The sequence below is a fragment of the Acanthopagrus latus genome, chromosome 12 (genome assembly GCF_904848185.1).
Source record: "Acanthopagrus latus isolate v.2019 chromosome 12, fAcaLat1.1, whole genome shotgun sequence".
NCBI lineage: Eukaryota > Metazoa > Chordata > Actinopteri > Spariformes > Sparidae > Acanthopagrus > Acanthopagrus latus.
This window is the reverse complement of record NC_051050.1, coordinates 13740945-13882436: the sequence shown is the minus strand read 5'-3', so window position 1 is coordinate 13882436 and position 141492 is coordinate 13740945. Positions and strand designations below refer to the sequence as shown.

General features: G+C 41.8%; 8 protein-coding genes and 1 long non-coding RNA gene across 25 annotated transcripts in view; 3 read left to right on the top strand and 6 right to left on the bottom strand.

The window, feature by feature from the left end:
• Positions 1-5368, bottom strand: part of tmem120b (transmembrane protein 120B) — a 9145-nt gene extending 3777 nt beyond the window's left edge. Inside the window, exons 1-9 of the mRNA XM_037116377.1 lie at positions 5230-5368; positions 3342-3460; positions 2866-2982; positions 2706-2765; positions 2518-2613; positions 2332-2421; positions 2052-2117; positions 1866-1927; positions 114-206 (exon numbers count right to left, since the gene is read on the bottom strand). Of these exons, the coding sequence (XP_036972272.1) occupies positions 114-206; positions 1866-1927; positions 2052-2117; positions 2332-2421; positions 2518-2613; positions 2706-2765; positions 2866-2982; positions 3342-3460; positions 5230-5292 (766 nt within the window). The 5' untranslated portion in view covers positions 5293-5368. The remainder of the gene's footprint in view (positions 1-113; positions 207-1865; positions 1928-2051; positions 2118-2331; positions 2422-2517; positions 2614-2705; positions 2766-2865; positions 2983-3341; positions 3461-5229) is intronic.
• morn3 (MORN repeat containing 3) lies at positions 5332-7838 on the top strand. Of its 4 annotated transcripts, none has more exons than XM_037116382.1 (6): positions 5332-5469; positions 6222-6391; positions 6511-6668; positions 6760-6919; positions 7012-7196; positions 7331-7836. In XM_037116382.1, exons 2-6 carry the CDS (start codon positions 6247-6249, stop codon positions 7394-7396), a joined length of 714 nt encoding a protein of 237 aa, XP_036972277.1. In that variant the 5' UTR covers positions 5332-5469; positions 6222-6246; the 3' UTR covers positions 7397-7836. The 4 variants fall into 4 exon arrangements, with proteins under 4 accessions (XP_036972277.1, XP_036972276.1, XP_036972275.1 ...); XM_037116381.1 differs by lacking the exon at positions 5332-5469 and adding an exon at positions 5591-5744 and having other exon boundaries at positions 7331-7838; XM_037116380.1 differs by lacking the exon at positions 5332-5469 and adding an exon at positions 5593-5749 and having other exon boundaries at positions 7331-7838.
• Positions 7839-8576: 738 nt separating this feature from the next.
• On the bottom strand, positions 8577-10977 carry orai1b (ORAI calcium release-activated calcium modulator 1b). Of its 2 annotated transcripts, none has more exons than XM_037116384.1 (3): positions 10836-10977; positions 9737-9909; positions 8577-9630 (listed from the first exon to the last, which is right to left on the bottom strand). In XM_037116384.1, exons 2-3 carry the CDS (start codon positions 9848-9850, stop codon positions 9073-9075), a joined length of 672 nt encoding a protein of 223 aa, XP_036972279.1. In that variant the 5' UTR covers positions 9851-9909; positions 10836-10977; the 3' UTR covers positions 8577-9072. The 2 variants fall into 2 exon arrangements, with proteins under 2 accessions (XP_036972279.1, XP_036972278.1); XM_037116383.1 differs by lacking the exon at positions 10836-10977 and adding an exon at positions 10018-10164.
• On the top strand, positions 10369-36317 carry LOC119029524 (lysine-specific demethylase 2B). Of its 5 annotated transcripts, none has more exons than XM_037116369.1 (21): positions 10369-10717; positions 11270-11414; positions 11532-11610; positions 11772-11818; positions 12931-13109; positions 13203-13309; positions 15419-15512; positions 15901-16054; positions 16224-16339; positions 17142-17268; positions 17934-18340; positions 18445-18531; positions 24006-24236; positions 25800-25943; positions 26855-26941; positions 27080-27415; positions 28115-29196; positions 29295-29458; positions 30915-31076; positions 31970-32188; positions 33021-36317. In XM_037116369.1, exons 1-21 carry the CDS (start codon positions 10673-10675, stop codon positions 33200-33202), a joined length of 4194 nt encoding a protein of 1397 aa, XP_036972264.1. In that variant the 5' UTR covers positions 10369-10672; the 3' UTR covers positions 33203-36317. The 5 variants fall into 5 exon arrangements, with proteins under 5 accessions (XP_036972264.1, XP_036972265.1, XP_036972268.1 ...); XM_037116370.1 differs by having other exon boundaries at positions 10673-10717; positions 27089-27415; XM_037116373.1 differs by having other exon boundaries at positions 10673-10717; positions 31970-32211; positions 33021-33197.
• A 431-nt stretch (positions 36318-36748) lies between these two features.
• rnf34b (ring finger protein 34b) lies at positions 36749-59135 on the bottom strand. Of its 3 annotated transcripts, XM_037116374.1 has the most exons (8): positions 58973-59135; positions 49707-49925; positions 46234-46749; positions 43271-43333; positions 42972-43173; positions 42860-42883; positions 41645-41686; positions 36749-39870 (listed from the first exon to the last, which is right to left on the bottom strand). In XM_037116374.1, exons 1-8 carry the CDS (start codon positions 58976-58978, stop codon positions 39686-39688), a joined length of 1257 nt encoding a protein of 418 aa, XP_036972269.1. In that variant the 5' UTR covers positions 58979-59135; the 3' UTR covers positions 36749-39685. The 3 variants fall into 3 exon arrangements, with proteins under 3 accessions (XP_036972269.1, XP_036972270.1, XP_036972271.1); XM_037116375.1 differs by lacking the exon at positions 41645-41686 and having other exon boundaries at positions 58973-59132; XM_037116376.1 differs by lacking the exons at positions 41645-41686; positions 42860-42883 and having other exon boundaries at positions 58973-59132.
• A 12479-nt stretch (positions 59136-71614) lies between these two features.
• On the bottom strand, positions 71615-111839 carry lrrc75bb (leucine rich repeat containing 75Bb). 7 transcript variants are annotated; one of them, XM_037116623.1, is made up of 8 exons: positions 111625-111839; positions 108918-108999; positions 108598-108762; positions 107511-108505; positions 103682-107369; positions 96781-96909; positions 92517-92629; positions 71615-73574 (listed from the first exon to the last, which is right to left on the bottom strand). In XM_037116623.1, exons 5-8 carry the CDS (start codon positions 103961-103963, stop codon positions 72971-72973), a joined length of 1128 nt encoding a protein of 375 aa, XP_036972518.1. In that variant the 5' UTR covers positions 103964-107369; positions 107511-108505; positions 108598-108762; positions 108918-108999; positions 111625-111839; the 3' UTR covers positions 71615-72970. The 7 variants fall into 7 exon arrangements, 5 of the variants coding, with proteins under 5 accessions (XP_036972518.1, XP_036972517.1, XP_036972520.1 ...); XM_037116622.1 differs by having other exon boundaries at positions 103682-108505; XM_037116625.1 differs by lacking the exon at positions 107511-108505.
• ggt1b (gamma-glutamyltransferase 1b) lies at positions 109243-122316 on the top strand. Its single transcript, XM_037116620.1, has 13 exons — positions 109243-109386; positions 113398-113598; positions 113790-113920; positions 114040-114129; positions 114362-114554; positions 115139-115299; positions 115710-115859; positions 117488-117624; positions 118568-118755; positions 118855-118982; positions 119699-119811; positions 119916-120029; positions 121163-122316. Exons 2-13 carry the CDS (start codon positions 113432-113434, stop codon positions 121307-121309), a joined length of 1719 nt encoding a protein of 572 aa, XP_036972515.1. The 5' UTR covers positions 109243-109386; positions 113398-113431; the 3' UTR covers positions 121310-122316.
• Positions 122317-126926: 4610 nt separating this feature from the next.
• On the bottom strand, positions 126927-133896 carry ggt5b (gamma-glutamyltransferase 5b). Its single transcript, XM_037116621.1, has 12 exons — positions 133724-133896; positions 131186-131313; positions 131010-131105; positions 130029-130224; positions 129405-129565; positions 129130-129276; positions 128844-128974; positions 127874-128061; positions 127685-127776; positions 127482-127591; positions 127287-127397; positions 126927-127073 (listed from the first exon to the last, which is right to left on the bottom strand). Exons 1-12 carry the CDS (start codon positions 133894-133896, stop codon positions 126927-126929), a joined length of 1680 nt encoding a protein of 559 aa, XP_036972516.1.
• Positions 133897-137088: 3192 nt separating this feature from the next.
• Positions 137089-141223, bottom strand: LOC119030155. The gene is made up of 3 exons (XR_005078187.1): positions 141166-141223; positions 139587-139678; positions 137089-139500 (listed from the first exon to the last, which is right to left on the bottom strand). It is a non-coding gene; the product is annotated as an uncharacterized LOC119030155 (long non-coding RNA).
• Between the last annotated feature and the right edge of the window lie 269 nt (positions 141224-141492).

Sequence of the window (141492 nt, the reverse complement as noted above, 5' to 3'; positions counted from 1 at the left end):
AACAGCTGCCTTCATCTCTCACCTTTACCCTATATTTCCAGACATGGCATTGCAGATGGCTCAGGAGTTCAAACGATTGAAATGACTAGCACCCGAAATAGCTTACAACGTACCCACTGTGAGGTCCAGCTGATTTCTCTCTCCCAGAGCTCGCAGCCTGTATAAGCAGCCGCTCTGGTAGTAATACTGGAGGAACTGGACAAAGCCTGGAGGACAAAAATTACACGTTACAGCACAGTCAACACGGAACAGATCAATTCAGTTCAGATGATGTCTCAGTATTGGAATGGAAAATGACTTTTTCTAGAGTAGCATCAGCTCATTCCCATTTCCCAAAACATTTAATGGAATAAAAAAAGTCAATAGTAGCCTGCAATTTGAAGCTCTGCACGATGAAATTAGGTCATTCTGTCCTCAAAACAAAACGAACAGAAAACGGGCCACCTCAACTCAGTCTGACGTGAGGCTTTGAAATGGGACCTTCTGTCTTAAAACATTTGACTCGTTACCACAACCACAGATCCACGATCACAGTGGTTGTCACACCATGCATGTACATGTGATATACGAGGCAATGACTTTAACCACCAGTGTGTAAAATGACTTCACTTCTCTTTTCTGGTGAAAAATACATGTTCTTCACAGAAGAGCAGCTTTGTTAACTTTAAGCAGGCAAGCAGTATTTACATCCGACATCTGTGATTGACAAAAGTCAAGAACAAATCATGCCAGAATTCAACTTGAAATAACTGGTCTCCTGATTCATGTCCTTAATAAGATCTTCATTCAACAACATCCTTGTGTCCAAACACGTCTATTCACATCAGGTCAGTTTAGATTAACTATTAATATGAGGAAAGTTGAGTCACCTTCACTGGTGTCGACTCTGGCCTAAGTCTATTATCATACTATGATGGAACAGAGCGACAGCATGTGAAACAGTTGTATTCATATTATCAATGCTGTTCATTCATCTTCACTTCTGTTACTGACTGAGTCTTAGCACCTGACCACTTAGATATTGTAATTAACTTTGGGTCATGTCACCTGTTACTTATTCTCCATCTGCCCATTTTCATACTATTTTCATAAAAACAAAAACAGAACAGGTAGAAACCATAACTGAATCTGTTCTAGCTGATAGACGGAAAATTCCTCAACAACTATTTTGATAATTGATGAACTGTTTGAACCATTTTTCAAGCAAGATCACCCAACTATCTGTGGTTACAGCTTTTCAAATGTGAAATTTGCTGATTACAAATGTAAACTTAGTATCTTGTTTTTGGACTGTTAATCTGACAAAAGACACCTGGTGAGTTCACCTTGGACTTTGGGTGATTTGAGAGGCCTATAGTTCACTGTTATCCAAATCACTTGCTAGACAAAGTACCTATTGATCAATTGTACCTCAGCAATTAAATTAAATCAAGAAAATAACTAGCACAATAATCAAGATGATTAGCTGTAACCCTATATTCTGCTATTCATGTGGCAAAATAGCATATACTGTGTGCATTGGGATACAAAGATAAAAATGTATTAACAATCCTCTATCTTCCTTTGCTTGTGTCTGACACCAATGATGTCACGTAAGGGGTTAGAGTGACAGCACACGGCAGAGCACCTCACATGATCCACAATGTGGCTACAAGTGATCAAACTCAAACAACCTGTGTAGTGTCATGTTTGCTACGAGGTACTTGACACAAAATATTCTAACTAGAGAATCAGACCAAGAGGATAAAACGTTACTGCTGCTTTCTGTGGATGAACCACCTAAAACTAGGAGCTCACAGTGTACTGCACATATGACAGTAATACATTTTGTTCTAGAAAGTCTAGAAAGTAGATTAAAGTCTTACTTTGATATATGGAGAAAGCAAGAAACTGGCTTCTAAACATCTGATACATGGGCCCCTCTGGCCTGTGAGGAGACACAAGAGTTAGACAAAACCGTTAGCTGTCACTAACCTGCAGGGTTTGTTCAAAAGTAAATACAATTGCTGAAACAGCAGCATGTCATGTTGAAACCAAAGACAAAAACTCACCAGGTGAGCATCACACCTGACAGAAAGGTGGATACATAATGATGAGACACCCACCAGCCTTTAATCCTGGAGAGAAGAGCACAGGAATAGATGACATCAGTCAACCCAGTCTTACAGCAAGCACAAATAAAAATCCTAGCACAAAGAAATCACATAAATGTTAAACAAACAAACAAGTAAGTAAGTAAGTAAGTAAGTAAGTAAGTAAGTAAGTAAGTAAGTAAGTAAGTAAGTAAGTAAGTAAGTAAGTAAGTAAGTAAGTAAGTAAGTAAGTGCACACCTGGAGCCATTGCTCATTAGGATGCTTTCCCTTATGGTCAAAGTGCAGTAGTACCACACCAGCAAAAAGTTGAAGATTTCATCAGTGACCCTAAACAGAAATGGAGAAAATAAAATAGTGAGCAGCCCTTTCAGACTCTGCTTAATCAACAGCAATACCGACTGAGTGGGGAATAAGTTGCCTCACCGACAGTTGAGAAAGAAGAGGCAGGTTATTGCTCCAAACATCAGGATTATTGTCATATAAAGCTTGAACTTCTCATACTCGTCTTTGTAGGCAAACCTATGGGGATGAAGGGACGACAAAAACATGCATGCATTTTCAGTCTAAACCTGCATTTTCACACTGTTCTCAGGGCTGAATTCTTCACATACTTTGCCTGGTTGCTGAGAAGCGTTACGTTCACGTTACCCAGGACCAAATTCAGGTACAGCCTGAAAACACAACAAAAAACAATGGAGAAAGCAAACTTAATGTGAGTAGTGTTGAGCGATTTGTCAACTTAGGGGGGAAAAAAAAAAAAAAGGTATTTACCCATTTCTCTTTGGCAAATACGCTTCCATATCAAAGAAGACATTTTCTTTATCTTTGATTTGTGTCTTGATGTCAGTTATTAGTTCCAGTTCTTTCTCGTCACATGACTTTGCACACCTGTAAAGAAAAGACAAAAAGATCATGAGTGGAAAAGTGAAGAGGAGGAGGAGGAAGGCTCTCAATGAGCTAAGACAGCATATTTTTTGGCATGTGTCAGAATGACACAGTTAATAATAACTTGTCATATCCAGAAATTTATCACATTTGAATAACTGTATACTGTTTCCTCTCTATGATGACTTGGCTGCAAAACCGTTTCCTTGAGTGCTGACAACATAAACGTTCACACACACTTTCTGCAGCCTGTTCAGTAAAAGTGATACTGCAATATATATTCACAAGTGCATCAAATTGGACAATGAGCCAGACATGCAAGAGAAACATGAGGTGTTTGGTCCTGATCAGAGAATACTTACTTGGTCAAGCTGTATCGTAGGTCCTTTAAGCATTTCCTCTGTTTACTGATGGAGCTGCTGCATGTTGCCTGTAGGCTGGTGAGCTCCTCAAGTTTTTGCCTGTATATTTTGTGTGTTTCCTAGAGATCAAAACAAACACATGGTAAGTATGGAAACATTTCAAGGAATAGAAACATCTGATGAAGCTCGGTAATGAGACATGCAAATTCAATTCATGTGAAATTCACTGAAAACACTTTAACAAACATTTGAAAGCGTAACACTGTCAAAAAAGAAATTATCACACTGGAAAGCTCTTGGCAAACACAGTCTCTATTCAGGAAGAGATGGAAATGCTTCACTCTGTTAAAACTTGTTTGACCTTTCAGCCAGAGCATAAACAGCCCATGACACTCTATTATATGGTGAAATTTATATTCCAGTTTATGTGCAACCAGCAGCGCTGTCTGCATTTTTTCCCCCCTATCAGAAGGACATGGTGTGTTGGGGCACAGTCAGCAGAGATAATCCCATGGTCTGAGGTTAGGGACTCCTCCTGTCCCCCTTAAATATGATCAGCAAAGCCATGACATCATTGCTTACATTTTAAAAATTTGAATATAGAATATCCAAGACTCAAAAAAAGTCATTCTTGTTAAAAGTTTCATCATAAGGCCTGGACAAATGTTTTGTGTAAACTACTGTACATTTGTCGTTTTAATCGTAGGCTTGCTGGAAAAAGTGCTGTTTAAAACGTATCCAAAGTAAACCATCGTGGACACTGCAAACTCAATTCTACCCTGATCGTGAATCTAAAAAGTTAATATAAATACTGGACCCCACGGGAAATGTTTGATGGAGTCAATGAACTCAGTGATCTGCTGTCTGTCAGCTGTGTTCTTGTGCAATCCACGCTCCAAGATCAGCTACACACGAACAAGTGACAATAGGTCGTGACCTTTCAGAGGGGAAGAACAAACATACAGCCGATCACACTGGTATCTCGGAGTTTTCAGTGCACCAACATCACCTGACAGGTTTTTCAATCAATAATGTTAACATGAAGGTTTTTAGAAGGTTCACTTCAGGTCAATCAACAGTTAGGAAGGAAGCAAATACACATAAACTGGAGATTGTTTCATTAGCTATTCACCTTAACAGCGAAGCTTCTTTTTTAGATCCCTGAAACAATTGACAGTCACCTTCATCTTCTTTCCCTACGGATCAGCTCCAGATTTTACATATTGATGGCACCACGGGTCCACATCTCAGCTGTCTGAGTGTCACGAGGAGTGGGGGCTCGTCGTGCCACATGATGCTTTATCACACCTCAACGTGAGCCCACTATCGACTGCTCTTATTGTTGTTTGAAGTTAGCCGGTTAGCAAGCAGACGTGGGGCTAGCGTGGTGTCGGTGATGTGTGATGATGCATTCAATGACCAACGTCGCGAAAACGTTTACTCGGGCGAAGCGACACAAACAACAAACACGTGGAGTCACCTCTACGACATTTACGTAACTTTGGTAGGCAATACGTCCACATTAAATCAACAGCACTATAGTACGCTGACTGTGCGGTTAGCTAAGTTACTGTAGCTGCTCAATAGCCTAGCAGCAAGCAACCTGCTGCTAATGTTAGCACCTGGGACACAAGGATGTTACAGTTAAGTCGTAAAATGCTAAAGGTAAGGTTTAACGTACCCCATCCCTCTGATACCCCCCAACAGCGCAGTTATTGGCTCAAAAGCTGCGTTTACGACTGGGCTGAGAATGAATGGCGAATAGGAAGGAGCCATCCAAACTAACGTAGCTGCTGGAGTATCGGCTGTCAGTGCCATCCACGGCGAGCTACAGCCGACAATATAGTTAGCACAGATAATATGTTCGTTTCGGTTTTTTTTCTGTCACCTGTAATTGTTGATATTCCTCGTCAATTTCCTCCCACTCCGTCTGAAACTTCGGCTTGGACATGGTGGTACAGCGGATGATGTAGCGAAGAGGACGGCTTCACAAGGTTTCCACCCCGAGTCCCTCTCCTCACACTGACTGTCCACTCAGACGCCTTTTTAACTGGGCTGCATGGAGCATGCGCACATCTTAAAACGCCCGCTGTGGATCAGCCGTGGTTGACAGATAAAAAGACATCAGGTGAATAAAAAGAGAAACCGAACGAATAAACTAACACGGCCCCGAAATCAGCACCTGTGCCTCCCACACACGTAAAGAAACATTAAAATGGAATTTTAAATTTATTTTACACTGCACTAATTATAGTGCACAACACGGTTGCTAGGAAACGGCATATACTCGGCTTTTTTTCTCGGTTGCGGACAAGCTAGTAAAGTTTATACTTCTAACCAGCTGTGTGTTCTCGAGTTATTCGGCAGCTAAACGGCCCGAGTTTACAAGCGGATTGAATTTAAGTTAAGTAAGGTACAAATACTTTGCTTTGAATGAGTGTTTGACATCCTAACGTTACTTTGATGGGCTGCATAGCAACGTAGACTAGGTTAGCTAGCATTAACTACTTGAACAACTAGTGTTCAATGGGCTTGAGCTACTAAGGCTAATTTGAGCAAATGTAGCTTACTTTGTCCTAAATGTGCGTTACTGTTTACCTCGTTTTCTTGTAGGACTTTATTTTTTTTTAATCTGCACTGTCTTTATAATGTCAATAAAACAAATGCTGTAATGATATCTACACACGAAGAATACGTTGGGCTATGTTTTTGTCGATCATGTGTGCACACATCCCTTTAACCCCGTTGGCTAACTGCATTTTCAATTGATCTGCTGCACTGAAATAAGGTCAATGTAGAGTTGTTCCTCCTTCAACGATGGTATTGTCAGTGTATGGAGAATGTTGGCAGCTTCATGGGTATATGTTGTTTACGCTACAGGGTTTTCATCAAGCTATCCCCGGCCATGCCATATATTAAAACATCTCATAAAACTCAGCCTTTGTCAACATTGCTGGATATAAAGTCACAGAAAAATGGACTGCGGTGCACAGTTTTCTCAGTCAGTGGAAATGAATACATTGGAGAGTGGCAGGACAACAAGAAGCATGGTGAGTTACTTGCAAGTGTGAACAATCTGTGATCATGTGGTTATGAGGTATAATGTACTAACACTACACAACACTATCACTAACATGTTGGTCATTTTTTTTTTTTTTTTTTTTTACAGGGAATGGAACTCAGGTTTGGAAGAAGTCCGGTGCCATTTATAATGGCGAGTGGAAATTTGGAAAATGTGATGGACATGGTACCTACAGTGTGCTACTCCCAGAAACAAAGGAATATGCAAAGAAGTACTGTGGTGGATGGAAAAATGGAAAGAAGCATGTAGGTATCTGATCCTCTGTCGCACATGAATAAACACACACAACACATGTATGCACACTGATACATTTTGCACAATCTTCTATCTCTTTAGGGCCATGGGACCTACCTCTACAATAGCTCAGCAGTTTATGAAGGGGAGTGGAGTGAGGACCATCGGGGTGGCTGGGGAAGGATGTACTATGAGAGTGGAGATATCTACGAGGGAGAGTGGCTGAAGGATAAGAATCACGGACAGGGCATCATTCGATATGGTAAGAGAGCTTTGCTTTATATACATTTTTAAATCTAGAGTAGATTATAGCTGAGTGTGGCGAGATGAGTGAATTTTAAATTTGTGTCCAAGCAAATGGAAACTGGTATGAAGGCACCTGGCGAGATGGCAAAAAGAATGGAAATGGGAAGTTCTACTATTCTGACAGAGGCCAGCTTTATGAAGGCTTTTGGGTGGATGGAGTAGCAAAATGTGGGACCCTCTCTGATTTTGGGAGAGATGAAGCACCAGCACCGACAAAGTATCCAATTCCACAGGTACAACATTTTGATTATGGATATTTTTACAGCCACACATCTTGGTTATGTGACACAATAAGCACATCCCAGGGCAAAGCTCATTGCCAATACATTACTGTGGATTATAATATAAACATATCTTTCTTTTCAAGTTACACCTGGTGGATATGCAGTTGGTTTTAAAAGAAGCCCAGTCGGCCTGCCTTCATCGGTGCTGAAGACCAATCAGCTCACCAGCAAGTTTACCCTCCACAGACAAAGCATGAAAAGAGACAATAAATGGCATGATGGCAGCTTGTTGAGTTTTGGCAGAATATTTACACCCATATCTGAGTTGTTCTTGTCTGTGAAGCAAATCACAAACATCTGTTGATATTGCTAATGAGTCAAAAATAACAGTGATATGATTTAACACGTTAATCCAGTTTAGGACCAAATACTAACAGTTAAACACTGTCATGATAACAAAATGCTTGCTGCTAACTTATATTATCACAATCTTTAGAGCTAAGGAATATATTGATATTATACTGTTATGATATGAGACCATATATGATCTTATCTTTTGGATATCATTATATAGTGATGTAGGGACAGTGTTGTGTTTTCCTGGTTTTAATGACTGCATCGTTATTAAAGTGATGTCATTTTCTGAATTTATCAGTCTGTTCCACTTGCTTTTACCTAAACCTAGTAATTTCTCCTCATTGCTGATTTTTTTAAATCAAAAATTGCATTGTGTTAATATTTTCTTAAAGTATTAATAGTCATGCTTACAATATTGTTGCAATCTCGTGATCGAGGTATTTGCTAAAAAATATTGTGGTATTTGATTTTGTTGCTGAATGCTTGAATTTATGAAGTGCTTTTGAGACTGTTACAAAATATTGAGATATATATTGTGTATCTTTATGGAGACTGATAATATTGCAGTACTATTTCAAGGCCATATCACCCAGCCCCACACATGATGAACCATTCAGTGCTGGTCATGTGTAACATTCAATTGTGTCCCATTGCAGAGCTCTGGACTCAGGCCCAACTTCAGCATTGAGACCCTTCTCGATAAATACAACACTATAATCATCTATAAACAAAAAACAACAACAAATATTACCATGTACTGTATTTTCTATATGCTGGGCACTCCACAATGGTCAAAATGTGATAATGAAATCTGTGTAATAAATTGATTTTTAAAAAACTCAAATTGACTAAAGAATAAATGAAAACCCATCATCACACAGAACTAGCCCAGTTGTTTATACAGCAAAAGGATGATGATTGATGAAAGCAAAAAGCTGTGTATTTAAATGTGAGGCCTGCATCCAAGTTGAATTTCAAATTCTGAAACTCTGAATGTCAAAAATGTGTTGATTTCAACTTCATAGCCAGCGATACAGATGTCATCACATAGTCTTTAATAATACTGTGCTGTACTGGCAGCTGTTGAATCAGTCTACACAAACAGCAGACAAATGGTGAACATTACAACAAATGGTGTGCACTGTGATCACGGAGGGTTAAATACTTGTGGTTTACAAAACACTACAAGATAATTACATTAACAGTGTTCACTGAAAAACTAAACAGCAGGCAACAGACAGGATTCAGAGTTATTGTTCAGATGTCTCTGCCACAATTTCAGAGACACAGTAAGTCAAGCAACAATCACAGTTAAGACTTTCCAAAAATGTTTAAGTTACGTGCACTATGGCAGCAGATTTGTGAGCTCACAGTTGATCAAAACATGAATAAAATATACAAACTCTTTTCACAAAAGTAAATTTCACAACAAAGAGGTGACACATCATTCCCGTAAAAAATTTAGAAGCCATTAATGGGGCTTCTGGATTGGAGAAATCCCAATCAGTCAGAGTTCGACCATAGATATCTATGGGAAATGTGAACTTGGAGGCTGCAGGATTGAAGATTCCCCTCTATTGTCCAGCTCGTTCTGTAGCCTGGTGAGATTAGACAGCTCCTCCAGCTCCTGAAACTGTCTATCAGTCTTGTGGCTGACCAAGGAGCGGTAGAAATGCACAGCAAAGACTATGAAGACTAAACCAAAGGGGACCATGATAGAGGTGGAGGTGATGGCAGCTGCCACACCTGACGAAACTGTGTTATTGCTGGACTTGTTGGGCTTAACAGGCAAGAATTTGACCCAGCAGAGTAGAACCACTTCGGCTAGGAACAGCAACGTACCAATCACTGTAGAGAAAGCCCACGCCAGCTCGATGTGTCGATGCATTCGCTCGTGTGGAGACTCCTTCACAGAGTTGAGGTTGTGGACATTGCTGACAGCCTCAATATTGGGCAGAATGCAGGTGCTGACCATCAGAGCGAACAGGTGGACAGCCACAAGCACAGTGGTGCAGGCACTGAAGGCAATGAGTAGGGCAGGTGGGTAAGGGTAGCTGTTGTCAAGCTGCACTTCCACCATCGCCACCTGGATGAACAGGATCAGGAAGAGAACAGGGGAAGAACTTCATACACGTGACACTGCTGCGTGATGTGAGCGGTTAATCTACAGGACCAATTGAAGACAACGTTACCATAGCAAATCCAGATAGTAGGGCTGATGTCCGGCTGGAAGCCTTCAGTTTAGCTCGGCTCAGGTACAGCTTCCTCCAGGACAGAGCCTGCAGCGAGTGCTCGTTCAGACTCATGTCGCGCCTGTTAATCAAAGGACTGGACGAGCGGCGCGGACGTAGTTACCAAGTTACTCCTGCGGAACACGATGGAAACAAGCCTTCAACATGCCAACAGTGTAACGTTACACTTACAAAACATTTCGCCTCGCCAGCTGACGGAACTGCGGAAGCTATTCTCTCACCACTAGTCTCCGGCGTGTTGTGCTGCCGCCTGCACCTTACATTACCCATAAGGCTGCGCGCTCTGAAGGGAACATCCGCTTGCTGTTGGTTACGTTTTGCCTAGTTGTGTTTACTAATCAGCCCCGAGTCAGCACGATTATACTACCACGTTTAACGTGCAGACGCTGTCAAAATATACGATTTTTGTCAACTCTTCACAGTCGAACGCCCTCTCACACCAGCCCACGTGACGTACGTCATGTCCATCGTACAGAAACAGACTTATTAAAGAAGAATGAATGAAAATGGATAAAAAGCAGCTTTTTTTTGATAAGGACATGCTATTTCATTGCCTTTTTTGTTGACACTACAGCTGAGTGAACTGTTAGATATTAATGGTTTAAACGTATTATTTTTCTTTTGCCATCGATTTCAAACAACAGCGGCTGAGCTGGAGGGATTAATGTGCTTTCTTTGTGCAATCAGTTGAAAAGCAGTGAAGTAACATGCCGTGACGTTGTCCAACAATGTTTTGGTTCCTGGCGGTGACGTAATACACAAAAACATGGTTCCCTTGTTTTGAACCCGAAAAGCGTGCTAAGTGCTTCTTTAACTTCACTACGCATGAAGATGCTTTTCGGAAATTGAATGACGGGAGAGGATTTTTAAGAGACGATGGCTCAGGCCGTGGAGACGTGTGCTGAATCCGGACGCAGGCTGGTGTGTAGCTACCATCTGCCGTGTTAACGTTAGCTTATGAAGCGAGATTGGCAGCGAGCTAATTAGTTAGCTAAGCTAACGCTTGCAACTGTAAACGTTGGCGTGTTTGTCAACTCACTTGAGCTGTGCAAGTTGGACGCCATGAGGAAAAAACGACATATCTTGCACCGTAGATGTTTTAACTTATCTTATATTTGTAGTTTATCGACTGCGGTGGTTAAAACAAAATAAACCAACAATTCCTGGAGAAAAATGACATTTGGTCGTTATGGAGTAACGTACAAGCATTCACAGGACAAGTATCAGTTAAAGCCCGTTATACTTGACGTCACATTCAACAGAAATATGTTCCTGTAGTAACGTGCTGTGAAAAGCCAACCTGAGTATGACCTCACTACAGTTGCAAAGTTAGGAATGGAATAAATGTTTAATGGTTGTGCATCAGTCACCTTAATGGACCCAGAAGGGTCGTTGTGACGGAAAGAGTTTGTATGTTTGCAGATTTGTCATGTGAAATGAGCTCGTTTTCTTTTTCTTTTTTTTTAATGGCAGCGCTCCATCTGCCGGAGGATGTACGACGAGAACGAGGATTTGTCTGATGTGGAAGAAATCGCAAACATTAGGGGGTTCAGCGTGGAGGAGAAGCTCGTCAGTGACAGCTACAACGCAAAGTTCGTCAGCTCGCTGGAGGGTAAAGGTAAAGTGACACATTGCACATCATATTTCCTTCTTCATTAAGTCTTGTTACTGTTAGGTTTTCATATACGTCTAATGTCTTTAGAATAATAAAAGTGTTCTGTCCTCTGTGTTGCAGACTTCTCTTATGAATATGTGCAAAGGGAGGCTCTTAGGGTGCCCCTCATTTTTAAAGAGAAAGATGGACTGGGGATCAGGTTAGAGGACACATCTGGTTACAGAGTTATTAGTGCTCACAGTGTTTATTGAACCCATGTATTATTTGTTGTATCTATTAAATATTTTTTTGTAACTTTTTGGCAACACATGTAACAGATTACACAAGTGATATCAATCACTCTTGTTTTGATTTACACAGAATGCCTGATCCAGAATTTACAGTTAGTGAAATTAAAGGCTTGGTTGGTAAGTTGAACGCTTCACACACACACACACACACACACACACATACAAAAATATGGCTTTATTTATGTAGCAGTTAGAGGGGGTTATATGAAAACCAAAAGCATATGTGCATCAAGAGGGAAGGAAAGCATCCAAGATGATAATTCAGAGAATAAGAGCCAGGAGTCAGTAAGTTTTCAGCCTCTGGGAAAGTCTAAATGATTTGCCATGGTCATGCCAGATAACAAATCTCTGAGAAAGTCGTGAGAAGGCTGGATTCATCACACTTGTTGGAGCAGCCCTCCTAAAAATAAAAAGTGTCTGAATTGTGCGCAAAGTATTACACAGGCTCATCCATGACCATATTTAGTTCCTCAGCCAGTTTTCCGGGGAATTTAAAAAAAAAAAAAATGTGACAAAGACACGTGTTCAAAGTACCTCAACTATGCTGGAGTGCATTTGCAAAAGCAAAAAGGCCCTTTTTTAAGAACTTATAAAGAATCACTTTTATGCATTGTGGAATACAGTTTATAAAATAAAAAAGCTGCTGTTTTATATAAAATACTGCACCTAGTAGACTGATTGTAAACTATGATGAATATAATCTACAAAGAGGCAATAAATATTGTTAACAGTTTGTTCAAATTACATAAATAATTGTTTTCTAATTGTTATGATTAAATTACTGTTTGTCTGCCTGTCATATAATATGTTTATATGTGTGTATGATGATTACAGTATGAGTTTGTCCTTGTCTGTTTTCTTACATTGTGGGGTTTTCTGTGTACTCCTGTAAAAACGCAACATGCTTCTAGCTACTGTCTTAACAGTTGTATCTGTTTATGTTACGTAAAAATAGGATGAAACAATTTTCCAATTGCAATTTTATAATTAATGAAAATACAACTGTGTGTCAAGTGAAGCAGGAGAGGAATGAAGTCAAAACACGAAAGGGGTTTAATTGCTCCATCTAGTGGGGAAGATGGTGAATTACAGGGATCCGTTATGAGCTACTACTACTACTACTATAAATCTCAGCATGTTAGACAGTTAGACATATTATATTAAATGTTAATGGCACTTGAAGTTCTCATAGGTATAATTTTAACTTGTCTCCTGGCTGTGGCTTGCAGGCAGTCGTCGGTCTGTGGACGTTATGGATGTAAGCACTCAGAAAGGGACTGAAATGAGCATGGCTCAGTTTGTCCGTTATTACGAGACACCAGAGGAAGAGCGGGACAAACTCTTCAATGTCATCAGCTTGGAGTTCAGCCACACCAAGCTGGAGAATCTCATCAAGCGGCCCACAGTGGTAAATATCCCGTAACACTCTCTGGAGTTATGATTATTGAAGGTCACAAATCAAGACTGTGATTGATGGCTAAAAGTGCAGGTTTGGTCACAGGTGGACCAAGTCGACTGGGTGGACAACATGTGGCCTCCTGATCTGAAACAAAGCCAAACAGAAGCCACCAATGTCATCTCAGAGATGAAGTACCCTAAAGTGCAAAGGTATGACTTTAGAGCTTTGTGTTTCTGTAATTCATGAAAGAATATCTCTCAAGTTTTTTGTCAGTCCCCTTGGAGAAAATTGCTACTTCCATGACAGTAAATACAATTTCTCCTCTCATCTGAAAGTCTCATGTATCGCTCCATCATTTCAGAGCGCTGCATGCCGTCGGTGTAATCCATCTCCTGTGAGTGCTCCTGATTGTTGCTAGGCAGCAGAGTTTCTCCATGGTTGAGGATGGTTTTGTAACAGCTGTAGTCTGACTGCAGAGAGCCCTATTAGCCAATCAGCTGTCAGCATTTGCTCATAGTATAACAGTCAAAACCAATTACGGCTTTCCTTTTACCCTCAGTTGCGTACTAACACAGCTTTCTACCCTCTTGTTTTTCTGTTGAGTTCTGTTTATTAATTCAATTGTATTTGATTGAAAATCCTCAAATTTAGATAAGTGCTGGTGTAAGGGATTGTGTTTTACATACATGGAATAAATAAAGATGTATTTGATTTTTTTAATTTTTAAAAATCCAATATGGATACAAACATCTTTCATTCGACAGCCACTGCTGGTGGTTAGTCAATTCGTTTTTTTGCTGTTACAGTGATGCTTGGTGTCAGAGCAGATATGATGCAGAACTGGTGCTTTAGTAGTAGTACTGGTAATATTGGTATTAGTGTTTATAATACATTGTGCTTTTTTGCAAGTGGCTGTATTCACCAGTTCTTACCTGCATACTGTGAAAAACATCTGTACCGTAAGCAGTTTGAACTGCAAAGGCTTTCATTGTAATAGAAATTTTTAGTTATAATGTAGCTGAAATTATTTGTTCATTTTCGATTTCGATTGAAAGAAAGAAAAATTGTCAAATATTATTTAGTTCTAGCTTCTCAGCTGGGAGCATTTTGCTGCTGTTCGTTGCCTTCTGTGATTGAAATCTTGAATCTTCAGTTCTGGACTAAAGGAAGCAATGTGCAGACGTCATTTTGGGCTCTGACAAGGGCGGATTTTTGCATATGGGCCCCAGGAGGAATAGTCAATGCTTAACTTGGTGCCAGGGGGGATCCTAATAAAAAGAAAAGAAAGAAAGAGACATGTCCTTACCAATATTTTGGGAGACAGAATATCCCTACTAATATTTGAGTGAATTTATGTGCATTATCTTTGGACTACAGTCAAGATAAGATAATTCCAATGTATCCTCGCAGAGGGTACTCTGATTTTACAGAGAATCTTCAGAAACTCAAAAAAAAGTTTGGCACTCTGCTCGTGCGACAGTCTTCTGTGAATGCTCTAATTAATAATCGTATTCTTTGATTTTGAAACAGTAGTCACAGTGCTTGTGTCTTTCAGTGCACAAGTGCTTAATTGTGTCTGGAAACATGTTCAGGAGAGTTCAGGAGAGGATAAACTATATAGTCTTAGTAGTGATGTTATTCAAAATGCATTAAAATGGAAAACTAATTCCAATGAGCAGTCAAAAATTCTCAAACATTCTGGGCAGCTGTTCTATGTGTGAAACTGTGATGAGCTGGAGGCTGGAGACCAAGTTAGCAGTGGTGTAGAAGGAGCTCTCTGTCTGTTGTATCTGGCATGATATCACCACACCATTCAGCATCTTATCTGACTCATCTCTGAGATTGCTGGTAGATGTTTGTACTGTTGGCTAACTAGCTCTCCATTTGTTTCAAGTAACTGTCATATCATTTCTCTAGGAGGAGGCGCAACATAATGCTGTTTACTGATTTCCTTGGTAATGTGTTGTTTTCCTCATTGGTTAGATATTGTCAGACAAAGAGAGCTGCTCCCATCGAGCGAAATTACTGAATCATTTATGTCTCGGAGTGCTAATCACTCCTCAATTAATTTCCAGAGGAGAGATGTCCTATTGTGAACAATTTTCTATGCTGTAGTGCTCTTGTGAGTGATTTCTAGTGGAGGATTCTGTTGGTAGCTGTTGTTTTCAGCACAATCAAAACATAGATTGCTGCTGTCTTTTAATTTGGTTGAGCTGTGTTTTTCCTTTTTTACATCTAAATATTTATGTCAGTTATGTCTTCACTACTCGACTTGTCTGCACTGTGACTCTTTTGAATGATGTTGTTTTCTGCTGTAGGTATTGTCTCATGAGTGTGAAGGGCTGCTACACAGACTTCCACATCGATTTTGGGGGAACTTCCGTTTGGTATCACGTATTCAAGGGACGGAAAGTAAGTTAATCCTAGTCTCTTATAACATTTTTTAAGAGGTCTACCTCTTGTCCTGCGGTGGTGTCTCTATTGAACTGTTGGCAACGCTGCTACACTGCCTCCACGACGACTGGAGGTAGTGCTTTGTGCGTGCCAAGCTTTCAGAAAACATGCAGGAATATGGACAAATACAACGCAGAGTTAGGACAGAGAGCTGCGTTCATATCCGTGTGCATACCAAACACTGAGCATTAATGACCCTTTACCTGAAATGCTATTTATCTATCTTGCGTTTTTCGATTTTAGCATTAGGGTTTAAAAAGACCAATAGTGTCAGAGTTGATATTTGACCTTCCCTTCCCTCGACTGTACAGTATAACCTCTAAATATGAAATCTGCCTCTCCTCAGGTGTTTTGGCTCGTGCCTCCAACCCCTCACAACCTTGCCCTTTATGAGGACTGGGTCCTTTCGGGCAAGCAGAGTGATATCTTCCTGGGAGACCGAGCTGATGGATGCCAGAGAGTGGAGCTTAAGCAAGGATACACCTTCTTCATCCCATCTGGTGTGTTGGCATGGTTGTTTTAAAGTAGCCAGCAGGAAAAGATTAGCTGCGACTTCAATAAACCACAATGCCGAGCTCAGCCTGAATATCATACAATCCATTTAGCTCTGTGAGTTTGCACGAATCCTCTTCGTGTTCTCTTACTTCATTATGTGTGTTTGTAATTAAGGTTGGATCCATGCTGTCTACACTCCTGAGGACACACTGGTGTTTGGAGGCAACATTCTGCACAGCTTCAACATTCCTATGCAGCTCACCATCCATGAGATAGAGAATAGGACTAAGGTAGGAATGCATTCTGCACTGTGTAGCCAGACAGACAAGGAAACAAACTGTTCCAGGGATGAATGAATCTCTTGGAGAACTAGGGGGAGGTGAGTTCTGGAAAATGTGAGATGTGGTGTGAGGGCAGAGATGAAGTAAAAGAGTCAAAAAGAAAACAGTTGGTATTAAATTATGCAGTCATGTTATATAATACAAGTGGGAATAGATGGAAATGTCAAAGTGAGGTTGTAAGTAGTTGAAGCTTGAGAAGGAAACTTCATTCTGATGATCAATTACATTGTCTGTCTCAGGAAGAAAAATATTATTTTAAGATATCAGTGTGATGTTCACCAAACTCCATATTACAAAACACTGTTTTTACTTTTTGCAGAAAACATGACCCAAGCACGAAATATGACCTGCTTCTGTCTGCTTGGATTTCATGGATCATGTTTGCTGTTTTATTCGTGGAGTACACGAGGCTTCCTTATGGCATTTTTTCAAAAGAATAATAATCACATTTTTTTTCCTGCAGAAGCGTGCATGTTTGTTTGTTTGCAAGAGAGACACGGCTTTCCTGCAAGAGTAATAATCTTAGCCTTGCCATCTCTCTGTGCTGCTGCTGTCAGTAATACAGATACAAACACAAAGCTCTGGTTACATGTGCATACATTGGCAAAACATCGTTTTTTGGCTAAAGAAGTCTAGCAGCACTAATTCCCCTCTCAGATGCTTTCGATTACATGAGCAACACTAACTAGATAACCAAAGTGCAGGTCAAAATTAGTTGTTGCACTGATGCTAGTTTCGTCCCTGTTTTCAGGTTCATTCCAAGTTCCGTTTCCCCTTCTACTATGAGATATGCTGGTATGTCCTGGAGAGGTACCTGCACTGCCTGACCAAAAGGTCCTACCTGTCTCAGGAGGTCCATAAAGAGCCTGTTATAATGGGTGAGTGTAATAAAGTAATGTTTTTTTAATTTCTCTTGTGTGTCCCTGGATACTGTTAAAAATCTTGTACTGCAGCGAGTTATTAAATCTTTTATTAAATGTATTAATGATGAACTTTTCTGCACTAATTTGTCCTGATATATTCTACCAGGCTCTGTAGCAACACTGCAAGACACAGTCAGACATACTTATTTCTAAGATGCGGATTGTCTAATTTAGAGATGGGGCGAAAAAAAGATTTAATTTCGGATGGATAGAAAAACAGATGGAGTGATGACGTTATTGTTGGTCTTCTTCTTCTTCTACTTCTACCCTTACATCTTCTTCTCCCTCTTCTTCTTTGTCTTCTTCTTCTTCTTCTTCATCACCTTTGAACAAACCCACAAATGTAGTCATGTCTCCCAGTTGCTCCTCAGGTAAATTTCTAAAACATGTTTTTGCCCACTTCTATTGGACATACTCAGAAATTTGGCATTATGGATTGCCTGCTGTGTTCACAATCAAATGTGTCATGCATGCTGTTTTAGTGCCATGCTTGATCAGTGAATGAGTCATTCTTTGCTCTTGCCATATATTTCTGCAGGTCATGGTGCTCTTCCGATACAAAGAAAGTACAATGTGGACTGACATGTTACAGCTTTCTTTTTCTCACTTTGTCCCCTCAGACAATGAGGCAAAAACAAACACAGAGAGCCCCTCCTCTGACTCAAGGAGCCAGGACATAAACGAGGACTCATGTGAGACTCAGGTCAGAGATGACCAGGGTGAAAAACCCGAGAGAGTCACCCAGGATGGCCCCTGTTCACCTGACAACCGGAGGGGCCAACACCTCAAAGCTGTTTTATCTGTCGACTCTGAGGACAGCTGTAACCCCGGCTCCACCTCTCTGGATTTCCCCCAGACACCCTCCGACTCTCCGGCCTCAGAGTCTCAGAGTAAATGGACGCATTTGACCGAATTTGAACTGAGCGGACTCAGGACGCTGGTGGAGAAGCTGGAGTCGCTTCCTGAAAATAAGAAATGCATTCCAGAGGGAATCGAGAACCCACAGGCCCTGCTGGATGACATGAAGGTAAGGGACAAAAAGACAACACATGCACACAGTATGGTACACAATTCAGTAGACATGACAGAGCACTCCTTCACTTTAAATGTTTCCTCTCTGCGGCTGTCTAGGCTGTATTGAAAGAACACGCTGACGATGACCCAAAATTAGCGCTCAGTGGAGTTCCTGTTGTGTACTGGCCTAAGAAAACTGTAAAGGTAAGAATATCAAAACTGCAGTGTGAGACTTACTTTTTGCTTTTGCCCCAAACATTGTTCTTCATCTATATTTCAGGCTTTCAAATTAAGATTTCTGAAGCCTTGTTGATGCAATTTATTCTTCATTGATCTGTGTTTTATTACAGTTTAAACATCCATGCTTGAGGTTATTCCCCCATTTCACTTTCAAGGGAGGCACTATTTCTCTTCATGCTGTTTACTTTTCTCTCAGTCACCTGTCATCAATTTCAATCCCATTTACTCTCTCTTCCCTCTGTCGCTCCAACACTCACTGCACTCCCTTCCCAGAGCACTAGATGTACTTATTTGCATAACTTTGACTTGGCAGGCTGCTGTAATACCTAATTAAGTATGTAATGAGTTTTTTTTAGCATAACTTGTTCTTGCATCTCTCCATACACCCACTTATATAAAGTACGTTTTTGCTGTAATCCACACAGTTATTTTCTCACACTGTAGACGATTTTAAACACTTGTTTACTATGAACACAAACTATACTATGACTCATTTTTCAGACCAGATTTCACACCTCTCATGTTTGTTGTTGCACTTCAGGCTCATTTTGGGCTCAAATTGGTTGTAGATTTCACACTGACAGCTATCAATATGTACAGAAATGTATAGGCAGTGTGTTCACGCTTTACGCTTTTTCTCCTTTAGAAATTAAAAAAGTTGTTATGAGTCCTATTTGCCTGTCAGTGCAGACGGGGTGGGAATCTCTAGGCACCTTAAGATATTATTTGTTTCAAGGCAAGTTAATTTTTATAGCAGCATTCAGACACAGGACAATTCAAAGTGCTTTACAGGAATGCATCAAAAACAGGACGTTCAGAAAATGTTAAATGCATTTAAAAGACACAAAAACAAAAAAGCAAATCAAAAAGTTACAGATCTTTCGTACATTACAAGTAGATCATCGACATATTTAGGGCCAAGGCCATTTCATGTTTTATAGACTAGTAATACCATTTTAAATTCTATCCTTTGACACACAGGAAGACAGTACAGTGGTTTAAAGACCACTGAAATTTGCTCCAACTTCCAGGTGTTTGTGATTCTGATTCAGGCGACTATGATGCGATGAAAAAATGATTAATTGAGGCATTTTTCAAAATTCAGTCTTGCAGAATTATTAAAGAGGATTGCAATGTTGAAAAATGTGTTTTCATATTTCCAATTTTTGACCCAAGCTTCAAACGGATGTGGGAGGATGTGATGAGCTGTATATGAATATATGGGGGTGATTTCTGTTGGTGTCATGGACCCCCTGGATTCCCCCACCCGTCCCTCCAAAAGGCCAGCTGCTGGCTGTGGGGCCTCTTTGTGTTTGCCTTTGTAATGAGATGCCATCTGGCTCCATTGGCTGTGTCGGGCCTGCTTGTCTCTCCCTGTGATACACATCATGAATATGACAACACCTTTTCAGCATTCTCTCTTCCCATTGGACAGAGGCAGACTCCCCCCCCAGTACATATTCTTATACACAGCAGCCTCCCATTGGCCCCGTGCTTCCCAAAGCCCTCCTCTTCTTTGGGGAGTTGCTCCATATTTATGAGGCAGGCTCGTCTGTGTTTCCTACATCTGCTTGTGGTATTGTGGAGCTGTGGAGCAGGAGGGGAGGGCTGTAGGCCAGGCAGCGGTATCAGGAGTAGATGGAGGAGGAGACTGCAGCCATGTCAGTTTGCTGTGAGCTGGACGGCGTGTGAAAAAAAAAAAAGAAACAGCCATGGCCATGTCGCTGAGCGCTGATGATGAGGACTACGACTCAGACTCTGAGCAGGTTAGCACACCGAACCCCTGCAGGCAGGCAGGCAGGCCACCAGAGGAATGCTTGTGTCAGACAGAGCAGTGTGCAGCATCACAGGGCAGCGAGGGAACAGAGCTACCTGGAGAGAAATGCATTGATTCAGTCTTAGCATCTGTGCTTGGTGTTTGTTTTTTGCCAATTTTTTTTTTTGTTAAAAAGAGGTTTGCTGTGTGTTTGTGTGCATGCATGTGTGTTTTCTTCAGGTAAAACCAGCAATAGCAGAAGGCTGTGTTTATATAGCTCAGAGCCTTGAGGCTGCTATTGGCTGTTTCAAAGCAGAGAGGCAGAGGAATGGGAATTCATGTAGATGCAGAGGATGAATCTTTCATGGGCTGATTGTAAAAGCATCAGATACGCGTGTCAGAATGTGTGTGACAGGAAATACTGATCATTTTACAGAGAGTCATCATGAAGGATATTGTTCAGTGTAAATGGCTGAGAGGTCTTAGATGAGACCTGCTTACGCTGCAAGAAATCTGTTTTTGTTCATTTGAATATTTCTTCTACTTAACTCCGAGCCACACCCCCCTTTGCATTAACTCTGTGGCTGCTTTTTGATTAGAAAAAACACCGACTACAGACAACTGACTCCGTTCTGCAGTTAACAAGATCAGAAAAAACATTCAGTCCTGTTTCGTCCTGTCATTTAAACATATGATATGCTTAAAACTCTTTAAATGGCACTCAAACATACTGGAGTCGCATTAACTTGCATTTTAAGCAGCAAATGTATTTATCATGTCACAGATAGGACACATCAATCAATCCAGGAGTCTACTTTTTCAACCTCGACAGCTTTTTCAAGTCACTCGTGAAGATATTAATGATTATTGCAATGATCGAAATTTACCGCAATCAACTTATCCAGATTGTTTAAATCTCACACTGTCCCATCCCTAATAAAAACCAAGCAGTTCATTCTGAACAACTTTAATGTAACTGCCAGAACACCTGCTTGTATCATAACCATCTCTAAAGAATGCTCTGCAGACTTTTTTATTTTTTTACTTTGTTGCTGTGAGTCACTCCCCAGCTTTTGAGTAACTATACACTCCAGAGGTTTTATTATATGACATTGTGATTATTTTGACAGACACTACAGTTGCGTTATGAGTCACGATCAGTGGGAATAATCATTTTTACATCTTGGCTTTCAGTTATAAAATCACAAAATTCACGATGGTGTGACATTTCTGGGGGTCTGTACTAAACAAACATGTTTTTCTCACTTTTGGAAAACAAGATGTGTAGGTCAGGACATGTGTGCAGCACTACAGTGCTTCATTATAATGCTGTTCACACATTTCACCTTTATCCAAAAAGAAGTGCAGCTTCTGTCATTTGAATATTGAACTGCTTATATTGCAATTTTGATAATATGTTGATTGACTGTGCAGCCACACTTAAGTCATATGGAAAATCATGGGTTAAATGCTCAAACTGTGTAGTGGAGCAGACTCAGGTCTTAAGATTGACAACATATGTCACTTAAGCTTAATAGGAACGTAATCCCTGCAGAAACTTGTGAATCCAATGCTTCACATATATTATATATGAATATATGTCTATATAGGGAGAAAAGGTGAAGAGAAATATGAAAATGGGTTTATGTCAGCATATATCAATTGCAACCAGCTGTCTGATTTTAATAAAGCAATGTGTCCTGATGTTTCTGCAGTCTGCGCTCAGTATGCACTCTTCGGCGTGTGTTTAAGGTGATGTTAAGTACATCCACAGTAATTGATTTCCACTGTTCTCTACAGTAGCACGAGAGGCTGCTGAACACCAGAGTCTCTTAATGTTTCCCAGCTGTGACGAGCCAAAACAGAAAAAACTAAAATCAGTATTTTGTGTATGTAATAGCTACTACCTCTGGTCAAGGAAAAAAAAAACATCTGAGGCAAAGAGGCAGCTATTTCTTTGGTGGTGGTGTTGTCAGCATCTCCTGTCATTTAGTTTGGGGCATCAGGGGGTTATCTGATTTAGAGATCGCTCACTTAGCAGACAGAGGGGTTTAGAGAGGATTTAGGGGGCAATATGGACAGCTTTCTGAAGTAACTTTTCATTTGCTGTCTCCACTTTAAGTTTAAGTTACAGGTGTAATCAGACATTATTAAAGACAGTACAAATTACACTACAGTGTCTGGCTCTCTGTTTTCAAATGTGATCTGATATTGGCTTATTGATCACAACTCTGACCTATCAAAAGCTGCTTTACAGATCCTAGACTGTGTCTTTCTCAAGGATATTTAGTCTCATTTCAGTAGTCTTGTATAGCAGATCTCCCATCTGTAATCCCTACGAACACCCCCGGAACAGTCCAGCCCTGCCCCCCACCTCAATACCTCACTCTAATCCTGTCTGATAACCACATAGCTGTCAGTCTGTTTCATGGCATTTGTTTGAATAAATTATTGTAACATGGCTAAGATCTAGCCTGCTTTCTGTTCCAGAGTCTCATTACAGTTCTTATTGGTTACAAGTCTGTGTGTCATAGACTGTTCTGTTAGGGAATGGGACGTGGCTGTTGCTATGCTGACGCTAGGAAAAATCTGCACTGCTGCCGATGTAACTAAAGAAATCCGATCTTCATTTCCAAGAGCTGCAGTCTTTTGCTCTCCTTGTTCTTTCATCTCACACGTTGCCACACATTTTTGTCTCATGTGGCTCACTTGGCAGTGTTTTGACATGTGGTTTTCATGCTGAGAATACATTGTTGTGGTTGTGAGCCTGAGAAGGAGCAGAAGATGTAACAGTAATGATGGAGATCAAAGGCATCTCCATTACTCAGTTCTATTAAATAGAGCACATTTAATGTGTAGTGTTATAAATCAGCCTGCACGCCCCCGAACACAGAGTAATGTGTCCTAGTGATCCATGTGTGAAATGAAGCCATAAGTGCAGTTTCTCTTTGAAGTAGAAACATGCAAAGCAAGTGTAGTGCTAAATTTGGAAGATGCCTTCAGGGACATTCTTGATGTGTTTGTATTCTCCTGGATGCTGTGCCTTAACAGCCAGGAAAAATGTGTCTTTGTGTGCAGCACCTTGTGTTTGTGAATGTGTGTATGTATATACAGGTGCAGGTGCTGTTTCTGATAAGCATGGGTCTGTGTTTGGAACTATTGACCCAGAGTTGCAAAGAGCCAAGAAAAGATCAGGCAGCGCCGCCTACAGCCACCATACCACTGACCCCCGTTGAGTTTATGTTTTGAAAATGTTTTTGTTACATAACATGATTGTATGTGTTTGTTGTCAAGCCGTAGCACCAATATTAAACACAGTGCAGTGTAAAGCAGAACATTAGATCAACGTGATATTCAGAGTGTAATACAAAGCGTACACAAGGTACAAGGTAATTTATTTATACCATACAAGACAGGGTTACATATCAAAATGGACGTTAATCAACTCCTTAATGCTACAGAAATTATAGACCAGACATATGCAGTTATTTATATACAAACAAACGTAAACCCTATATTTTAGGAGCATATGTTGGATGTAGCTTAACATCCCTGAATTTTTAAAAAATATATAAATGTATCCTTCAACAACAAATTAATTATTATGAGCTTCATGTCTGTTAGTGAAATATTTGATTTTTCATTTTAATTACATGACACTGTATCCTCTCCATCCCGCCAGCCTCGGCCTCCCAACCGGCCGAAACCTAAGATGGCAGCTTCTCCTGCATCAGCAGTCAAGCTGTCAGCCAGTCGGGGAACATCTGGTGCCAGGAGGAGAAGGACTCGCTGTCGGAAGTGTGAGGCATGCCTGCGGACGGAGTGCGGAGAGTGCCATTTCTGTAAAGACATGAAGAAGTTTGGCGGGCCGGGCCGTATGAAGCAGTCCTGCATCATGAGGCAGTGCATCGCTGTGAGTTCAGAGTTCATAGTGATTCACTTGTGATATTCCCAGGAAGTGAAATGAAGAGGTTGTCATTTTGGTAAAGACGCTTCTTTGCTTTTTTAGATTTAAAGATTAAAAACCCCCTTTTCATGTCAGCTAGGAAGGCGATTAGCTTAGCTTAGCATAAAGAATGAAAATGGTAGCAAACTGCTAGTGTGGCTAGCACTTCTTAAACTCACATGTCATATCTTGAAATGAAGTGTTTTCCTGGTGTCTAGTAATCAAACAAAGAATTAAGGAAGTCACTGCACCCGGCCAAGAAATGGTTCCAGCATGTAACTCCTAGTAAAACTTGTTAATTTTCCAGATTGTTTGTGAACAGATTGAACAAATCAGGTATGACACATTGCTTAGTGAGCTTTAGAGATTCTGGACGGCCTCTGCTTCCAGTATTTGTGCTAAGCTAAACTAGCCGCTTACTGGTACTAGCTAAATAGTGAGTGCACATTTGGTTTTAAGTATATTTCTCAAAATTCCAAACTATCCCTTTTAAAGATTTCTTGATGTTTATGGCTTTCTTTCAATTTCAGATGCTTTAGTGTTGGGGTGTTTATGTTGATGGCTGTGAGGTTGTTATACACATTTACACATATTTTTTAACATAAGTTAAAAAAACATAGCTGTAGCAGTGGTCACAAGGGGCCATAGAGTGAGAAGGAAAGACAAAGATGTGTTCGTATATTTCAGCACCACGGACAGAGACATGTGGAAAGTGAATTGAATGTTTCTGCTATATACAGGATATACGATGATGAGTAGAATCAGTTTGATTGGCTAGTTTAAAGAGGAGAGTGCAAGAGACTTGGCGTCTTTCCCAATGTCCCACACTTGGGGTCTTAAGCTCTTTAGTAACTGTCCCACTTTTAAGTTGTGCCAATATCCTTAACCCACTCTAGATGTTCATTTGAGCTGCTTCAGAGCAGCACTGAGTACAGAGCATACAGAGCCACCACTTATCACAGTCAGCTGTGCCACATTTGAACTTTTAGGACATACTGGATTCAGTGAATATAATACAAGGTAAATCGGATGAAATGCTCAATTTGAAATATGGTGTTAGATTATGACATACCAAGCATCCTGAGTTTAAATAGCAGCGATGACTAAAGACATTAAAGAACACTATAACGACTGAATATTTGTAATTCTACTGTATTAACTGACTCTCACACTGGTGTTAAAAATGGGGGTAGTATTGAGTGAAGGCTCCTCTAGAGTGCACATCAGTATTACATCACTCAGCTTAGAGTTTTTTGTTTTCCGGTCTCTTAGTTGAGTCATTTGAGTAGGCGATTACAAGCCATGGCAGTGAAATGAAACTGTGTTTTGCTTCACATTTTGAGCAACAGTAGTATCAATATACTGTTAAAGCTACAGGTAGCATGAATATAAAACACTGCAGAAAGCTAACTTGCTTGAGTGCAGCATTTAAATTGAAGCCTTGTTAATGACCGAGAGGAATTGTTCCAAAAGAGGACATACATTTGAAACATAAGCCAGATCTTGCCGTCTCTGTTTTTTCCCCTCCAGCCCGTCCTGCCCCACACGGCAGTGTGTCTCATCTGTGGAGAGGCAGGGAAAGAGGACACAGTGGAGGACGAAGAGGAGAAGTTTAACCTCATGCTCATGGAGTGCTCCATCTGCAATGAGATTGTCCATCCAAACTGTCTTAAGGTAAATGACTCGGTATCAATATGTATTAAAAATTGTCATCATCAGCTATGTTCTTAGAATGATTGCGCTGTCGTATCTGGACCAGATGTACCCCCCTGATTCTGGCGCGCTGGGATGCTTGTATAAAACATAAATAAGAGAAGAGATTCTAGTGGTTTACTGCACATATCCTGAGTCCACTACATTAACTCTGACACTAAAGCACTTGTAGCAGCAGAGAAGGCCTTAACTAAGAAGCATTTTAAATGTAGGTAGGTAGCAGCTATCACTTTAATATGGATACAGCAGCTCTGTGCACAAAATAATGATTTAATTTTAACAGTGGAGCTCCTGTCTGTTGCTATTTAACAACTGCCCCCACAAAATCCCACCCATACTGAGGTGACTAAATGGCCAAAATATAATAATGTCAGTTTGTATTGAATTTATTAAATACTACTACTCAAATACAATTATTCATCCCAGTATTTTAGATTTTACTTTGATGTATTTGATGAGCAAGTATTTGTAATTTCTAACAAGATACTTTTAAATGTATTTATACAAATGCCTGATTGTTGATTTATAATTTTTTTCATATCATATCAATTCTTGATGAACATTAATCGAACAGAACAAATCAAAGAAAAGTTGAGTTGCAGCCATCGGTACAGATGTCTTTTTCCACTACAACCTCCCATATGGCTCTTGTAAATCCCATCTATGCTGTGTTTAGATCTCCTTTTCAGACAAATGTGTTGACCTCAGTAAATCCGGCAGAATATATGCAGTAGTCAACCTCTGTTGCATCCAGTTATTGGCGTGACCCTCCTTTGATTGCATATCAAATGTGTTTCGGGTAGAATGTGTCTCATCAGAGCCTGAAAACACTAGTGTTAATAACTCTGTGCCTCTGTGCTCTCTTTGTTCAGGTGAAAGATTCAAATGGAGTAGTCAACGATGAGTTGCCAAACTGCTGGGAGTGCCCGAAGTGCAACCATGCCGGGAAAACGGGGAAAGTAAGTACCTGTGTGGACTTTAATTCTCTGTGTGTCTAAATCGTGACATAATCAAACAATCATTATCATAATCAACTGTGTCTCAGGATCTCAGAGCCAGAGAAATAAAGTTGTGCTCTTCTTTTTTCTAACCTTTTGGCCTCAAAGCAAAAAAGGGGGCCAGGGTTTAAATATGCTTCAAACCTCCCCGGCTCTCTGCTGAAAGAGCCGCGGTTAAACCGGGAGTCAAAAGAGGAGCCCGAACCTCCGATGGTGGCTACAGCAACTGTTACTGCTTTGACTCCCACGTCTGCTGTGAAGAGGAAGGCAGAGCGGGACGAATGTCCCAAGAGGAAAGAGGAAGAGCCTCCAAAGAAACGCCCCCCGCTGTTGATTCTGGATGGTACGCCTAGGCCGAGGCTAGAGGACAACCCTCTAAGAAAAAAGAGGAAGCTTTTTGACACAAATGATGAACCTGCCATTGTAAAAAAGAAGGTAAGCTCCAAATATAATTAAAGATAAAGTTCACTATGATAAAAGTAAGCCTATAATGATGACTTCCAGTTAAGGCAACTAAAAATCACAAACACAGTGGGTTAAGTTCATTTGAGGTATCTGAAATCACATTATTGGCTGCCTCTTCCCCATTACACCAGTGTTTCACTTGGCTGCATTAAGGAGAAGAAATTGTTGATAATTAAATATTAATTTTAACAAAATAATCTTACCCTGAGGTCCATTGAGTGGCTGTTCTGAGGCTTTTGATCATATCACAATCTTCTCATGAATTTAATCCTAAATGTTTAAGTTCTCTTGAGCATTTTCCATTCCATGACAGCTGGAGCAAACGCCATCGCTGATGCTTTTTAAAAAAGAAATTCGGCCAGGCTTTATTACAGTGTCACGCTGTGTTTCATTTGCAAAGGAATGAAAAGTTTACTGTGAATATTACAGTGGGGGAAGATACTGTAGAGCTGTGACCAGGATGGGTGAAATATATAAAAATGTCCAAATGCGCTGCAGAAGAGTTTCTCAACTTTTGAGGTCGAGAATTAAATTGAATTGCAATAGGTCGGCTTTCACTAAATCTATTCGCAGCTTCCTTAAATGTCACGAGAAAAGAATATACAGTTGATTAAAATATGCATAAAGTCAATACAATCTGACAAGATAATTACATTCCTTCTTTCTTAGAAGAAGCTTTTAAAACCAGAGGATCCCTTGGCTCCAAAGCTGTTGCGGCAAATCAAGACAGAGAACGATCAGGGAGATGAAGAAGACGACCAGGAAGAACATGATGATGGATTCCCCTCAGACAGGATTCATGTAAAGGAGAAGAATGAGTATGATGAAGAGGACCAGGAAGAAGACGAGGAGGTAGAGGAGGAGGAAGAGGAGGTGGTGAAAAAAGAGAGGGAGAGCAGTGCAGAGGACAAGCCCAAGCTCCTGTTAAGTCCATTGCTAAGAACATCTGCAGCTAGAGAAACTGAACAAACCTCCTCTAACTCTCCCCGAGCCGGACCGAGCAGCGAGTCAGGAGAAGCTCAGGAGAAGTGCGCTGTCCAGCCAAAGCCTCGCCATCAGCGCCGACGCCTCCCCAACAAAGAGCTGAGCAAAGAGTTCAACCAGGACATTCCAAAGACAGAAGACGGTCTGTCCAACCAGAACCACAGCTCAGTGAAGACAGAGGACATCCCAGCCAATCACAACCGACGACCACTGAAGACTGAGGACTCTGTGACCAATCAGAACCGTAAACCACTAAAAACAGAGGACTCGACCACTAACCAGAGCCGCAGGGCACTTAAAACGGAGGAGGGTTTGGCCAACCAAAACAGGCGACCGCTGAAAACGGAGGACAGCCTGGCCAACCAAAACCACAGGCCTGTAAAAACTGAACCCGAGAACGAAGTGGACGACCAAAAGCCGAGGTGGCCTCTCAATAACGGCGGCAGCGACCTTGGTGATTGGCTGCGACACAGAGGACGGGAGGTGAACGAGACGCAGCGTGGCTACTCCCCACTCAGCTGGAACAGAAGCGCGCAGATCACACCCATATGCCCTCGTCCACTCCCCTGCCGGTCGCCGCCAAAATGCATCCAAATGGAGCGCCACGTGATCCGGCCCCCTCCCATCAGCCCCCCGCCCGACAGATTGCCGCTGAACAGTGATGAAGCGCACGTGATGCGAAGAGAGATGTGGATGATGGTGTTCGGTCACCTCGCTCACAGAGATCTTTGTGTCTGCATGCGCGTGTGCAGGACGTGGAACAGATGGTGAGTACGAGACGTACGGTAGAGCTCAGGAAGGCGTCTTCACGCACTCTTCATCATACAGCGTCCGTCTGTAAACACCCTACCTTTTGTCTCATCAGGTGCTGCGACAAAAGGCTTTGGAAGCACATCAATCTGAACCGCTGCAAGTCCATCACACCACTCATGCTGAGCGGTATCATCCGGAGACAGCCGGCAGCTCTGGACCTCAGCTGGACCAACATCTCCAAGAAACAGCTCAGCTGGCTCATCAACAGGCTGCCAGGTAAACGCATTCGACGGGCTCAGCACTGCTCAGGGTTTGTGTTTGTAGGAAAATGCCAACAAATGAGATAAAGGTTCATTTTTTTGGCGGGAAATGAGAGGACTCTTAGTCATGATGTTGTATTTTTGGCATGTGATAAATATCACATGAAGGTTGGTGTACGAGCCAACCCTCCCAATTTTCCCTGTAGACTCACTTTTATCATAGCTCTCTACCAGTGATCTACAATTCTCCTATATTTCTCCTGATTTGTGACAGTTTTTCACACTTTTTCACCTATAAGTTATCACAGCTCGTTTCCATACACTGTGAAGTGCGAAGTCGGCTGTATTGTTGCGCCTTGATCTGCTCGGTGAATGAGAGAGGGACATAGAATTGGAGAGGAAGAAAGAATATTTACAGACATTTTAGATGCCCTGGAGAAGAATTCACATTGTTTATGCAAAGTTTTAAAGGAAAAACTGCCATATTTAAGGGGGAAGGATCCCCAGAACCCCACTTTGGTTTTGAAATTCTCTCTTTTTTTGAGGTCTTAAAGTTGGCATGTCTGTGTGTAGGTTTTTGGGATTTAATGATACCAGCATCTCAAACTTTGTTACAATACTGGGATAAAAAGAGATGGTCAATACTGCTTTTTTTTTATAGCTTTGGCACTTAATACAGTTGAATGTGGATATTGTATTGTTTTAAACACAAGTATCAATAATTTGACAACCTTAGTAGCTTCTGAGATTATTTGGAAATCCATTCAATCTCACTACTTAATTCTAATAATAACGTTGATAGAAAGGAAAAACTCCCAGATGAAAAATGAACCATGTGAACTGAGAGTTTTATTAAAGGGAAATGACAGTTTCCTACTTGGCAGATTAATTTTAAATGTTCAGCTCTGTTGTTAGTTGTTATGAAAAGACCTTATTTGACAAGTTAAATGAGGAGATATGGCAACACTTTGATACCGTTTGCACATGCAGTGATTAAACCAAATGAAACATACATTTAACCATCGCAGCTTTGAGTAAATGTCTTTATGTTTGCCTCAATGAAGACTCCAAAAGTTCATGACCTGAAGGTAGTTACTTTTTCATGTGCAGTTTTTTAATAAGTTTGTTCCCATATGGCTCCTCTGTCTGGATAATTGCATCCCCTGAGGCTCCTGAATTCAGATGGTTCATTTCAGCTGCTTTTCTTTGTTACTTATATGTGTCTTTGCCGGATCATTCAGCTAATTAGATAAGAATACTCATTGCTTCTGTGTTGGTTTATTTTGTGACCTCGGAGTGAAGAAAAGTGGGGCACGTTTCCTTACCAGACTGAATGAGAGTCTGCAGCATATTTAGCTTGCAGTGTTGCTGCCTGTGGCCTCGTAGAAAAAAAAAGAGATTTACAGAAGATCTTTGTTGTTGTAGCTTCATTTAAAACACAAGGTTGTTCGTGTCCTCGCCGTCCCCTGCAGGTCTGCGTGTGCTGCTGCTGTCAGGATGCTCCTGGGTGGCCGTCTCTGCTCTTTGCACCTCCAGCTGTCCTCTTCTCCGAACTTTGGATGTTCAGTGGGTTGAGGGACTGAAAGACGCCCAGATGAGGGACCTGCTGTCGCCCCCTACAGATAACAGGCCAGGTACCAGCCTGCCTTTTACACACACACACACACACACACACACACAAACACATTATCCAAACAGCTTGAGGTTTTGGTGGCTGAATGAGAGAACGTGTAATTAATGAGAGAAGTGCTTTACTTTGTAGTTCTCCACCTTGGTTGTTGTCAAATCCAAAAGTGTTTAATTATCATCAGAATTAAAGATAGTTATATTCTGTATTTTTTCTTATTTATTGTCAAAAAGAGCAAAAGCCATTAATACATCAGTCCGTCTCTTAATACTGGTTTTCAGTTCCAAACCCAGTCGTTACTGCTAAATGTGAATGAGTCTCAACGATACGCTTCAGTTTTAAAGTAGGCTAAGTAAGTTCTCTAAAAGGCTTGGCACTGTAGGTTTTTTTTTTTCTTTTTTTTAGCAAAAGTTAATCAAACTTGAGAAAATAGCACATTTGTTTGGGACTATTTTCAGCCACGGATCAACACACAATTGGTTCTCCAGTGATTATTTTCAGCTGCAGGATGGTGTGTGTGTGGGATTTACTCAAAATAAACTACTGTGCTCGTGTTCATCATAATGAACGAGTGCGGAAGTGTGCCTCATTAATGTCTTTTTAATAGTATCTGAACGACAATGGAGCTCTGTAGTAAAGAGGAATAAACTGTATCAGACTATAGATACACAGATAGTACTTGTTAGAAGGATCATTTAAAGTAGACCTGTTGTGCTTTTTGTTTTTTTTCCCTTTCCTTTAGTAACGGGAGCTGCTCTCTCCCACAGCAAAACAAACTAACAAGAAAAAACTATGAAATCATTATCTACTTATTATTAGTAAAATAAGTAAATCCTGACAAGTACAAGGCTCCTATATAAGATATATCCTCTAAGTCTTTCTCCATCCCTCTCTTTGCAGGTCAGTTAGACAACAGGAGTAAGCTGCGTAATGTGGAGGACCTGCGCCTGGCAGGCTTGGACATCACCGACACGTCTCTACGCCTCATCATCCGTTACATGCCCATGCTATCCAAACTGGACCTCAGCTACTGCAACCACGTCACCGACCAGTCCGTCAACATCCTGACTGCTGCCGGGACGACCACCAGAGACTCGCTCACTGACATCAACCTGTCAGGTAGGAGCCTGTCTTTGCTGGCTGTAAGTCTCACTTGCTCCCCCTAATGGCTAAGTTTTGAATTGATCAAATGTGTTGAGTCCATGAATGTAAAATCAAACATGTGTTTAGTTTGAGGACCATACCGGTGTTTCTGCATTTTTAACCTTTTTGTTTTTACTTTACACTCCAGCAGGAGGACATGCTTAGTTTTACAATGATTTCCTCTGTTCCAGACAGAAAAAGGTTTAATTTTTAGAGCATTAAGTTGTGTCATTGTCAAAAGCTGCTCACGGGAAATCTGCTCCTTAAATCGAAGTTTGTTTGGAAGATTGTGTTAAAAAAAAAAAACACGTCTTAAAACATTTGAATTTTTATGTGAGAAAAGACGGCAGTTTCTTTGGCACACCTTTGTAACACTAATGCAACAATCTTGCACAAACATGACGCTCTAAATGTTCAGTTATTGTGTTAGTTTGTGAGGCCGTCGCTTGTTCCGTCAGATGCATGAAATTACGTAAAAGCATAAAAAAAAAAAAAATTTAAATCAATTTTAATAGAATTGTATCAGTTCATGGCATTTATCGCAAAGTGCCCATATGTATCTTCTAGTTGTCTATGAATCAATGGTCCATTATGGACAAAACAGCTAAAAAGGCAAATGCACTTTCTGTTGGAGTCTCCACATTTATCCTGAAAGTACTGATCACCATAAGTAGGCTTTTTAAATTCCATTAAATTCCTAGGATAACCTAGAGGGCGGCTCAATCCACGCATGTCGTAGCTCATGCCAGTGCAGGTCCCCGTTACGCATCACTTGTTCTTTTTCTCCTAACCCCGTTTCTCCCTGCAGTCTGTAATAGGGTCACGGACCAGTCGCTGACCTATTTCAAGCGCTGTGGCAGCATATGTCACATCGACCTGCGATACTGCAAACAGGTGACCAAGGAAGGATGCGACCAGTTCATTGCAGAGATGTCCGTCAGCGTGCAGTTTGAACTCATAGAGGAGAAACTGCTGCAGAAGATCAGTTAGGCAGAGGAGCACGGGAGAGAATGTGTGACACTCACAAGTGGTGAAACTACTGTCCACACGGAGGCAGCAGACGACTGTGTGCTCGTGGGGAGCGGTCGCCGATGAGGACGGCGTCTGTTCCCGTGCGGCCGGTGTGAAAAAGGGAAAGCCGTGCTGCTGAGCCAGAATGTATAAAAAGAGATGGAAATCTTGCAAAAATATTTCTGTTGTTGTTTGCACCTGTTTATATAAGTTATTTATTTCTTTATATTGATTGTTTGTGTATTGTATCTTGATTCCCTTTTTGGTGTTTATAGATTATTTTTTGTTCCAATGCAAAGTGCATTATAGAGTAATACTATTTTTGTATCAGAAAGTGTTTCATACATTTATGTGCAGTATTGATTGCACCATTGTACAGTATCATACCATTGAAATTGATAATCAATCGGCATTACTGTTAAGCTCTTTATTGTTGAGAGGCAAAGGTCTATTTGTTGCCAAACTGTAGGGCGGTAGCTTGTGTTTGTGTGGGTGTTATTTTTATATTTTATTATGTGTGTCAGTGCCCTTTTTCTGATTGGAGGTACTGTACATTTTGTTTTCCAGATGTAGAGGTTTAAAGTTTAAAAAGTTATTTGCACTGATACAGTAAATATGAATACATGAATGTGTTCACACATACACTAAACAGTGTACAGTGTATAAAGCATATTTTTCCAACACTAAAATGTTCTGCTAATTCTGCTAACAGCTTCTAGTGAAGTGGGTCACATTAAGACCTGCATACAAGCGTGTCTATCACTCTTTAGTATTTATCGGTTCTTTGTGGAAGGAGGCGTTTTAGCTCTGCATGCAGCAAAGACATATGTTTACACCACAGTAACTGTAGTAACTGTTGAACAATATAACCATCTGTCATTAGCCGAACTAGACTTAGTGGTGAATCGTACGAAATAAATAAATAAGAAATAAAGGACCAACAAAGTCCGCGATTAGGACATTAACAGTAGTAATTTGCATAAAGACTGTTCTCTCCCCCGTATGACAGTAGTGAGACGTGTAACTCAGGTGTCATCAGTCAAAAGGCTGAATGATAAATGGTATAAGGACTGTTTCTCTTATTTTCACCAATGATCCTGTTAATTCTGTACATTTAAAATTTCTCCTGACCCCAGATATTCGAGTCTAGTAATGTATCCTGTTTTATTTATAAATCCAGTGTGTCGGTTTTAGTGGCATCTAGCGGCGACGTTGCAGATTGCAATCAAAAGAACACCCCTCGTCTCACCTAGCTATAAGGACCTCTCTTCAAACCAGTATTTGATTTGTCTATCCGAGCTACTGTAAAAATGTGACAGTGCAACATGGCGGATCCTGTTGAACAGGACCCCACTTCCTCTGTAGATTTATTCTAACATAACAACTACCTAACAAACTACTAACAAAAACCCAACAATTTTTAATTTTCTTGTGATAAATCAAAACATTGTAATGAAAAATATATTCAGTTTTTGCCAATAGATTCCCCTAAATCCTACACACTGGACCTTTAAGTATATATTTGTCCAGTCCACATCCATGTCACTCTCCAGACATGAGCTTCTGACCACAAAGTTGAGACCAAATACAAGATAAACACTGTATTGTATGAGAAAGAATCATAGGCCCTATATGTACATGGCATTTAGACTGTACTATAGAAGAAGCGGCACAAACAACATATTTCTTAAAAGATTTGTGCAAGTGAAAATGGATGTTGTTTGTTCTTTTTTTCTTTGTCAGAGATTCCACAGAAAGACATTTATTTAACACTGGTTGCTTTCTTTAAAGTGAGTTCTTTACATTTTTTTTTATTTTTGATACCTTTTGAGTTTAATTGTCTTAAGATAACATATATTGTAACCTACTGTATCAGTCAGTCTAGTGCATTTATTAATTATCATAATATTAAAGGTTCTATATATGACATTCACTGCCACTAGATGTCGAACTAAAGCACCAGCATCTCAGACCAAATCAAGTGGGCGCGTCGACCACGCCTCTGCTGTTAAAGGCTGTTGCCCTCCTCAGAGTGACCAGGCTCAGCTGAAAAAAAGTAATTTTTACGTCGCAGATCATCCAACTCGACAGGCAACAAAACAAGTCTGCTTTTGTCAAAATAAAACCTTTACTTCATTGAGTTAACTGTGGAAATATTCAGGATCTGCATGCCGTTTTTCCCTCGCTGTACAATAGTAACATATTCAGCTTGGTAAATAGCCATTTTTTCAATTTGCAGTGACTTCAGTTCATATAATGGTTTCAGTAGGGTCACTTATTTCTTCTCTTATGTCTCTTTATGAACATGGTAACAACCGGCTACCAAAACAAAGAACAGAGAAACTCTGATTAAAACCCACACAGAGGGAGGGTGACCGTTCTCTGCTCAGGACGCCATTAAAGGGGCACCGTGTACTTTTGGAGAAGAAATTCAAAATCTGAATTGTATTGTTTACAATGAGGTAATAAAACAAACTGAATTATTTATCTCTTCCACAAGTGAATAAACAAGCTGTTCTTAGAGGACAAGGTCCCCAGAACACTGTTGCAAGCTAGAAAGGTGGCAGGGTCCGCCACGTATAAAAAGAGTAAAGCAGTATGAAACTGCGTTTGTCCTTTAAGGTCAGTTTGTTTATTCAGTCATAAAAAAAGAAGCAAGTTGGTTTATGAAGTTTGTTTTGTCATTTAACTTTTTTTTCGCTTCTGATCAAAATGTCTTCCTTCAGACTGCACAGTGCACCTTTAATGTTTGAAATCTCATATACAGAACCTTTAAAAGGGACATTTTTTGCTATTGGAACTTGTCTAGAAACATTTCTGACTCAACAGTTTGATAGGTTTCTGTTTTTTCTTGAAAACTTTTTAGAAATGATGTTCTTAAGGGGTTTTTTGTGTAACTTTTGAATAGCACTTGATATGGTTCAATGGATGGGTTTACATTTTCATTTTCTTTGTTATTTTTTTAATTATATAACCATGACTCCATGAATATTTTAGTACATTGCTGTAAATGTTCGATCTGTACATAATGTACATGTAAAGCCTCTAGGAAAAGTTAAGTCAGCCTTTGAGATATTAAATTCATTTTAAGTACTGAGCTGTGTGCATTTGGTCCATTGGATTTTTTAAGGGATTTTACATACAGATGAATCATGATTATTTGTTCTTACTGGTATATTGCTTATTTTAGATTTGTATACAGTTTATGTGAAAATTCAACATATGTCAACCAACAAATTGGCTATAAGTGACCAAAATCAAGCTTAATGTATGACTGATTACAAAATGACGAGCAGGGTTTATGTAGTACTGCATTTTATTGAGTCTAATAAATCATTTTTCTCTTGTTTACCAAAATAAAAAGGTTCAACATTCCAAAATATAAAGATCCAGGATTATGAGTGCTCATGATGACTTCCTAACTCTGATAATACTGTAGCTGCCCGTGAATGACATCTTAGAGAAACAGCAGCATCAACAGATGTACAGAGTTACAGTGTTTTGGTGTCAAGTGTCTGGTTTTTGTTTTTTTTTTTGGATCTGAAGCAGACGGCAACAAAAAGTGCTAGAAAGCGAGACCGTGACTGACGCAACTTTAATGGTGAGAGAGTGGCATGAACTCGTCTGACCAAAACCAGCAGAAATACATTCTGAAATAAACGGTATATACTTTTTTTTTTTATTTTTAAACCTCCGCTATAAGTAGAATTTTAAATCATGTCTCCCAAGTAAATGGAAAAATATACATTTAATGACTTATCAGTAAACAACAATATAAGCTATCTATGCGATTTCACTTAACAGCAATTCAGCTTCTTTTCGTATCTTTTTTTTTTTAAACATACCACAGGCATACTGTACACACAGATATTTTTAGTGACATCTGAGTTAAACTGGATCTCATGACAAGAAAAACAAAAAGTGTTTCATTTGCATAACAGGTTAAAGTAAACCAGGCCTCCTCTAGCGCCCGCTGTGTGATGGATATTTGGAAGGACGCCTCGACGACATGACGTTAAAAAGGTGTGTTCATGTTACACTCAGGAAAGAGGAAGTAGCACCTGCTAAGATTCGACAAGTCAACGGACAAACACAATCAAAGAAAGACACTTGGTAGACTTGGAAACTAAATGGTATTGCTTGGTGGAAGTCATTTTAAGAAAAGGACAGTTCACCCCCAAAATCAAAAAGACATACGTTTCTTATCATCTCTCGTGCTATTTATCCATCCCAGGTCCAACTAGATAGAATGGAACTAGACAGCAGTCTGCTTGTGGTGCTCGGAGTGCCATAACAATACATTTAGGAAAACTCAACAGCAACGACTCCAGACTTCCAGAAATTACAACCCGGTTACTCAAGATAATCCACAGGCCTTCGTTCCATGTAATGGCAAGGAGGTCATCGTTGTTTCCATCTCTGTCATGAACATGAGCCTCTTGTGGGTAGATGCAGCTTCCTTCTGTGCAATGAGACTGTTGGCAGATGTAGTTTTGGTAAAAGAAAATAGTTCCTATATTAAATTGCTAACTATTTTTCCTTTATATCAAAACACATCCCCCAACTGAAAAGAGTACAGCAACTCATGATGACGGTTAATATTTAAACTACCCTACATCCTACTACCACATCTAATAAGGGACATGAGGCTAGCTAACTAAGCTAGCTAATGTTACATCTTAGCCAAGGACAACAGCATTAATGTTTACATCCTGTGCCATACAAGTCTGCATCAACTAAGGGATGAGAGGCTAGCTAAATACCCTGCTGGAAAAACCAGCACAGACCAGCACCAAAACACAACATATGCTGGTCTTGGTGGTGACCAGTCACTTGCAAGCCCATGTGTTGTGTTTCGGTGCTGGTCTATGCTGTTTTTTCCAGCAGGGTAAGCTAGCAAATGCTACAGCTTAGCCAAGGGGAACAGCTTTAATGTTTACATCCTCCACTGTCAAAAGCACAAGCCCACATCTGCTCATGGACAATAGGCTCAAACAGCGTGGGATGTAAACATTCATAGCATCCTCCTCGCTAGCTTAGCTGATTTAGTCAGCTAGCCTCTTGTCCACTAGCGGATGTACGCTTCTGTCAGAGCAGCGACTGTGAATTATATTGAGTAACCAGGACATGATGAGAAGGCAGACATCTCTACCGCAGATATCTCCAAAACTCAGCAACCCACACTGAAATGATCTACATGGATCAATAAAACTACAGGTGAGTGGATTTAAGAGTACGTAATTTTGACTCGAGGGGTGAACTGTTCCTTTAAATTAAAGAGGAATGAGACTTTAAGACAGATAAATATAGCCTAGTACAAGAAAAACTTAACTCTTAACTCAAGTTCCACTTATTGGCTGTCTCTGGAGCTTGGTGGTCTTCCTCAGTCAAAGGATGAGGTCAATCCACATGATCACCCCATCATATAACCACTCAGCCATTCAATATCTGAGTAGCTGCTGAAGAAGCCTGTGAAATGTGGTCCAAAATCTGGGAAAAATGTAGTAAGTGGACCTTGAGTTCAGTTCTTTTTGGTCAATCTGCTGTTTTCCCAACTTTCTCTATAGTTGTAACAGGAATGTAGTGCAGCGTGTGGCGTGACCACGCAGCGGTTTATTATCTGTTCAGCAGAAATCACTTCATTTTCCATGAGAAAATCACATCCTTCACGCAGCAGGTGTTCAAATGTTTACTCGTACACACTTCATTATTCTGAGACTGAAAACAAAAAAAAAAGAAGTAAACTATCACACCAAGCTTGCTGGTTATGAGATGCATATACTGTGAAATCTTAACCAAATACCGATCAAAGGCATGACGTTTGGCACCTTACACCCTCCTGTGCGCGAGACGAGATGACCGGTGCACGTGGTGTTTGGATTAACGAAATAGACGTCTTCTAAAAACACATGTAAGTCTCTTTTTTTTTCTGATATTGCACGTCCTAGAGAACACTGAAGGAGATAACACGGTGTCATGTGACATGACTTGTGTAAACCATATTGACTCTAACCCTGGGATCTTATATTTTTTCATCCGACCGCTTCACGACGAACCCGCTCCACTTCAAGTATCCGCGGGACCGCCGTCTCTCCTCTCCTGTGAGTCAAATCTAAACAGAGAACAGAGAGTAGAAAGTGATGGCAGGGGCTTTCTGCTGTGTGTTTAATAGACCAGAGAGAGAAAGAGTGAGTGTCCCGGTGCAGCTGATGACGGTCCGCCACGGAGGAGGAGTGGGGCCGGAGCATGAGTTAGTAAAGGAGGAGGGGAGGGGAGACAAACCATGGTAGGCAAGAGGCAACAGTCTGGTTCCAAAGACCGGGAGGTTGCTCGCGCCCCGCTGCAGCATTAGGCCCTGTGAGACGTCATGCACAGCAGTTCATCCTCTGCGACAAACCCAGGGCTCCGGGGGTGGGGGGGGCCTCGTGCACGCCCGAGGGCCGCTCCAGCGCTCAGAGTTTCTTAAGACTTGAAGACGTGCACGGCCCGCACTACGTACTGCCTGCAGATGGGGCACTCGCTCATCCTCTTGCCACATTTGGTGCAGGTTACCATGTGACCACATTCCAGCAGCACGCAGTCGATGATGGCGTCCATGCAGATGCGACACAAGTTTTCATCGGCCGCCAGCTGAGCTTTGACACCATCTGCGGAGGGAGATATGAGAAGCCGTTTTTCAGTTACAGTGCTTCTCTTGCAGGCTCATTAAACTGCACGGAGCTCTGTGATGTTGCGCAGTTTGACTCATGCTACTGAAGGCTGAGAGTGACCAACATAACCACGGTGTTCAAGTATAACAGCCTCTTATTTAATACCCTGTAAGACCTTTTCAATATATATATTTTTAACCAAATATAACACAGATTTGGTTATGGTTATTTAAAAAACTAGAGAATCTGATCCCTACAAACACCTAAATTCAAGCCCAAGATAAAGGCATGAAGGCAGATATTTGCAGATATGTTTTACATTTTTGTTTTTGTAACAGTTTGGATTCAGAAACACATATTAACCATTACATTGGCATGCATCATGATGGCACATTAGCTCTTTATCAGACATTATGAAGCACTCATTAATGCCTTATTCTGCATGACCATATGCAGCTACAACTAGGCCAATAACCTCCAATAAGTTATGGTACATGAATTACAATCTTAATGTGTTACTCAATATTATTTGCTCCATAAATACATTGTGTTATGTAACTGTAATTGTTAATAGTTTACAATTAACTCTAAATGAAGATTTTCTTTCTCAGAATATGTTACACATTGTATGTAAACTGAAGTGTTAAACAAAAACTACTGTTCAGACTTCCGCCACACTTGGATGGAGGACGGGTCACAGCCCAGAACAGACCCCTTTCACTTTTGGTGTGTGTCCAATAAAGAGACAATCCAGGAAATTGATCTCACCTTCCTTCAACATTGGAATTTAATTTGACATTTTTGTTAATTTCTCAGCGAATAAAGCATTGATCTTAATGACAAATATCTGTATCTTGTGATTTTAAATGAAAGTTATTGGTGGTTTAAACTGATAAAATGTTGACATTACTTGATATTGTATTAAGCTTAATTAAATTAAAGGGGACTGTCAGGCCTTGGTGGAGGTATGCGCTCTGCTAACTGCCATTCTAGATGCTGAGGTATTCAAACCTGTCGGGTTAAGTTTAGAATGAGTTCGGTTACAACAAATAATTGTGAGATGAAAGATATTTGTCTTCTAATGAGGTAGAAAAAAAAGAAAAATCAGTTGCAGCTATGTTCACTTTTCACAATAGCTGACCTGTCACTTTAAATGTAAGTCGTTTCTTCAAAATAAACCGATCACAAAAGTAAATGATGGTTGTGCACTGCTTTACAGGGCTTAAACGTCTGACTGCTGACTGATAGCTCCCTGGTTTAAATCTGGCTCCTGCTGCTCTTGTACTACGAGGGGGAAAAGCCCGATCCGACTGCCGTCCCTCCTCGCCTGACTATCAGACGGGCTAATATGATCCTCAAGCCTTTTATGTCAACAAGAGAGCCTCTACGATGCTTGCCAATACTGATGCCAACAATTACACCTGATGGAGACATGCAGCCACTGAAGTAATATAATGGCTCATCAAGGAGTAAAAGCTCTCAGGGAGTGCATTAATGACGGGATGAGAGGCTGCCCTTCAGAATAAAACGAGATGATGCACGCTGGAAAAAGAAACGGGAGCGACAGAATGCACAGACACTGGATCAGGCGGGAGATAATGACTCGAGTGACCATAATGTGGTAATCTGTGGGATGATATAAAGGATGGAGTGGATAGAAAATGCTGCAGCATGCCTTTACTGTTTACCGCTACCAGACGATCGGGGCGATGCACATTAAGGAGCAGATGGAGGGAGTGCTGTGAAGTGGCTTTTTACACAAACATCTTACCTCCAACTCCACTGTTGCAGAGAGGTGGAGGATATGCAACCACTTGTGTAGGTAAGAGTGGGCGGTAATAAAGACAATCTATTAGTTTAGCAGACAGTGAATTGACCCTTCAATGTAAAAATAATGTTGAAGCAGCAAATTCAAACTATTTTCAGCATTTTAAAAATCACACAACAGGACAGAGTCTTACATGTATTTGTGTGTAGACTAAAGATATTAAAGGAACTGTTCACTCAAAAATGAATATTCACTCGTTCCTCAGCTCTGTGCTGATTGACAGTCAGCTGCAGAGTTTCGTAGTCCGCAAAACGGCAACAGTCACAACAAAACAGCATTGTGGCATTCTCCTAAACAACTGAAGGACATGGAGACTTGTTTCAATATGTAAAAACACAACCTAAAAAAAATAAAATAAAATGGCTCCATGCAGCCTAGAAACCCTGAGACCCCAGAGTGATTTGAAAAGACTTCATCTACACTCTTTTGCAAGCCGATTTCTTCACTGTAGCTGCTGAGCTAAAGGAGTTACTGCACTGAAGTTGGGTGCATGAGCTTGAACACACATCAAGGGTGTAAATAACATCTTTCAAAACAATGTGGGATCTTGGGTCTTTCACAGGCGTACAAATTACCAGTTTATTTCAGTTTTAAAACAAGTCTCCATCTACTTCAGTTCAGTTGTTAAGGAGAACGCTGTCCTGCTGTGAAGCTCCAGAAATGTTTTATGGACTACAAAACTTCACTTGACTTTTCCCATCAACATGGAGGGGAGCAGTTAATGATCAAATTTACATTTTAGGGTGAACTGTTCTTTTAAAAGGTGCAATTTGTAAGATTTGTTGTTCAACAAACTACAGTTATCAACAGAATATGAAGAAATAACAGTTTGGACATCATGATGAATCTATTTTGTTGCAGAGCTATCTGCTGAAGTTAGCATGCTAACCAGCTAGCCAAGGCCCGTCCTGCTCCAAAGCTCCCGAGCTAGTGATGTATACACCAACACTCCCCTGCTGCTCTGAGCTCCCATTCAGCAATGGTACCTGCAGGGCTAACCGAGCTAACTAGCTAATGGCAGGTACAGTTAGCTCTAGAAATATGCTTCCCCTTATTTGTTCTGAGTATGAATTTGATGTACGGCCAATTCTTACATATTGCACCTTTAATGTAACATTCTAAACCTGTGAAATATGAAAATCAAACAACAGTAATTACCTGCAGTTATGCTCACATTTTCCACTAAAAAAAGAAAAGGACAAAATGATGTGTAAGCATGAGATCACATATCAAAAACAAATGAAAAATGGAATCAATCAAAAACTCGTACTGGATTTCCTGTTCTGCTCGTTCTCTCTGTAGAGTCGGTGCACTCGCTCCAGCAGCTCCCACTTTTCGCAGCAGCCGGAGTAATTGACAAAGTTCCTGGCGAGAATCTCTTTCAGCTGACGGACGGAGAGGTTTTCTATCGCCTCTTCGTTGTCCAGATCAGACAGCGAGGCCCTGATCCTCCTCTGTGTCGCCGGACTGACCTGCAATCGATAGCCTCGTCAGTCTGGAATCATTTATTGTTCCTGCGGCATAAACACATCATTTGAAAATGTGGAAAACAAGACTCGAGCGTTGTACCTCTATCATATTTTCAGTGGGCTCCAGGTTCAAGAGGGACGCTGTTGGCGTGTCCTCCTGCTCCTGCCAGAGAGGAAACCAACACACAGAAACTCATTTTAATTTCTTTAAATTCTCCAAACAGCATTTCACTCGTTGAGAAGCCCATTAAATCACATTGCTTTCACTCTTTAATCGACAAATATCAAATCCCTCCACTTAAACCAAAAGTCAAATGAAGATGTTAAGGTTTGACCTTGAACCGACGCCTCCTAACTGCAGATTTGATGAAGAAACTAAATTACCCATATTTGTTTGTGTCATTAACAGCATCATCACCCCCCAGTCAGCATCACTGACTCTCTGTTGATTACACCATTTTTTTTTTTTTTTAACATCTGTTGCTCTACAACATTCTTCAACACTATCAATAGACGTGCTGTGCCTGATTACACTTTATCATTTCCTCTACCCCTGTGTGACATTCAACAACGTGATAAAAAAAAAAAAAAAGAAATCACTTCACAGCTGCTTGTGATCCAAATTCTTCAAATTGCAGCTGTTCCGATATCTAATGAAAGAACAGAGATGTTTAAACTCTGACTCGGCGGTGGTTAATTATTCTCTTTGAAGGTGGAGGTCAGGAATTTGCAGCATGAAAGGTGAATAAATGGAGCTACAGACGCCGTTTGGTGGGAGTGCTCGGTATTATCTCTGCCATTTATGGGCTTTGAAGAGAAGATATCTTCTCTTTATTCTTTTATGTGCTTGACAAAAGAGAGCATGTGAAGGGCTCAAATAAGCTCCAACAGTGATATCAGGCTGCCTCTGTGAAAAAAGTTAAATCATCTGTCTGACTCCACAGCAGACCACCATCTTCCTCGACTGAAGATTTGTTAATAATGTATCCGTCGGCGTCGTGGTGCCAGATGCCTGACATCGTGCGTTTGCTCGGGCTGCACTCCGCCGAGACAAAAACCGGAGCAGCGGCCCCGACACATGCTGAAGTGCCAAACCTCTCCGGAGCACAAAAGTTTCTCTGGCTCCATGTTAGATCTCATTCAAGCATTTCAAACATGCAAAGGTACTAGAAAGCACTCAAAGAGCGTGTGCTTCTGTCAAGGCTGCACAAGCTGCTAAATTTGTTATTGCATGACAGAAAATGATACGTCTGCATCAAAGCAGTGACGGTGATGGACAATTATAGGCTACATGAGGCAGATTTGTGTCTTTTTGTTGCAGTAGTTTATAAGAAACGTACTGAAAATGCAGAAGAAGACAAGAAAAAAAATGATGTCTTTACACCAAATGTCATCTTAATCTGTTGCCACATCTTTGAGACTTCCAGCTGACAAAACAAGCAGGACCATAACCAGGTACTTTTGGTCTTCATACCTTGATTAGGGCTAAAAAATGAAACCAGGTTTGCCTAAAATCTTCCCTTGGAGGGCCAAAACTGAAACACTTGCTGTATAATATTTTCAAAGGGTAACCAATTTTATAAAATGAAGTGTGTCTTAGGGTTTTGATGATGTGTTCATTAAAAAATTAGTCCAACAATTTTTTTGCCTCACAGAGCCAGACATCTGCATCATTTATGCCAAGTGGTTAGTTTGGTGTATATATGCATTTATCTAACACAGCTGCCTTGTTAGTGGTGCGGGGTCAGGCATGTGTTAGCTGACCAATCAGAGGAGACCAAAGCAGTATCAGGAGGCGGGCCTTAAAGAGACAGAACCTCAGACTTTAGGTAGCCCTGCTTTAAGTGTTTAAGATTTTTTATAATTCACAATATTTCCTAATTAACCAATAAAACTGGACATATTATGATCATATGTTTATTTTTTTTCTATTAAATAATCGTTTTAATCACTAGTTTCATATAAAAAAGAAACCTGAACCTGTTTAAAAGGGAACTGATCCAACTCCAAATTCTACTTATTGTTCTACAATATATTTGTAGCTGTGTATCTATTTTGCAACGTTGCGTATCTTTGTGTTGTTAAATTCTTTAAAAGCATTCTTTGCTGCACAAGCTATAAATATCTAAGTAAGTCAAGTAAGAAAGGTAATCTTACATTTTTATAATCTTTATTTTTTAGATTTAAAACTTAGATTTCTGGCTGAATCTTTACTGATATGTCAGTCTTGATTACATTATTTGAGACAAATATCTTAGGATACACATTATTTTGCTTTTTTGTTAGAGGGTTTTTTGCAGTGTGTATCACACATTTACATTTAGCTGTAAACATAAAAAAAACGCCAGTATACTGTACACACAAACTAAGAGGGAAACAGAAATAATCATGGTGCGGATGAGAGATGTACTGTAGTGTTTCTGTTGTGTGGCTGCAGCTGTGACGCTGTAGGGAGATCTCAACCTGTGTGCCTGTTACATAACAGACTCAGCCTATGTAACCGACCTAAAAAAGGCAAAGGGCTTAAGCTGCGGCGCTGGCTGGACTGAGGGCTCTGCGCACACACACGCACATGTGCACACACGTACACACATACACATGGCTAGCGCAGCTGTTTCCAGATGTCACGTGCACATCCTGCAGAACTCTGGACCCGCTGCTGCAAATCTAATCTTTTCTAGAATCAGTGGAGGGAAGAAAATGTAGTAGATTTTCAGGGAGAAACAAAGAACCATGGGACCGCAGAAACACAAAGGCAGGAAAAAAAAATCCATGAAAACAGTGAATGAATCGCTGCCGTCTGTAGAAATTCAGGAGAGGGCGTTTGTTTGTCAGGAAGTTGAAAAGCAGAATTCTTCTCCTGACTTGAGACGCTCACACTGACACGTGTAAATAAGCTGATTTCACCTTTGAAATTAATTATCTTGGATAGAATGAGGACAGATGTGAGGAAGTGTGGCGTATGCAAATGAGTGAATGTATGTTTGTGTGTACATGAGAAAACACACACTGCGAATACACACACACACACACACACACACACACACACACACACACACAGACCTGGCTGGTGGTCCCTGAGCTGTCACTTGGGCTGAGCACGTCTCCCTGAGAGGCGGAGAGGACCGACTGTTCAGAGGTGGAGCGCGTGGCGGAGGGGGGCGAGGCGGCGTGCGAGTGGGGGAGCGAGTGCAGACTGTCTGTGTCCTCCTCCCCTTCCTCCTCCTCCTCCTCCTCCCCTTCCTCCTCATGTGTGTCCTCTTCTTCCTCTTCCTCTTCTTCTTCTTCCTCCTCCTCCTCCTCCTCGTCCTCGTCCTCCTCCACCACCGGTCTCTGGGTTTCCCTCGTCCCCTGATGACAGAGCACCAGGTCCACCAGGTCCTCCTTCTCCCTGCAAGTGTCGGTGGGGATGTTGCGCAGCAGCAGGTACTGGCGCAGGTCTTTGACTCGGAGCTGCATGAGCCGAGGCCTCTGGAAGGCGGTGCCGCGCAGCAGGTGGCAGGTGGTGCAGCAGCGCAGGTTCTCCTGAAGCACCGAGCACAGGGCGCAGAAACTCTTCTTACAGTCACAGCAGATGTGCTGTTGGAGGAGAAGACATTTCAAAAGGTTACTGAAACTCGAGGAGCCGCTGAGGTTGGCCTCGTTAGCGACGATGTCGAGTTACAGACAAAACCAGCAGTGTTTCTCTCAAGCACATCATCATAATACACGACTGATGGGAAATCAACTCTTTACTAATGACAGGGAAGCCATTTTATTTTCTGTTAAAGACAAATATGACGTAATCAGTGATTCTCTTTCTTCAACAGCAGCATTTAAGGAAAATTTGTTTTTAATCATTTCTTAAATAGGCCCCGCAGTCCGACTTCTGTCAGCATATTAAACTGCTTATCCTCCGTATCACTTCTGATGAATTAATGAGCGATTTCTGAAATTTCTACAGATTTGGGCCAAATAATCTGAACTGAAGCTTCTGTCTGTACTCATGATCGTACAGTTGTTCTAATAATCAACACATGCTTTTACTTGCAGGATGCTGTTGAGCAGGCTGATGATTCATGATTAGAATTTATTAAAAGGGTGCAAAATGTAAGAACTGGTCACCTGTCAAATTCAATTAAGGAAAACAGATCAGTCAGCATAGGACCAGATTAACAATAATAACAGCTAACTGCTGCTAACTGTAGCGGCAGTCAGTAATTTAGCTTGTTTAGCTGTGCATTTAGCGGTACAGAGTGGAAGCTCGGTGCACCAGAGGAGTGAGGGTGTTGGATACACATGCAACACAAAACAGAGAAGAAAGAAGATTCAGGTACGGCACGTACAGTTCACATGGGAACAGTCACACCAACGGCTTGAAGTCACACAACACGTGCTCAGGTGTATACAGAATGTTGTACGTCAGATTGTTGTATTATCACGTCATCTGTCAGGAGGGCACCAGACAAAATGTGTGGAATTCTTGGTCAGCGTCAAACATTAGCTCACTACCATCTATTGAATCTGGAATCTCTTCAAGGATCATCTCTATCTGTACCTACAGACAGCCAGAGTCTGCCAGAGCATGCCGAGTGTGAAGGACGGTATTAAACAGTCCTATGACAGAGAATCACACATGATCTCACATCTCTCCTATAGCAACTTCAGAAGAAAATCGAAAGAAGCCACCTCGGGAAATTATCATGGGCGTTCTTTAATATATTCATATTCTGATCCAGATTTATCCCAAACGGCCATATTGTTGATGAGTCAGCCGTCTCTGAGTGTATCCCCCTGATAAACAGAAAGATTAAAAAAAACAAAAAAAAACAAAGTTCCATCTGAAGCGGTCGCTCACATTCTCTGTGCAGTTTCTGGGAAAAGGAGTAAAAAGACTTAAACTATGTGCAGCTCCTGGTGATGTTTGACATTTCGCTGGCTGAACACTGTCTCCTGATACACAGCGGCAGAGTAGATTGACACTTCAAATGGACAGGAAAGCAGGTCGGCCACGGCTGTAAACAGTTTCTTATCGCTCGTGCACAAATGCGCTCTGGTCCACCAGAAGCACATTTCCTCCGCAACAGATACGTTCCTTCAATCATTTGTTGTTAATCCCCTGGCGCGCCGTTTCTTCGCGCTATGAAAATATCACGCCGACACACAAATGTGGTGTCCGGGGAGTCAGAGAGGCAACTGGTATGTGTGGACGACGATAGAGGGATCTGAAGCGGCGGGCGCAGAGGAAGCCAGGCGCTGCGGCTTTTTTCATCAGTGTCTCGGAGCATCTGACTGCCAGACAGATACACTCTGCCATTACACTCCGACACCCCTCAGCTGTGCACAGACCCGCCAAATGCCAGCATGAATACATACGGTGCATCTTTTTAAAAAGGGTCGGGATGGCGAATTTGCATCTTTTGGGCATTTAACTCCAAATTGGGTCTGATTTTAAAGGCTGCTGACCTTTTTTTTAGAGACAAAACACAAAGTTTTTAGGTCATCTTAAAACTTCCAGCAATGACAGGAGCGAGCACCTCTATGTCCAGTGCAGAACTGAATAAGTGTACTTTCCACCACCTGACAGGACGGGCGTCTGCTTCTGTTTAGGGTGCGTGCTTTAAATAAGTTTTGCATCAGAGTGAACGACGTGCTGTCTTTACATTTATTTCATTACACAAACATGATTATCCTCTAATTGAGCCTGGTTCTTGTTTACTGGCTGTTATTATGATTCATTCACGTCTGTCTCTTCCTCTTATTTTACTTCTCTTAACTGTTGACAGGGTGTAAAATAACATAATGCATGTTCAGCCAGCCAGCTCTGTTTGAATATAATAATGATCAAATAAATGAGCTGCTGTCGTTGACTTAATCCTGAAAAAAAAAAAAAACTACATGATGTACATGATGATGTAGTAACAAATTAATCTATACTTTTTTAGGTTCAGACCAAATTCCTGCATTAAAAAGGTCGACTGACTCAGTAATTATGGATGTCAGTGTTTCCTTGAATGCACCATGGAGTCCCTGCTCACAACGGCACGCAATGATTGCATAATTCAGACATGATAGAAAAAAAAAAAAAGCTGACTAAATGTTGACTGTGAGGGATTACTCAGTCGAGTCTCCCGTCTCTGCAAGATCATTTCTTATACAGTGCTGACATGAAGTGAGAGCAGGCAGCTGCTCGTCAGCCATGTAACCCACAGTGAAGAACATTTCTGTTTGATGGGCTAAAACATGCAAAACCAGCTTGTATGTGTCATGTGTTTGTAGTTTTGGTTTATCAATTTCCTGATGTGGCATGTGTTTCTACTTTCTCTCTCCTTGTGTCTCTAAGAATCTTGCTTTTTATTTTTCTGCCTGTCTGCCTTCTTGTTTTGCGTTTTGGGTCCTTTACATAACAGCATGGCCTTTTGATATATATTAGAATATATTCCTTACGTCCATATTCAGATCAACCTCTCCTTTCGTCTCTGACCACCAGCACATCTTCATGGTTGAACCAGTTTTTAGCACCACACTCATCGCAACCTGCAACGGCTCTGGCTCACCTTGCGTCTGAAGACGGAGAAGGCCAGTCCGCAGGCCTTGCACAGCTGTCCGGCGCTCCCTGAGCTGGTGGGGGGGTAGGTGGAGTACCCAGCACTGGGGGCGAAGCGGAAGGGCCCCGCCCCTGCTCCGAACCCCGGCTGCTGAGCCCGCACCGTGCCCGTGCCCATCACCTCGTTCAGCAGCCCACAGCATGACGCCCACATGGACGATGCCCCCGCCTGAGGAAACACACAGAAACACACACACACACCATAAGCTTCCATTCAAATTTTATTTTGTTAAGATGTCTTCTGCATCATTTTGTACAAATAATCAGTTTGAGTATGTTTTCAGAATCCTCTGATTCAAGCTTCTTAAATCAAGCGAACACGTTCTTATTTCTTTACTTCTGTATGACAGTAAACTGAATATCTGAAACTGAAAACGAGACATCGGAGGAAATTATCTCTCACGATTTTCTTGCATTTTACAGAGCCAACAAATAATTGATAATCAAGCCATCAAAAATTCTCAGCCTCCAGGTTCTCCAATTTAAAGATTTGCTGATTTCCTTTGATTTAATATCAGTGTAAATTGAAGACTTTGGACTGCTGGACAGATAAAACGAGCCAACTTCAAAATGTGGGCGTAAATAGTGACGATCCATCCAACAAATCATGTAAAAAAAGATCGCTCCTCTTAATGATGAAGATTTAAGGGGACGACCGAGCTGAAAACACGTCAGACGGAGAGTGAATATGGCTCTGCAGCGATGTACAGTACGAGAGGAATCATTTATATTCCAGCCTGCTAGGATCAAAAATTATGAACCTGAAAATGAGCACAACATTTCCTTTAACCTTTTTAAAAAAATCTATCCTGGCTGTCTCCGTGCAGCAGGGGCAGACCTTCCTCCTCCTCCTCCTCCTCCCCGCCGGGCTCCACATATAGAGCCTCCTCGCTCCTCAGATTACATAACGAATCCCTAAGCAGATGGGTGAGGTCAGATCACAGGGTGTTTGTGACAAGTCGGAGCAGGGCGCTGCCTTAAAGAAGAGATGTGGCGGGACCCTGTGAATTCCATTGTTTTCCGCATGGAGCCGGGAACCACAGAAGGGCTTACATTATGCTCATGTCAGCTATTGATTCTGCGGGGCTGGTTGGAACAACAGAAGACATATTCTCTGTCCTCCGCCGCCCCTCCCCCCTCCGAGTCTCATCAGTATGCTCCCAAGGAGCCGCGGCTCCCATCACGCCATCTTTGCTCCCTGTCTCCGGCCCGTCTCGTGGTCAGCAAACACATCCCACTGACTTCAACTCCGGCGGAGGCGCTTAAGTTAAAGCTAGTTTGGACGTTTTCCTCGGGCTCCTCTTCCTCCTGTTTGACCCCTCGCAGGATATCTGCTGTGCTGAGGCTCCTAACACATCCTCTGCTTCTCATTTGTTTATCAAATTGTACAAAATAACACAGCGACTGAGAAATTCAACCCGCAGCTCTTTGTAGAGATTGTCATTAATAGGAGCTTTTAGAGTCTACTTCTGTCTAATTATCTCTTAACCTCAAAGACTCTTACTGAGCACTCTCAATAATGTGCTGCTGCCCAGTATCCCCCCCTCCTCCCTCCCTCTCTTCTCTCTCTCTCTCATTCATTTTCTTTCTTGTTTTTTTTTCTCCTCACAGGAGATAATCTCCATAAGCCGTTTTTTGTGATTACCGAGCAAAGCACTGTGTGATATGGTTCAAACAAGTGTCCTGATATTAACAAGTAGTATTTTTCGAAAAGATTTGTTGATACACAGCGTGGCGGCCGATTAAACTCGAATAAAAATGCTTCCACGTATCAAACAAGAAGCGGCTGAATGGTTCCATCGGCAAGAGAATGATGCGGCCCGACGCCTCACTGAGACGCTTCATGTTGGTTTGTCTCCCTTCAAAAATGTATGGAGACTAAAGGCGGCAACCCAAGCATCAGAATAAATGTTGGCCAAGTACGCTTCCTCAAAAACCACAGGTATGTTAAAACTGGATGTTTCTTTAAGCTAAGATATCAATTTGTTATGTTGAATTTTCCATTTCTCTTTGTCAGAACGCTGTGCTCCTCTTTCGGAAGGAAAGGGTCTGACTTCCTGTGAAAAACAGGCGCTTTGTGGATGGAAATGTCTCCACAACTCCGTACGAAATAAACACCGAATTTTGTCGTCAACAAAAAAATGCTGCAAATTTAAGCAGTTCTTCAAAAACTGCTTACTCTGGGCCCCCCAAAACGGATGGAAACGTTTCCATGGATCCTTAACAAACGCCGCTGTTGGCGGTCAGCGTCTCCAGGCGTCCTTAAAAACATCCAGTGGCTGGACTTGAACTCCAACTGTCCGTTTGGCAGCCATGTTCAATGTAACGTAACCACCACTTTGTGCTCCACCTCCTGCTGCGAGAGGTGAGCTAAAAGGACATAATGTGAACATGATATGCCACGTTTGGTAAACACGTCAATCTTGGGCGCTACTTTGGTTTTCCGGCAGGGTTGTGTGAAGCTGATTTTATTCCCTCTGTGTAACATGTCTTACTGTTCTTAGCAGCCGTGTCCCAGCCCGTGCCGCCTCTCCCGTTCCTGATTCATTTGACTGTCTTTTTTTTACGGCATCATTTTTGAACAAAGTATGAAGGGTGCTACATCCACGAAGTTTATGATTAACTGCAATTGTAAGATTTAGGCACTCCCTTTTTTTTTTGCTGTCGTGCGTCTTCTCCTCCATTAAATCCTCCACAAGCAGCTCACTTTATCCCGATGCACTCCACCGGCTTTGTGTGCACAATAAAATCACGATGCATAACAACTTGAATTGTTCGCCCGTGGCATAAAACTTGACCTGATGTTCTGCTGCGAAAAAGTCTCCCATGTCAGATGCGGCCTCCTTCACACGGGGAGCGAGCCACCCAAAAAATAAATAAATAAATAAATAAATAAATATTTAGTGCAGAGAAGCTGCAGTCTGGCCGCGAAATAAGTCTTGTCTGGCTCTGAGCCAGCAGCACGAGTTCCCCTCTGTCACTTCAATTAGCGCACTGTAAGCTCCGCAGACAGGGAGCCCTGAACAAACAAGTGACAGGAGCGAACCTCACGTGTAGTCCTTCGTTTCTTTTACTTGTGTTGTCTCGATTTTTCTCCACAGCTCCGTTTACGTAGGCTGCATCTCCGGGAACGCTGTATTCCACTAATGTCATTCCAGTCACCTTCACTGACTGTGACTTTCAGGCCCGCACCAAATAATTCAGATATTTCTCACGCTGCTGCAGGATCCTTCCACGTCAAATAAGGTCAGCAAACAATCCGGAGCCGGTGTGCACGCCGACACCGAGGCACGGATTTAAACAGAGAAACCCAGCAGGGAGGAAAAGAACCAGCAATGATCGGCACCCCAGTGCGAATCCACGGCGGTATGACCTCGTAAAATCAGTTTTTGAGGATCAGACTGCAGAAATTGCGTCGACACAGACAAGTGGAACCGTGTGGGAGCCTAGATGGAGCATAAATGGGTCATGTTGTGACTGCAGTGTTTAACTACAACTGAAACCAAGAGTTTATACCTTCTTTTGAACAACACCGAGTGACTTTCCATACGCTTCTGTGTGTCTGCAGACAACAATAAGGACAATTTTTTAATCAGATAGAATCGACTGATGTGATTGATACACTCATGTTATTTCAAATTTAAAGAAGCACTCCACTAATTTTACACATCGTACACAGGAATGCAATATCCAAATTGCAGGAGCTGCAATGTTTTTGATTTAAACTGTTTGTGGTGCTACAGAGACGCCTCGGAATAAAAACTGTATTCTCCAGACAGAAGGGAACGCGCTCGTTTGACTCAGACACCAGCAACAATGCATCGTTTCAATATTTTTTCACTGGGAAATGTAATGCAAAAATACTCTTCCCACCAAATGGAGGCTCATGTGGCAAAGTAATGGTAAAGACAGGTTTCTCACTATAGTAGTTTGGGACACTCTTGGAAAATGGGGAAAAAAAAGGGTGCTTCAAAAACCAGAGGCAGTCCAGGCACTCCAAACAAGGAAAAGCATCAAAGCCTTTATCATAGTGGCTAAACCAACAAGGCTCAGCCTCACACACCACTATCATACTCGAGGATACTGAAAGAAAAAACTCTGATGATGTCATTTGGGTCATTATGGGTGAACTTGTTTTGCACGTCGGGAGGCGAGCCCTGGCATTAAAACGACCAAAAACCCTGAGAAGAAAAGCAAGATTATAGCTTGTTTACATTTGTACCATCAGCGACCAGATGAGGGTTTAGCTAACTGGCCATTTTCAGCGTGTAGGTTGCTGGTTCTGAGGTTGTCACTGTTGCTTTCCATAGAGAGGAACTTTCAGAACAGTAACACACAGATCGCTGGAGGGAGGAGAATGCTGCCTGAAAAGAAAGTGCCAGGCTTTGAAGACTTTTACTTGACTTATCAGAGTTTGAGCCACTCAGCCCGATAGCATTTAGAAAGTCTAGAAGAGTTGCACGATTCAATCATTTTATTCCCAAGTTAGCTGGATGCTAAACTGGAAGCTAGTGGAAGTCTCTAGTGTGGACGTCCTGTGGGCTGCACAACACGGAAAATCTTGGTCATTTCATACCCGCTAGTTTGAGCTTTAATGGCTTCATGTGCCACTGAGAAGTTTTTGCAGGAATGAATGGGGCTCCGCTTCAGAAGCAGCATCCACCGATTCTACGATTACCATTCATTTTCGATGCAATGCATTCTGGTAGATGGGCATCTGCCAAATGAAGACGGATTCAGAACTGCGTGGCTTATTTCTAGCCTAAAGTGTCATGACAGTGAACTGTTTTCATATCATAAAATGACAGTTTCATAACCAGCCGCCATGTTGGTCTGGTTTGAAATCCCAAAGCAGATGGCCCCTTGTGTGGCGTTCATCCAATCAGGTGCAGCCGGCGAGCGTTTGCGTGGTTGGCACAGGGTGTGTCGTTTCAAGAGTGCAAAGCTGGGAGGCAGCGGTTTCAAAACTGCCCCTGTGAACAAGTACCAACAGGCTAAATGAAAGATGGTGATCAGGTGCATTATGGGAAATGTAGGATCCAGAGTTTTCCACACACCAGGGACTAAAATTCAGGAGATCGTGGACACTGCTGCTTTGTTGTCGATTGTTCTTTTCAAACGGATGCTTGATGGAAGTGTACCGTCCAACCCTGGTCTATGCATCGGAAGAATTGTATAGGTCATCCACATAGAGACATATACCAAACCAATAACGTTCTGATGGCTGTCATAAATTTTATAGCCATCACTCGCCATCTTCCCATCAACCACTGTCTCTCTCCCGCATTTTCATTCCCCCTTTCTCTCTGCGGATTCTTCCCGCTCTCCTCTTTTTCTCTGGCATCAACTGGAAATGTCACTCACACTGTGACAAGTGAATTCCGCCTCAGTGCCGAGGCCGGAGAGCGCCGCCGCCGCTGGAAACAAAGCGTACACATAGCTGCCTTTTGTTATTTGTCTAAGAAACGACGAGAATAAATGTAATAAAGCTTCTAAATGATTCAGTGATGTCGGCTGGAGCCCGTAAGACATCCAGCCCAGTGAAGTCTGGGAGAGAGATGCACATCAAACTCGAGCAGCTACCAGCTAAGTTTGGATTTGTGTCTGGAAAAATAACAGATTTACACAGTTTCCTCCAAAGGCAGGAGGAGGCACGGGGAGGATTTAGCCTGGAGAATGCTTTTGGTGCATCACTACAAACAGATAGAGACTGCAATATCAAAACATGACCGGACTATTTTACAGCCACCGCCACACATCTGCTGTGTGCCCCAGGACTCTCTTTATAGCTTCAGACTCCTTCATCCACTTCAGAAGTCCGGCCCTCAGCGAGTTTAGTCTCGTTCGGAATAATCGCGATCCACCGAGCGACGTCTCATAATTGAATCAGAGATTTGGTATTAGTATGGAGTATTTACGTCCGCGAGGTACAGCACGTGCCTGGGAAATTAAATGATAAGAGGATTTCGAATGGACAGTACGTGAAAATCTACAGTCTGACATGTCATCGCAGGTCCATCTCCGATTAAAAATGTCATCGATAACACACGCCGTGCAGCATCCTCTCCCCCGATTTGAGATGTATGCTTACACAATTCAGCTAACGCCGCCCGTTCCACAGGGGCAGAAAAGCTGCTTTTCAATTTAAACCAGATTAGTCCACAAAACATCACGTCCATTTTGTTTTCCTGGGACACAGCGGGTGATAATGTCTCTTAGGAAAATTAACAATTGTCAAGCGACTCTGTAATCGCTTGCCCGGCCCCCCCACTATACAGAAGGCACAAGTGTTGAGGTGCAGAACATGCATTCCAGCGTCAGCTGTGAATGATGCGTTCATCCAGCGTGACATTATACTTGCACTTTTTGTCGAGTATGAGCATCAAGATGATCTCCGCCGTCATCACTGCCTTGACCTACAATACATGGCAGTGACTAACTGTGCCACACACTGACGAACATGCTTATCCTCTCACACGGCTTCACGTCTCATGAGCTCTTCGGAGGTTTTATTAATAAAACCCTGTCAGTTAAAACTGCAGATGTAGAAATATTTAATTTCACGAAGTACAGGGGAGGGAGATGGCAAAGATTTTGAGCATCCAGCCAGATGAGATGAAGCAAATCAGCTGAGGGATGTTTTTCTAAGTAGGCACAAGTCATCACCAAAAAGAAGCTGCATTGAGACCGAGCCAAGACGCAGACCGGTGCGAGTCCCCACGATGCATGACGCGCGATGAAATGTGGAACATGCACATCAGCAGCACGCCTAAAAATGTGTCTGATCAACATTTGCAAAAAAAACAACAACAAAACATACATCCACACATGAAAACACCCTCAGACAAATGCCAATTCCTTTCACTGACCTTTTATTTCCACGTCTGTATAAGTGTAGAATGAGAAACGGCTTGATGAAGCAATCAAAAAGAATCGCAGATGAACATGAGCCACATGTGCAGAGGTGAATTTCATGTGCGGGGATTTTACTTCTATGGAGTAAGGACTCGGTGGATTCCGAGACCTTCAAGAAGTGGTCTTAATGTATGCACACATTAAATATGTGTCTCTGACAGCCAGAATAGTAAATAACTGATTTTTCTTTTGCCTCTAATCCTCAATGCTGAATTAATCTACACTGAGGCATTACTCATTATTTATATTTCAACAAAATCAAAGAACACCAGCATCACGTTCAGAGGCCTCGTTAACTTTCTCCTCCTTTACCTCCAGATATTTACTCCAGTATTTGAACCATAGCAGTTATTCACATTTGGGACCTTTAAAAAAAAAAAGTTCTGATAAATAGCTCCGTGCAGTAGATGTAACGGTGTCACTGTTCTGTTGACACGGTGCCTTATTCAGTTTTACGCTGAATATTTTCGTTGACTCTGCTGACTCTCTCTAGTTTGAGCGATGTTTCTCCTGCAGTAATTATCCGCTCTAACCTCGTACTGATCCTATTACATTGCCTAAAATTGCAGACACTGAAGACCATTTAAAAACCGCCTCTTCGTTTAAGCCCTTGTGGCCTCGCCGCTTCTCAACGCAAAGTGTGATCTGAACTCTGCGATACCAGTGTTTTCAAAAAAATTTACATCATTATCTTTTTAACAGCTGTACATTATCAGCCGCCTGCCTGGATGATATCTTACGGATGTCCTTGCGGATACATAAGTCGCTTGCTATCTGTTGTCTCCTTAAGATACGATACAATTAAGATTTAGTATGACTGTGCGCTGAAATTCATTTTGCATCCTCGGGCAGCTCTTCTAAGGAGGCTTTCACACGAACCAGCCCTTCAGTTACACATATGTCTCGCGACCATGAAACACATCACGTAACATCCTCACATCCAGATCTTGGTTTAGATCCAATTTTGGTTTAAAAAGGACAGAGTGACGTCTAAAAGGATTCTTCAGCCTGTTGGGTTTCGATCCTGTTACACATCAGTCCATGCTGTTGCTCAACTCGTGCACTTAAGTTGCACACAGGTGTACGGGATGCTGCTGGGAGGCAGCAGGGTCCTGTTTCTAATAAATAAATCATGTGATATCGGATCGCTGACACCAATTCCGGCATTTTAGGCGGTATCGGAGGCTTTTTTCCTGTCGTGGTTGAACAACACAGTTATTCAGATGTAAAAGAAATACCTGAACACACGGAGCTGAGTCGCTGCCTGTCTGAGGGAAACCCCTCCACCCTGGCACAGAAATCACCATTTCTCTATGAAACATAGGAGAGCAAAAGTCCTGCGAAGTAAATGTACTTAGTTACTCCACAACTCTGTACGTTTTAAACTGCAAACGTCCACCTGTTAAAGGTCCTGATGGTCCAGGAAGCCTGCAGCACAACTGCAATAACAAGTCATTAACGGCCTCAGACACTCTTCATCGGTGTTTACACAGTCCTAATGATGATGATGATGATGATGATGATGATGATGGTGGTGGTTGGCTGGAGTGCCTCCACCTCACCTTCTCACCACAAACCTGCCGCCACCAGAGCACCAATGACATCATCGCCATCATCTCCACCATGATCGGTCCTCCTGAGCAGGAGCTGCCTGCCAGACAGCATCATCACCTGTCCTCCCCTCTGCTCTGCTCTGCTGCTGCAGCAGGAGGAGGAGACTCGGACCTGAGAGGTGAATCTCTTCCTCCTCTTCCTCCTCTTCTTCCTCTCTCCGAGTCGTCCCCCCCAAACATCCCCGCACTCCCTCGCTGACCGCAGTCTCTCTATCTCATTAGAGCGGATTAGAGCCTGACGATGAATGGACGTCGGCTTTAGTCCACTGAACTATCGCACCGGGGTCAAAGCTGGCTCGTTAAAAAAAAAAAAAAAGGCTGCACACTGTACCTACTGTTCATGGGGACGGCTGGGGATGCAGGAGGAGGCATTTCCAAGCCTCGCAAGCTCGCCAGGACAATTATAACACAACAAAACAGAAAGGAGAGCTCTGCCGGGAAGGTGGCGAGGAAAACCTGCGAAGTTCAAAACCGAAAACTGCGATGCTGCATTAAAAGCCTGTTGATGTGATCCCACCTTTGAGTGCACGCTAACATATTATAATTGACATTAGGGCCGGTGGTTCCCCCCCCCCCCCCGCATGTCGGTGCTGCATCGTGCGTTAAAAATTCACCCCCCAAAAGAAACACCGCATCGTCAGGCGAGCCCGAGTGGAGCGCGGAGAGAGGCGGAAGCCGCAGCACGTACCTTCATTGCGCCGCCCGTGCGAGGAATCTGCCGAGTAATGTCAGGACGACGACCATCGCAAGTGCACAGGGAGTCAAACCATTACGTCTTCCCTCTCTCCAGCTGCCTGTGTGTGTGGAGTAAGCATAACGTAATGGCCAGGAGGGGCCGCAGCCAACCACAGCGCGCACACGGCTGCTGGTATCTTTAGCAGCCAATCGGGCTCCGCGGAGCGCCGCGGTGGGCGTTCAGGGTCCGTGCGTAAAAGACGCATGTGCGAGCCCGACAGGCAGACGCATCATGCTATTTTCACGGCTTCGCTTTATTGAAGTGAATTAGCTTCTTTTTTCTTTTTCTTTTTCTTTCTTTCTTTTTTTTTTTTTAAGAATAATTATGTCACGAACGCTCAAAAAATAAAAATAAAAATAATAATTTCGCATCACTTAAGTATTCTGCGCTTTTTGATTTAGCTCCAAAGACGAAAATAAAACATGTTTTTATTTTTTCCCTCCAACTTGAGGAATTATTTCTTTTTTCATACTCAGAGGAGGTAAAAAAAAAAGAAAAAAAGAAAACAGGATTATCCTCAGCGCCGACACATGCAGCGTTATTCCTGTTTCTTTGGTACCAAAACTAAATGCGTCCACAATCTTATTTACCGCCATATTTAGCCTATGTGTGTGTGAGTGTGTGTGTGTGCATGCCTGTGACTGTGCGTGTGTCAGGGCACACATGGCTGCTGTCTGCAGTAAAGAGATTAGAGGGGTTTTCTTCCATCACATCGGCCAGTACCACCTGCGAGCCCGCAGGGGGCGGCAGAGAGCGCCTGACACATCATTATTATCATCCAGACATAACTGAGCCGCAGGGAAGGGAAGGCTGCTCATGCTGCTCATTATGCTCTTACTGTATAATAAAGCTGAAATCACACACAACTTATAATTTATGCAGCTTTTACAGCAGCAGCAGCACAAAAAAAAGTGCATTTTAAGGTGCTGAGGAATCAGAATGACGCTAAGGAGAGTATTATTCTAACGCCTGAGTCGCTCCTTTAAACTCTCTGCCACTTCCAGCACATCAAACAGTGACCCTACTATGTTGATTTTATTTCACACAAGCACATTAAAAAGATCTGCGCAGGCCTCCGGGCCACCAGTGACACACTTTGAGAGTCTCACACGCAGCCCGAATATCCCCCCGCTGTGTGTTCAGACATCAAAGTTGTGTTGGTGGAAGGAAACGTGCAAACTCTCTCTCACGTTTGTAAAACGCAGACAAATTAGGAGTGGGGGGTAATCGTAGCTGTGGCTTTGCCTCAAAGGGTAAAATCACAGCTTCCCAAATTACAACGTATGCTCTCACCTACTTTTAGCGGTGAGGGACGTGCTGCTACTTTGGGTTTCTTTGCTCTACTTTTGAGGTTTATGCCGCCGCCTCAATACAGTGATGGTGAATGAAACTGTGTTTGTGGTGCCAACTGTTTTTTTTTTTTTTTTCTATTTCTTATTTTTAAACAACTACGTCTACTTTCCAGAAACAGTGTCCCCATTTCTGTGGATAATCCACAGAGCTCATTGTCAACAGTTTTCACGGGCACTATTTCTTTAGTAGAGAAGTCGATCCAAAGAAGAAAACGGTCAGCGGATTATCTGAAGTAACTGGGACACAGTTTTTCTCCAAAGATGTTTTGCTGCTTATTTCGTTAGGTGATTTTGAGGCGCATGCGAGTAGCACATGACATTTACTTTTTTCGTGATTTGGGTGAACTGACCCTTTAACTTTCCTTCCACTTAACCAAGCTGAATTACTGTGTCCTCGGTCCATGGTCAGACCTCTGATGTTTACTGAACGAGGCCTGGATCCATTTCCCCCTGTTCTTAAAAAACAGAGAGTGTAATTTTGTTTATTTACCATTTTTCCTTAATATCTGTATTGGGATGCAACTTATGACTCTGGTTGTGAGTTGAGGTGCTTTATACATTTAAATGAAATAAAGTTACTTACTTATTCGCTTCAACAAGGGGGTTCTTACACCACACCTGCTCCCTGCCTAATTCCCTTTAAATTCACAGACCCAGCATGGCATATTTTGAGACATGGATTGAGGTTAATTACTGTTGAGAGCACTGAGAAATGTAACGAGCACTATCAGGCTTCGCAGAGGCTCACAGACAACAACTAAAAATAAGAGAGTGAAGCTTTAATGTGTGAACGCCTCCCAATTGCACTACTTTGTTACGGCAGCAGCAGGAAACGGCAGGAGACACACATGCAGACAGCGTGGCGAAGCCTGTTTACTAACCAGATTTGGAGTTTTCACTGGTTGTAAGGTGAAGAAGATTCGGAATCTGTACAGCGAATTGACAGCATTTTGTCAGATGAATGAAGAGTAATAAAAAAAAAAAGCTATATTCACCTTTGGAAAGTAGAGCAGGAGAGTAAAGCTGCTTGAAATAGAACTCTTCTTAACTGTGCTCCATGATGATACACATTTCTATTCATTTTCTATTTATTCAAAATAAATAAATTCAAGCACTTTCAATGACTCAAGTCTTTTTATATCCAATGGTTTTTCCCTCAAACTGACAAACTTTCAGAGATCTCAAACTGTCACCTGTGGGTGACCTGCATATCTATTAATACACTAAATATCTTTTAAAGCTTTATATATAACACTGTCACTCTATGTAGAAACACAGTTCTATAGCTCTTGCCCAGTGTACTGACCGCTCAGTGCACTTAACAACGTCTGTCACACACACAGTAGAGGCTGCGATGCAAGGTGCCATGCTCATCAGGACCAATTTGAGGTTCAGTTTCTTGCTCGAGGACACTTTGAGCCTGGAATCGAACCAGCAACCTTCCAACTACCAGACAACCCACTCTACCTCCTGAGCTGCAGCTGCAACAGATAAATACATGTTCCTCTTCAGCGGCATTAGTTTGTTGGCCAGTAAAGTGTGAGCCTGTGGTATTGACTTGTTGGTGGACGCTTGAGGGACAAAACTGAAGAGCTAATTTTGTGGGAAAGAGCTTTTTGTGAAGTTCTCACAATGTGTAAAATGATGTGAGTTTTATCAGCAAAAATGTGAGTATCGGAGGTGAAATGAGTAATTCTGCAGACAAATGGTGTTTTACTATAACATCTGATGTTTTTAAAGTCTATTTTTATATTTCTGCTGCATTCATGTATATGTTGCATTTCAGTGATGTAGATGTGAAAAGGTAGGCTCATCTGAACTACTTTATATACTGTTGGGTTGTTTTATCTAAAGCAATGCATCATGTAATGGCTGAATTTTCTTTTTTTTATAGTAGGGGAATTTTCTGAACACTTTAAGGAACACGTCATTCTTCAGTTTATAAGAAACATTCACACTCAAAACCACCAGAGTTGTGGAGTTTTAGCTGATTGTAATGTTATAAAAAAAGAAAATGAACACTTGTAATCTGAAAACTAATATGAGCAAAAAAGTACAATATTTGTCTCTGAAATGTGGAGTAGAAGTACAAAATTGCTTAAAAATGGATTCACTCAAATGAAGAACAAGTGTTTGTAGTGGACTTGAGCAATTACGTACTCTCCACCACTGCAGATCAATTTATCAACACATTACACACACTACAGTACACACACACACAGCCCAGAAGTGAAAATGTTTCAGCATGCTGAACTTCTGTCATTCGCATCTTTAAAGCTCCTGATCAAAGTCCGCCCCCCTTGCATTAAAGGACCAGTGCGCACTCGGGTCCTCCACAAGGTGATGATGTGATGCTGCACAACCATGTTTTTAAAGTAACCCAGAACTGATGAACCAGACAATCTTTATGTGTTTTGGCACCCAGTGGGATACCCAAGGGATAATCTAGTGTAAATTGAATCCATGGTCTAACACACCAAGACACCAAGTAAGACCCCCCCCGAGAGATCAAGTTTGTAGGCCGCTAGCTTAACTAGTTTTAGCAACCTCAGAAATGATCGCATGATAACAATACACTGCAGTCTAGGCCTCCAGCATGAAACCGCCATCAAAAAGCCACAAATAATGCTCAGAACAGCACCAAACTACAGCAACAGTACAAATAAGGTCACAGCACATAGTTCAAGGCATCAAACCTCCCCAGGCTTAGCTGGATTTTTATTGTAAAGTGAACACAACTCACCACTCTCCTGCAGCAGCTTCCTGTTGTGGGGAAGCCCTGACGAGTCGATTATTGAGTGCAGTAGAGTTCTGCGGCTCAAGGATGAAAATGTATGATTATTACTCCATGGAAATACAAACTAAGTTCATATGTGTCTTGCCTACCAGTTTATAACAGTAATTGTCACTGCACTTGGTAATCAACTCACAGGGACTTCCCCTTAACAGGAAGCTGTGGCAGGAGAGTGGTGAGTTGTGTTCTCTTTACAATAGAAATCCGGCAAAGCTAACAGACGTATGACGCCTCGAACTATGTGCTGTGACCCTATATGTACTGTTGCTGAAGTTTGGCGCTCTTCTGAGCATTAACTGCGGCTTTTTGATGGCGATTTGTTGTTGGAGGCATAAACTGCAGAGTATTGTTATCGTGCGGTCATTTCTGAGGTTGCTAACACTATGTAAGCTAGTGGTCTGGAAAAATTGATCGATCTACAGCTGCTCCACTAGATGTCAGTAGATCCACACAGGGGGTGCAGCTAGAAGGGACGTGCTGCCTGGTGATGGAGTCTAAGTGAGCAGAAAAGGGAAAAAGGACACTTGAAAATGAGACATTATCTGAACAGGGAAACATCTGTCAGACTAAACAGCGCTGGTCCTGTTGATGTCTCTCCACATTCTGTTTGGTATCGGCTCTCGACCTTCAGCCCACTCGGGGGGTTTTATCTGTGTCAGCACTTGTTACTTCTTGTCCTTTGGTTTTTTTCTGCACGTTAGTTTGTTTTTTCAGCCGTGCAGACACAGTTTCAGTTTCCTGTCAGGCTTCACAGAAGAAAAAAAATCTCCGTCAGCATCACTGGCTTTGTTAACAACACATCTTTCAGTTAATTTAAATGTTTAATGACCCTATTAAAGATCCCCTCCAGATATCTTTTAAAGGCTTTATGACATATAAAAAGGGATTTGGTCCCCCCGCCCCCACAAAAAACTAATTACCTTGTTAAATATCTTTAAAATTACAATGAAGTCCATTTTCTGTGATAATTTGTGACCTGGAAACTTCAAGTTTCCACATCAAACCAGTTGTGCAATGTCACAAAATCATGTACGGCTGTACGTACCTGTCTTAAACTAAGATTTACGTGAAAACAGAGAAAATGTTCCAGTTCAACAGAAGATCTAGTGTCAGCACAGCCTTTTCACAGGAGGGGGTTTTCATTATGACTTCCCAGAGGTGATCAATGTACCATAAAACAGTGGAAAGCTGCAACTTTTTACATCTATAAAGCTCGAAACAGAGACTATCAGACAATTATCAAAACACTTAATTTTTGACATTGTTATTCATTCATTTTCTGATGACTAACGAAACATTTCTGGTCCAAACACCCCTGAGATGTGCTGTCAAACTTTATTAAATGAGAGACAAATAAAAGAAATAAGTACAATATTTGTCTCCAAACACAACCCGCCACAGTATTGAGATTTTTCAGCAGATCTTTTAATGCATTCAAGCAAGAGCCATCTTCAGTATCTTGTGCTTCTCCCATCCTTTAAACATGACACATATCATGGATATTATTAACATTGCCATACCACACAGGAAGAGGTTTCTACACCCCCCTTGGGTTCTACTCTCATAAATAAGCTGCTGAGATGCCAAAAAAGTTGGGAAGCTTTGTAAAGCATGAGTATCATAACTTGCCAACCCCATCTTGGGGTCGTTGATTGAACACAGATGGAGAGACTGCATTCAGCTTTCATTCACGTTTTACTCAGTGAACAGGTATTTAGCAGACCCGTCCTGTCTGCACCTTCTTTTTTTGGCCTAATCACTGCAATTTATCTGCATATGTGACCAATTATCATCATCGTTTGGACGAAATGGCAATTTTCACATGGACTCTTGCAACATCTCATCTTGACTTTCAGCATCTAGACATGAGGGCACACTCTATCACCTGAGGTACCGGGGCGACTCATCGCACGGAGGATTCACTGCAACAGTCACAGCTATTCCCGTAAAATCATAATCATGTTGTAGAAAAGCACATGGTGATCAGGGGAATTCCCCCCACTGCCACAATTCCCCATCACTTTGACTCAAGTTGTTACACATGTTCACTTTCTTCCCCCCACTTTTTCCCATCAGTATCTGTGCCGTGTTCCCACAGCTGCCTCCCATGTTCGCCCAGTTGCACAACATATCTTAAATCTGATCTCAATAATCTACTCTTTCGCTTTGCTTCTAGTTTTTCACTTTCTGACCACGTAATGGAAATAACGCTACAAAAAAAAAAAAGAAAGAAAAAAGAAAAGAAAAACTATTTACTGGAATACATGTTTTCCTGTGGGAGTTTGTTTATTTCTGCTACAAAAAAAGAAAAGAAAAAAAAAGCCCAAGACCAAACACCTTGTAGGGGGTATTTTGGGACCTTCCGTGGCTCAAGGCCGCTTTACTAACTAAAACTGGATGAGAACAAACGGCTCTCCGGAGTTCATCTGAGGATCATTGTCTTCCACAAGTCTGGGAGAGAGTCCAACACCCATCCGTGTGCAGGATTGTGAAACATGAAACATCACCCCCACTTTACCTCACAACTAACTCCCCCCTCTCCAGCACACACACACACACACACACACACACACACACACACACACACACACACACACACACACACACACACACACACACACACACACACATCAAACACAGTCTTCCTGGGAAGTCTCAGCTGGTGTGTTCAGTTTAATGCATCATGTTAAATGCAGCATGGAGCTGGGTGTCTGTCACGATGCCAGCGAACCCATATACCACTTTCCCTCCCGTTCTGCTGCTGAGATCTGCGTTGTTCAGTCGGTGCACATGAACGAGGGACTTGATTCAAACATTCAGCTGCTTCTTGTCCTGACAAGCCTTGCTCGGCGCTGAGGCCCACAGCTGAGGCGCTGCTGACACGTGCCACTAGATGGAGCATGCATGCTTCCAAAGACACGACAATCTGCTGCTTGTGGGGTTTGTTTGATCGGAGAGGTTTGTCATGACTGGTAAATCTGAAAACAAAGAGTATGTTATTAAATAAAGCTAATAATGACCAATTATACATCATTTAAAGGCTGCAGCAGGTAAAGGTGGGGCTCATTTTAATTTATTTATAAATTACTGGCTCGTCTGTGAAGGATAGCAACATCTTAACAGTCATTTATTATCTTAATCTACAATATTACATTATATTGCTTGTTGATTTTAATTCATCTGAATCTGTAGAGTGACTAAAGTCATCAAATAGTGCAGTAACACTTACAATATTCCCAATATAACTCTTGTGGAATAGAGATGTAATGTAAGTAAGTACTGTAAGTACAACTACCTCAAAAGAGTAATAGAATACTTGTACTTAGACCACTGTACAACATTCAAACATAGTCTTTCAATCACGTCTATGACTCATAACCTCTATTTCGAGAAGTTTACTCACTTATGTAGTTGCTGCAGCTGCGTTTGTAAGTACTGTAAACTGATGACAAAACAGACCAGTGAACAAAACAACACACCTAAAAATCTGAATGCACATCTAAAAAAAGCACAAAAAGGTACATTAAACAATGTAAAAAACACAATTTACAATGTAACCAGAGTCATAAATTGTTTCGGACTTGTCATTCAGTTGTGACAAATAACTTGGTAGATTTAATTCACTGTACTCAAGCAGTGACTGAGCGTAACTGCGTACGTTTACTCAAGTGCGTTGATTATGCACAGCGTCGAGTATTGGAGTATTTCCATTTTCTGTTATTTTAAACTTCCACTCAGCTTTGTTTTGGAGGCAATTATTGTACTTTTTACTCCACTACATTTATTTGATAACTCTAGTTAGTAGTTACTGCTGCATCAGAGCCAAAGCAGCACTTTACATTTATTTATTCTTAATTGGTAAAGAAAAACATTTATTCTATTATTTCTGATCTGAAAATGCTGAATAAACAGTCAGATCTGATAATCAGCCAAGATGAGAATATTAGTTTTTGATTGTACTTAAACTACATTTATTGCTGGGAAATTACTGTTGATTCATAAACACATGTAATATCAGTTACTCTGATACTTTAACTTAAGTACTATTTGTATGTGTGAGGTCCCACTTTTGCTAAACATTTTAGTAACACATCTTAACTTTAACACAAGTATGACTTTTGTGTTTTTCTAATAAAACTGTACTTAAGTGATATTTTGAGGTATTTTCCTGGTTAAGATTATACAAACATACATACATAAATAAACATATAAGAATCATGTGAACACCAGTGTTCTCCGGCTTTTTTTTTTTTTTTTGGCTCGTCTCTCTTTAGTCAGTGTCTCGTTTTGGCCCTTTGTCACATTCATTTATGCCACTATTTCCTGTCTCAACTTCTCAGATGTGTTGTGGCCCAAAGAGGTCAAATAAACACAATTTTGACAGAAAGCAGAGACGACAGGGATGTCTTAAAAAATCAAAAGTCATTTCAGCAGCAGAACTTAGTATTTTTCCTCCCTTCCTCTCCCACGAATCGTCTCACCACCCCTCTGAATTATCTGGTGACCCTGACACCAAAGGGACCTGACACCAGTACAGGGAATCAAAATACTTAATTCTCTGCAGAGCACTCGCTTTCTGACTTTTATTTGTGAAGGAGTGTTTCAACATTGGAAATGCTGGTGTTTTTTTTTTACGCCAGAGTTCTTATTCCACCATTATGACGAGCCGGCTCACTCTGCATCATGGCTGCATGAGCTATTAAGTGAGCTGCTGTCCTTGAAGGGAAGATGTGGGTCTGTATTGGGGTCAAACCGCAGGAAGTTAGAAACAGAAGGGAGAATAAATGAAAACATTCCCTGTGCCTCCCACATCACTGAAGCACAGTGTGTAATAACCTGTGGCCCGTTACTGCACACAGCCCACGTCTAAGAATAACCAGGTCGATGGATAACGATTCGGCTGGACTGTTGCTTTAGTGAACAAGGAGTGAAATACTAAATCTGTGCACACAGTTTGATGATGAAGCCTGTGGCCCCTGTTTAGCAACGTCACAATAACACATACTACAGCGCAGGGGGATGCAAATGCAAATAGTCCACTGCCTTAACAGAGGATTATTGTTTATGAGACGTGTTGAAAATATGTCTGAAATCATTTTAACCACTGAAACGATTTGCCAAATCTGAGTGATTCAGAATTAATAGTACATGTAAAGTAAGCACTGAGGTATTTTTATCGAATATATACTCATAGCAGGGTTTTGTGCTTTATTTTGAAAGATTGGAACTGGAACATCCTTTTCTCCAGTCTCAGTTGAAGCTCACTGCAGCTCGTGCAGAAGGACCGACTCTCAGTCGACTTCAGAATTGATTTTAAGATTTAAAAGTGAGCCCCTGATCCTACGTGTGCCAGGCCGTTACATGAGATCCTCTGATATGGTTCTGCTGTATGTGGTTTGGAAACTCAGTCAGACTCGGGAATAACCTACAGGGGAGCCTCATGTTGGCTCATTGAGCAATTTTAAATGCACAGTATGTAGAATATGGCCAGTTTTCTGAGGTAGCTCAAAGACACAGGGGGCAGCAGGCAACAGAGTCGACTGGTGAGGAAACAGAAGTTATTTAAACTCTTGCTATTTTGTAGACATCTTTGCAACACAGTGCATAGAAGTCTTTTGACATAACATGTTTCTTCACACTCTGTTGATAAGGTTTGTACATTTCATTCTGGCCATATCTGACAGATTGCTCCTTTAAATCTCTTCAGGAAGCAGCTTGTTACGCTTGTATTCAAAGATGCAATTCGAGTTTGTTTCATTTCATTTCATGCTATTCCTTTTTTTTAATTTTACACGTACATGCACCTGGTACCCTTGCTAAGAGAGGCGCTATGTAAAAAGAGATTATTATGTTGACGAACACCCACACCTGCTGATGAGGAAAACGATCTGATACCTTTATGAACTAAAGCTGTGGAACAGCGGGACCTTCTGCTGACACTGATCTCTCAACCCCTGTTTCCAAGGAGAGGAACGTCTAATTTTTTAATGAGGTGTTGGACGAACTTTCTGGTCATTTAGGAGGTTTTCTGGTGCTGTTTCACTGTGGTGAGCGCTGAGAAGTGTTTTCTGATAAATCATCCAACCCACAGATACTGCATTAGTTTCATATGTGCAGGTACCTACACACTCTCAACTGAGTGGACATATGTATGCTAAGAATATATATGCTAAGAATATATATATAACATTTTAGAGGTATATATATATATATATATACCTCTAAAATGTTGGGAAATAGCAGTACTGTGTACATAAGTATCCCAAAGCTGCACTCACTGCTCATTGTTTATGTCTGATAAGCTGCACAGACAAGAAGGGCTTGAACTGCTAAATGTCTGCAGGCTGTTTCAGCGCCGGCAACAAACCAGAGCCGGATCCTCTGTTATCTGACACTCCTCCGTTTCTTTTAGAGAGGGACGAGCAGGGATTGAAGACGGATGGCCTCGGGCTCTCCCCCCTGCGCTGAGCATGAAAACGCCTCGATAGCAGAGCGGCTACAAGTCAGCAGGATGTTGATATTATTCTATCCCTGACAGGTCCATACAGGGCGCCGCTCTCATCCACACACGGCTTGAAATGCTGACATGGAAACCAGCTGCTGAAATAAACCCCAGAGTCATCAGACCTTCTCCTAATGTGTCCCAGAGGTATTAGAGCCATTACTAACTTCGGGGGTTTTACGTGTAAGTGTGCTGGAGGTAGAAGTGTACCGAAATACAGCCTGTTTTTCATCATAAAATATAAGAACTCTAGAAAATTTAATATAACAGAATATGAACTTGTTTTATATGTAATGACAGATTGTTTTTTTTAGTCATGGTGGTTGTTTTAAAATGCAAACCCTTTATACAAGTAAAAACTTTTTAAAAAATGAGGATTTAACGGAAGTTCACATACTTGAATACATTTTTACGATTTGTGTAGACGTCGTTTTTAAAGCTGCACTGATCAGTATTTTAATATGAACTATTCATCAAATGAACACTTGTTAAGAGGAGTCACTCAAAATCAAACACCTGCCTCCGGTCCCCTCGGCTCCACGGAGCTTTGAAGCTCTTTCTGAGCTCTGTTATGGTTTTCTGTCCCTTGAGCCTGTTTAGGTTGTTTAACGGCTCTAAAAGCACATCAGCAATCACTGAGGATGAAAAATATGGAGACCTTTTTCTGCCAGTTAGAAAATTAAAAGATTCCCATGTGTAAGACATTGTGAGATGAAAGCCCTGATTCATCTCATAACTTGGACTTTTTATCTAATGATTACAGCTTTTTTAAAATTTATTTTAAAGTTATTACTGGGCTTCCACAGAAAATTAAGCAGAGGTGGAAGAGTAAAAACTGCAGTTCATTTAGTGCGTAGACGGTTGGCTCCAAACCCACATTATATTAAATCTTAAAGTTATGCACAAGTTAAGGCATGGTTGCTTCGAGTCACAGCTAGCTGCTAGCTGCTAGCCAGGCTTTGCTAACACGTCCTGGGTTTCGAGCGTGTGAGTATAATTTAGCATTTCTGCAGCAAAAGAGGCAGATATTTCCCTCAGGAGGTGGCGGAGAACAAAAAGGAGATCAAATTGGATTTACGTTCATCTGGTAGGAAGATACATGATTACAAGTGAATGCTAATCTGTATCCGCTGGATGTGTAAGTAAGCCGCTGTTAGCCGCATCACAGATCGCTGCAACGCCCCGGAGTGACCGAAAAGTTTTATCATCTGCAACAATAAAAACACACGATTGTGATTACTTTTGATTAGATAACCATCTGCTGTCTCGACCGCCATCTTACTTCTATGTGACTGATTGTAAAACACATTGTCTTCACTAATGAGCGTTACTTCAGACTGACAAACTACGAAAAGTCCACAAAAAGGCAAATGTTATTCAAATCATGTTTATTTTTGAAGCAACGGCAAGCAAACATCACTCTTACTTTAAAAGTGGGCCACGATTTTTCAAAAGCCCAAATCAATTAAGCACATGTACGACTGATTTTCATCATGACAGAGTGTGACATGAGCATCAACGCTGATGGTTTATTTGTTAAATAAAAAAAAATTGCAATTGAACATTTATATTCGGGTGTGGGCGACTTGGTGAGTTGTTTTTATGTCAACAACATCCCCATAAAAACAAAGCTTGTGCATTCAGGGACGGAGTCGTCCTTAAAGTGCAAATGAGTAAACATTTCATTTCGACGATCAAAGGTAGTAATTTACTCTGCATGTCCACAACAGCACAGCACAGGCACACACTCTAATTATGCTCTCGTAGACATGCACGCACACACGTACGCACACAAACCAAGCATCCTGTTCATTAACATCCCTGTAGACACAAATAAACAGATTTTTTTTTCCTGAATAATAGCATGGAAAGAGAACAGACCACATTAACATCTGTAGGCAGGGCAAAATGTGGGCTCGTACAGCTGGGTTCACATGCGGCGAGTGTTTTTTTTTTTTTTTTTATCAAATGCCCCCCAAAACAATCTGAAATAAAGTGGAACAATAACGTACATGTAAACATGCTCTCTGTGGGATCTGATGTTGCGCTACAGTAAACAATCATGCCCATTTCTTTAAAAAAACAAAACAAAAAAAAAAAACAGTACAAAAGGATGAGAACTACACGTCTAAAAAAGGCAAAAAAGAAAGTGTTGCAGGTCTTTCATGCCACAACAAAGATTTATGTGCACGCTGCAGCACCACAGGATATAAAAGCTGAGCTGTGACACTGGGATTTCTGTGTACGCCTTTGAAAACACAGTGGGCATCCTCTTCTCGTTGCTTATGGTCTGATTCATAAATAGAAACATTCGTAAACCACCAGTGGACCAAATTATCTGGGGCTAGTCCCAATTTGCTGAGAAAAAAAATAGATCCCCTTCTCACCATCTGCGCCTGAAGGGGCCTAACGAGGCCTGATAGAGGCGGTAATCAGTTCATCAGCAGCTCCAACGCTGCGCATGTGTGTGTGTCGTCTGCATGTCTTGCATGTGTGTGTCAGGCCGAGGCTTTTCTCCGTACAGCTGCAGCATCAGTCTGCCTGATTAACTTGTGATAACTCATATTTTATTTCAAAAACAATTCCTAAATAAATGTGTGTCACAAAGGAAACAGCTGGAAGCATATTGAATGCGAAAATAATCTCACTGACTTTGAGTTCTGATACTAATAACTGACTTATTATAGCAAAAGAAATGTCGAGATTGAACCCATCTATTTCCGAAGTAGGACATTTAGTTACTTTGACTTATTCGGACTTTGCACAGAAACGGGGCAGTGGGGGCAAAGTCGTCGGAGAGGCCGAAGCAGCTGGGTAAACGTGCCCTGGGAATGTGAACTAGTAACGCTGCCCTTTTTTCCTCAGCCACTACCCTTAAGGTGCCCCCGTGCAAGGCACTTAAACCCCAGCTGCTCCGGTGGGGGAAAAAAATGGCAAGAAACGGGAAGTGTCAATGTGTGAGGGCACCAAAACTCCAGGAAAAACAAACCGCTGGAAAACAGCAAACATGTTCGCTTGAACTTCTCTGGGATAGAAAGACGGTTGCATCAATCAATCCATAAATAAAGTCTTCGAGTCTGTTCAACTGCACAGCTGCCTGCATCGCATTGTTTCAGTAGTCAGAGCATCCGGAGGGACACACAACACAGCTACTTATTTCAAAGTTATTTTCAGACACACGTGGGTCACTGTAAGCATCTGCCACAATGACACCTGCTAACACAGGAGGCTAAACTTAGGCTGGGGTGATACTGATGGATAGACGGGGCAGCCAGTTCTCAGAGAAAGCCGCTCCGGGGCGATCACCTCCCACAGAAGTGCACTGGCACATTTTTTGGCGTGTTTTCTTCTCTGAAGCCCCAGGCTCGAAGCTCCAGCCTGTCCTCCTCCTCCTCTTTCTCATCTTCCTCGACATCCCCCTCCTCGTATAGACTGGGCTCCTCCACAGAGGTCTCCATGTTTGGGTTGTAGCCGCTGAGTCCCTGCGCCTCCCTGTATTCATAAATAGTGGGGAGGCTGCTGCGCAAGCCGAAGCGGCGGCGCAGGGCCACGAGCAGCGGCTGAGGCACTGTGAAGATATCCACATTGTTGCCCATGTCGACCCAGGCCAGGCAGGGGAACTTCTTGGGATCCTTCACTGCGTCCGTCAGGTCCTTCAGGATCGCCAGTGTCAGGCGGTTGCCGTTGACGGCTAGTATGGTCAGTTTCGGCAGGCCGCCGAGGCAGGGCAGCAGCAGCCGCAAGCTCTCGTCCTGCAGCTCGGTGAAGCTCAGGTCCACGGCCGACACCGCGTCGCTGCTGCTCTGGAGGTAGAAGGCCACGCGGTGGACGTCTCGGCCCGACAGCGGGATGCCCGACAGGTTGACGACGTCACCGGACAGTTTCTTCTTCAGGGTGGTCTTCAGACTGTTTTAAAGAGAAGACAAAACAAACCTTGTTTACAAGTCAGATCACAGAATAGCCATGTGTGTTGGGACAAGCACCAGCAGTTAGCTTTCCAAAAGTGCGTAAAGACCAACGAGCTTTACTTCATCATACTGAGGTCATTGATCTAAAAGGCTTCGTAATGGGGTGCCACACTGTCCCACAAGTACGGGGGAACTGCACAGTATGCAAAAAAAGAAACAACATCCACCAATGGAGTACACAAAGTGCGGTGATCGATAATGTAAACACAAGAATTTACATTTAAATGTGTCTCGGTCTGAGTCCCTCGAGCTACAAATTCTGCCTCCTGGGCTGAATGTCACCCACTGAAAAGCACCAGCTGTTCTCAGTTACGCGTGTCACTTCTTTTCTGTAAAGCCATCTCTTAGCCAGCTCTCTAAGTCTGCTGGTGCAAAACAAACATCAAAGACAATAAATAAATAAATTAATGATTGGCAAACAGACCAAACGAGGCAAAAACAGAAAATTGTGCTCCTTCTGTCAGGCCCAATCAGAAACAAATATGTGACCTTGTTTTGAGATGGGACTGCAGTTGAAACCCTGGGACAAGTGACAAATGCATGTTTCTCTTTGGATTTGTACAAATCAGGTCACATGTGTCTGGAGCGCTGTGAGTGACACATGAATAAGCCTCTTGAGCTGATCGGCAAATTTGAAAAACAGGAGAGCTCCCCGATGTGATCCCCTTCTCTCACACTACAACCAGTCAGTCACCACATCAGTGTCAATTAAAAATGTTTAAACAGTAGAAATAACATGCATCATTCCTTTAAAGGCCTCGTGAAAATCAGAGACAGCTGAAAGCCTTGAAGGAACAATTTGGCATTTTGGGGAATATATTTACTCACTTTCTTGTTGAATAAGATTAGTGTTTTTCATTCTTAGTCCTTGGCCACCCTGCTCTGCATGTTTCAGATGTTTTCCCTTCCAACATGCTGTGAATACAAAGTCAATACTGCCTGTATCCATTTCAAATGAAAAGCCCTCAAGTGTTTCAGTAGACAGAATCACATAATTTCTTAAGAGGGCTTTTATTGTGTGGCAAGGTTCATGTATGTGCTTCTGCTGCCATATTTTTTGCAGTGCCTTTTTTCATTCATTATTTTGAGGTTTAAAGAGATATTCCGGCGTAAGTTTAATCCATGGTCTACACACCGTGACACCGAGTAAGACCCCCACCTCGAGAGATCAAGTTTGGAGACTGCTAGCTTACGTAGTTTTAGCAACTGCAGAAGCATGCTCGTTGTGGGGAAGCCCTGCGAGTCTATTACCGAGTGCAGTAGAGTTCCGCAGTGCAAGGATGAAAATGTATGATTACTACTCCATGGAAATGCAATCAAAGTTCATATGTGTCTTGCCAAACAGTTTATAACAGTTATTATCGAGAGCTGACGGGGAAAAGAACGGAACTGAGCATTTCTAACTGCACTCGGTAATCGACTCGTCAGGGCTTCCCCACAATGAGCAAGCTACTGCAGGAGAGTGGTGAGCTGTGTTTACTTTTCAATAGAAATCTGGCAAAGCTAACAGATATTGTGCTGGGACCCTATTTGTACTGTTTGTGAAGTTTGGTGCTGTTCTGAGCATTATTTGTGGCTGTTAGTGGCTTTTTGATGGCTGTTTCTTGCTGGAGGCATAGACTGCAGTGTATTGATTCATCTGGTCTTTTCTGAAATTGCTAAAACTACATAAGCTAGAGGTCGGAAAACTTGATCTCTCGAGGGGGGATCTTACTCACTGTCACGGTGTGTTGGACCATGGTAACCATTAAACTTACGCCGGAATAATAATAACTTAAGTTTAATTGAAATGGTACACATTATGTGTTGAGGTTGCCCTGATGGACAGTAATGCTGTTAAAGTCTCATTCATGGGCTCTAACTATGTTCCTCTTGTGCAACAGCTATCAGTTACATTTGGTATTTCAAGTCCATTCTGGTCTTAGCCTCTTAATAAACAGGTTTTAGATTATTTACGTTGGCCCAGCCAAGTTGGAACAAATGGAAAAATTAACTCACAACCAGGAAAATTGATTTGGAAAGACAACTTGGAAAGTCAGTATAAATGTATGGACATGACATCAGTCAGAAAAGTTATTCGTTAGCACCCTCACCCTGATGAATACAATACACCGTTCTTTGTAACATCAATGTTGTTTCCAAATTAAAACTTTAAAGCCCATGAACTCATTGAAGTTGGATGAATGACATTGCAACGAGGAAAATGAGACCATTTAAGGTGCATGCGAATGCACAGTTGCGCTTGTAGCAGCTTGTGGCCTCACTAGCTTCAAGCAGAAATAAGGAGCAGGCTGCACAAGTTAGTGTAGCTCACTCTGGAGCCTTTAAGGATTTCTCCTCACATACACCGTGGCACTTTCTAAGAACTGCAAACATACTTTGATGTGTAAAATCAGTGGAGTTCCCCTTAAGCAACGGTGAGCATCCGGCTAACTTAGCATTTATACGGGAAGCAAGAGGAAACGGCGAGCCTGGCTCCGTCCAAATGGAACAAAATTGGCCAACCAGCACCTCCACACTCACTAATGAACAGCCAGGACTGATTCCAGTGTTTACACTAAGCTAAGTTAGCTAGCGGCTGGCAGTAGCTTTATATTCATCACACACAAGTTAATTCTACCTTTCCTAAAAATGCCAAACTTGTGCTTTAACTTTTGTCAGAGTTTGATAAATATCTTCTTATACATTGCGCAGATCAGACAGGAGGATACAATCGTATGTGACGGGTGGACAAACACACTATAAGGGGACAAAAACAGGCGAGAAACAAGGGTGATAAAAGGCAAGTGACAGTCTGTTTCCACCTGTTGTCTTCTAGCTAGGGTGAATCCATCTCAAAAGAAAAATACTTTAAGTATCATACCTGTCTGGCTGGATCATTGCATCCCTCACTGCCTCTGATACTTTGAAACACAAATGTTCTCTCCATACCAGAATGTGTTTAAATATGCATAGGAGAGCTATAAGGCAGCTGCATGCATGTCATGGTGGCACTGGGGAGTTAAGACAGAGCCTGCTGCAGTGCATTAGAGTCCCTTTGTTTTTACTGGCACGTAGACTTGGAAGAAGTCGGAGGAAAGACATCTGCCAAACAAATGATAATGAGGTGGAAGCGTGGGAGACTTTGTTTAAAAAATCCGACAAGCAGGAGAAAATTGTTCTGTTTAACTGGCCTAAGGTTTATCCTCCCTTTGTCTTTGTCTTGTCTGCCTTTTTACTCGTCCCTCTCCCTCCTCAGGCACAGTGAGGATTATCCTCGCATCTCTCTCTGCTCTCTGGTCTGTCTGGGAGCGTTATAAATCAGAAGGCTGCGCTTTTTACATCTGTCACCCTCTCTGCTCGGTTAAGGGAAAGAATAAGATCTGTAGCACACCGGGGCTGTGATTCGAATGATTATTGATTCCCGGAGAAGGCTATAATTCATCTCTCCCTCCTTCATTTCCTCACTGTTGCTCATTGCCTCTCACTTTCTTGCTCCCTCTATTACTTGGCCTCTTTCTTTCGCTTCACTCCTATAATCCCACTCCCTCCATCTGGCTCTGAATTAGATCGGCTGAAGCACCTGTGTTCCTGCTTTCATTTTTCCCTCTGCAGTGCCTTACAGTATTCCTGCATTTATTAAATTTTCATCTCGCCACCTGAATACAAACTGATTCTTTATGGAGTAAAATGTCACCATCATTTCTTATGCGAAAACGCTGCTCGTATGTGCTCCCCTTTACTGTTTCTTATCCAGATATTGCAGCATATTGGTTGAGCATGGTACTGAATAAACACTTGTTACATTTAATGATTGTAAAATGGATATACTGTACAAGAAGTGACTGACGACACAGATTTGAATGATGCTTGTTGAAAAAGCGCAAAAACAGACAATATAAGGTTTAAATGTGGTTAATGAGAATGTTTGAAGACTATGGATGCTCCATCCTCTGACATCACGCTCAGGCGGGAAGCTAAAGTATCACACTGCTGTGTCACAGGTTGCAAGTCCGGCAAAACGTTTGAATGGTCAGCCGAAAAGACAACTGACTCTTGAGTGACACTGGTCAAAATTTCAAGATAAAACAACATATTTGGCTTTCATTTGACAGTGTAATCATTCAACCGCAGGTCTCAGACAGGTTTATCTATGCCACAAAGTGAAACACACTGGATTTAATCAAGCAATGATGTAAGCTATGAAGTGACTGAATGCTAACGTTAGCAAACTGGTTGTTGTGTGAGCATCATCCCGACATTCAAGCTTCCCACGTAAAATGGCTGCCATGTGAATACGAGTTTTCTGAACGTAACGTCTGGAAAAAGATTGCTGTGGGCAAGCAGAAAGTTTTTATTCAGCTGTGGGAACCACACATGAACGTCATAAAAAATTCAAATATATGCTTTACTTGAAAATATATGGTAAACAATGTAGGCAAATCGTGTGTGTGTATGTGGCCGTGTGTGTCTATATAACTTTTGTGTTGTCATTGTGTCTTGGTCACAATGTTATAACGTAAGAAATGACAATAAACATATTGTGGAGAAATAACATCCACAGGCTGCAAATAACGATTTTCTTAGTCCAATGGTTTAATCGTTCATTCCAGTGGTTCCCAACCTAGGGAGCCCTGAGGTGTTGCATCCGAGAGGCTGTGAGATGATTAATTGTTTCAGCGCTCAAATGTTATTGACTTTGACTGTAGCTCTGAAAATGCCAGGAAAAAGTCTGACTTCATCTGCAGCTTCTTGGCACGCTCGACCACATCTGTGACGTTGGAAGGCTTACCGTACCACTGTGCAGCTCCTGCACTTCACTGTAATGAAACTGATCATGAGCATCGACTTTGTTTCCTTGTATTTGTGCACAGGAGGGTATTCCTACCTCTGCTGGAGCCCTCTCCTCTCACCTGTGTGCCTTTGTTTGCGTGGGAAGAAACAAAGTCTGGCGGGAGCTGAGTGGGTTTTTGCGCAGGGAGACGATGGTGGGCTCTAATGTGGCTTTAATGAGGCAGAGTAAAGGCGACTTCATACTTCCTTCGAAAGCCGCTGCCTCCCAAGTCCATGGGTACAGTTCCACCCACAGGCTGCTTGGTTGGCTGGAGGCCCAGGGGCACAGCTAGCATTTTCTAAAGCCACAGTATACACTATAGTCCATCAGCATGAAATGATCGCAACATAAACAACAAAATGTCTCATCTCTCTCTTCCTCTGATGTGGCTGCCATGCTCGTAGGCAGTGGTGCACATCCTCTTGGACCAGCTCAGACGCGAACAACATCAAAGGACAGTCTACGCACATAAGCATGATCTGAAACAAGAGCGTCCCCTGCATCGGGACTCATTTAAAAGCAAACAAGTGAGGGAAACCCATTTATTGACATCCTCAGGAGCAACTGATACAACAGTGCGGGAATCTAATAAGAGCTGACTCTCATGTGTCAAACTATTGGCTGCTTATATTCGGGTGCAGGCGGACTGTCTAATTGCTTTTCATAGCATGTCTTTCCTCAGGGATGTTGTTAACTTTGACGCACTGAACGAGAGTCCTAGCTGTTTTATGGTTATGTAAGCCCTAGAGGTAGAGCCAAAACATCTGGGGTTTGTGATGATGAAATGGAGTACAGGCAAAGAAACCAAGCTTGCAGGAAAGGTCACAACAAAACAAGGGAATGCGTTTTTTTAATTGCTCATTCTTGAAACTGTGTTTTGAGAGACACAGTGCTGTAGAATCAGTGACTCAATCTATTTCAACTGCAGCGGATTTGGGTTCATGCTGGATAAGAAACCCACAGTGGCTTGATCTGTCTCGCAGGGTGCCAGTGTTGATACAGAGATTTAGTCAGACAGTCTCGGCTTCTCTTTGACTACTGTAACAACTGCATGGAAAACATATCATATCTGGCTGTTTCCATAGCATATTTGATATGAGGTTTCAAACATACAATTTGCACCTTTGATTTCTGATGATATGTGAACTACAGCCATTTGCACATATCAAATATTTCTATTTTATGTATGGTTTATGAAATATACATTAGTGTATGGAATATAGACCAGGTTTCCTTTTCTGTCAAAGATCTTAGAAAAGGTTTATAATTTACTGCTCACATGAGTCAATAGCACTTAGACTGCTCTACTTAGGGGAATCAATGATCTTCTCCCTGCTGCTGATGCTGGCACTTCTGCACTGATTTTACTTGACTTAAGATGAGTTTATGATACAGTAGCTCATAGTATTTTAGTTTGTAATCTCAGAGATTCTAAGCAGTATATCGTAGGCAGCTGTGCTGGTTTTAGATTCTTGCAGATGTTTCACCTCTCATCTAAGAGGCTTCTTTGGCTCTAACTGGACGGGAGTTGCAGGCTAAGTTGTTGCTAATCTCAGAGATGTTGTAGGACTTGCAGACACTGAAAACAGACCTTTGAACTGCGGCATTCCTCAAGGTTCTATCATTGGTCCCCTTCTATTTTGAGACTTGGCAGAATAATGCATAATCTTGATATTTCTTCACATTGCTAAGCGGATGACATGCAACTCTATGTATCTGGAAAATCAGACACTACCAGCAGTTTGATGGGTTTAAAGAACAGTACGACTGACATCCTCCATCTTAATTGAGAAACAATCCTGTTTCAATCCATTTCACCTGTTGTCGTTAACTTCATGCTGTTGAAAAAGCAGATAATTTTTAGCATTCCCTGAAATGCTTCAATCTTTTTTGCTGCAGCCAGAAGACAGGAACAAAAGAAATCACATTACATCCATTCCAGCCCACTACCATTGGCTTCCAATTCATTTTAAAAATACATTTTATAAATCAAATTCATAGACTTAAAGGGAACAGAATTACTAGCTGCTGCTAACTGTAGTTGCCAATGCAGTTAGCTCAGTTAGCTGTGCAGCCAGAGGTCCAGACTAGGAGATTGGAAATGTCAGTGTTCACTGGTTAACATGCTAACTTCTGTCGGCATTTCTGCATCACAATACACGGACGTCATAATGTGACAACCATTATATCTTGTTTTCAACTAAAATTCTTACATAATGCACCTTTACCCTGCACGCAACCGCCGATCCTGCAACACAAGTCTTCTAGGAGTCCCCTGATGCAAAACTACAGAAAACTTTACTCGTGCTGTCACAGCTGTATAATTGCTTTGCTTCACTTTTTTTCCATTGAAAGAAAAGTGATATACAAAATAAAGGTTAGACTTTCATAATTATGATTATCTTATTATTGTATTGTTCTATTGAGCTATACAGACGAGATGAAAGCCTCTCCATTAGGTCCTTGCAGGTCAATTGATTTTTGCATTCATTCATTTTGTAACCATGTCTGGTGCCACTCAGCATGAGGTCAGTCTCCACTCAGTCTTGTTGTTCCTTCTGATGTTACAAAAGTTAAGTGCTCATCATCTGAGTTAGTCTGCATCTTTCCTACTTCACCATTCTGCAAATCAATTTCCGCTTGAATGCAACCAAACACTCCTTCTACTCTTGACCTGAAAGAGATGGAGGGCTGGAGAAGTGAACATTTCAAAAAAGGGCTGAAAGGGTCGAGGTAACATGTTCAAACTCCCAGATTCAAATACAGTCACATCTTTACGAGGAGGATCGCACAATCCTTCAATGTGCTGCCACCAGGGTGAGAGTTAAAAGCAAATGGCAGGACAAACTTGTAATTTGTCCGCCCACATAAAGTACACGTTCCCCTTCATTTACTCTCATGAATCAGTAATACATTGAGAGACAGAGGGAGTTCTTAAGGTTATTTTTTTTTCTTGTGTGCATTTACTGTGGGATTTAATATAACAATGACTGTTATAAAACTGTCTGCTTCGGTCAAATAAATATATTTAACAGTTTGACCTCTTTCTTTTGCCAGAGCAGTCACTCTTTTCGGCAATGCTGTATAAACACAGAGCTTTCACTGGAGCGACTGGGGTTGCAGTTGGATGATGTGATCCACATTTTCAATATGACACACTTAATAAAGTTTCCATTTAGATCCCATGTTAATGCAATAAGTTAACCCGATGCGTCAGATGAACCATCTGGGAGGGCGCTGCAAGAAACAAAACGGGCAGCGATTCAAAAAGATACTTGGCAGGTGATTTGACGAACCGTCTGTCTGTCACCGTCTATCACAGGCTAACTTTAACCAATCAGACCAACTGCAGGGGAGCGCTACCACCAGCAGAGCATGGAGAGAAGAGTGAAAACATTTTTTATTTTTTTTTAACACAAAAAGCCTTCAGTGGCGTTCTTTGCACTGTCAATTAAAAACACTCTCCAGTTCTGACGCTAGCAGCAGCTATGCTACGCTCTCGAGGATCCACCATTGTTGCTGTCAAACAAACGATCCCTTCTCCCACTTTTCACATCTAAAACACAGACATAGCTGCCAGAAGTTCCTCGCAGGATGCTGAGCCACAAGCGCATTCCTTCTAGCCCGGCATAATGGATTTATGAATTCACAGGATCATATGTTTTTGTGAATTGACAAGTAGCCTAATTAGCTGACTAGCTTAAAATACAACGTATGCAATGCTCTTATTCACTCATTCTTTCCAAGAGTTGGATGAGATGATCATTCTCCTGCAAAATCCTGCAAGCCTGTATGAAATTTGAAGTATGAAAACACAATGATTCTTAGTTTGGGTTGATTGTACATTCCTGTGAAGGATCTACAATAACCTCATAACGCCAAAGGCACACATTTACATGCCTTATATTAACTGATACTTAAAAAGTTGCATTTTTAATCATCAATAATTCATTTACAACTTTTTAAATCAGGCCTTATTTGAAATTGTTACCAGTAAGGCTCTCACAGACAGCTTGATAGTAATTGGAATTAAAAATTTAATTTTTTCTCACTTAGTACTAGTATTTTTCTTGCTGGTGTGGTTGTAAATTCTCTGTAATGTATCCAACAGTATCTCAGCCAGGAGGACACACTCTGCAATACAAATTCAACTATATTTCCTGCTGAGCCTGCAGAGAGACACTTGACTCATTTCAGGGGAATGAAATAAAAGCACTTGAGAAACATTGGAGTTGGACGCCGTTCCACGGGCCCGTGGGATCGGTCAGATCAATGCTTGCTTCATCAATGCTTTGGTCTTGACCTGTTTACTCCTCGGATCGATCTAAGATGTTTTGCCTCCAGGCATCTGTATAATACATGGGCGGCAGTCGAGCTCAGCCGTGGGAGCGCCTACAAGGGTCTAATTTACAAACTCATCCTTGAAAAGTGAGCAGCTGGTAGAAGACTGCTCTTTTATTTCTGTTTTTACCCCCCTTGTTTTATCTGTATGTGCCTCCAGACGTGTGACCGTGGGCTACAGTGCCGAACATGTTCTCACCCACTTTGCTCAACTGAACTCCGTTTTAGCATCAAATATGTGACTCTTGTGCCTTGGGACAGTTTGGTCCATGTTAATGAGAATCCTTTAGAGTCACTCTGAGCACGAAATGTAGTTAAATCCGCCACACTGCGACTGTCACACTGATACTACGCTTCTGCAGAAAATGTGCTGGGAAACATGAAAGTAGTGAGCGCATGCACCATCCAGCGTCCTCCAGTTTCGCGAGGATAATGGCACATTTTCTGCGAGGGAAAAAATAGCCCCGGAGCTCATTTGGATTTGGATTAAATTTCAGTGAAACACTTAGCGAATGGGCTGATTAGGGCTTCCTCTATTGTGCGTCGTCAATGAGCAGTTTTGGGCTAAGCGCTGTTTTGACACCTCAGATCGCTGGCTTGTTTCTTGGAAAGGTTTGAATTTGTTAGAGGGAAAGTAGTAGTGTTGATGTAAACGCGGAGGGATAGGAACAGCACATGTGCCATTAGAAAAATAAAAATAATGGAAATCAAATCGCTAAAAAAAAAACAGCTGAGTCAAATCCTTGAAGCTGTAGCACCATTAATCTTGTCAGGCTTGTGTGCAGGTGTGAAGGTGGAGCTTTAACTAGCACAGAAAAAGAACACGAAAGGACACAGGACTGCTGGCTGCACCAACTCTTAGATACAACTCTCATGGGCTGGTGACATTTCTTCTCAGTGTGAAACATTCAAACAAGTGAAGAGAAGAGAAGAAGAAAAAACAAAAATGTCCTTATTTCTCTCTCAAGCTTAGTTTTCACCAAAAATAACACCTACATGGATGCAACATGGATTACCTCAAATAATGACTTCCGACCAAAGATAAAAGCGTATTTGTGCCGTGCCAGTGATTATAAAACCTCTTGGTACAGAATGTACCATAATGCACCTCTGCAGCGTGTAAAATGCAAAATGTAATCTTCGGCTGAGCTATAAATTCACCCCTGATTTGATTCAATGTGACAAACTAGACGCTCAGGAGAAAGGGATACTGCGACAGAACACATAGAAAACAGTATGCATTACATAACTGTATATCATAGAGGAGTGCGCCTGTGTCTGCCGTACTATGTCAAGGCACGGTTATGAAAGCGGCATTAAAATGCAGGGCTCCGAACGCAGACCGAGGGGCTTCATCGTCGGGAGCGATCCGTATCAGCCTCAAAAGGAACGACAGCCACAGATCATCAGAAGCGCAACCATCATTGTTTCTGTTATTCTCGGGCAGCTGCAGCCTTATCGCAGATTAACAGTTAAAATCCAATCGATGAGAGGTTAACAGAGGTTCAATCCTCGGATAGAAACCGAGGAAGCCTTTCAGTGCTGTTATTTAGCGGCTAGGCTCAATCTGAAACATTTCTGTCGGGTTAAAAAACACCTGCGGCCTCGTGTTTGCCGATCAACACGTTTAATCTTTCTAATTATTTCATTACGGCCCCCCCTGTGCCCCGAAGATTAGAGGGATGGATACTGTGTGTCTCTTCTTCCTCCCCCTCATCCTCCAGCATCTCGGTCTACCGCGGGAAGCCCTCAATTATTCATGCGCGAGGATGGTGGCTGGATCTTTAAGTCTCTATTAAAAGTGGAGGTCAAACAGAAAGCCGATTGAGCAGACTGAGTGCAACATGCAGTCAAGTGGGACACTCCATCTCAGCCATGAGCGTGAGGATGCGAAACCTTCCACAAACCAGACATCTGCTATTGTGCAGTCAAAGCCACAAAATCACATATTTCCCACATATTCCTTCCCTCCGTGTTGTCAGATTTTTGCCCTCGCCTGAGGAGGGTCGGGCAGTCAGAGGTCAGGCCTGCTGAGTCGGAGGCTGTTCGGCCTTCCACTGCACACCTCAGGGGGCTGACTTGGCTTCAAAAAATAGGTCATGCACTTGTTAGAGGCAGATGACACATGGCTCGGTGTACAGATGCCCCATGTACAGTAAATGCATTAAGGGAGACTTATCGAGTTAATATTTTCTTGACACGGAGCAGCAGCCGTGCGACAAGAGACCAGACGTAATCAGATTATAGGTGACAGGTTATTATTACGACGGGGGCATCGCCTCAGGGCGAGAACACCCTGAACTGCAGGAAGCACCTCGAGCCACAGGAAAGAAACCGATCCAGGGCGACACATTATCGGGTTAGAAAGCCACCAAAACAGGGAGTGTTTTTGATCCTATGACGCAGGAGTAGTAAACAAATAACACTAGCAGTAAGTCAATACAACTAATCGGATAACGTTAACCTACTGCTTTGTCTCAATACAACGATTTTGGTGTGTTTAGCGTTCAGACTGGTCGGAGCAAAGTCAGTGTTTATTAGAGGTGGGACAAAATATCACAGCACTATGTATCACTTCTCCTTGTGATGTGATATCATCATATCACCAAAATAACAGTATTTTTTAAATGAAAACAGACTTATTTTGTATCAGTTTTTTCCATCTCAGTTCATGTTCAAATTCTGTGAAACTGACAGCACAATGGAGTATTTAAATCCACACAGATATCGTGATGAATCGTTAGTTTGTCTTGCAATGTATTGATTAATCGCAGAACTGCTGCATTGTGATACTATCCTTAGGCTGATGGAAACACCAAAATATTCCACATATTAAACAAATGTACAAAGTTATTATAGTTAATCCTAAAGTGTATCTAAATGTCTGCGCCTAATAAACCCATAGATGTTGAGACATTTCACTCTAGAGGTGAAATCAGGGGAACAGAACTGTCAGATACATGGACCTGGAACCACTGAACAGTTCTCTCTAGCATAATCAAAACAGATTTCCTTTCTCTCATTTATTCACTATGTAGGCCAACTTAGACTTAGTTCCTCATTGTTCATATTTGTATGATATTGTGATCAGCATCCCTCTACTAGAGTGTGCCAGCTTTTTTTTTTTTTTTTTTTTTTTTGACTAAAGGCCAAAACAAAGAAAAACAAAAGATGTTAAATCACAACAATAAAGACCTGGCCCTGAATGAAGCTTGGTTTATAATTATAGGTCGGCATCATGAACAACAGTGAGCGCTGAAAAAGCTGGAAGGTGTTAACAGCATTGCTGTGGCCCAGGAAGGATCGTGTAAGGGAGAAGGGGCTCAGAATAACAGCAAGAGGGAGAAAGAGAGGTAGAGGGGATTTCTTTAAAGATTAGAGCAAATTAGTCTGAGCAGAGCACAGAGAAACTGGAGAGCGAGTCCCAGTGAGCACTTCTCTGGTGATTAGCCGGTGAAAAGAAGTCGAGGAATCTGGAACGCAGACATCGAAATGCAGTTGACAAAATTGGCCATAAGCATCCAGGCTATAACACGATGTCTAAGAAACTTTCGCTGCTCAACCAAACAAACTTAGAGCCGAGATGCCTCGGCGGCTTTTCACCGGCTAATGCTTTCCTGGGTATGATTCAGAAGTGAGAGGATGACGTGATGTGCCACTTGAGGAAATTAGTTCTTTTTTAGCCTACGAGCAAAAAGGGGATTATCTTGTTGAAGTGGGAAGGACATTCCAACTCTGGCGAGAGACAAATTCGTAAGCGTGATGATGCAAGTCACAGGTCGGCGTGCAGGACGGGGCCTGTAGGTGGTAAGTTGTGGCTACTTTAGTCAGCCTCATGGAGTCTGACAGAGAAAAACCGCCGCAGGCAGCTGAGGATGACTTGATGAAGGAGTATTGTTGAGGTTGAGGACAATTTAGACAGCAAAGGTTTGGACCAGCCACGGGGGCTGAAGTGCGTATTTTGAGAGCGAGGAGGGTGTTAGGATAGCTGAGACAGGAGATGATGCAACCCATTTTACATTTTGGATGCAGGAATGTGAAAATAAACACGTAAACAACATTTTCCCTGGGCTTTTAAATGTGTTTCATAACCGTACAGTGGCGAGACAAACACAAATAGTGTAGTGTCCAAATTGTGGTTATCGTCACCGACACCATAAAGATGGCAGAGACAATGTTTTACCGTGTTTACTTGTGGCGGACCCTGCCACCTTTCTAGCTTCAGTGTTCTGGAAGCCGTATTTTCCTCTGAGAACAGCTTGTTTATTCAGTTATGGAAAAATATACATATAAATCTGAGTTTGTATTATCACCTCATTAATATTGTAATTATTAAAGTTATGAGTTTGAGGTCTTCTCCAAAACTACATAGCAAAAATTCAGCGCCCGCACATGTCATGAGCAGGGAAATTAGCTGTAGAAACCCCAATTTTTTTTTTTTTTTTTTTGCATCAGGCCGTAAACATGTTTATCTCCGCTGTACAGCTGGGCTTTTTAACATGGGCTCTTATGAGGATTGACCCGTTTCGGAGCCAGCCTCAAGTGGTTGCTGCTGGTTTTTGAATGCAAACCTGCAGGTTTTGGCTGCAGCTGCGTCATAAACCCTGGGCAACATTGTCTGGTTTCACATCTGGATTATTGAGGCCTCTGTCAGAATAGCTCGTACATCGCGTTGCCTGATAGCCAACATGTTTGCAGCGGCTTCGAACGGGCACAAAAAGGCCTGTTGTCAAAGAGAGGGGCGAGACATCTCGTGGTGTTGCACTCAGCCGTGCACATAAAAGGGATTGTAAGAGGAATGTTAAGCAGCACGATTTCACACATTTTTTTTTTTGTGTTGACAATTGCAGTCCGGTCGTCCTTTGTTGAAGCGTTTGACTGTGGCCATTTCCGTGTGATGGGTTTCTTGCCAGCAGCCATGTGGGGTGATGATGCCGTTTGACAGTCCAACAAGCACGTTTGAAGCGTACGGATGGTTTGAGCAGTGCAAGGAAGGGTCAGTGTACCACTGTCACTGCTGATAAAAAGGAAAAGTAGAAAGCAATAGACTGAGTTCAAGGGGTGGTCTGATGAAAAATCAAGCTGGAGTTCAAAACAAGCGAACAGCTACAGTAGGGTCAGGACCAGTCGTTTCGAACTTCATGAATTACAACTTATGAAACATGTTCACAATGTTAAGTGCAACCAGATGTTGATATTTACAGTGAAATAAGCACAGCACTGCGCCACATGGTTACGGACTGTTATCCGGATGAAGTATTTGTTATTTCTTCATTCTAAATTCTTATAAACAGAGATTCACAGATATTTATGCAGAGTTCTGTGGAAGTCACGACCAGGAGAAAAGCTGGCGACATACTGTTTGTTCAGTTACTGTCAAGCTTTATATGAGGATAAATAAAAGCAACGGGCTGAGTTCAGCGCAGCCTTCGCGGTGTGAGTTGTGGGAGGAAAAGGCACTTTAGCCTGCACAGTGTGAGGTCGGGGTCAAATAACAGGCTTTAGGCAGCTCACCCACAGCTGATTACACCTGCCCAAGCAGCTGTCATCGCCACGACTCCTTTCACTCTTATCGTCAGTCGGCACAACCTGCACGCCTGTTTTTTATTAGAACTTAAATCCGCTCAGTACTTCTGCTGAACAGGATATTCTATGGTTGCTTAAATATAGCAGAAAAAAGCTAAATGCATTTTATAAACACACCTAAGTAACTAGGCAAATGGTTCTATTTATGTGTTAATTTTTTTTATTCTTATGATTGTTATGAGTTTTGCTAGATCATTAATAATGTGTCTGTGTGTTTCAGTAGTGGATGAAACTCCAACAACTCTCCATACCCAGATGTCCACCAGATCCATTTAACATATTTAGTCCAAAACACAAAATCAGATGATTACATTTGTGAAAAAAATGGTAAACAGATGTGAATCGTCGACTGACAGCTCATTTGAGCAGACAGGAGCTCACCCCCAACTAGAGGTCGTGTAGACAAGTTACACACTTTCTCTTCCTTTTCTTATCTCCTGAGCCACTTACACGCCAGCCTCTGGATGATTGATGCACCATGTAGCCACTAAGATGACTATTTTATACGCATAAAGCTAGTGTAGCTAAGAAAATAAAGAACTATGGTGAGTTTCTGTCCCTGTTACTCTCAGGCGGGGGTACTCTGAGGTCGTACAATCGCATTTTTCTTGCCAGGCGCCTGGAAAACAAGTGTTAAGTGTCCATTTTCAGTGATATTGTTATCTAATTTTAACTTGATGATGTGGACCCATTTGTGTTTTACAGCTCATAGGGGCAGTTACAGGTCATATCCAAGCTTATTTTTGCATGTAGGAGACAAAAATATATAAATAATAGATTAAGAAAAGTTCATTTAAGAGTTAATTTCCAACTCGTCGAATAATGACACTTTGGGATTGTAGGACATGTCGGCTAGACAAAAAAAAAAAAATCAAAAAAGCACCTTTGATGGCAGAAGAACTTCTCAACGCTTGGAGAAAAATCAGCTTATAACCTTTTAAAAGAACCCCAAACCACGGCTGAACTCCAAATGGTTCAACAAAGTTCTGCATTTACTTTGGGCTAGACTTGGCTAGGCATTTCGGATATTTTCACATACATTTCGAGAAATGAGAAGGGGTTAACAATGGAAACAAGAACTCAATCGTCTTCTTAAATGTACCATAGATGTCTGTAATAGCTGCTGTAAGAGCCTCGCATCAATTACTTCCTCGCAGTAAAGACAAGCACTGAGAAAGCATCTGCAACCCGAGTCCAATCTCTCTGGAAATGTGCTGGAAGGGCAATTTCAGCGCAATAAAAGATATGAGTTTGATTAATCTGAAATTCAATACCAATTACAATAACATTAAAAACTCCTCCGGGGACCCGACAGCACTGTACTTCTCAGAAACCTGGCACATGCGGCAGAAAAATGAAATTTGCTTGACAGTATATAAAGTGTGACACACAGTAAGAGAGTTATAAAAGCGAAGCAGGCCAGGAGTGATAATGCTTGAATCATGACTTATGTGCAACCAAGGGCATATGTTTCATTTACAAAGAATCTAATTCAGGTCATGGTCTCATTGCAGTTTTTTAGATTGACCAAGCGTCACTTGAAGAAAATAAAAGTGTACGAATGCAGCGTCGGTTCTACGGGATAGCTAATGCTTTTTTACAAAGATCAAATTCACAATCGATTCCGAGCGCGGCTGGTTAGAAAGAGGGGAAATGCATGACTGTCTAATCAGCAACCTTGCAGTGATTCCGCCTCCTCCTCCCCCCCAACCTTTTTTTTTTTTTCCTCTCCGTCTGACAGAGCGTTTCCCCCAGAGCCTCGGCTCAAACTGCAGAACCTTTCTGTGTGGCAACTGTTGAACAAAATGGACTCTCACATGCAGGAGAGAAAAAAAAAATCCCACAGGAAAAGAGAAGAGAGGGGAGGGAGAAAAAAAAAAAATCAATGCGAGGAAGGGATTTTAAAATAGGAAGAAATCGGAGAAAGGTGATGGGGAGAGGAGACGGACCGACAGGGAGAGGGAAATGGAGGAAGAGAGGATTGAGCTAATGAACAGATCAATAACAGGAGGAAAAAAAAGCATTTGAAGGCATGTAAACAGCGTCCTAATGCTTCATTTGATCCAAAGGCGCTCGTTTCTTTTTTCTGTTGCCGGTTTGAGCCCCACAGTGAGCACTGCTGTCTGGGTGGGTTGCGAGCGAGAGAGACGGAGCTTGCTAATGAGCACACTGGGAGAGTCTGCCTTGTTGTTCTGTTGAGTGCTATTTTGAAAAATATTGCAACCAAGAGACCGGGGCGGGAAGTTAACTCAAGCTGTCAGAAAAAATCTTTCAATCTGGGTTAATTGCTCAGGGAGAGGGAGCCTCGTGATCATCATTAGAGATGGTTTTTTTTTTTTTTGTTTGTTTCATAACGTCTCCACAAATGTACCTGTTACTTAATTTGAGATGGAAGGGATTTTTATTTCTTCACGCACTTTTTGTATTTCACTCAGAAGATCAGTATCAGTATCTGCATACGGATGATCTTCGCCTCAGTGAAGATGTTTTGCGGCAGTTCAGATCTGGCTCCGACTGTCCAGGTCACCTTCATTTCTGCTGGGGTTCTGTTTTCATAGCCTCCAGATCAGTCACGGAGTAATCATTACCTCTGTGGCCAACAATAACACTCCAGGTTGTTAAAATCACGCTTGTTGTAGCTGGTGTGAGGCTGTTTTTGTCACAGCAGTAACAGGAATAAGCTGTTTGTTTTGTTTTGTTTTTACTGCTGGGTGTTAAAATCAATGGATCACTGTTGGAAGACATCAGAGGTTGGTGATTCAAACCTGACAAAAATTTGGATCTAGAGTATAAAGCTACGATGAATTATTGATGAATCTACAAAATGTTTGGCAAATGTTTGACATCTTTACTTGATGTGCTAAGAAACAAACATTAAATATCAGCAACATTTGTAAAATAGAGAAAAGTAAAGTTTACACATGTGTTTAAAGAGATTCCTTATAACAATTTGCAGCAATTTCAATGTATTAATCACTCTATTTTATCAATCATGCAGGGAGAAGAACAAAAAGCAATGGTAGCTAACATTAGTTTAGAAAAATGGAGTCTGCTAACACGAAGTAATGATCGGCTTCCAGCACAGCGCAGATGCTCAACAGAGCCCCTTTAAAACAAAAGTAGAAATAAACTAAAATCTATTAAATGCATGAAATGCATGAAAACATTTTCTTTCAGCAGGACTTGAGGGTGTATCTGGATTTTTTTAATAAACAAGTTCAGGTGTGGCTGAATTTGGCTGAGACCAATAATATGTTGATAATGGGTAAAAATTATTTGTATTTTCAGGATATTCTCACTGAAATCTGCTTCTTTTTTTCCAGAATAAAATACCCGCCTGTGTGTGCAGACACTGAAGAATACTGAATACTATGAAGTGAAGCAGGGATGCTCTCATCAAACCCCATGAAACAATCGTAAACTTAAGCTGATGTTTTTCCAGTAATATAAGTGGATCGTAACTGGATTCATCCCCAATAGCGTAAACTACGTGTGAGTTAATGAGCAGACCTCTGACACAAATCGGAGCTGGCGCATTGATCGTAGAGTGGTTGTGTTCGACAGGTGGACCATCAGATCCATGTGTTGTGCTATCCACACGCTCCTACTGTCCATGAACATCCCTCTGCTGAAACAGTACACCCAAATGTCTGCATGTAATGGATATTCCGCCGCTCTGTGCCAGTGTAGCGGTGGCGAGACTCTCCATTATAACCACTCACACATAAGGATATTCTGTCAAACAGATGTTCAATACTCTGTATGCTTGTCAGTGTCTTCTATTCAACCTCAGAGGACATTTGAGAGGAGTCGTGATGCTAAAAGTGTCACGATCGAACAATTATGAAAGAATGACTGGTGAAGTTTTATGAGTCACTATTCAAAATTCCAGTTTTCAAACTCAATTTTAATTGTGGCCATAAATCCAGGGAATCCTCCAGAAAGTGTGTTATAGTCCCAGAAAGTAATAATATTAACCTGCAGCCCTAATTAACACTCTATCACGGATGTAACCTTGAGAGTCTGCAGGAAAACCTTGGCAGAGGACTTCTCCCAAACCAACTTTAAGTCAGACCGGTATATCGGAGAGGCTGTGGGAGGATGTGTTCGCCATGGCAGTATCAGACAGGAAACACTCACCAGGCCTGAGACTTCCTCCTGGGCACGCTCTGTCTCGTCCACTTTGAGTGAGGGGTCAGGTGGTAAATCAGCTGGCGGCAGATCTTGTTGGTGGACTTGAACGTGTCGGTCTCCTGCAGCAAACACAGAGGACGAACGATGGACAACAACTATAAATATACAGAAAGTACAGAAATCAACAGAAATTCATTCAATTCAATTCATCAATAACACTGATTGTATGGATATTGAGAATGTTATTCTCTTCTGCCTTTTTGTTAGAATTCTTAAAAAAAGCTAATAATCCAAAGGTGGCCTGCTTGTATCTTTTCCAGGCAGGGAAAACCCTGCGTTTGAGGATCAAAACAACACTGGGAACAAAACAAACTTTCTAATGTGAAAAAGACAAGGAGCTGTTTTCAGAAGGTTAGATGCGCACGAGGGAAATGTCATTCGCGATCGCTGGATGCTCTGATCCCGTCAAACTACAGATGTGCTGATTTCCACACAGTCACAAAGTGTTTTCTTTTCTCTTCCTTTGAACACAGCTGCATCACACAGTTTCTACATGGACACATTAATTTACTCTGCCTCCCTCATGCTCCTCGTCTCTCCTCCCTCCCCCCTCCCCCCCTCTTCCTCGCCTTCTCTTTTCTCTCTTCCTCCTCCGTCAAAGACTTTAAATGGAATGGGCTGTGCTGAGCAGGCTAAATCTAATTAATGGTACAACACGACAACAAGAGAGAGGCAATGTGGCGAGAGAGAGGGAGAGAGGAAAAAAAAAAGAAGACAGGGGGCAATTTACCTTAAGGCGATTAACCATTCCCGCTGCCACTTCTTTTCTTGGGCGACAAACAAACATGCCTCATACTTTCAAAACATCCTGTGCTGCTGCTTCAGCCGCCCGGATGAGTGAGCACGACGTCGGAGGGGCGCATACTGATTCGCAACGTGAATGTATTCTTAGAAAAATGTGAATCCGTGGTCTGGAAGAATCACTAGTGTTGATAATTGTGCACGGCCGTGACCCTCCTCTAAGAATCCCAAGACATTAATCATGCATCCAAACACAACATACATTTAATCAGCTGTCTGTAACGGGCGACAGTGAGCTTCAAAACATGTGCAAGTTACTTATCTCTTTGGCTCTAATGTGTCCTTGAATATGTAATGTAAATAAATCACAGAGTGGTTGAGAACACTGGCCACTGAGGCAGCTGCCGGGCCTTATTCCAGCACACTGCCTCTCTACATCCTCGTCACGTCTGACACAGTATCCTGCCACGGGTCGCCAGCCAGTCAGGAGAACATTGCTGCCAGCTCCTCACTCTCCTTTCCTGCCTCCTGGGCTTTCCTCACCAAAGTAAACAGCGATAAGATTAGACTTTTCTTACAGGTGATTATCATCTGGACTGGCTAAGTAAAAAAAAACAAAAAACAAAAAAAAAACAGACCACAGTCGTTTTATCTTGAGGCAACCCATCCCCTTCCAACAGGCGATAACTGCAGACTTTAGATAGCTGTAATGGCTGCCGGGTCTGTGCTTTACAGCCACTCTGAGCAACCTCTGTAGTGTCTTCTTCACACCCATACCCCGGGTTTGAGATGTAATTTGAATTTTAATGTCTCTGATTTGTATGCCACGCTACGAGCAGATGAGCTGGCAGCCAGTCTGGATAAATCATGATGTAAATCTTGAAGGATTCGTCCAATATTTTATTGATCACATAAATCTGGATGTAATTCGTGTGCATAATTGACAAGGTTGTCTCAATGATGAGGGATCAACATTACGAGCATTTAGTTCAGCCACTGATTGTGTAGGCCTTTCATTCTGCTGTGTTTACAATATGTTACTGATATGAACCAACCTCCTTTAACATCTATAAATAATCTACATTAAATCATCTGATGTTTAAGACGTGTCAATCAGTGTGAGAGTGGCAGCAGATTATAATCCTGTGTTTTTGAATGCTGGGGTTGTTCTAACCCTTTGTATTTAAACTAATATCTTCAGGGCCTGTATGCTTTATTTGGTTTCTGAGCAGGGCTGAATCTTATGTTTTACTTTGCAAAAATCCAGGGCTAATAGTATCTATTTGAAAAGTCCTCCTGATTTAGAAACATCCTCCACAAAACAAGTCAAATTAAATGATCAAAGTCATTGTTTGCCCATATTCTCTCTGCCTTCCAAAATAAAAATGTAAAAAGTTAATGTTAGGCTACAAACAAACTACATCACCTTTTTAAAAGACACACAAATTTTGTGCAAATGGAAGTTTTCTTTTTGATGTAACTAACTTTACAATATGGTCACAAAAGAAAGGCTGAAAAAATCTATACATCTCAGATGAGGACAAAATAATCCTCCTGCTCTCCTACCTTACTTTCAACCCTTCAAAAACTACAAAATCGTCCACCTTGTCTGACTCCCTTTACCCCTTCATACATTTCATACAGTTCCTTACAAACAGTGAAAGGTGGGACACAACAGACTTCACAGCAGTCCCGCAGCACCAGCTTCTCCCGTTTGATCCCACCTGCCACCTGTCAGAGCCCTCAAAGTGCTCTCATTGTTAGTGCCAAGGCCACACTGCCCCACAACCCTCGGTGCCATTGACCGTGGCCAGCGGCCCCGCTGACCTCAGCAGGATGACCGCTGGGCACCAAGCCCACGCTTCCCACTATTACGCAACCGAGGTAGATTACCCCTGCAGGAATGCCACTGTGCTGAAAGAGCGCAGGAGCAGCAGGGAGGACGGACCACATGGTCCCGCTGCAGAGTTGCACCCTGACACAGTGCCACCCATCGGTCGTACCATTCATCCCTGACCTCTCTAACAAGCAGGTGTCCCCTTTCCAGCTGGGACTGAGGGTTGGTTCTCATTTATTGCTCCACATTGTCCACTGATAGGAGCTTTTCCACATGTAAAATACACTATACAAGAAACTTTCCAGAATGTGCAAAATATATGTGATTGTTTAAAAAAATAGTGAAATAAGTTTAAAGTGTTTCTGTTGCAATGGCTTCTGTTGACAAAAAGTAGTAAATCCTATTTCTTGGATGCAATTTTGCAGTTTTTCTAAAATGCAACACACAGTATCAACATTTTCAACTAAAGCAGTGCCCACACAGATTATCTGTTAATGTGAGAGGTTCACAGGTCCGGTCTTAAGCCTCTTGCACTGCCCAAGACTAGTCGCGGCCAACCCGATGATATTGATGATGTTTTATATATGCGATTTAGAATCAAGATGATTACATCAGTACTTTCAGAGCCATGGAGTTAGAGCAATGAAGCACGATCCCTGCTGTTCCATACGGCTGTGTTGGTTGTTTATTCAAAATGAATACTGGATAAGTCGTGTGTCCAAATTGCACCACATTCAACACTGCACTTCTGTAGATCCTGAGCACCACACCTACCATGTGTGAAGTTGATCGGATGAACGGTTCTTAAAATGTGTGAGTAACAAACAGACAGACAAGCAGAGATTTACCACTGCCATTTAGATAAGAACATACATGTCACTATGACCGTGCAAAAAATTGTTTTGCACATACAGTAAGCTCCTGTAACACACTGTGAAACACTTTTTTATTCTCTATACCAAACAAGCTATCATGAGTTACTTAGAGAGCATTAGAGTTACTTTGGTTTCAGAGTGAGCCTGTTTCCAGTCTTTGTAATAAGCTAGGCTAACCGGCTGCGGACTGCAGGTTTATATTCATCGTAAAGGCGATAAATGAGATGAGAAGCTGTGTAAAACTTTTCATCCAAGTTGGCATTCCCCATCGTACTAAACTATTTCTTTAATTAGTCTGCAATGACCCTCACAGCTTTAGAATTATGCTCTACAATGGCAAGATTAATGTTATAATGTGCTGAGCCAATCCCCTTTCCCCTGTAAAACATGAGCCAGTCAGAACCTCTGCATCGGATGCAGGAATTCTTACATAATAAAAGTTAATATGTCACCTGATACTGAACACATTTTAAAGACACCTTAAAGTGCATAAGTGATCCATTGTGCTAATGTTTAAACACCTACAATATAATTGCCCTTGCTCCCTAGCTTCTGCATTTGCTGTAACACAAACTGACAGTTAATTGTTGTCACAGTAGCATGACAATAAATATGACACCTGCACTGAGGCATGGATAACAAATGTGGGCATGCTGCCGCTTAAGTTCTTGTCCTGTTAATCGACATCAAGTCTCTAAACAAAGAGCTGTTGTTACATAATTCAGGAAAGTTGAAAACCATATTATTTTTGACATACCCTTTTTGGACACTGCAGGTCCCGAGCCAGGCTGAGCAGCAGCTCATGAGAGATGGGGTCCACCAGGTTGAGAAAAGCTGCGTTCTTGTACAAAATGTCATTGAGCGACGTTCCCTGGAGTCCCAAATCCTGTGAGAAAAGAAAAGAGAGAGGAGGGTGCTTCAGTTAACTCTTAAAGGAGCTTTTTCCTTTCCTTTGGTGTTTTATAGGTTATAGTGCATGTAAGATATCTCAAAAGTTGTTTGGTAAAAGTCTGCACTAACAGGAGCTCCTCTCTCCCACTGAAAACACTGCTCCTGAAACGCCTCGTCAGTAGCCCCGCCTTCAATTCTGTGAGTTTGTGACATCACACCACATCACCATGTCACGCATACATTTGTATAATTTAAATCTAGCTGCTAGTTTGCCATGTTAGAATTAATTTAGCACACCTGCCCTGTTGCTGGCTCAGGTGTGTGTGAGCTGACCAATCAGAGCAGACAGGGTGGGTGGGCCTTAAAGTGACAGGAGCAAGAACAGCATTTCAGATGGCGTTTGAGAAAATGGATGTGTTTTTGGAGCACTAAAGCATGTAGACCTATTCAACTAGTAACTCAAAATAAAATATGAACAAAATTCACATGTAGTGAAGAGAAATTAAAGAAAGTCTGAGACACATTTGAGTTAATATTCAAGTGACATTTCATGGATCGTTTTAATGAAAATACACTCTCCATGTTTAGAGGCTTTGTTCCCCTTTCATCTTGCCCTCTTATCTCGGCAAGCTGATAATGGTTTGCCATCAGAGTCATGTGTTAACACATGTGCAGTCAATTAGGGGAGTGTGTTGGGAGTAAAGATTAAGTGAGCTAAGATAAAGTGGTACGGCCTTTTTCCAGATAATATGATGTTAAACTCTCCAGTGAAGAGTATAAAACTACTTCAGTACTTCTACTACCTCTTATCTCATGTGCAGGTTTCAGTTGTAGTTTTGCCTGAAGGGAAATCCCTTCTCACAAAACACAACTTAACTAGCCGAGGGAAATATATTTAGATTCCACTTAAATGCACTTCTGCTTTCTGTTGAAAAATTGTTTCTATGTGTAGGAGCCAGCACACATGATGATATCTTTCTTATTTGCAGTGACACTGTAAATATATTGGAGCTGCATCTTCGGGGTGATACTTTGAGCGCTGATGCGTCATTAGCAGCCGGTGTTTGGGAAATAACGTTCTCAGATGCATCAAATGCAGACAACAAACAGCAGGGAAGACGCGCAAGTGAGCAGATGAAACAAAATCATGAAAGGCTGGGAGTAAGAAGGAAGAAAGTCAAAGAAAATCCCCTCTTTTTAGGCATAAAGCTGCCTGTCTCGCCTAATCCATGACAACTGTTAAAAGATGTTTTCCTCGACTCAAACATATTACACTTGCAGCTGCTGCATGAAAACAACTGAACAAACATATTGGGACCAGTGTGCTGTTGTTTATAGTGATCAGTGTGAAATACTGTCAGCTCCACATGAAGTGAAGAGCTTTTAAAATAGCAGACGAGAGTTAAACATGCTCTATACGCTCTGACAGCCCGAACACTTCAGGGCACAGCTGAAGCAGAGAGGAAAACTCCCATCAGCATTTTCTCCTCCTCCAGCTTTTGGGTTGATTTATTACAGCAAAGCTCTTTGGGATTCCCTGACGCTGGACCATCCTCCAGGCCAGCTTTCCCTTCAATAAACCTTACTAAGTGCAGACTGAGGGTACCGCCTGTGTCCATAAATGAAAGCACGGAGAGATAATTTTATGATGATGAGGATGCTGTGTTAAGCAGGTGCCGCATCAGATTGTTCTTGAGCCGCTTTGTGGAGCTGTTTTAAAACCACGTTTTTCAACATACACACACAGATGTGATCCTGCAGTTTACTTTGACTGATTCCTAATCATAAAAGCATGAAATGTTTTCCTGTTTGTCTCCGACGGGATGCCTGCGTTCCTTCAGATCCCGCTGCAAATGGCCTCGAGAAAAAGCTGCATATCTAATCTGACGTTTGCTTCATCACAAAAAGTCTGAATAAAGCAATGAGCAGAACATCGTCCCACACATGCAGTTCATTAGAATCCAATTAGATACACTGAACGCGGTGGCAAATCCAGTCCCACAGTTTTCTGCTTCAGTGTGAGACACGTGTCACAGCTGTCAGGTGATGGACCTTCCAACTTTTGTTTACTTACTTTCTTTTAAAGTGTGTATATATATATATATATATATATATATATATATATATATATATATATATATATATATATATATATATATATATATACTGAATTGACCTTTTGTGCTGTCATCTTGAGATCCAAGGTATAAGGTCAGAACTGCCTGATTATCATATGAAAAAACACCAAAGAGCCACTTCCTGATGATTCAAAGACACAAACGGCCAGCAGCAACGACACATGGGCAAGTAGGACGAGGTCAATATGTCAACTTAGTCATATGCGACAGGAGGACAGATGAGGAATAGCTCGCACAGGGCGCACATCTCTAGTAGAGGAACTAAAGGAACATTTTGGATTTCCTGCAGTCAACCTGTCCCTCGTGAAGTGAAACTCTCTTTACAAATTGTACTTTTATCCAGCTTCGTGATGTAAATTAATGACAGTTTCTCTTAAATATCATTCACTATCTCCAGCGTCAAGTCTTTTCACTTCCACAAATTAATTTCATATTCTGCTGATATTTATGCCGTAGCTACAGGCCAAACGAACCAAGTGAGTGAGACCTTGACCTTTTGAATATGTTCTCGTATTTTCAAATAATCTTATTTTTGTAAGAAAACATCCCTGAACATAACCTTATTAAAAAATGAACCATGTTTATTCACTTTCCTGCGATGCCTGATGCCACTCTTGTGTCTCTAAAGTAATTAAGTTACAGCCAGGGGGGAGGTTAGATTATTTTAGCATAAATACTGGAAAACAGATGGAAACAGTGAGCCTGGCTCCATCCAAAGGGAAAAAACATCCATCTCATCAACAAGTGATACCTTCTTTGCTCAAGTCATCCAAAAACCGACCTGTTAAAACAACTTCCTGTTGTCCTGTTGTCACCATTCGTCACACACAGAGCACCCAGTATTAATGAGCGAGCTTTAGATGCTACATGCAACAAGCGTATATTTTCTGCATATGCACAGCTTCACAGTTACCGCACAGACATGAGAGTGGAGTGTACCATCTAGTCTAACTCTTGGTGTGATTCCCGAAATCTCAAACTTCTCCTGTCTACTACTACTTTTTTTTTTTTTTTTTTTTTAAATATTCACTCATTCTGGGGACTTTCTGACTTTATCTGATGAACAGAGAGGCAAGTTGAGTAACAATACGATCGCAAAGGCGCCAAAACCTGCTGCAGTACTGAATCGAGGTATTTACAGTCAAATAAGATGAATAATTATGTGTTGTGACAGCTACCCCGACACTTCAGAAAGGTCTTCACACACCACAGAGAGCACCTTCATTAGTGTCTCCGCCATCGCTGCACATTGGGTGCTCGGTGTGCAGATTGTCGAGCGTAATTGATATGACTGTTTGCTGATTCTTTGTTTACTAATGAATATCTAGAAGACCCCAAACTAATTAACTCAATGGCCCAGAAGGCAGATCTGCGATGGAGATAACAGCGCAGGGGCCAGTGTTATTGGTTCCTCTTTGTAATGACTTCCTCAACGTGAACAAGGAACGTGTTCCAGCATCCATCATCTGAAGTTGATTATCTCCAAATCCATCCGTCTCCGAGAGGGAAAAGCTCCTCTGCTGCTGGAGAGCTATGGCGGGGAGATCTACTGCCAGTGTGTTTTTTTTTTTTTTTATTCAGGGTTGGAAGTATTGTTAGTCAGGCACTTGGCTACAGCCCCAACAACATTCAAGAGAAGCAGGGCTCTGGCTTCACCTCGCTGGGAGAGAGACGGAGGGAGTGCTGGTGCTTCGTGAGCATTTTAAATGCAGAGCTGCGGGGAAAGCTGCCCCTGCTCACGACCAACAAATGTACACGATGATCTTTTAAATCCCCTTTTTTCTCCTGCGACTGCTTTAATGAACAGGGACAGAGACGTTAGAGGAAAAGCTATGCATGAGTCACATCCCTTCTGCCTCACACAAAATATGAAGCTTAAGTTGAAATTCACCCCGCATCTAGTTTATCCTCAGTTAATGGTTTCTGAGGAGATACCTGCGAATCAGTCCTCGGCTCAGACACCCGTGGCTCCTCCTCGGCATTGTTTCGTGCTTTAATGTGCACACATCTGTATAATTTATTCAACAGCACCATACAGATGGGCAGGGAGTTTTCGTGACAGGGGGCCCCTCTTGATCAGAACTGCCTTTGTCTGAACTTCAAAACTGTTCTCCTTTGATCAATCCACAGCTAACAGAAGGCAGAGGAAAGCTCAAGCTGAGCTCTAAAAACTATTTAGTTTTTTCCCCCCACTACTCTCTCTTGTTTGAATAAAACTGCAGAAAGTGAGGATTAGACCAGGAAAGGTGTTATGCAAGAAAGTGTAACAGGTAGACAACATACCTTACATATGGTTGGGAGCTATAATGCTGATGACAAAGAAGTGTTTGCACAACGCTGCGCGCTGGGGACAGATTAGAGCTATTTAACCACACACCACATTCGAGAGGCATTCAAGTTTGTATAAACTGCCTCTACGTACGTGGATTTATGTATCAAACATCTTCTATGTATTTCAAACCTGCTCCATCACAGGAGGCGGTGAACAATGGCAGAAAAAGAGAGAAGACATCAGAAATCAGAAAACCGTCTTAACCAAGAGTCTACAGGCGACACAGTTTATCATCTCTTCGAGCAAGTGTCATATTTGAGAAGGGAAATTCAGTAATACTCAACTAATGCATGACTCATAATGATTTGATGCATGAATTAACACAAGACTTATCGTGAATTCCAGTTGCTCACCATTAACAAAGGATCAGGGAAACTATGGCTTCGTGCACAGGCTGCAGGGGGCAAATACGAATTCTCATCAGCCGCATTGGTGCGTCTAAAATGTAGTGGGTCTCATCTGCAGGTGCTGTGATTTAGATGAAGGCAAATATTTATCTGCACCATTAAATGTTAGAAATTAACTTTAAATGTACCGTTGGGCGCATCTGACTTATGTGCCAGTGCACCAAAATGAAAAAGTTTGGTGCACCAGTGCAGCCGGTGTGAAAAGTTAGTCTGGTGATGTGATGACTTGAGGAACGTTAACCACACTATATGTGGTTTCTGTCGATAGAGATCTCTCAATCAAAACAAAACAAAGGACATGAGTAGCATGGGATCATGGGAATTGCTCTCCTCATTGAAAATGAGTTAACTCAGGCAGGAGTGTTCATGATCAAGACGATGTTTAAGTCTTATTCACATAACGTTCAGGCGCGTTCAGCTTCTTCCTACCTCACTCTGACTCCTTTAGCAAAGGGCGACCAGATGAAACGCACCGTTACTTCAGACAAAATTGTGATTTTTTTTTTTGTTTGTGTTTGGACATTCTTGAACATTTGGGATACTATAAAACAACTCACCAAAACATACAGCATACAAAGGTCTGGTTGGTTTCAGACATGTCAATACTAAAACATCACATATCACATCTTTACTTCAAAGTTCATACATTAAAAGTTTTCTGGGCTTCAGTTCCATAAATGTCACAGTAAGTTTTGTATTCGTGTTTGAAATGTAAATGTCTGCAGTTTGATTAGACACATAAAGTCATTGCAACGTTGTTGTTTGTTAATGGTGCGCAACAGGAATTCATAATACGTCCTGCATTTATCCATGCATCAAATCAAATCAACATGAGTCACACATTAGTTAAGCACTACTTAACTACAGATTATAATTTGTACTCTTATTACAGAGCCTTAAAATCAAAGCGCTGCAAGTTCATTTGGCCAAGTCTTCCTCAGCCGTATTTCAAAGGGGCTAACATATAAAAACACAACAGGCTTCTGTGTCCAGTGTTTGGAGCTGATTGAATATTCAGATCATGAACTAGCTGGCTTCCTGGCCGTTCCCTTTCAGACAAAACAGGTGGTTGATTCACACCAAGCGTCTCACCCAATGAGGCATCAACCTCATTATACAGTAAGTACTTCTTATTTCTCAGTATTATCTTAAAGAAAACAAGGTCCTGTCAGGATTCCTTACCGTGAAACATTGACGAGGGGAAAAAAGCAGATGATTTAATAACTTTAAACTTTTGAAAAGGAAGAACACACTGACACCTGCTGATACACGTGCTGCTCCATGAGGAGTGGGGTTTCCTACAATGAATGCCATCAGGGTAAATCATTTGATTTATGTTCTGCTGTGTGTCCAGTAGTAGTGACTCATAACAACAACATAAGTGTCAGGTTTATAACAAAAAAACAAAAAAAAACAGGGCTGCAACTAACAAGTTTAATCAACTAATCGATTAGTTGCCTGGTTTCTCATAAAATGGTGGAAAATGTTGATCATCCTCCTCCTCATATGTCTTGTTTGGTCCAACAACTCAAACATTTGCAGTTTACTGTCACAGAGGCCTGACAAACAGAAAATACTGACATTTTACAAGCTGGAATAAGAAGACCGATTAACCGATTATCAGAATTTAACAACTAAAAGCAGCAGAATAAACTGCTGTTGCATTATCATCATCATTATTTTCAATCATCTGGAAATTAACACTAAATATAAAAATCTATACATGAATTGAAATTAAAAAAAAAAAATCATAGCAAACTTTTTTCTGCCCACGTGCTCATCAACAGAAACCCACTCACAGCCTCGTTAAATCCCCTTTTTAACCACAGCGTTTCAAAATAAAAGTTCCTTTCAGCGATCCCACCAGTAACGACTCTCCCCCCTCCTCACCTTCCGCAGCAGTTTGAGCACTTCGGCCGCCTGCTCCGTCTTCTGCTCCCGGAGAAGCCTCTGGATCTCCCGGATCCACGCCACCCGCCTCACATATGGGCTGTGGTTGGTTTTCCGCAGCATCCCTGGCAGCTTGTCGGACTTGAGCATCAAGGAGGTAAACAAGAAGTCTCCGCCGCCACTTCTCTCGCCCTCCCCCGGGCTGTCATCCCTCTTGCGTCTCCTCTTGGACAACTTGCTGTCGAAATCGAGACTTCTCTGTCTGGTCAACTTAGAGCCCATCACTCCCGAGAGGGTGCGTCGGTAATAGTAGTACCAGTAGTAGTGGAGGAGGTGGAGGCGGTGGTGGTGAGAGAGATTTCACAACATGCAGCCAAAACATCACACTTAACTTGCAGCCAGATGAGCCGAGACACTCCTGCCCCTTCAGTTAAAAACAGTGTGTTGAAGAAAAAAAAAAGAGAGAGAAAAAGAGAAAAAGTTTCAACACATCATCATCATCATCATCATCATCATCATCATCACAACAACAACAACGGGTGTCCCCTGCTCGCATCCGTCCACGCGCACTGCCTGAGCTGAGCACTCTGGCATCCTTCTCGCTTCACTCGGAGCTTGGTGCGCTTCCCTCAGCCAATCAGATCGTGGTTCTCCGCACAGCCCAGAGAGTGAGAGTCAGGGAGGAAAAAGAGAGAGAGAGAGAGAAAAAAAGCCACTGTCGGCTGCCTGGATATCTCACTTTGACCCCCACATCACAGCGCACAGGTTGTTTATGTGACACCGAGTCAATCATGGAAAGTAGACCTGTTTAATCCTCCTGCGTTATTTCAGGCTCTTATGTAACAGTTTCATAATCCAGTAATATGAAAATGTGATGAGATAGATAGATAGATAGATAGATAGATAGATAGATAGATAGATAGATAGATAGATAGATAGATAGATAGATAAAACAAAAGTATTTATTGCATGAGTGTTGCATAGGATTGCATTACATTTTCATTTTAAAGATGGTGATATTTGATTTGCTGCCCCTTGTTTTCTGTTGTCTCAGTGGATTGATCCAAAGCACTCTCTTGCTGGCAGATTTTAAGATGTTTAATTGCAACATAGGCAGTACTGTCCTGTGCATTAAAGGTCCCATATTTTAGAAAGTGAGAGTTTTTAAGAACATTTTTTGGTGCTGTATAAATATTGCTAGAGTAGACACGTCTAAGAAAAAAATGTATTTATTGTTTGTTTATCTCTGTGTAAGAACTTTATTCACACGGTGGCCATTTTTCCTCTGAGCTTAGTCGATCAGATAATGTTATCCTGCTGGTTTCCGGGATCCAAGTTGCATAAAGTTAGTGAGTCTTACCAACTGTTATAACTTCACTACTTCCCGATCGATCAACAATCAAAAAGCGAGTGAAGCGAGTGTTGGGATGGATATAATATGAGGGGTCTTGGACCACCAGTGATGTGGTGCCAGCATGTGAACATAGTCTATTTGTTCCATTTTCCAACAAGGTAGCATAATGCTGCTGATATCACTTGGTATCTGTGCTTAGCCAACAATCATGAATCTTGGTAGTTGCCAGTTTGTGGGGGAACATTTTTTAAAATGGCTAATTTGTCAGCACAAATCAAAACATTAGCTAGCTTGTGGCAGTAATGTTAATTAATAACGTAAACTGGGGAGCTCAAGCAATGTAAGCGTTTGCTTGTGCAACAAACAGGCAAGACGGTTTGAACAACAGCGGTGTTATGGTGTAAACGCAAGAAAACTGGGAGATGGAATACCACATATAGTAATAATAATATGGGACCTTTAATGATGATGGCGAGTAGCCGTGGGACAGGCTGCCTGCTGAGGCTGAGTAATAACATTAAAGCTCTCCTGTTTAAATTGCAAAATAGTCTCTAACTAAAGTACATCCATCAGCTATGCTTATCAGGCTTCACAAAATGGCAGGCAGGAACCCAATAGCACGACACAAAGGAAACAGTTCAGTTGCAAAAGAATATGTTTAATTTCAAGTGAGGGTCAAACCAGGTAGTCAGTCAGCAAGGCAAACAAATCCAAAGGGAGCAGGCAAGAGGGAGAGTCCAAAGTCCAAAAGGCAGGTTGAATCACAAGCAGGCAGGATCAGATTCAAAAATACAGAACGCTGGAGAGCTAGGTAAACACACTAGACAATCTGGCAAAGAACTGAGGGAACAGGCTCAGTATAAATACTGAGGGGGCTGATTAGCTGATGAGGAGCAGGTGAGTAAGGGGGTGGAGCAGATCAGGTGGATCAAACCAACAGGTAATGCAGAGCAGGGGGGAAATGACATGAGAGTTAGTGAGGAGAAAACATGAAACAGACAGATGAAAAACTAAAGTCTGGCTGAAGTTGTGACAATGCTGACTGCATGAGCTCAAGGTTTGGGTGCGCATTTAATCAGGAATAGTATTGATCAAGCCCAGACAGATGGGTTGGTAGGAAAGATACTGAAGAAAATACAAACAAATTAAATGCTGAATAAATACATAAAAACACGACCTGTGAGTTGTTTGTGTAGTAGAGATGCTTTAACAGAACAGTTATGTAAATGGCAAATGGTTTAGTAGTGATAGATCTCCAAAAAAACAACAAAACAGCAGCCGACCTCAGCTGGTTTAACTGGTCTATCTTGCTCCTGGTAGACTAACAAACAAACACACACGACAATGAACCAGCAACTACTGAATACTCAGTTATAATGCAGTAAGTAATGTGAACTTGTTTGATCCCGTCACAAAATGGCCTCTTGCTGCCACTTCATTCTCTCAACTGCAGCTCCTGTTATTGACGCATCGGCTAAATGCATGTGGTGAATCTGTGCCCGTCTGGTCAGTGAGGATGTGGGATGAGTCAGGGCCCCGATCGCTCAAATCCTAAGCCACTGTCGGCCATTTATAATAAAACCACCCTTTTACACCACTGACAGCTTGCAGTGTGATTGACCGTAATAAGTTGCCTCTATTCCCCGACTAAATGCAAAAGCCAGGGAAACAGTGATGAACTGTATGCAGGAGAACAGAGTAATTTCCCGAGCGCCTGGTGCATCCCCACCATGCTGGTATTAAATTGTAATGGCTCTCATTGGCTCTGTCTGGATGTCTGTCTCTGCTTCCAATTTTACTGCCCACCACAGGGTTATTGATCTCCAGGAATGTCGGGGCTATACGTTTTTCTTGACAGTTTTTACCACCAAATTTTAGCTTTTTAGAAAAAAAACAAAAAACATCCTGTGCATTACAAAGTTAGAAAACTACTGTCCACTACAGCACATAATGTTTTAGTGACAAAGCATCTAACTGGATGGCAGAGATGTGGCTCGCATTGGTCTAAATCAAAAAAATGAAATCGTGTGAAGCTGTTTAAGAGTCACAAAATCCTCAGATGATTAAAAAAAAAAGTTCCTTACTGACTCATAATCGTGGTCACACCCCGACCTTTACCGAGTTAGAAGCAGAAAATGAAACATGATACTATAATTATGTTTTCATAGGTGTACAATGACCTGAATCTGAGAACTGCTTTTATTTTTGTTCCCTTACAACCAATATTTTAATCTTCATTCATAGGATTACTTCTCCCAAAAACAAAGAATGAATTAATAATAATAAAACATAAATTGGAACAGAGGGAATTGAAGCACATATGGACTGCTGCATCTGAAAGAAAACAGATAAGAGATTAGAGATTAATGTGATGAATCAAATAAATCTCAGGTCTGTTGAGTAAGATTAAATAAAGTTCCTAGTTAAACTAGAACTATTGTTTGAAAAGAACCAAGAGTAGGAGGCTCCTCTTACCCTGCTGCCAGACGAGAAGCTAAAGAGGGTGAGTGGGTGTGTACAGTGTTGGCTCAGGTGAACTTAATCCAGTCAGGTGAGGTGTGACCAAGAGCGCAGGAAGAAGCCAATGAATGTATGTACTGTTTTCAGGTATTTAAAATGATATTTTCTGTTTTCAGTTGCACTTTGTTTGGGTTTAGGCAACAAAAAGACCTACTTAGGTTCAGGAATATGGAAAAGATCAATGATAAATCGTCGTTCACTGTTCGTTTTGAAAAGGACACTGCAAAACAACGCATTATGCATAATTTGAGGAAGAACATGGCTCAAAAGTTTTGTGTCAGAGGGAGGATTTCAGAGACAAAACTGCAGATCTATTATAGCTATTGACCTGCTGCCAAAAAGCGATGTGAGATTGTTCATAGGAAAGCAGCTTTTGAAAGGAGCGCTTAAAAAGTCCTTTCCGTCCGTACGCAGAGGGATGCTTCAGATCTAGTCCAGCGGAAACACACAAATGGACACTTGAGAAGTTTAAAGCGATTCTCCCTGTCATATTCTGAATTCTTTGTCTTCAATTTGTCTTTAAATCCGGCAGTATGATGGTGGTTGTGTCGGGGTGTAGCGGCCCAGACGAGTGCAATGTTTTCCTACATACCATGCCCATGTAACAAACTATGGATATGTAGTATAGATGACGGCCTCCAGCTGTAAAAACACAAACATGAAGTGCTGGTGTTATCACAGCTGTAACCACAGGACGGAAAAAAAATAAACCGCATTTAAGAAGACTGCTTGGACAGTGCTAACACTTTCAAATACGCAAGTGACAAGGATGTTCTTTGTACACCAAAACCATGTGATGTTGCTTCATTTTTGAAAGAAAAGGCTCTGTTAACCTGATTAACCTTCAACCCAAACACAGGAATCTGACTATTACTGAAATTCAAAACTCATCCGTCAGCTTCGTGTCTAATTGCGCTGAGACCGCTCCTCCTTCCGCACCTTCATGCCATCTGGAAGTGAAACACATCAGATGTTTGAACGCTCTGTTTGTTTTCCCGTTTCCTCTGTTTGAATGGTGGTCACCTGCGCTAACCGATACTACCTGACAGTTAGCCCGGGGCCTCCGTCCTGTCACTGGCTGCTTACTCAACAGACCCCTCTGATCCGGCTCTTCACACTGTTCCCCTGCAGCTCGTTCTCAGTGCTCCTTCCTCCCCTCATGGCAGATGTGATCTTCGCCCACGCAGCCCCGAAAGCCTTCGTTTTCCTGGTGAGGAGGCACTTTGGTTTAAAACTTTGAAATCAGAGTTGTTGTTTTTTTTTTTTGTTTTTTTTTATGCCATCGCGGCCAAAAAATATCTCGTTGCAACAGAGCTTTGAAGCAGGTCCCTCCTTAGATCAGTTTGTGAAAGTGTTGACTACCTGGATGTCAGCCATTTGAAATGAACCACCAGAAAGCTGAGGCTACCGTTAGTTCATCTTTGTTGCAGATCAGTGAGTACCCCTGCAGAAGAAGGAGAAGAACTATTCATTTAGCAAACTGTTAAGCTTTGACTGCCACCGCAGATAAAGAGCTATTCATCTGGTGAATTGTAGTTTCCTCTCAGTTTCAGGGCCACGCAATTGCTCCGCAATAATGTGTAATGTGAAGATTGACTACAGATGGCTGACGTAAATGTCATCTCAGGTTGTTTCTTCTGTCGCTGCCTTTTTTTTCTTCCCTCAGTAAAACAAGATAGGTGCTTTATGATGGGGTGGGTTAAGGTTTAATGACTTTCTCACAGTTAAACATTGAGAACCGCAGTAAGCCCATAACCTATCAACTGCTGCAGATCGAGGCGAACGCATACGGTGAGCAACCCGTCGCCGAGGCCCCCCAAGAAGAATCAAGGTAAGACAAGAGTTTTTTTTTAATTTTTTTTTTTAACATATCTAGGAGGGTTCATCTCGATCATCCAGGTGGTGAAATGTTGAATTCAAATCGAAGATGAGGATTTGGATTTGAATTTCCCTATGTCATTTCACCTCACATACATTTGCTTTAAAGTAACTTTCAAGATGGCTTAGTCAAAAATGTTCACATGGTTTGTGCACTGTAATGCTCGACAGCGGCTCTTGTGCTGTGCAAGCGAATCAGTTCATTTGCCTGTTACGTAATCTGGCTTCATTCCTTCGACAGACGCAAAGAATCTGCATGACAGTCGGCTTTGGGGTTTGCAGCAAACTGGAGGTTTATTAAGCAAAAAGAACTGAGGGCTTTTTTTAAAAAAATTTGATTCTTCCATCTGGCTGCGTAAAGCACACTGACTCACAGTCAGATCCTCTCAGATATACAAAACTATTCGGCGTTCAGACAACTTCACGTCAACACAACTTAATACACACTTGAGAAATATGCATCACATTGTAGGTATTGATTTAATTGACAGCAGTAGTTAGTCTTCTAACTTCAAATCAAACTTCCTGGCAGGGACCTTCACAAAGTAAACTCAGTATAGTGTTTGATAAGTAAGTAGCCTGGAGCCCTGTGTGTTGACAGGTATTGAAAAACACACCTTCTCAAACTTTAGCCTGTTAAGCAGTGAGGTTTTAAGGTGTCAGTGAAGGTGGATTTTGTTTTTAAAACCAGGGAATTAATCAGTGTAAACTGGGATTAGCCTTGTAATGCTGCCAATGGGGCTCCATATTCACTGTGACCTCTTGCCAACAGGTCGACTTCGTCAAGTCAACTTTCATTTATCTTACGACACTTTTCATTTGAAACACGTCTCGACCACACTCCCTAACTCATTTATTTAAAGACCCAACATTTTGAGGAGACAGTGGTGCCTTTGTGCAACACATATTTGGTTTAAGACAATAAAACTAAATACAAACCTCCCATCAGCCTCAGCTTTACCTTTAGTCCTCGTCTATTGTGAACGCTTCACTCAGAGAGAAATGTAGCCGGCAGTGGAGCTTAGTGTTTGAGTGACTAAGATCTTGATTTGGCTTAAGCTGTCTTCAAACTGATTGCGTGAACTTGCAGCCTGTAAGGCATGGCAAGTTTATTTGTATAGCACAGTTCAGACACAAGGCAACTCAAAGTGCTTTACAGGGGCACAGTGGCACCCCAAGGACATTTTCATAGGGGTGGCAAGATGGGGCCAGTGAAAATCTAAGGGTGGCACACTAAATCGGTCCTCTTTATGGCAAATCAGATTCACTTCCAGTCTGTAGCTGTGTATTGCATGCCCCTTGACTCTTTTTCATTGAAAAGACAGTATCTACCTAAAGTTTGAGAAACACACAAACATTTAAGAAAAACACACAAATGTTCCAAATAATTTCCAACAGAGCTTTATTTAGCGGCCACAAAACATACATCATCAAGAGGGAAGACTGAAGTGCCAGCAGGCGTAGCAGTAGGCAGAGTTCTATTACTGAGAGAATTCAAGGCATTTGTGTGCAGAGTAGCACTCGTTAGAAAAACACCATCCTCTGTCTCCTTGAAGAGTCCTAGGGGAAAATCCCAGCGTGGTTGTTTTGGGCCCCGGCTCTTGTTTGAGATAAATCTAGGATACAAGAGGAAAAAACTATTAGTCTAATTTTAAAATACTGGCCTGCAAACGTTTCCATTCAGACTATTCTTAATCTCAACAACTGGTAGAGGTGAATGAAAGGTTTTACATAATTACCATGAAATTTCCTCACTCACAACATATGTATATTAAAATACGCTGCAGCCTTCCATTTCATTATCATGGGCGCACAGTTAAATTCACCTGTTGGTCCTGGGCCAGGTTGAGTGGCTGAACTTGCTCAGCTGTTCCACACTTCCAGGTAAATCATCCGTCTCTGAGTCTCCGTCACGCTGCCTCTGGCTACATGGTCATCCACCTCCTCAAAGACTGCGTCTGCAGTCCCTCCTCTGTCGACTGAGTCATTTCTGTGCTCACTTTCTTATTCGACAAATAAAGAGTCTGCAGATTAACATGGCAGCCGTGCGCATCACGGTCAGCAGCACACACGCTGACTGACGTTGCTCCCAGACCAGGAGGCCAACGTCCGCTAACGTCACACTCTCTCCCAGCTGTGTGAAAACCGTTGACGTTTTAGCGTAACGTAAAAACAGCATTAACGTACTTACCGGTCACTGCCAGCGTTAGCCGTGTCCGTGGGGGCAGAGAGAGAAGATTCTGGCAGCAGAGAAGCTGGAGAGTCAGAATGTGTGAGGCGACCGAGCTGTGATAAAAGTTTACAAAATGTGGCTCCCAGAGTCATAGAGAGAAAGAGTTGTGACGCTCTTTGATGTCGCCGCCAGTTCTTCTATGGGACAGACAGCAGCGATTGCGTTATTTAAAGGTAAATGTTAAAAAAACAAAAAAAAACCCAAACAACTACCCACAAAACAAAACAAAACAAAACAAAACAAAACACACACACACACACACACACACACACACACCCAAGTAGTTTTTCAGCTGTTATTGCATTTTTGTTAATATCAGTTTTGCATTTTGAGAGGCAGGGTGACAACGAAAAGCTGTACATTGCTTACATGAGTTATATATTTTTTGGAGGGAAAGCAGTGGCGAACAGAAAAGGTCTTCAGTCTTGATTTAAAATTGGGGAGATTTGGAGCAGACCTGCAGTTTTTGGGGAGTTTGTTCCAGATATGTGGCGCATAATAAGTGACTCCGTGTTTAGGTCTGACTCTGGGGACTGACCGCAGACCTGTACCTGACGACCTCAGAGGTCTGGATGGTTCGTAACATGGCAGCGGATCAGAAATGTATTTCTGTCATAAAATAGCTAAATAAAAATACCGACACTGAACATTATGATGAAAAGTAAAGTGTTTTTATGTCCTGTTTTATAACAGCTACATGGATTTCTAGATTTATTTTATAAGGAGTACTCCACAATATAAATGCTCATGCTTCTGTTAAAAAAAAATAATTGTATATAGCCTTTTTGTGGCTCCAGAGGAAGTTGCGCAAACTCTGATAAACTGCCTCAAGTGATGTCACATGAGTCAGTGTTGATTTGATCCCGAGAAAGAGAAATAAATCTGGTGGTGTCGAGTAATAAATAAGCAGTGTTTCCAGACCTGCTGTCTGCTCTCATTTCTGCTTGAGGCTACATCGGCCGCAACTAGAATAACAAGGCAGAACCTCCATTGAAATGCCAGTTGTGTAGTTGCATTGTGTATATCCCTGGCTGCGCTATATCAATTTTTATCTCTTTTTTAAAAAAAACAAGTGATAATCTGATTGCAGTGGTTAATTGGTGTAGAACTATTTTAGCCATTTGATCTAAATTTTTGAATTATCTTGTCCAGTTTCCCCTGTGTTATTAAATAAAACTGCATGCATTAGCCATTACCAAGAGGAATTGCAACAGCTTTATGTAAGAGTCAATGAGTCACCAGCTAACCTTTACCTCCTTTGGTCTTTTGACCATTGTTGTTACTTACTTACTTCCATTTAATGTTTCTCACCTGTCAGCAAAGCTACAAAATGTTGTGCAACTTCCTGCTCCTAAATTGTAAGTCTTCAGACAGCAGGGTGGACTTGGACTCACCTCGCTCACACGCACTTCATCCCTCAAATGAATTTATAGTCCTGCTCTCTGGAGGACTTTCTGGACATCGATTGGCTTGATGGATTTGATTTGTAGAAGCTTTTTATGTACCTTGACATCTCAAGTGTAAGTTTGACCTGTCATGTGACGCATTATATTGCTAAAAATGTATTGACTCTGCGGACGATGCAATATTAACACAACATTTGAAACTGTATTGTGTGCCCTTTGATCGATGTGATGTGTAATGGGTTAACACTTGTCGTTGTTTGCTTCCGACTGAACAAATTACCTCCCTTTGCATTTGAATACTAACAATGCTTTTTTGTCTTGACAGGCATTAAAGTATTTATTATTCCCGAGCTACATAAATGGCAAAGAAGACAATATTTGTGGGTCTGGCGGTACTGCTGCTGGCAGCTGTCGGCACATTTGTGGGCGTCTTCTTCAGTGTGGGGAGAAAGACAGAGCCGAGTCAGCATGTGAACCTGAAGGCAGCTGTGGCAGCAGATGCTGGGCCGTGTTCGGAGGTCGGCAGGTGAGAGCCTCCAACGCAGAGTGTAAACGGACTTGCACGCCCTTGACTTTATTGCTCACAAAAATCCCTGTGATCCTGCATTGTTTTGGTTTATTTGTCTTTGCCAGTGCAGGGCCTTAAGATCTTATATTTAAAGGCTAATCCTCCACCTCTCTCCTCCCTTGGTGTGCTTTAATTAATTTTTACCACAGAGACCTACTGAAGAGAGGGGGGTCTGCAGTGGATGCCTCCATAGCTGCTTTACTGTGTGTTGGACTTGTGAACGCTCACAGTGCGGGCATCGGAGGAGGGCTTTTCTTCACCATCTACAACGCAGAAACAGGTACACCTTCGCTCACCCAAACATCACCAGCACCACCACCAAAGACTTCCATTGTTTCCCCACTGACACAACAAACCCCGTATCCTACATGCATTTCTTCATGTGTGACTCACACACAGGGCTGGTTGAAACCATTGATGCCAGGGAGACGGCACCACGCAATGCGACAGAGAACATGTTCGGGAACAGTACAGAATTATCCCAGAAAGGTAATGTTTAACCAGCGCTATCTCTCAGACATGGAAATGAGTGAAGGGAAGCTGTAGGTTACATTCTTATGAAAGCGACTGACCTTGTGATAGGGACAGAAGCCAGATTAGACTGTATATTTTCCGAGAGCTGAGACAGAATGTACACCCAGGAATTAAAAAAAAAAAGACAAAAACTTCAAATGACGTCTGTAATTTAAGCCTTTGTTTCCTTGGTTTCCATGGCTGGTAGGAGGGTTAGCTATCGCTGTACCAGGGGAGATCAGAGGCTATGAGATGGCACACAGACGACACGGCAAGCTGCCTTGGAGAGACTTGTTCCAGCCGAGCATTGAACTTGCAGAAAAAGGTTTCCCTGTGGGCAGGGCACTCGCCAAGGCTCTGTCCAGCAACAAGAACACCATCATCAAGGACCAAGCCTTATGGTGAGAGGTCTCCCCCCAACAAGAATCAACCCGTTCACCAGAGTAAATGATGAAACTTTAGGTTTCTTTATGTCGAATTTTCAATTTTAATGTTGTGACAACTTTGTCCTTAAAGAAAGCCTGTGATTTTCCAACTGAACCTAGCCAGACTGGTTAGGTCCAGACTGAAAACCACCTTTTTTTGGGTTGAATAACACAGCTGGAAAATGTCCAAATGTATCATTAAAACCACCTCTTCAGGGCCCCAAATTGTTCCCACATTTTGACAAGAATTACTTATTTTGATGCCACTACAACAACTGGAAAGTTGTCCTGATGTATCGTTAAAACTAGCTGGATCTGTTGCCACTAACAAGGCTGGAAAAGGTCTGATGTCCTGTTAAATATATCTGATTTTGGGCTGCAAATTGTCACAATGGCAGGTCAAAAATAGTTGTTTTGTATCGTAATAGTTTTGTTGCCGCTAACACAGCTGAAAATATCCTGATGTGTTGTCAAAGATACCCTGTTTCAGCTGCAAATTGTCCTGAAGTCTAGTCATGATCATAACTATTATTCTATAATTTCTTTTCCCTATATTTCAGTGAAGTGTATTGTGGGGGAAATGGTGACGTCCTAAAAGAAAATGACACCGTCACATATACCAAGCTTGCACAAACTTATAGGAAAATAGCCGAAGAGGGTCCTAATGCTTTCTACCAGGGAGAGCTAGCTCAGAAACTTGTAGCAGATATTCAGGCGGCAGGTAAGTACCTTTTCATTATTTATAGAAAAGCTGCTTTTCTCTGTGTTGAACTGAATGGACTCCTACTGTAAATAAGAGCTTCAACAAGTTTCTACTTCTGTCGTTTTTTTGTGTGACGTTGCAAAATGCATCCGTCTCTTTATTCTAGACTTTATTTTAATATCCAAGCAGATTAGAATGTGTTTTCTGTGCCCACGAATTTGTGTCACAGTAATGAAGCACATTACCATTATTATCGTTATCACCACTACCGTTACCATTTAAAGTCATTTGCTAAAAAGACTTGAGGACATACAGCATCACATTATATACCAACATGCACCTCTCTCTGCACATCCAATTTTCATGATAAGGAGGATTTGTATTTCTGCCCAAGTGTGCATTCACAGTGTGTGTCAATCCGTGTTCAGGCGGTATCATCACAATGGAGGATCTGAAGGATTATGTGCCTGTCTTGGATGAGAACCCTTTAAGGGTGAATGTGGGGGAGTACACCATGGCTGTTCCCAATGCCCCCGCTAGCGGCCCTGTGCTCTCGCTGATATTAAACATCTTGAATGGTAAGCCTTGATGCTTTGTCCAAAAAACAGCCTGAGTGGGAGAGAATGTGCTTTAATGTGAGCTGCCTTCACTTTGCCAGTCCCTCTCCACTGTGAGCAGCATGCTGATCTGCTCGACAGTAAATCTGCTCTTAAAATAAAAAAAGCTTGGCGGACTTGAAGTTACCTAAGACTGTCTTGAACTACTTTGTGAAACATTGCTCCACATTTGTAATGTCGACATATAATTGTATATGACTGCAACAGATATCATTTAGAAACACATTTTTAGAATGTAAAAAAGTAATGTTCACATTGTTGGGCAATTCTCAATTAAAAGCAGCTTTAAATGAACAGTTATTTTGAAACACTTTACACAAATTAACCAAGTACTTTTTAGGTTGTATGTTGAGCAGTGTAGCAGTGTCACCGATGATAAGTCATTTGGTTGGTTGGTGGAAAGTTGTTCGATCCACCACTCTGGTCAAGATTTAAATAGCTCCACATTTAATACATTGATTGCCACATTGAAAGGATACTTTGGTTTACGATCAAATGAGTGCAGAATACTGACGTTCCCAGTTTGATACGGTAAACCTCACTTGCCTTTACCCAGTGCTCGTCACTCCAGGTCCTCAGGCCCTCCAGCCCTGCCTGTTTTAGATGTTTTCCTGATCTGACACACCTGAATCAAATGAATGGGTCGCTTTCAGACTCCACCAGATTGAATCTCTCGAATCTAGCTCGTCTGTTCTGGGAACTCATTTCATCCAAGTACTCATTCAGATCTATACTTATTTTTATTGGGAACATTTCCAGATGCTGCCTTATAAAGTCATAAAGTAACAAATCATGTAACCAATAGAAAGTTGGCATTGAACTCACTCCAGTTTAGAGATTAAGTTAAACCCACAGAGGGGAACAACTCCTCTTGTTTGAAGTAATTAAGACCCAAAGATAATTGAAAAGAAAGTACGCAGTCAGAGTCCGAGCAGCAAAGGTCATGAACATGTTGCTAATCAAATCACTGCAACCTCTGTCCATCATCATTTTCATCATGTGACCATCCATCACTCCTGATTTAACTCTCATTGGAGGAAATCCAAACCGTGCACAGTGAAGACATTCTCTCTACTACTTTCAAGGACAGTCACGGTGTCAGCCTCTGAGGATTACATGAGAAACTTCCTTCCAAATTAAGTTATCTCTCTGAACCTTTCCTTTCCTTTTCTTTCCTTTCCTCTGACTGGCCACCCACTCACTGTGTCGCCTCACACACTAACATTAATCTCACCAATTTACCTCTAATTGGACACAGTTGAGTGGTGGAGGCTTCATGCAGACATTTCAGCGACTGTCCAAAACTTTCATCCCGCTGATTTACTGTGACTCCTGCCTGTGTCCGAGAGCTGAAACCCATCAAACCAGAACTCTCCAGTTCTCTCACCCTTCCTCTTGATTCCCACTGTGGCTGTCAGGCTTAAAACCCATGGTCCGGTCATGGCAGCTTTAAAACTGAATAAAAACAGGAACTGGCTGGGTCAGGTCTACTTTAACTGTCTTCTACCTGAACAGCAACCTGAATGTAGACGGAAGAGCAAGGCCTGCGATTTAAATAAAGTTGCTGATCATTGTTATGTTTCCTACAGGCTACAAGTTCAACTCAGACAGCATGGCGAGCACGGAGAAGAAGATCCTGACCTACCATCGCATTGTGGAGGCTTATCGTTTTGCTTATGCAAAGAGGACCTTACTCGGAGACCCAAAGTTTCTCAACATCACCGATGTAAGGCCATGGTCTCTGCTGAAAACAAACAGTGAAAGCATTGGTTTTAATATCACACTATTTCTGTGCTACCTACCCTGAGGCAAAAACGGCAGATCCTCTTGTAAGTAGGGAAATCAAATGTACCCAGCCTTAGTCTTCATTCGGCGCCCAGAGCTCCTGCGCAAGATACACAGAGAGGGGGACACACAGAACAAAAAATGTCCAACAATCCAAACTCTAAAAATAGGAAATGTGAGAACTAAAGGGAACTAAACTGTAATCCAGAAACAGAGGACAAACCATAAAGGACAAAGAGAGGGAGAGGTAAGCAAAACATGACACATGAGTAGAGAAATACAGAATAAAACAGGAAGTAACTAAACCTAAAGCCCAAAACATGACTGACAGAGGCCCTATTCTTTCTCTTACAAGTTGGTATTCCATTGAAAATGATTTTGAAGCTGTTATTGTAAGTTAAAAAGTCATAAAATGTTGCTTAAGTGTCAGAAAATCACTCAGTTGTACCTTTTAGCACACAGAGTGGATGTTAAGATAGTCTGTAAGGATAATGGATACTTAGAGTTAGTTAGATATCAAAAAAGTGTCAGTGAACATGATGCAGATACATTTACTGTCAGCATTTTCCAATCTGGCAGATTTGGAATTAACAGATTATGGTGATAATTAACTTGTTCCTCATAGGGAAATCAGTAACCTTGTAGAGCAAACACCTCAATTATAACATGCAATAAAGTTGACAAATCATTCATCCTCTTCTACTTGTCACCATAGTCATGAGCTGGGTCACCTTCAGACAACGTAAAGACAAAATTAAAAGCATGCACACTTTGCCTGTCTTAGATTAATAGAAACAATTGTAAAATTCAAAACTTAATGTATTAAACTAAACTGAAATATCTGGCACGTAACTTAATTTCACGTCCCCATTTCTCTTCCAAAGCTCATCCAGAACATGACATCCAGTTTCTTTGCTGATACCCTCCGAGGAAAGATCACAGATGACACCACACATCACATGAACTACTACGAGCCGGAGTTCTACCTGCCCGAAAACTACGGCACCTCACACATCTCGGTCGTAGCAGAAGATGGAAGCGCTGTGTCCGCCACCAGCACCATCAACCGATAGTATGGGCCTCCCTCTTGACCAAGACAAATACCAATGTTAGTTAACCCTACTTTACCAGTGGTGCCCTTGATATCTCAACGGTCACTTTTGTCCCGCAGTTTTGGCTCCAAAGTCATGTCGGGATCAACGGGGATTATTCTCAACAACGAGATGGACGACTTCAGCTCCCCGCTCATCACAAACAGCTTTGGAGTGCCTCCTTCACCCAACAATTTCATCAGGCCTGGTGAGATTGAGACCGGCACACACACTCACACACCGTAACACGCATAAGACTTTCTCAAAAGTGGTACATCTGTAGTATAAATTGGCTGTTCAATGGGAGGCTGATTGAAGGTCAAGCTGATGTCAACCTGACCTTCTTGACACTGTGCACCGGCTTTTAAATAATGTTTTTTTTTGTGCGGTCATACTTGAAATGTCTTCACCTCCACTGAAAGGTTTCATCCTTAGCTTTACAACACTGACTCATCGAGTGGAGATAAGGTTACATTTTCTGATGGAAAACAGACCATTTACTGTCAAAGTGAAAACAGACCTGCACAAAGCGTAATTAGCTCGATTGCATGCAACAGTTCAACATAAAAACAACGAACAATAGTAGAGAATAGATCAAATTGATCTTGTAAATGTGTTGCAGACAAAATATAATGTCAATGCAGTACCTACAGGCTTATGTCTCAAATTTTACCAGGGAAAGACAAGTAATGAACTTCACACTTGATGCGAAGACAAGGCTTTTTTCCACACACAAATTACATCACCACAAAAAGGCAATAATTGTTTCGCTCGATCTACATGTTACCACACATGTAAAAGTTGAATCTCCTTTGTTTTAATGTCGTGAGATAACATACCATTAAAAACTTGTGCTACTTTAATGACATACTCTTGTTTTATTAGACCTTGTTAACAGAAGCTACCACTATTTTTCTCTGAAAGGAAAAAGGCCAATGTCTTCCATGTGTCCAGCGATCATCTTCGATAAAAATCACAAAATTAAGATGGTGGTCGGAGGCTCGGGAGGAACAAAGATCACCACTTCTGTCGCTCAGGTGAGACCCAGCTGCAGCCAGAAGCTGTAACCATTTGTAAAAATTCATGAGATCTGCTGTTGTTAAGAGTGATTCCTGGAATTGTCATGTTTGCTCTTTCTCAGGTGATTCTGAATGCGCTGTTCTTCGACTTCGATTTAAAGAAATCCGTGTCAGACGCAAGAGTCCACAACCAGCTGAGTCCCAACACAACTGTAGCAGAGCCTGACTTTGACAGAGTGAGTGTCACAAGCAGCAAACAATGCTGATATATGTGACTAATAGCAGGGTCGGTGCGGCGTGTAGGGAGACAATCAGTCAACCAAAAGTCCAGCCAGCACTGACACTTGCATACCTCAGTCATAACTGCCACCAGGGAGACTGCTCATTATATTCACCTTCAGGGGTGTGTCCAAAGAAACAAAGAGAAAAACATTTCAGCACCGTTGTGGTAATGGTCTAATTTGTGGTCTGGCCAGAAATGGGCGTATCAAAGTATACAGTATGTGGGAGCCACTGATCAAACAATAAAAGAAAATAATGGCTTATTTTGTGAATAAAACTGCTTGTAAGGTTCCCTCTCTGCAAATGTTATAAATAAATCGTTGAGGGGAACAGAAGAGGAAACCACATCCACATTCCTGCAGGCTACACATACATACACTGTTTTCTGAACTTAGACGCTGGAGAACCAACCCTTGATTTGATCATTATAGATGGGGATGTAAAATCATTTGCTGCTCCAAAGGCAATAAACACGATCCTCACTTTGTTTTCTGGCACACTCGGTTTGAGCTCCTGTTCGTACTTGTTAGTGATGCTTCAGTATAAACTTGTTTTGGATGTTTTCACTCAATGAAGCATGGATTTGGCATCCGATTGATTGCACTTTGAGTGGCACATCACAAGTTAGGTGTTTTCTTGCGTATTGAGGGAGATGTTCTCACAGTTTAATACAATGTAAATTCTAAACATGGGCGTCATTCAACTTTTTCCGCACTGCAACAGGGTGATAAACAAGTTTTGTTTTAAAGCAAACATGGCATCATTGATCCATGCTACCTGATCAAAAGATTTTACAGCATGCCACACCTGTTCAGTTTTCCTTGGATGGCAGCATACAAAAGTCATACTTGAGTAAAAGTAAAGATATTATCTTAAAGGAGACCTATTATACTTTTCTTCCCCTTTCCTTCAGTGTTTTGTATGTTATTGTGCATGTGAAAGATCTTTAAAGTCAAAGTTATAGAATCCACACTGACAGAAGCTCACAAAACCTCACAATTGCAGTAATAGAGTAAATGTAGGCCTACTTAGTTACATTTCATCACTGCTGCACAGAATCGACATGTTCTACTATTCCTGCTTACAGAACATCCTGGATGGTTTGGCATCTAAGAACCACGAGACGGAGTTCCTCACATCAACAGGAGCTGTGGTGCAGGCGGTGGTTCGACACGATGACGGACTCCACGCTCAGTCGGACCCTCGCAAGTGGGGGTACGCCGCTGGGTACTGAGTTCATAAACACACCACTGATTATGCAGGGAGTCTGTAGCTGTGTGAACCTTGACACCAGCGGAACAAGCTGAGCGATTAGAGGCTTGATAAAGAACCAGGAACTGTCCTGGCTGTCAATCTTTTCCTCATTAGGTGAGAATAATATTAATTCGCTTCACGATGCGGAACTCAGATAGAAGAGCATTGACTTATTGTCCGTTATGACCTCGAAAACAAAGCGCCTCAGACTGAAATTAATTCTGAATATTGACTCTCATGGGAAACACATTTATATATATCACGTTTTATGTCAAACAGGGGTACGTGTGTTCTAATCATCATTTTCACTGCCGAGGCACAGCATGTTATTCACTTTGTCATACGTCATAAATGTGTACAAAGCCTAACTATTTATGAAGCACTTTTGTAAATCATTAGCAGTGTAGAGCTGTCTGCTGTTGTTCATTGAAGACATGATGTGATGCCTACAGTACTGTCTAACAACTAAACTCTAAATTAAGGACACATTCACTGAAAGAAATCGACCAAAACTAACAGAGAGACCTCAAGCTTCAACTTTCAGTTATTTTTAGAATAACATAAAAACATTTTGTTTTTATGAGGTGACAGCAAACACACTGACAGAGCAGGAACGCGCCGCTGTCAAATTAAAGGTTTATAACACCTCAGGGTCAAGCAGTCCTTAATAACTTACCGTAATTTCCCACAACCCAGAGTGCAATGGCCTATAATGACCCCATAACAACATTACAGCTGTTGCTGCTGGCTGTCACCGCTGGGATTCAGGGCTCTTATTTTCTCAGCTGGAATGTAAATGTGTTACATGATTAGCGAGATGTATAAACGTGTAAATTTATAAGGCCTTACGCTGCTGCACTGATTTGTGTGTGATTGTAACAGTGTTATGATGGAAGTGATTTAACATTCAGAGCACTCATCATGTTATTGTATACCACATATATTTATTTTAAAGTAAATGAAGGACAATCTCAGTGTGAATGGATCTCTTATTTGGTCATTTCAAATAGGAATGTTTTTTTTAATTGCTTTTATGAAATTAGTAATGTAGATATTGTAGATGTTTCGGTTTTCAAAATAAACACTTGAAATAAACATTCAGATGATATTAAGAACAGACTGTATAAGCGTTCTGTGTCTGAGCTCTGGAGCGTTTACCTGAACAGAACAGAAGCTTTATCGGCTACTTACCGTCTGTTGACCTAATGGTGGTTTGACTGACAGATTTACGCCGATGGTCGACAAGGATAAGAGTCTTCAGCCGTGCTATCAGCTCTGTGAGACCGTGTGCAGGCATGATCGTGCTTGGCACCAAATGGACAACCAGATTTCATCAGGCTCTCACAGTTTGGTTAGGTTCAGGCAAGACAGCTTCTGGGTTAGGTTCAGGAAATCTTTGTGGTTTGGCTTAAAATGACTTTGTTATGTACATAACTTCAGTTCACTATGCACTTTCAAATAACTCACACTTTTGGTTTCACACTCCATACAAAAAGCGGTCTCCTGGGTGAAAGTCCTGTGCTCGTTTGACAAAACCATCCACCCCAACCTCCTCCTCATGTGGACTTGTTATTCTTTATGCCACCTCCTCCTTTGCTGCTGTAATGATAATTATGACCAGTAGAGGTTGCAGCCTCACAAGAGGGTTAAAATTAACATTTTGAACTGATGGTGATGAGAAGTCAGGGGATGATGAAGTCAACAAAGCCTCAGAAAACAGTTTCAAATACAAAATGTATTGGCTGCTGGATGGACTGCACTGCCATCCCTTGGGCAGCACGACTTGTTTGATTAAAACAGTATCCATAGAGGGGGAATTTTTAAATTGATGTGTTTATTAAGTGGAGTTTAGTTGTCCCAGCAGAATCCTGGTTGCTTCTCAGATTCTTGTAGAGGTCCCTCATACAACTGTTTAGTTAAATGTTGCTGGCTGAACAAATTTGACCTCGATTTGCACAACAGGTTTGCTGACTTCATTTATGGTGGTGGATTACCGTTGGTTTGTTTGAACTCCTCTTAAAGCAGTAATTTTGAGTGCCAGGTGTTTATGTGTGTCTTTGGACAGACAGTGTCACAACCACACTGTCATTGAAATGTACAGGTGCGTGAACTGGATGTAGTGTTTTAACTTGACGCCATACTGCAGCAGGATAAGGAGCCCAAACACATCTTAAAACTTTGCAAGCCAAAAATACACCAAGGAGTCCTGACCATCAGGGACTTTGCTCCACAATCACCAGATCTCAGCTCCATCAAACTTTTATGGGGTCATTTGAGGACTGAGAAAGCCAAATATTCAGAGAAACCACAAGATCAGTCATCAGGAGTCAGAGTCAGAGTCCATGCAAGCTTGAGTGCATGCTGTCATTAATGAAAAATGGAGGCATACCAGAAAAACCAAAAAAATATTCTGGAATTCATGAACATTTCTTTTAAAACTTCCAACATTTCACTCAAACTTTTAACCTGACTAGCATTTGTTATGAAATAAATGTCCATTACATTTGAAACAAACACAAAATAGATTGATTGAGTGTTCTCAGACTTCTTGACCCGACTGTATATCAAAACTGACATAGGTCAAGAGTTAAAACTTTAAATGGCTGGATGAACTTTAGTTATTTTGGTATTTTGCCTTGATTGACAGGCTCTAGCAGAGAATGACGGGAAATGTGGGGTGAGAGAGTACATCAATATTGCATGGGTATGTGTCTTTGCACCCTGCTCTACCAGGACGCCCTGCAAAAATATTGAGATATTCAGTAGCGTTACTCGGTGTGGATACAATTATTTCCTGAGGAGACAGCGAATGCAAAAAAAAAAACTGAGCAAGTCACGCTGGAAATGTTCCTTCAAGGCCCAATCAAGCGCAGTTATAATGAACCACAGAGTTATGCAACTCAGAAATGCAAATTCACTCACCCTTTAGGCGAGAAAAAAAAAACTCCCCGCACGTATATCAGTGCCACTCCTTTGCTCGGCAGTATGACAGCTACAAATAATGACGCACCCAAACAGAAAGCCTGTATAATAACATCAAATAACTGCTGTTGAGATAATTTGCTTCATCAGGGGACTTTGTGACTGAATGTGTGCTAACACTGGAAGTCAGAGAGTCATCACAGGATTATTTAACTGCCTCTGCTTTGAGTGAAAGACTATTAGCGGGGAGACATTTTTTGGTATAATGTAAAACGATGCTTGCTTTAAATGGCGGTTAATGTCGTGACACTAAAGCTATGAAGTCACAACTTATCCAGATTAACTCATTTGTCATACAACAAAGACAGCGGGGCTTCACACGGACTAGAACATTTGCATGTTCTCACAATTCACATCTAGCGCCTCAAAGGGAAAATGGAGCAGAATCCACTTAAGAAATCATTACTAATTCATAAGTCTCTCTGCAGAAATGTATCTCATTACTGCTTCCTTTGTCTCAGTGTGAAAGTGCTGCTGTGGAACAAGGCAAACAGGAAAACATGCAGCAGATTATTGCTGATCATGCTATACTAACACATCTTTAACGAATGTGTATTTAGAGGGAAATGTGTGTTAAAGGTAATATAGAGTTCAGAGACTCGGCGATTAATTGTCTTTGTTTAGATTTTAATGTTTTATGGTGACAAAATGGATATTCACAGTTAATATTTGTAAAAAAAAAAAAAAAAAAAAAGTATTATTATTTTACAAAAAATGTATCAAAACACATAGAAAATATAAAATGACATGATGGTTGTGTGAAAATACACTTACGTTTATGACATCATTTTGTTCATTGTGAATCTATTGTTGAAATTTATAGCATTTTTCAATCTTTAAACCAGGATCACAGCATGCTCAGGGACCTGAATATGGTCGTTTCACATACAGTAAATTATTCGTGGTCACAGTTAAGCGTTCCTGGTTTGGGCAACCGACATCCTACAACAGCCTTCAGCTCACATGTCAGTCAGGACGTCCCTTTGGAAGGGTTACATGGCTCATCAACAGAATACAGTTCTTATACATGTAGTTCAGTCAAACATTCATTGCATATCAATAAGTAATCATGACACCGCGGTCGGTGTTGTTTCGTTGGACGAGAGCAAATTTGCTTTTAAGGCTCCTGCTGCAAACACATCGCACTTTGGTCAGAAGTGTGTAATCCTCCATAAAAGCAGATCTCAGCAGTAAGAACAGCAGCCTCCAGGTGCGTTAATCCACATCATCTATGTCATATGAAATTAAAGGAACAGATCACCGACAAATTCAAACTTAATCATAATCTGCTCACCCCTGTGTCGATGGAAAGTCGGTTAAAGTTTCGTGGTCAACAAAACTTTTCTGGAGCTTCTAAGCAAAACAGCGTTCTACTTAACAACTGAAGCAGTGTAAAAGAAAACAACCACCCTCTAAGCAGCTCCAAGTCTCTGGAAGACCTCAGATCCAAAATTGATTTGAGAAAACGTTATTTACATCCTTTATCAAGCCAAAATGCTGCTAAGCTAAAAGTTTTGCTGTTAAGCTGAAGAAATGTTTTGCAGACTGTGAATTTTCACTCGACTTTCCATCATTACAGGAATGAGCAGGTGACTGAATTTAAATTTTTGGGTGAACTTATCCTTTAAAGGTGCGTTTGTGACAACCGGCTGGAATGTAACTGAATATATACAGAGTGGCCCGCTCGGCACAAAGGAAACATCTGGAATATTACAACTTGGGTCTGATGAGTTTTGACCATCGTTTTTGTCATTCACACTTACAAAGTTAATTACTACTTGTATCTAGCGCTACAAGTTTTTAAAGTCCCTTATTGTTTTGATACTGTATGTTTAAACTATGGCACGATCTGATATTGATAAATTTGAACAGTATTAATATAACAAAATATTTCAGACGAGATAAAAAATGCCTGTGCCTTGAGTGAGGGTAGTGATAGACAGGGTAGGGTGAAGTCCTTCACTTAACCCACTCAGGTTGTTACAGAAGTGGACTTTCAAGTTTTCATGATGATCCTGGGACTAAATTAAAGATTAAATATGATGTTCTAACACACTGATATCAGCTACACCTTCAACTATAACCCAGTGTACTTGCTAGACCATTATTACAGATGTTCCTCGGTAAGTGCATTTCCATTCAGCTGTTTTTATGTGCATCTTCAATTTGCACATAAAGACACCTGGAAGTTGAAACATAAGACATTAGAAAAAAAAGGCAAAATAGGACAAAGAAACATTCTTTCCTTCCAGTTAAGAAGATTCAGATCATTTGCTCAGATGACCATGTTCTGTTCTTTCCCCATCTGACTTCTTTTTAGCCGATTCTCAAGATCTCTGCACTCACTATGGTGACGACAGTTTTCTTAAACAGCCAAAGCTACAAAATAAGACCCAAGTTATAATAAATCAAAAGGATTATCCTTCTTCCTTTTAACTGCAAGAGACTTTAACTGCTCATCAGTCCCATCAGCGAAGACCTCGAGCACCAAATAGCTCACATTTTGTTTTCACAGTTTCGGCACATTCATTGTTTACTTAAGGCCAACGTTTCAGTCAGTCAGTCTTTAGAGCAGATTTTAGTGTGAAGCTGGTGCTTCCTCATGGTCTGTACGGTCAGTATCCAGCTGCCACCCCCATCTTCCTGGCGTCCGATATGGCCGTGATGCATCCCTTCTCCTTTTCCACGCCGTTGACGACATTGAGGAAATATTTCCAGTCCCCAACTCTGTGTCCAAGAGCTTTGATGCCCTCTATCACAGACTGAGGGCACATAAAACACACACGGATTTAATACCACTTATCCAGCCCACTTCAGATTTTTAAAACCGATTTCAGATAAATTAAATCAGACTTTGTAGGATTATGTCGTGGTAATCTCCATCGGAATCCATTAAAATAAATAGAAATGTTCAGTTATTAGATAGATGGTCGCAGTCTAGTGAAGCAGATTGGGATTAATGGACAGAACCTCACCTTGTCAAAACCGGGCTCAAAATTCACATTGTTCCTGGAATCAACAAACACTATGGGCGCAGCGATGGCTTCTTTCAGACTCATCCCAAGCCACAGGCGATTCATTAACGACTGCCAGAATCAAAGAGAATCATATGAGCGAAACAAACATGGTAGCCAAAAAACAAGAATGCAAACGGAGTTCAGCTGAGTTACCAAGGCTACCGCTGAGGTTATCATGCTTCCTCCGGATCCACCAATCACAAGGAGCCCTCCAGACTTTGACTCGAGTATTACTGGAGTCATTGAGGAAGGAGGCTGTTCACCTATGACAGCAATCACACTCCATATCAGACAAAGGGGGGGGGACTAAATGACTGTGTTATCATGATTAGATTTAAAAGGCTGTGTGACTTTACCTGCCCTCACTGTGTCTGCTCTCCCACAGAAGTCAGCCAGCTCATTGTTGAGGATGATTCCTGTTTGTGGGGAGTAAATGGCTCCTCCAAATCTACAAAAACAAAACACAATACGAGTGGATAACATCACGTCATAGAGCTGATACAATATAAAGTAGATACTTCTGTTGGAAGAGGCTTCCTGCTCACAATTGGTTTATAGTGCTGGTGGCGGAGACAGCCAGCCCCTCTTCATCCAGGACAGACACATGTGTTGTCCCCATGTGATCGGAGGAGGGCCGAACGTTGTTGTAGTAGGAGTTGACATGGGTGCGGTTTGAAAAAATCCTCTCCCTGATTTGATTAATGAAGGAGGGATCGATCAAATGATCTGCGGTCTGAAAGAAGAATATCATAATGAGACTGGGAAAGGATTTAATAAATGCTGGAGTGTGATGTAACTCCACTGTATCTCAGATTATTTTTCTTCTTTTCTCTTTAATTTCCTGGAGTTTGGAGCTAGCTAACTAGCTAAATTAGACAGTTATGGCAGCAGTTTGTGGTCAATTTAGCAACAAGAGTCCATTAAGAAGGTTCCACATAATACTACATGCTAGCTGCACAGCTAACTGCGCTAACAAGAAAAGCTTTCTGTCCCTTAGTTAACACTGTAAATCGCAAAGGTGCCATGTGACATCACATGTTAGCTGCTTGGCTAACTGAGCTAAAAATGTCACAGCAGCTACAGATATCAGCAGTTATCAGTTACTTTGGCAACAAGAAAAGCTTTCTGAACATTAGCAATTCTGTAAATCACAGAGGTGCCATATAATACCACATGCTAGCTGCCAGGCTAAGTGAGCTAACCAACTGCAGATAGCAGCAGTTAGTGGTTACTTTAGAAATACGAAAACATATCTGTCCATTACCAAACTCAAATAACAGAGGTGCCATATAATACCGCATGCTAGCTGCATTGCTAACTGAGCTAACAAGCTCGCAGCAGCAACAGATAGCAGCAGTTAGTGGTAACTTCAGCAATAAATAAAGCTGTCCATCAGGAAAGTTTGTCAACCATAGTTGAGGCAGAGCAGTCTGAGGACATCAGAGGGAAAACCAGAACATATCTTTGGTTTCATTGTAATATCTCATGTCATAATAATAATGGAATGTTTCCAACCTTTCCGTCACTGAAACCAGGATCAGAGATGCTTCTCTTTAGTCCATTAGCAAATTTAGCTGCCTCTATATAATGATGGTACATCTGAACCTTCTGGTGTCCCTGCAGGGAGCTTCGAGTCAAGTGGTACCCTGCAGAAAAAGGGGGAAGAACAGCCAACTTTAAGACATGACGATCTGTTTTGTTTGTACCTCTCCAGTGTTCAGAGTAAAGGACTAATTCATTTCAACCGCTACCACAGATCAGTTCAGGAATAACAGGAGAGACATCAGACAGTACATGAAACCTTTCATCAGTCCGAGAATGAAGGCAAGCAGGGCGCCCCCGGCAGGCGGTGGAGGGATGTGCATCTTCATGTCGCCCAGAGAAACTTTCCATGCATCAACCACCTGCACCTGGAATGACTTCAGGTCCTCCAATTCCAACGTCCCACCTGAGAGAAACATGTAAGAAGCAGTTTGTTTATCTTCAGCTCTGTATGCTTTGCTGACTTGTCTTTTTTTTAAACATTTTTTTAAACAAATCCCCAACTTGTCAAACTATGTTGAAATTTGCACCAACCTGCATCTTTAATGTCTTTGATTAAGTCTTGTCCCATCTTGCCCGTGTAGAAGGCGTCTGCCCCTTGCTTTGCAATTGTTTCCAAACTTTCTGCGAGTTTAGTAAATTTCAGGATGTCTCCTGTTCCCAGGACCGTTTTGTTCTTGTTGCAGAGAAGCTTACTGGAGAAGAAAGTATGCATGAGAAAGAACATGAGCATATGAACATGAACACAGGAACTATACACAGAAAACACTGAGAGAGACTGGTGCTGCATTATCATTTTTGACTGATGTGTGACTTCTCTGGGATATTTTGCTTACAAATCACATTCATTTTATGCAATTTGTAACATATGACATGCACTTCTTTAACTTAGTTGAGTCATTGAGTAGAAACTTGTTTCTGCATCTGTGAAGTTCCATTCTAAGAATGACAGTGTGCAGTCATTTCAACCATGACATAATGTGAAATCCTGATCATAACTGCAACAGAGTCAATTGTTCACCAAGGGGTCACATAAAAATGAGTTAAAGCAAGGATTTAAAGGAGTGTAATTATCTTCAGGATCTCAACAGTGAATCAATCCCTTTTAGATCATCATTGCTCTCAGTCAGTAAAGCAGGAAGCAAGGAGAAGATGTACCAGAGAGAGGAATTTTCCACGTGAATTCTCCCAATGGGGCTGTTCATAAGTTTTGCCAGATATGGCGGCATATCGATGCCCTCCCTCGCCAGTTTAATTGTTGGCTCGAACAGCTTGGCCCAAGGCAGCTTCCCATACTGCTTGTGAACTGCCTCGTAGCCCCGGAGCTCACCGGGAACGCCGATCCACTGGGCACCTGCGATGGACAGAAGAGCAAACGAATGATCGAGCGATAGAGTGAGATTAATTTGTTCAGACCAACAACTGATTGAAATGTTTAATGCTAGAAAACAACATCGAACATGAAATGAAACAAGATCTCCACTCAAGAGTTTTGACAGATGGTGATTAAGTGGCTCTTGTATTATTTGTGTTTTTATGTCTGCTCACAGCTACTTTGTGCCCAATACATTAAAGGTACAGTTCACCCACAAACAAAAATTCAGTACCATACCAACTTAGTCCCATAATGACTGTAAGTCCGGTGAAGCTTTGGTCAGCAAAACTTTTCTGGAGCTTCGCAGCAATTCAGTGCCTGAGGTGGGTGCAGGAGTTTTACTGCCAGCTGAAGGTGTAAATAAAGTTTTTCAAATCAATCTCAGGGCGTACTGAGACTTGGATTAAAGCGAGAGAGCTGTATGGAGCCATTTTATGTTATTTCTTTGGCTGTTTTTTCCTCCCATGTATTTCAGGTGTTCAGGCGCTCCAGAAAAGTTTTGTGGATTACCAAAGTTCGATTAGATAATGACTGATCTTTAATTTGTAGTTGAATTGCTCCTTAAAATGTTTATAGAGTGCTTATAAATTACTGCTCTGTGAGAGGACACCTCAGACGAAGTGAATGATGCTGGAAAAGAGCCAAAAGGATCCAGTAGAAAAACATCTCCCCTGAGTTACTGGAATATTGTGATGACTACATAAGAAGGCATGAGTAAGAAATCTATATCAAGCCACAACACATAGTGGGAATACTGTGCCTACCTATGCTCAGTCTGAACGTGGTGGGACAGTCCTTTAAAAGGTTCGTTTTGAACGACTTTGGGACCGTTTCCCTGAAGTTGTAGACTTTAACATTGCCTGGAGAGAGATCACAAGTTAGAATTATTGGCCCCAATCGATATAATCTGGGAAGAAGCGAAACAAATGAGAAGCCCGACCTGTTTTATTTCTTATGGTGATTATGGACCCTCCTCCAATCCCCATGCTCTGAGGGTTGACCAACGCTGTGCACAGAAGAGCTGCAATGGCGCCATCTACTGCTGAACCCCCCTGCTGGAGCATGTTCCTGGAAATATCATGACAGGATTTATGGGAAGTTTATGAACGCACTCACCATATATTTGCAACAAAAGCACATGTGAAGACATTTTTAATAGATGCATCAGTGTGGACCTCGGCAGTTTATCTTTTTTTCAGGGCGTCGGGGTCTGACGGCGCTGCCAAGAGACAAGTTTAAACCATGTGCTGATGCTTGAGCAACATACCAGGAAGTTGCTGGCCATGGTTGTGCTTTTTTTTTTTTTTTTTTTTTTGAACATGACTTCATCTTGAGTTAACTGCCTTCCTTAGAAATTACAATTGCTTTGTCATAATTAGGTGTATCCAACCAGATTATACTGCACGACAAAAGCTGAAAGTTTAAGTCTGGATCGCTTCTGAAAGCTCTGAATGAGTCTTTTCACTGAGAGTTTGGCACTGTGTCGTCATGTTCACTGAGCAACAAGACGGTAGTTATGGGAATGTTTCGGCTCTGCTGGGGTCATGCCACCTCGGTGCCTTGTAGTTAGGGTTGCAGGGTTTCACAGAAGAAAAGGTCTGAAGGGGAAGATTGGAAAAGTCAAATTGAATCAGTAGAATCTAATTAAATGAGTCTCATGTGAACAGACAGAGCAACAAACACAGTTGTCCATTCTGGTCAAACAGCAAGACATAGTAGTAGACATTGTAAAGTGATTAATGTGTGAATGGGATTTGGTCAAAGGGACAAAATTGAGTCCAGGTTTGGTATTTTGTGTATAAATCCTTCATTGGGTCATTTCATTTGTATGCACTGTGGGTTTGTTTGGTGTTGTTTATACCTAACATAGTATACAGGTCATTTTGGAAAAAAAAGTGAAGACAGGAAACCAGCTCCCAAATGACGAGTGTAATGAGAGAGGGAAAGGAGGCAGAGACGCAGCAGTTTGGTCCAACAACATGAAGTGTTGTGACTATGAGGAAGCTTTTGTTCGGTTGTTAGGAAATGACAAAAAGAAAACAAAAAACAAAAACAAAAGAGAGTTTGACAAAAGAATTGGGTCATTTGGATGTGGTTGTGATTATGCTTAATCACATATTATCAGTGAGATAAAACAATATTGTTGTGCAACACTGAACTTTTTTTTTCCTGTCTTGACTAATGAGTACACTTTTAAAGGTTCACTGTGTAGTTTTGCAGAAGATTTTTTTTTTTTTTTAGTGCTCCTTTGAATGTGGATTAAAACTGAAAGAATTTACTCAAATCGTTCCTCAGAGCAAAACTTTTGCACACCTGTGGGTTGACAGGTGCGTGGAGGACCAAGTGCCGGCAAAATCAGAACAAAAAAACTCCTACATTTGAAAAATCAAAAGTCATAACGTCAAATGAAACGTCAGTTTTGACATCTCTGCAGTGTGTTGCAGGGATATCTCCTAAAGTTAGCATGCTAGCCCGGACCACTAACTGCATGGCTAACGGAGCTAACTCACGGTGGCTACCGTTATCAGCAGTAAGCGGCTGTTCCAGTGATATGCTATCCCTCATTTGTTTTGCATCTATGTTTTATCACATTAACCTGATGAAAGTCTGTGCTCTTATATTTCCCTGTCTTTTTCCCCTCTCTCTCCTCTTCCACAGAAGGAATCCATCATGTTTATCTGAATCATAGAAACACTCAAACGCTGCCCTTTAAAAGCTTCTGTCCTCAGGTGATCATGTTGCCTCGGTGCATCACTCCTGGAGCTCATATTCACTGTCTGCGCTGTGAACTGAGGAAATGAACCCCCCCGACAAATCCTGGCAGGGGGGAACAGGAGACTTCACTCAGCACAAAAGCAGGAAGACCCACAAGCACAAAGACTCACCTATTGCTCTATATTTACTCTTATTATGATGACAGACTGGCTGAACAGCATCAGGGAGTTCATCAGAGAGAGCAAAGTCTGTTCACTCCACATTATAAACATCAACATCAGTCAGTATTTGTTTAAACCTGTCCTCAACCTTTAACAGGCACATCCAACAGCAGGGAGGTGTGGAGAATCTGTCTGCACACACTGTCTGCAGGCATTAAGTCTCACTCCTCAAACAGAGCCTGTCAAATCTCTTAAACTGCTTATCCCATTGCTCAGTTCAGCTTTTTTTTTTTATCTCACCCACAGGAGCATGGGAGGGCAGCCTCACGGTCTACAGAATAATAACTAAAGTCATTCTGTGAATGATGGAGCACACTTGGAGCACTTCAGTAACACACGAATGAACTTTAAAATAACACGTTTCAGGTGACGTTCCATACTCTTGTCACACCCAGGGTTTTAGGTGGATGTTTTTGGCTGAAACGTATCAAGCAAAAACCAGGTCAAACTCCCAAACAAAACTTTTTTCGTTTTCCTTTTTTTTTTTAAATAAATAAATAAATAAATAAATAAATAAATAAATAAATAAATAAATAACTTACCTGCCGATGTCGGAGCAGAGCTTGGAGTCTGCAGACACGGCGGCGCGCCTGAAGCTGCCCCCGGGACACCCTCTGTCCACCAGCGAGGAGATGCACAGGCAGGTGATGGCGACCGCGCAGATCACGCCGGCCAAGGTGAAGCAGCACACCACCCACGGCCTGTATTTAGCCATTGGAACGAAACTTTGCCGCGTCGGGAACTTCGCGCAGGAGGAACTGTTGCCGCTCGCAGCTCGGTGCGCACACACGCTCAAGTGCGCACTGCTTTAATCCCGAGCTTGGGTTCACCCCTCCCTCCCCTTCTTCCTCCTGTCGGTCCATCAAGGCTAGAAGCGAAAGTGTGGAGCTGAGGAAAGGACGTAACTGTGAGGATGACCACTGCGTGTAAATAAGTCATTAGCAACCTTAATCCCCAAAGAATGCGGGAAATAACCATGACGCAATGTATTCCCGCTTGTCGGCTTTTTTTTTTTTAATCAAAAAAAGAAAAAGAAAAAAGAAATGAAAGTCTTATGAACTTCTAAAATGCTACAAATGAACTATTGTGTTCCGGGGGATCTTTGCAGAGCTCTTTCTTTGAATTCAACCACATTTTACGCACTATCTGTTTCATTCTTGCGCAACATTCATAAAGCCCCCCCCCCTCCGCTCTTTCTTCTTCTTCTTCTTCTTCTCTCTTTTTTATTTTTTTGATTTTCCTGAAGCCCCTCCACTTCCCACTACTCTGACCCGCAGTATCAGGAAACACATCCCGCTCCCAGTTGTACCATTATGCTGGATGTGACCCCTGTGTCAGTGACCGAGAGGAGGCAGGAGTCTTTAAACTGAGGCCAAGTTCGGAATTCCTCCGAACACGGGTGGGGGTGTTGGTTAAGCCCATAAGTGAAGCCTGTGAAGTGCTGTATCCATGTGTCAGCCGTGCCATGTTAACTGTTAAGGGGCTTATGGATGTTAAAGGACACGTTCAAAAAAAGAGCAAATCAGTCATTTTTAACTGGCACCAGGCCAAAAAGAAAGGCGGGGGGACGTTTTGTAGTCCACGGCAAAAACGGTGTCGGAGCACTCTGAAGTAGGTGGGGACTTGTTTTAAAACATTTTTTTAAAAAATTAATTGATTAATGATAAAGGTCACCTTAAAACATCTTTTTTAAATCATGTATGACGGAGATGCTTAGACAAAGACATCAGATACATTTTTTTTTTCTCTTTTTTTCTCTGAACAAGACAGCAACATTTTTGGGTGCAAGTGAAGGATGATGTGAAGTAGATGAAGTGTGAAAAAAGTGCCAGGAGCAGTAAAAAACAAAAAAACAAAACCCAAAATGCACCTGTGCCTTGTGACTCTAAAGAAATGGGAGAAAAGAAACCACAAAACAATTACATTTAAATACAATCTGAGAGTTTCATACTCGTTTGTAATAAAAGATTACATTTCTATTTACAAAAATAGATCGACGTCTTCTATTATCAGTTTGATAATAATCGCAGGTGGTCTTGGAAATGCTGCTGTTAATAAAAGAATTGATAAAATAGATGTGTTGTTATATTGCGATGTTTGCATCATTTGAACTGAAACGTCACAACCATCTGTTGAAGAGTAAACTCAAACTTGGTCGACTGTGGAAGCAAACGAGGTTGGAAAAGCTGCACTTGAGTCTTTAAATTGAAAATATGATAAGATAATTCATTTTACTAACACTTTCTTTTACAACCTTTTACTAAGCGTTGAAGGCCCCGTGGTCATATACAGGCACTTGTGCGTCCTATCGATGAAATATTTCTGTCTACCTCCAAAAACGTCTTGGAAGTCTATGGAACGTCGTCACCAAACTCCTCTCACACACCTGTACTGAGCTGGTCTACCACACAGAAGGTGAGATTTCACTGTGCTGTCTGTGTCTCTGATGTTGCAGCACATCGAGCCCAAATCTCCCCCAGAATTTCCAGATGGCCGGTCTACCCTTAAGCTGTGTAAAGGTGGCAGAAGCCCAGACTGAAAATCATGGGTCTCATGAAGTCAGCGTGGCTGCCAGCACCTCAGTCTCCAACTTGACTTATTTTAACTTCTTGATCCAAGCTTAGGAGACCCGCAATGTTCAAAGTTTCAGCCACACAGGTAACAAGAGCTGTGGGCAACAAGACTGAGCATGGGGGCCGCTAGACTGCCAAAGCTGCCAGCCAGGATGGAGGGAAGCCAATTTGATAATCCATCGGCTAATTACACATGATCACACACAGTTTGCCCGTCGGCGGAATGGGAAATGGATCGTAATATATTTGAATTATGTGTTACAGGCGCTGCAATATCTTTCAGCATCAGTTTGCCCTGATGTGTAAGTGTTTGTGCTGGATGTTTCTCCTCATAAAGTACAAGAGATGAATGATTTTTTTGGGCCTGACCCAAAGTCATTGTTTTTTTCTTCCTGCTCCTTTTCATAGCCCCTGGTGGGCTTAAGCTACTGTGACGACCTGGCTCTTAAGCCATGACAAAGGACGGGAAGCCATACTTAAAACAAATAAGGAGCAGCACATCACCTCAGTAAATGCTAACTGCATTTTCCTTACACATTTATGACCGTGGCTGTCATTTGCTAGTTAGCCCAGTCGGCCGTGTAGTTAGCAGCTACCAGGGGGAAGTTGGTATTTACACCGGTGGCACAGGCGCTTTGGACCAGCGGCTAGCTGGTTGGCATGCTAATTTATGTAAATATATCTTCAACACAATACACAGACATCTTTTATTCTTTGAAAAAAAATTTAATGTTGCACCTTTAATGTCAATAGATTTGAGAACGATAAATGACCTAAAAGCCTTAAAAGATCAATCGAGCAGTGTTGCTGCCTGGATGTGTGAATGTGTCACTAAGCTAAAGAAAAGGTGTGAGAAAGGAGAAAGAGAGGTGAGGAACAGAGCCAGCTGATTCTAAACACACACACACACACACTGAATGGACTGGCCGTGCGCTGCACTCACATGATATCGACCTATCTGGATCTGAAGGGCAAGGCAAAACACTAGCATCAGCCCAGGCAGGGCAAAGGCCAAAACCTACCGACCTTGGCAGAGCCAGAGGGCCGTCACACCAGAGATTTTCAGTGCCTATAGCTTGCGGGTATGGTCCCCTGTCCCCAGTGGTCGAGTGCTGACCGAGGTGCTGAATACGCCCTGGCAAAGGCGGCATCGAGTGTCACTGTCCGGGGTGCTGACCAGTGAGCTCTTTTGTCTCTGGCATTGTTGTTTATAGCAACAGTGAATCATTAGTTTACTGTAAGTTAATCAGAAGAGAAAAAATGGAGCTTAGATTTCTTTACTAAAACTACTTAATGCACCTTTAGCTAAGTTATATTAACTGTAATAACCCTGGCCCTAATCTTTCCCCTCCCAGTTATTTTTTTCCCAGTTTCAATGATTTAATTTTGGAAGATTTTCCTTTTCTGAATCAAGAGTATAAAGTGTGTCACAGGACAAAACTAAACGAGTAAGGTACGGCAACTGGCCAGACACCCGAGTCTCAGACTTCATTTCAACGCTGAAGGAGAGCACATGGATATGATTTAAATGCATTCTGTCCTTTGCTGCCAGTGGCCTGTTAGAGCATGAACACAAGGGGGAGATAGTGTATATATTTCCAGTTATATACATCTCTCAAACATCATCACCAATGTATTGGTGTAGACAAGCTCTATCTCAGTGGCAACATGAGTAAGTTTAGTGAGATTGATAGTTCAACAAAGAGGGCGAGGATGCAGGTTGAACCAGGGAAATCAATCTGACAGTTTCAGGGAAGTCAGCTAAAAGTTTATGTCAGTGTGGTGATGCAGCTCTTGGTGAGAAGCAGCTGGCAGACTCAGGATGTTGAGGGGCTGGAGTGCAAAAAAAAAAAAAAATGACAGGGGCACCCACAGAAAGTTGTGATATATGTATAGTGAAGAGGGGGCACATAATTATGTTTTATCCACCATAGGGGGCATCTAAAAGGGCACTTTCGCAGCATTGTTTTGGACATGGGGCCACCAATGGGTCAACTGCCTACCTCTGTACCCACCCCTGTGTCCATCAGTGTTGATAAGGACCAGATTCTTGAGTTGAAGCAGGTATTTGATGACAGTAAGCGTACAGATACACCAGACCATCTGCAGTTCGCTCACCAGCAGTTACAGCCTACATGGAGCGAAGCAACAGCAGGAGGGAACTGGCTGTAGAGGAGATTCAGAGGCAAGAGGAGGCCGTTAGATGTGCGAGATCAGTCTCTCCAGATGATGAGTTGGGAAAGAGAGGAAAACAGGAAATGTAGCCGGGGAGGGGGAAGTACAGGGAGTGGAAGCTGGCAGGATTACACTCATGTTAGGAGCATTGTATGATGTGCTTTTGTGTCGTTAAGATCTTCGTAAATCAACTGGCAAGGACCTGGTCCGTCCTTCGTGTTCAGTTTTACATCCTGTCAGGATGTAAAGCAAGCTTTTCTTAAGGGTGATACAACTGGAGATATGCTGAAGTGTCCATCAGCTCCCATTGACAGTAAGTACATAAAACTACACAAAAAGACACCACTTTGCTTGTTTGTGGCGTGAGGATGAACGGTTACGTACACAACAACAGTGCAGGGCAACTCAAGAAATAGAGGGATGGGAAAATGAGAGTAGCCCAGATGTGGGAAAACAGTTCTCTCACAAGTAGCAGAAGAAGACAAAGACGATTCTTTAGAATGATTTAGTGACACTTGGTCTGCATTTAACCTACCCTGAGGAGCCACCATGCAGCACCCAGGGGCCAAATCCAGCTCTGGGCTAATGCCTCGGTCAAAGGCACCAGCAGATATTCGCCACCAAGTACCTAAAATCAGATGTGGTCAGAACCACAGAGCATTGTGTATTTTATGGAGCTGACAGGACCGTGAGAGCATACTAAAATGGCTTGTTGGATTCTCAGTCTGGTCATTCGTTCAGAGTTCGCCTCTGTGTAGGCACAGTTTTACATACATGGTAAACATATGGATGAGATGTTAAGGGAAGTGACTGTGAGAAAGAGCCCGGTATTGGTGTGGGGAGAGTCACACAGCATGGTGAACAGGCTGTCCAAAAAGAAAGAAAGAGATGGAGGTAATGAGAATCAGAGCCGAGATAAAGTCATTCCGGGAAAGTGGGCAAGGGAGGAAAGACGTAAGGGAGGAAAAAACAGAGACGTTTGGAAGCACATTAGTATTGTTTTTGCAAGGAGAAGATTAGATTCTAGCTCTTCTGGCCACAGTGATTATCTGCGCGGCAGAGGCCCGAAGAAAATCAGAAAGAATCAAAAGAGTCGTGTGCAGAGGCTGTTGAGAGAGGCCTTCAGGCTCTCTCAGAGCGTAGGATCAAGCAGGGTAGATTTATTACAGAATGTAATGAGAGCTGGGTGAAAGTTCTCTTCATGGAATCAGGAGAAGATCAGAGTACTGAGGCATGTTTCCAAATCTCGAAGAAGGCAGTAAATGCAACACCTTCGATGCTGATGAAGGTTCTCAGTCCAGCTTGCTAACTAATTGCTGTATCATAGGGAACTGGACGTGTTTCAGTTTCTTACTAACAAGAGGGGAGTTGCAGGCTTTTAAACCTTGTGTGGGAGTGTCCTTACAGACTCGTTGAGGACACGCGTGAGCTCTGAGTTTCAGAGTCGTTGACCCAACCGTCCATCATGCGGGTTGCTCTGACCAGGTGAGCCCAGGTGTGAATCGCTGTTAGCTGTCTGGGGAGGCAGCTCGGTACTGCGTTGTAGGTGGGTGATAAGTCCTGTTGTAGGCCTATTAAGATACAATACAGCCAGTCACGCCTCGGCTGTCTCAGGACTCAGGAAACATGAATGTTGAACTTCTATAGTAATACTCACCTAAACGTGGGACTAATGTCTGCCATTGCATCTGTTGCTGCTGAATATGCACACAGCAGAAATGTTAAGTCACTAGTGACCTTTACAGTGACCTGTAAATAGAAAACATAGCCAGAAAACACATGCATATTAATGTTGATTATTGTTGCATTTACTTAGTGTCACAGACCTATTCCTCTGTACATAGCAACGTGGGCATGCCTACAGGACTGCACCCAGATCACAAGGAGTTAACTCATTTATTTTGAATTCTGAAGCTAATTGATCTCAGTTGAAAAAAAAAACCAAGCCAATACATAATGTATATCTTCACAGTTGCTCGGCTGATGAAATGGTGCAGCAGCATATTTTTGCGAGGATACCATACTGTAGGTCGTGTTCCTATAAATAGTGCACAGTTATTATTCTGCCCTCCCTGCGTCAAACCAAAACCCCCCGCCCACCCGTGCCAGCCCGTTCACTCAAATCCGCCATCCTACAGCATGTGTGCACTGCACCTTTAGTGCATCATTACACAGACGTTTCTTTTTTTTCTCGTCGCTATGTGTCACCTTTACGTTGCTCCAGAGAGTGATTAAACGGCCCCCCGACAGTCACATGTCTTGTCTTTGTTACTGTGCACTCTGAGGCTCATGAGTGACAGACGAGTGACCAAAATATTGCTGTTTTCCCTCCGAGGCGTAAATAGTTCTAAAACTGTTCTCGTCTGGCTGAGTCACCCCCTCGATGAACCAAAAGACAGAGCGAGATGTAACAGCAGGGCAAAAATGGAAGTTCAAGATGACTTTGATTACACACAGATTTCATGGGTCAGACATCATGCAGAAAGTACACTCAAATCAAGACACTGCGGGAGAGCTGTGCAGCTATGTTTTGTCTAAACTAATGCATAAAAAAACCAAGACGGATGACATTATATAAATGATATTACGGACTACATTTTCATGTTCAATATTTACATGTATATATTGTATACTATCACCAATTGTCACTTTTGCTAAAAGAATTAAAAGAGGAGTAAACATTGCAAAAAGCATAAACTTGAAACACTATAACATTTTTAATCCTGAACATTCTGACACATGCCTGAGCCAGCACCCTTAACAACAACAGAGCAGCTGTGCTAACTCAGTTTCTACAGTGCCCAACTATTGTCTAGGCATAAGTTATGTAAATGTGTGATATGGTGATTGTATTGTGATGTCACATAGTCATGGAATTTAAGGCTGGACTACTGACGAGGCATTTCAGGAGCAGTGTTTTCTGTGGGAAAGAGGAGCTTCAGTCGGTGTGGCCTGTGGCCTTTTTATCTGTGAAGATCCTTTACATGCACAAGAAGTATATAACATACTGAAGGAAAGGAAAACATGGAAAAAGAAAGAAATACAGCTGAAAAATTGCTGGTTTTATTTTTGACTGACTACGTAAATGAACATTTAAACTGATTTCCCCCTTTCATAGCTGCATTAGTTCTTCAATAGTAAAATAAGATGATAAAAAAAAAAAAGTGTGAAGTGAAGTGAGTTGCAGCAGTTTTTATTTCACTCCTTTTATCCACCTCATTCAAAGTGAAACTCACCCGCTGTGGCTGGTAACCGTCATGCTGAGTGAACTGCACCAGCCCTCCATTTGCTGAGATGAAGCCATTATTGGAGTGGGTGGAAATTAAGCAGTTTAAGCTCTGAGGAATTAACACCTCCCTCATACAGCTGTGGCTGATTGGAAATAAGCACATGAGCACCATGCACTTATACCCACCCATTCAGACCAGTCATCTCAAGAAAATGGGTGCTTTGTTTTTGACACACACCCATTACGTCACTGCATAATTTGACTCATATGCTTGAAATGCTACCACGACGTCAGTGCCACGCCGCATGTAAACTGCCAAAAGGCTTGCAGAGGT

Excerpts from the sequence above, each read along its gene's own strand:
- rnf34b (XM_037116374.1), bottom strand. Across the intron at positions 46,750-49,706 it reads TCTCCGTCTTCAGACGCAAG|CACATCTGCTGTGACTGTAA; the intron begins GTGAGCCAGAGC and ends CTCCTCCAACAG. Across the intron at positions 43,174-43,270 it reads CCACTGAAAATATGATAGAG|GTCAGTCCGGCGACACAGAG; the intron begins GTACAACGCTCG and ends TATCGATTGCAG.
- orai1b (XM_037116384.1), bottom strand. The coding sequence starts at position 9,850 with ATGAGTCTGAACGAGCACTCGCTGCAGGCTCTGTCCTGGAGGAAGCTG. Across the intron at positions 9,631-9,736 it reads TACTATCTGGATTTGCTATG|GTGGCGATGGTGGAAGTGCA; the intron begins GTAACGTTGTCT and ends CTGTTCATCCAG.
- LOC119029524 (XM_037116369.1), top strand. The coding sequence starts at position 10,673 with ATGGCTCAGGCCGTGGAGACGTGTGCTGAATCCGGACGCAGGCTG. Across the intron at positions 16,055-16,223 it reads CACCTTCTTCATCCCATCTG|GTTGGATCCATGCTGTCTAC; the intron begins GTGTGTTGGCAT and ends TTTGTAATTAAG. Across the intron at positions 17,269-17,933 it reads TAAAGAGCCTGTTATAATGG|ACAATGAGGCAAAAACAAAC; the intron begins GTGAGTGTAATA and ends TTGTCCCCTCAG.
- lrrc75bb (XM_037116622.1), bottom strand. The coding sequence starts at position 103,963 with ATGGGCTCTAAGTTGACCAGACAGAGAAGTCTCGATTTCGACAGCAAG. Across the intron at positions 92,630-96,780 it reads ACCTGCAGTGTCCAAAAAGG|GAGACCGACACGTTCAAGTC; the intron begins GTATGTCAAAAA and ends TGTTTGCTGCAG. Across the intron at positions 73,575-92,516 it reads AGGAGGAAGTCTCAGGCCTG|TCTGAAGACCACCCTGAAGA; the intron begins GTGAGTGTTTCC and ends TCTTTAAAACAG.
- ggt5b (XM_037116621.1), bottom strand. The coding sequence starts at position 133,896 with ATGGCTAAATACAGGCCGTGGGTGGTGTGCTGCTTCACCTTGGCCGGC. Across the intron at positions 127,592-127,684 it reads AGCAGACACAGTGAGGGCAG|GTGAACAGCCTCCTTCCTCA; the intron begins GTAAAGTCACAC and ends TTGCTGTCATAG. Across the intron at positions 127,074-127,286 it reads TTGAGCCCGGTTTTGACAAG|TCTGTGATAGAGGGCATCAA; the intron begins GTGAGGTTCTGT and ends ATGTGCCCTCAG.
- ggt1b (XM_037116620.1), top strand. The coding sequence starts at position 113,432 with ATGGCAAAGAAGACAATATTTGTGGGTCTGGCGGTACTGCTGCTGGCA. Across the intron at positions 117,625-118,567 it reads AGTTTCTCAACATCACCGAT|CTCATCCAGAACATGACATC; the intron begins GTAAGGCCATGG and ends TCTCTTCCAAAG. Across the intron at positions 120,030-121,162 it reads CAGAGCCTGACTTTGACAGA|AACATCCTGGATGGTTTGGC; the intron begins GTGAGTGTCACA and ends TCCTGCTTACAG.
- morn3 (XM_037116381.1), top strand. The coding sequence starts at position 6,247 with ATGCCATATATTAAAACATCTCATAAAACTCAGCCTTTGTCAACATTG. Across the intron at positions 6,392-6,510 it reads GCAGGACAACAAGAAGCATG|GGAATGGAACTCAGGTTTGG; the intron begins GTGAGTTACTTG and ends TTTTTTTTACAG. Across the intron at positions 7,197-7,330 it reads CAAAGTATCCAATTCCACAG|TTACACCTGGTGGATATGCA; the intron begins GTACAACATTTT and ends TTTCTTTTCAAG.